General features: G+C 41.3%; 11 protein-coding genes across 16 annotated transcripts; 6 read left to right on the forward strand and 5 right to left on the reverse strand.

The window, feature by feature from the left end:
• Nucleotides 1-1,565: 1,565 nt before the first annotated feature.
• Nucleotides 1,566-9,514, reverse strand: LOC128379462 (far upstream element-binding protein 2-like). 2 transcript variants are annotated; one of them, XM_053339084.1, is made up of 18 exons: nucleotides 9,300-9,514; nucleotides 8,581-8,683; nucleotides 8,439-8,498; nucleotides 8,155-8,191; nucleotides 7,983-8,035; nucleotides 7,792-7,863; nucleotides 7,654-7,711; nucleotides 7,030-7,201; nucleotides 6,674-6,772; nucleotides 6,497-6,595; nucleotides 6,284-6,386; nucleotides 5,764-5,885; nucleotides 5,095-5,388; nucleotides 4,831-4,946; nucleotides 4,639-4,727; nucleotides 4,094-4,300; nucleotides 3,641-3,828; nucleotides 1,566-3,504 (listed from the first exon to the last, which is right to left on the reverse strand). In XM_053339084.1, exons 1-18 carry the CDS (start codon nucleotides 9,426-9,428, stop codon nucleotides 3,496-3,498), a joined length of 2,010 nt encoding a protein of 669 aa, XP_053195059.1. In that variant the 5' UTR covers nucleotides 9,429-9,514; the 3' UTR covers nucleotides 1,566-3,495. The 2 variants fall into 2 exon arrangements, with proteins under 2 accessions (XP_053195059.1, XP_053195060.1); XM_053339085.1 differs by lacking the exons at nucleotides 1,566-3,504; nucleotides 3,641-3,828 and having other exon boundaries at nucleotides 4,163-4,378.
• Nucleotides 9,515-12,551: 3,037 nt separating this feature from the next.
• On the forward strand, nucleotides 12,552-22,340 carry atad5a (ATPase family AAA domain containing 5a). The gene is made up of 22 exons (XM_053338873.1): nucleotides 12,552-12,760; nucleotides 13,400-13,463; nucleotides 13,561-15,347; nucleotides 15,530-15,590; nucleotides 15,680-15,838; nucleotides 16,230-16,368; nucleotides 16,465-16,725; nucleotides 16,878-17,026; nucleotides 17,285-17,435; nucleotides 17,701-18,000; nucleotides 18,345-18,441; nucleotides 18,559-18,641; nucleotides 18,754-18,890; nucleotides 18,995-19,172; nucleotides 19,311-19,478; nucleotides 19,598-19,840; nucleotides 19,941-20,005; nucleotides 20,135-20,324; nucleotides 20,474-20,631; nucleotides 20,790-21,664; nucleotides 21,800-21,958; nucleotides 22,191-22,340. Exons 2-22 carry the CDS (start codon nucleotides 13,413-13,415, stop codon nucleotides 22,267-22,269), a joined length of 5,490 nt encoding a protein of 1,829 aa, XP_053194848.1. The 5' UTR covers nucleotides 12,552-12,760; nucleotides 13,400-13,412; the 3' UTR covers nucleotides 22,270-22,340.
• A 1,290-nt stretch (nucleotides 22,341-23,630) lies between these two features.
• adap2 (ArfGAP with dual PH domains 2) lies at nucleotides 23,631-29,028 on the forward strand. The gene is made up of 11 exons (XM_053339090.1): nucleotides 23,631-23,894; nucleotides 24,820-24,944; nucleotides 25,085-25,176; nucleotides 25,454-25,542; nucleotides 25,793-25,905; nucleotides 26,340-26,489; nucleotides 26,607-26,690; nucleotides 26,855-26,917; nucleotides 27,282-27,359; nucleotides 27,461-27,689; nucleotides 28,616-29,028. The coding sequence occupies exons 1-11, from the start codon at nucleotides 23,807-23,809 to the stop codon at nucleotides 28,642-28,644; spliced, it is 1,140 nt and encodes a 379-aa protein (XP_053195065.1). The 5' UTR covers nucleotides 23,631-23,806; the 3' UTR covers nucleotides 28,645-29,028.
• Nucleotides 29,029-30,205: 1,177 nt separating this feature from the next.
• On the forward strand, nucleotides 30,206-45,098 carry rhot1a (ras homolog family member T1a). Of its 4 annotated transcripts, XM_053339088.1 has the most exons (21): nucleotides 30,206-30,583; nucleotides 32,452-32,510; nucleotides 32,635-32,716; nucleotides 32,809-32,852; nucleotides 32,944-32,997; nucleotides 33,169-33,221; nucleotides 33,751-33,859; nucleotides 34,975-35,076; nucleotides 35,209-35,307; nucleotides 35,461-35,569; nucleotides 35,722-35,842; nucleotides 36,157-36,241; nucleotides 36,353-36,498; nucleotides 36,692-36,792; nucleotides 36,937-37,067; nucleotides 37,386-37,469; nucleotides 37,636-37,758; nucleotides 37,903-38,105; nucleotides 39,633-39,755; nucleotides 42,813-42,956; nucleotides 43,787-45,098. In XM_053339088.1, exons 1-21 carry the CDS (start codon nucleotides 30,547-30,549, stop codon nucleotides 43,902-43,904), a joined length of 2,127 nt encoding a protein of 708 aa, XP_053195063.1. In that variant the 5' UTR covers nucleotides 30,206-30,546; the 3' UTR covers nucleotides 43,905-45,098. The 4 variants fall into 4 exon arrangements, with proteins under 4 accessions (XP_053195063.1, XP_053195064.1, XP_053195061.1 ...); XM_053339089.1 differs by lacking the exon at nucleotides 42,813-42,956; XM_053339086.1 differs by lacking the exons at nucleotides 39,633-39,755; nucleotides 42,813-42,956 and having other exon boundaries at nucleotides 36,937-37,079.
• A 254-nt stretch (nucleotides 45,099-45,352) lies between these two features.
• On the forward strand, nucleotides 45,353-47,863 carry LOC128379249 (uncharacterized). The gene is made up of 10 exons (XM_053338874.1): nucleotides 45,353-45,409; nucleotides 45,505-45,582; nucleotides 45,723-45,755; nucleotides 46,235-46,321; nucleotides 46,548-46,645; nucleotides 46,795-47,015; nucleotides 47,184-47,273; nucleotides 47,383-47,466; nucleotides 47,553-47,618; nucleotides 47,763-47,863. The coding sequence occupies exons 1-10, from the start codon at nucleotides 45,353-45,355 to the stop codon at nucleotides 47,861-47,863; spliced, it is 915 nt and encodes a 304-aa protein (XP_053194849.1).
• A 107-nt stretch (nucleotides 47,864-47,970) lies between these two features.
• Nucleotides 47,971-53,351, reverse strand: c18h17orf75 (chromosome 18 C17orf75 homolog). The gene is made up of 10 exons (XM_053338054.1): nucleotides 53,039-53,351; nucleotides 52,254-52,328; nucleotides 51,696-51,821; nucleotides 51,307-51,435; nucleotides 51,068-51,128; nucleotides 50,857-50,976; nucleotides 50,504-50,568; nucleotides 50,222-50,361; nucleotides 50,011-50,114; nucleotides 47,971-49,657 (listed from the first exon to the last, which is right to left on the reverse strand). Exons 1-10 carry the CDS (start codon nucleotides 53,179-53,181, stop codon nucleotides 49,442-49,444), a joined length of 1,179 nt encoding a protein of 392 aa, XP_053194029.1. The 5' UTR covers nucleotides 53,182-53,351; the 3' UTR covers nucleotides 47,971-49,441.
• A 1,113-nt stretch (nucleotides 53,352-54,464) lies between these two features.
• LOC128378465 (BUB3-interacting and GLEBS motif-containing protein ZNF207-like) lies at nucleotides 54,465-59,788 on the forward strand. Of its 2 annotated transcripts, XM_053337993.1 has the most exons (11): nucleotides 54,465-54,584; nucleotides 55,325-55,451; nucleotides 55,535-55,673; nucleotides 55,765-55,947; nucleotides 56,329-56,404; nucleotides 56,498-56,568; nucleotides 56,735-56,889; nucleotides 57,094-57,186; nucleotides 57,934-58,161; nucleotides 58,396-58,534; nucleotides 58,686-59,788. In XM_053337993.1, exons 1-11 carry the CDS (start codon nucleotides 54,544-54,546, stop codon nucleotides 58,847-58,849), a joined length of 1,416 nt encoding a protein of 471 aa, XP_053193968.1. In that variant the 5' UTR covers nucleotides 54,465-54,543; the 3' UTR covers nucleotides 58,850-59,788. The 2 variants fall into 2 exon arrangements, with proteins under 2 accessions (XP_053193968.1, XP_053193967.1); XM_053337992.1 differs by lacking the exon at nucleotides 57,094-57,186 and having other exon boundaries at nucleotides 58,686-59,785.
• Nucleotides 59,789-60,504: 716 nt separating this feature from the next.
• On the reverse strand, nucleotides 60,505-66,068 carry LOC128379250 (zona pellucida sperm-binding protein 3-like). Its single transcript, XM_053338875.1, has 8 exons — nucleotides 65,679-66,068; nucleotides 65,462-65,577; nucleotides 65,267-65,370; nucleotides 65,013-65,190; nucleotides 64,790-64,907; nucleotides 64,621-64,706; nucleotides 64,127-64,200; nucleotides 60,505-60,515 (listed from the first exon to the last, which is right to left on the reverse strand). The coding sequence occupies exons 1-8, from the start codon at nucleotides 66,066-66,068 to the stop codon at nucleotides 60,505-60,507; spliced, it is 1,077 nt and encodes a 358-aa protein (XP_053194850.1).
• A 1,205-nt stretch (nucleotides 66,069-67,273) lies between these two features.
• LOC128378861 (zona pellucida sperm-binding protein 3-like) lies at nucleotides 67,274-69,632 on the reverse strand. The gene is made up of 10 exons (XM_053338425.1): nucleotides 69,246-69,632; nucleotides 69,051-69,166; nucleotides 68,865-68,968; nucleotides 68,609-68,783; nucleotides 68,408-68,525; nucleotides 68,253-68,335; nucleotides 68,003-68,172; nucleotides 67,726-67,884; nucleotides 67,506-67,634; nucleotides 67,274-67,428 (listed from the first exon to the last, which is right to left on the reverse strand). Exons 1-10 carry the CDS (start codon nucleotides 69,630-69,632, stop codon nucleotides 67,274-67,276), a joined length of 1,596 nt encoding a protein of 531 aa, XP_053194400.1.
• A 1,255-nt stretch (nucleotides 69,633-70,887) lies between these two features.
• On the forward strand, nucleotides 70,888-74,144 carry LOC128378452 (uncharacterized). Its single transcript, XM_053337973.1, has 4 exons — nucleotides 70,888-71,000; nucleotides 71,175-71,531; nucleotides 71,627-71,733; nucleotides 72,503-74,144. Exons 1-4 carry the CDS (start codon nucleotides 70,958-70,960, stop codon nucleotides 72,710-72,712), a joined length of 717 nt encoding a protein of 238 aa, XP_053193948.1. The 5' UTR covers nucleotides 70,888-70,957; the 3' UTR covers nucleotides 72,713-74,144.
• A 120-nt stretch (nucleotides 74,145-74,264) lies between these two features.
• On the reverse strand, nucleotides 74,265-110,300 carry LOC128378451 (trinucleotide repeat-containing gene 6C protein-like). Its single transcript, XM_053337972.1, has 18 exons — nucleotides 110,218-110,300; nucleotides 108,183-108,204; nucleotides 89,674-92,145; nucleotides 88,102-88,302; nucleotides 87,505-87,671; nucleotides 87,311-87,388; nucleotides 86,461-86,679; nucleotides 85,690-85,830; nucleotides 85,344-85,463; nucleotides 85,061-85,144; nucleotides 84,626-84,857; nucleotides 84,365-84,529; nucleotides 83,681-83,857; nucleotides 83,377-83,526; nucleotides 81,862-82,080; nucleotides 81,040-81,113; nucleotides 80,806-80,945; nucleotides 74,265-80,702 (listed from the first exon to the last, which is right to left on the reverse strand). Exons 1-18 carry the CDS (start codon nucleotides 110,278-110,280, stop codon nucleotides 80,309-80,311), a joined length of 5,118 nt encoding a protein of 1,705 aa, XP_053193947.1. The 5' UTR covers nucleotides 110,281-110,300; the 3' UTR covers nucleotides 74,265-80,308.
• Between the last annotated feature and the right edge of the window lie 6,209 nt (nucleotides 110,301-116,509).

Genomic DNA, 116,509 nt, shown 5'->3' on the forward strand with positions numbered 1-116,509 from the left:
AACTCTGATGGAGTGATGTGAAATGTTTTTTTTTTTTCATTTTATTTGAAGTCCTACATGTGTTTTTTACAGCGGGGTGCAGGTGTCAGATTTCATATCAACACCTTGTACCCCCCGGTGCGGTTTTGAAACGTTAGACAAGAAATCTAGTGGCTCTTTCTGCACAGTCCTCAACCAACACTCATCTCACTCCACTGCGTTGTACTTTCATCTCACTGCATATCCACCCTTCCTGCCAATGGCTTTGATTTGCTGCAAACATCCACTTTCTTAAACACTGTTCGTCCAGATTGGTTGTTGTAAACACGTCATCTTTGGATTTCTGAATACAATGTCTTTGAAATAGCTGCAATGTACGTGTTTTCAGTGGGCATTGCAAGCCTCAAACCAGCACATTATCCTTTTTTAGGGAGTCTAATGCTACCACAGCTGAGTACATATCACTCCAGTCTTTTAATGATCTACAGCATATAGAATGGCCATTGTTTACCCAGTAAAAAATGTGGAGTCATTTTTATAGTGCATTGTTTTTTTATGTACAAAACAAACTGAGAAAAAAAAAAGATGTTCAGTGGCAGTGTTTTATGGATTTGGTCTGCTATAAGTATGACTGTGCCTTTGGAGGTGGTAGAATGCAATTCAGATGTTTTTAATTTTAAAGATATAAATTAAAGAATTTTTAAAAATGTACCTGTTTTTCCTCTTGTAGATTTTTTTCCCCGACAGAGTTCAGCAAAAGTGTCTGTTCTGCAGCATTTCACACATCAGTATTTTAATCTCTGTGGTTGATAAGACAGATTTGCCTCTGATATGCAGCTTTGATCTTACATTATAAACTTGTTTAGAAAAAACAGACTGCGATTTCCTGGGTCATACTTTTCTCACGCACCATTACCACTTCTGTTGCAGTGTACAGAGTGAGACGCTGGAACAGAAACCTCAAAGAGCGTCAGTATGTTTCATGACATCTTACTTCTGCTTGCTTGTGCAGGGTGTCAACACTTCAGATGTGTAATCAGTCAAATTGGAAAACTGAAAACGCTGTGTGAAAGTTACTATAAAACCCATCAAATGTACTGAATCATAACAAGTATAAAGCTACAGTGTAGTGTCCCTAACCCGAACCCATGGGTGCACTGCACTGTTTTTTTGGTGCATCATTGCACAAACAGATTTCTGAGGTTTTGGTTCAAAAGTGCACACACACACAGATGATAAACCACGGAAAAGAACATTGTCTATTCATGAAGTGTTGGATCGCTATGAGACTTCAGACAGATGTGGCTCACAGGTTCCTCAGACTTTTTGATTTATGAGTTTGGAGAAAATTGAGTGTTATACTTTTCATGTGTATATATTACATATATAAACATATTTGGCAATAGTCCCTTCTTTGCAGCTCAGTCTGATGAATCAATCAGTCGACTAATGACATCTGGTGGTGATTTCTCTAAACTGTGCTTCTGTTAAGTCTGGAGACAACAGGTTGTTTTATTTAAGGTCTTATTGTTTGTAAAAGAACAGTAAATGTGACAAAATATTCAGCACACATATAAAGGTAATTGACACTTGCCCCTTTTTAATTCACAGTATTGCTGCTGGTGGTCATTTATTAACAATATCAACACTGCTGCCAGAGGCAGGCTCACAGCTGCCATTCAGAATACAAGAATCATACTTGAAACGTCTCTGTAAGTCAAAACCAACAGCTTCATATTGCTGAATGTATATGTACATATAATAATAAAGAGGGACACGTTGGAAGACTAAATTTCATTCTTTTGGACACAATGACGAACAGACTGCTGGCATCTGTAACCAAGATGTATAAAGTAAAAAAGCATCAACATGCAAATCTGAGAATCAGAGCATGGTTCAGCTGCAACATAAAACGACTGTAGTGTTACAGTTGTGAACGTAGCTTTTCATGGCAGGAACAGGCAGGAAGGAAGCCTTTTCCCATTGTGGAAGAACCTGCACCTGTATGAACTGAAAGGGAACCAAAACCTCCACATGAGAAAAGTCCCTACATGACCATTACAAACAAAGATATGCAGTTGCCTTGTTACAGTGAATAGCCACTAGCAGTGTGTGAGTCATTGCTTGTATTTTCAAAGCAATATGAGATAACTAAGACGAGGTTCACACCCAGCCAGCCCAATCTGAAAACCATTTTTGGTCTCCAGAATGGACATTTCAAAAAGGCAAAAGAGGAGCCTGGAGTATTGATAGATGTGTGCAAAAAATTACAAAATAAATAAAATGAGAGAAGGAGAAAAGTCTGAAATCATGGCAGCATAAACCAAATGTATGACACTAGCAAAGCGGACATTGCAACTTCAGAAATTAATAGAGATTAAAGGCAGTCTCAACAAACTTTATGTAGTGATCCTCACACAAGAGTATTTATGGCAGAGTCAAAACAAGGATGCCTGACCTGGTATAAGGTGCATACATCCTGGAGGCTGTGGCTACTAAACAAAAAAAAAATAGTTTTCCTTCAAATTTCAAGGACACCACGATGGAAGTTTAAATCCTTCCATGGCTTCCCCTGCAGAAATTTCTTAATATAAACCTTTGAATCCATCTCTAAAAACAGCTCATGGCTTTGCATCTTAATCCCTGCCACGTGTCATTGTAACGACTTTCATATCGCCAGCAGAAGGCCGACTGATGATGAAAGGCGGCCCTGCTCTTTATTAAATGCCTTACTTTTAAGTGGTTTAAAAAATCTACCTCTAGCAGCTTTCAACAATTATCCCACATGCATAAATCAACATTATATTATTCCATTTGTACACTATAAAACTGGCTCACTCATACAATGCATTTTAAAAAAACAAAAAAAAACATCCAAATGTACCTAAGTTGAAACAGCTAAACACCATGCAAGCCTCGGCAGAGGTAATGTGACACTTTAATTTTATAAAAGAAATCAAAAGACTGAGCAAATCAATGAGATTTTAAAATGATTTCTCCAATTAATAGCCTGTGCCAGATACATATGATTATAGTTCTAACAGCTCTGCGCAATTCAGTCTAACACTGCAATATGAAGGCAAGTGGTTATTAAAAAAAAAAAAAAAAAAAGGGACTTAGAAATCTTAAGAAGTTAATAAAAGGCAGATGAAATAGATGTACTGGCAACTCAGTCTCCTCCGCAATGAAGTAAGCATTTGCAGGCTTCCGTGTTCGTAACGGCATAGATACGTAGAGGCATTGAGAAGCTTTGCAAAAAATTGTGCACCTGTCACGACAAGATGATCAGTCTTCTCCCTCCCCTCAGCAGCAAGTCGCTAGAACGTTTGTTCAGTTAACATTTTTCTTAAAAAGTATCCAGGTCACGTTTGGTGGCGGGGAAGGGTTTCACTTCCCTTCACAACAAATTAAAAAATTAAAAAATAAAACTTAATAGGCTAGATCCTGGCCTTAAGTTCAGGTTCTTCTTCTTCATCCCGATTCTCTCAGGCATCAGAGAACTTCTGCCATGAACTCTCACTGTGCCTGAAATACAAATGTTGAAACAAAAGACAGGCTTTGTGTGAAAACCTCCATATATTTTAAAATGAATGAGTGAAAATCACAGAAACAGGAAGTGTTTTTGAGCCCATGATGAAAACCTCAGTGTCTCCATACCAACCTGTCCTTGCTGGGGAGTGGCTGGCTGACCAGAGGCCTGTCCTGTCTGTCCGTAGTACGCAGCCTGGTGCCTGTAGTACTCTGCCCACGCTGCGCTGTAGTCCGGTTGGCCTCCTGATGTGGCTGCAGCTCCCCCTGCTGCTCCTGGAGCTGCAGCTGCTGTCCCCGGAGCAGAGCCGCCTGCCTGAGCTGGAAAGGAGTGAGAGCGGAGAGAGACGTAGCCCGGCTCACCATCAAGTTCATGTTGCATGTAATTTACACAAGCTATTGTTCTTCTCTGCACAAAACATCATATTTCCATCAATGGTTTTAGGTTTTACTGTTAAAATAAATTAACACATATAACCTATCATTAAAGTTGCTGTTTATTTTTCTGTTGATTGACTGATTAAATCAACTCATTGATTCAGCACTGAGATAAAAATATGCAAATCAAGTTCTTTGGCAGCCTCACCCATCTTCTTGTAGTACTCCTCCCAGGCCTTGGTGTAGTCTGGCTGTCCCCCCGGCGTCTGTGCGGCCTGGGTCTGGTCGCCTGAAGTTTGGGCACCTCCACCTGGGTTTGCAGGGTACTGGGCTGGCACAGCCCCCGACGGCTGCTGGTAGTACTGAGCGTAGTAGGCCGCCCACGCTGCGTTGGGGTCATTGGCTGCTGCCTTGCCTAGAAAAGATGCAGGGTGGAGGGGGTGAGGTCCTCATAGGGTGAGGGTGAGCCCCTGCTACTGGCCTGGAGACCGGGCTTGGAGACCAGGGGGGGAAACAGAGACAGGGTTAGCCAGAGCTGCTTAAGGTTAAGACAGTGCATCTCATCACAAATATCCATCAGAACTCCTGTTGACCATCCAAGATTTAGAAAAAAAATGTCATTACATATAGACTGTGGTAGGACTGATGAGTATATAAAGAGGGCCGACATGCTAAAATGAGCAGAAATAAACATGAATCAACAGCATTAACCCCTGAAAACCAGCGGAGGCAGTGAAGTCAAAGGTGACTCACTGGGGTCGTGGGGTGTCTGCGGCTGCCACTGCTGGTAGGTGTTGCTCCAACCCTGAGGAGTGTACTGGTGAGGACCTGGAGGACCACCACTGAGGAGAAAAGTGTTGTCAAGAGTCAAACCCCTCTCTACTTGTTGCCTGACTTGATGAATAATAAGAGTTCATGCAGTTCTTTGTAGTTGTGGCTACTCACTGTGGTGGCCCAGGGGCCCCGGGCGGCCCAGGGTTGTATGGGTTTGGGTTGTAGGGACCCATTGGACCAGCAGGACCTGGCCCACCAGGACCTGGGCCCACAGGACACAGAGGACCCTGGAACACACAAAATAATAAAAAATTTAGAGGTATTTGTAAAATAAAATCTCATTCAGTCTTGAGGAAATTAAACAGAGTTAGGCAAACCAATTGAAACGCGTTTTTGTTTAGGTGAGGCTTCTAGCTGCTGCTTATCATATAATACCTCAATCTTCTCTTCAATCAGCTGCTTGGCGTGGTCGATCTGCTGCGGTGAGCCCCGAATGATAAACAGCTTGAAGTTAGGGTCTCCGTTGGGGGGGGGCTGCCGTGAGATTTCCACAAAGGCTCCCGTCTGTTGGTTGATGGACTTGACGTTCTCTCCTCCTCGACCAATCACGAGCCCACACTTGTGGGCAGGAATAGAGAATGTCATTTCCCCTCCAGGGGGCCCCCACCCACCTTGTCCCCCACCTCGACCCCTGTTGCCCGCAGGTATGCCTGGAGGACCTGGGGGGCCCTGTGGATGAAGGACAGAGACCCTCATGACAACAGCATATCACTATATAGTGTCTTGAAGAAATGTTTATATTGAATAAAGAGTAATAATCACTTCTTATGTTTTATGACTTAAGTGGGGGATATTTATTTTTTATGAATTTAGATCCACCAATGTAAACATTATGAAGCTAACCCTAACCCGAAGCAAGAAAACAAAAACTGTCTCAAGCCTGCTGCTATACATTTATAATTAGCCACAACTGATTAATATGATACCTTATTACATTTTAGGGCATGTGTCTATAAGATTATAAGTGGATAAAAATATGCTTTACAGTGTGACAGTTCACTGCATGTGTGTGTGTGTGTGTGTATTTGTGAGAGTGATCCATACCCCCTGTCCCTCCTCCCTGACCCTAATGCTCTGCAGCAGGTCGTTTATGATCTGGGCTGCATGTTCGCAGCGGTCAGGGGGTCCGCTGATGTGGGCAATCTTATCTGGACCAGTCCCGTCATCTGAGAGAAAGATTTAAATTGCGTTAAAAATGTTTCTGGTATCAAAAAGGCATGTAACCCACTGAAACTGTTGTTCTATGCACCACATCTGTAGCTCTTGCAAACAGTTTTTTTGTTTACAGTGGATAACAAGGTTGTTGCTCTTGCTCTGTTGTGTGGTTTATGAGCTCTGACATCTACTTCACAACAAAAGATATTGAGGGTATGAAAGACAGACAGTGAGGCTCCATCTTCAATCAGGATCAATGATGGCTTTTTTTTTTGGCTCATTGTGTCAATTAGTGGTATCAAACATCAAATTTGTAACTTGCACATTTCAGATCATGCAAAATATTGTGTCAATATATATATGAAACATCTGTAAATGCAACCAGCATGAAGTGATCAGATGCTTCTACCTTGTTTGAACTGTATCCGAACTCCGGCATCATTCTGGATTTTCTTGATCATCTCTCCGTTGCGCCCGATGACCACACCAACAGAGTGTCGTGGTACTGCGATCTGATTGGAATAACAGATGGTTCCAGATGTTTATTTCACTTTTTACACATTTGGATTTGGTCCAAAATCCCTGATCCAATTCTTATTCTTTCTCCCAAACACAAACTTACATCCATGCCTCCTCCCATTCGAGAGCCGTAGTCATTTCTTTCAGTATAACCCCCATGGTCTCTCTCCCTCAAAATCTCCTGCACCATTTCTTGGGCTTTCTGAAAGGGAAAACACAATGATTACATTCATTGGCAACACAGCAGCATACATTTTTTGAATTGATATTAGTTTTGTACCTGGACTTTGTATGGATCTCCAATAATGCGCAGGGGCTTGTCAACGTTGGGTCCCTGAGAGGCATCCTGGATCAGGATCATCTTCACCCCTGCTCGCTCCTAGAATATCACACAATTAAATATTATAGTTAGGTAACACTGGAGAAATAACAGTTTTCTAAAAATGTCTCACATATATAACAGTAAAAGTACCACATTACAAAATTGCCAGTCTGGTTCAATCAATTAATCCAAATGTATTTGTGTATCTCCTTTTGTGCAGGTTAGTTCAATTCAAAGTGATTTAGAAGCCCCACTTATTTCTGGAAACAATCCGCCAAGATAGATACACTTTCTAAAAATGACATGCCATATACCTGTAGCTGTTTGATGGTCTCTCCTCCCTTGCCAATGACAAGTCCAGCCTTGCCAGCTGGGATCATCATCTCATGAACTGCGCCATTCTGCCCGTTGGTGGACTCATGATAAGAAGACGGGGGTGTACCCCTCCCTCGTGAAACTATTTCATCCAAAAGCATCTTGGCTTTCCTAGTAAGGGAGGAGCTGACTAGTTAATCTACATCCAATTTATGATATCATGTCAATATGTGGACTTTCCTAGTAAGGGAGGAGCTGACTAGTTAATCTACATCTAATTTATGATATCATGTCAACATGTGGACTGACGGCTGAAGTAATAGTAAAGGACGCTGACGTAATATTACATCATGTAGCACTAATGAAATTAAGTAATAAGTCATTAAAGATGTAGAAATGGCATAAGTGAATAAGGCTTCCAACAAAATTAATTATGTTCACTCTGTTGGAAGAGAAAATAATAATATAAAAATATTACAGCCTAATAATATTTGTTACTAGACTACTTTGTTTTATATAGTTTCAATATTTGCAAAGGACAACCTGCTTCATCATTAGGGACCATTTCTGATGCTTTCATATAAAACAATAATAGGCCTGTTAGCATAAAGTCTGAAACTTACTCTATGGAATCAGGTGAACCTGTGAGAGAGACGCTCCTATCTGGAAGACCTCCGCTGTCTGGACACAGACAGTACATATAACACACACCTCAACAGGAAAAGGAAAATGAATGCAAAAAAAAAAGAAAAAGACAGTACCTGGAGCTATCTGCACCTTGCAACCTGACTCCTGCTGAATCTTATTGATCTGTTCACCTCCACGGCCAATAACTGCAGACAAAAACAGAAAAAGTTGCTGATGGGTCACAATCACAGTAGTGGCATTTATGTGTGTCTTTTATCACAGAGAGGAATCACTGTGGCATCAATATGTGCTAAAAACCACTCACTGAGTCCCACCATGCTGTCTGGAACACTGTACTCTTCTGTGGAAGAGGTGGGCCTGGCATCATCAGCAAGCAAGGATGACAAAAAGGATTAAGAGGCAACACATCACATATCTTTCTAAATGCATTAGACCCTATACTTCAGCACAACACACAATCAACTGAAAACTCTCACCTTTGATGTGCAAGAGCAGCTAGCTGTGCGCCAATAGCTGAGATCGGACAGCAACAGAGAGAAAGGAGAGAGTGAGAAAACAGAGCAAGGGAGAGGATTTGGATTACTGATGTACTGTGAGATCAGAATGGGACACGGCCGGAGCAAAGGAAGCATGTACAGGCAAGGGTAAAGGGGCAAACGACTGAAACAGGAATACCATACAACTTTAATGGTCGACTGTGTGTTTTAAATATCCCTTAGCAGGAAATAAACAAACCGTAACATGGCAGGATGAAACTCACACAATGCTGTGGCTGAATCCATGTCACTCTGTGCAGCCAGCTTCTTGCTCTCCGGTTCATCTGTCAGGTGAACAAATGAAAGTGAGGAGGACTGCACAATCTCAAAATCAAGTGTGCAGCTAAACATTGTGGTGATCTCTACCTGCATCCTCCAGCTGTCGTTTCTGTGCAGTGAACTGAAAGCCATCTGAAGCGTTGTTATTGTTCATGGGAGGACCGGCATCTCCCCCAATCTTGGCTGCAATCTGAAACACACAAGTAGAAAATCACATGAAACATTAACTTACTAAATCCCCTGATCATATTACTCTTGTCACTGAAATATGTGCACATATTTATAAGCTACACATTGAACAGAACATTATTTTTGATGGCCTCAGGTCTACTATTATAATGTGGATATCATGATGGCAAACTGGATATAGCAGATATTACCTTGATAACTATTGCCATAACTTAATATTGTCCTTTCTAGGCCTTAAGGCTGCGCCAGTTTGATGTGTTTGTCTGTCACTTTTAAATCACCCAACACAGTAAGTTTAAACATCTTCTGTGCTAATAGTCACACATTTAATGCCGTTCACTCACTATTATAAGGGTGCCAAGTGAATTTAAACGATCTTAATGTTGCTAATTTGTCATCTGGTTGTTGTTTACACACTGTGGGTGTTTTCCGCCGTCAACAAGGAGAGACACGACATGTCAGCACAATTATCCTATTTGTACATTTATTCAAAAGGCTAACTCGGAATAAATTGGTGAATTCAAAATGTTAAACCCCGTGTTATGTGTAAAGACAGTGCAAGCGATGCTAGCCTTCAAGCTAACAAGTGAGCTAGACATGCTCCTGTCACATCTCACCTGCCGGGCCCGCTGCACTGCGTCCGCAAACGCGTCTTTCTTGACGCCTCCTGCTCCGTTACCGAGAGCTGCCTGTCCGCCGAGAGGGGCCCCGGAGCTGGGTGGAGGTACCGCGTTATACTCAGACATGCTGACCCCGAGCACAAAAACAGAAAAACCGGGATAAAAGATGCGCTAGAGTGGGGAGGAAAGTCAAGAAACTGACGGGATAAGGAAAGCGCCGGAGACACAACGGCGGCCGGGAAGGTTCACTCCAGTTTAGCTACTCGGAAAAAAATAACAAAAACACTTGCCACTTGGAAAACTTGATACATATACATTTAAATTGTATTTTCCTTAATTAATGTCGTTTAACCGTCCTGTTGTCTTCAGGTCAATTTTGACAACTCAAAAATTAGGTATAGTTTAATTTAAATGCAGCCTACTGACCATAATTCCCCCCCCAAAAAAAATAAATGTAAAACCTAGGTAATAAATTGGAATGAAGTTGTATCAGTGTATGAAGCATCTGCAGTAAACAGCTCAATGGTGTGATTTAACACTCCTTTGTGGAAAAGTTGCAGGTGCTCCTCTAGTGATGATCTGAAGGTCTGAGGAAATATTGAACCAACAGGAATGGGTAGAAGAAAAGAATGAGGCCACGGGGGCACAGATGGACACAATTTTTGATTTGTATCTTATCCAGCTCTGGGGTATTTTCTCGTGTATAGTGTCACCACCAGCCTGGAGTATCAACCACAGTGACATGTCTACCGTGAACCTCTTGCTGCCTCACAACACTCTGGGCAGTTCTTCTGTTGATCTCAAAAGCTTTTTCACCCAGAATGATGTTGCCAATCACACTTTTATAACTGGCTTTATCGCCTAATTCTCTTCCACCTATCAACACAACCCTCAGCTCTGGACAGTTGTGACTTTTCCCTGTAAGAGAGATGTAGTGCATTATATAAAACTAGTAAAGTGTCTTTCTTACAGAATCAACTTATTTGCTGGTCTGCATATCATCATGAAAAGAATAGTCCAGTAACTTAGTCACATGTGCCTCTAAAGGCACACAACATCATCCATATCAATTAAAGATATATAAAACAATAACGTCAATACAACTGCATATTCAATAATAAAAAGAAAGACATCTGTTATTAAATGCTGCTATGATTAACTCTTAATTGCCGGTTTGAAGCCTTCCTAATCTATATCTTTTCCTGAAATTTACAGCAATATACGAACTGTTAAATATGGGAGAAAAAGATCAGTGGAACTAGCTAAGGAAACATTTTTTCCTGTAAATTTGAAATCAGATCAGATTAAATGTAGTACTGAACATTTGTTTAGTTGTTTGCCTAACCAGGTATGTGGGTTTTTAATTTGCTTTTGCAAGAAGCCCATTCAGAAGAGCATTACTGAAGAGAAGAACACTTACCAGAGCAGGAAACGAAACATCCACTGAGCATAGTTTTCAATAAGGTGGTTGACTTTTCTGCTTCCACTGGATAACTCTTGATAAAAAGAAAGAAACTGGTGTAACAGACCAAATCAGCAACAATATGCAGCAATGCAATGAAATAGTCTCGAGAACTGAATGTGAAATAAAGCCAGATTGAGGAAGAACAGGAAGTACATTTACTGTACCTCCACATACCTGTAGCTGAAGGGAAATTCACGTCTATAGAACATACTTAATATGTTTTTGTGATAATATGGCCGGTGTTGTATTTGCGGTCAGACATTATACTTGTTTCTTTGGACTTCCTTTTATAATTGATGAATCAGGAGTTTTGAGGTTAGTGCTTGTACAAAATAAATGAATATGAAAAAAAATTAAACACAAATGCAGAACTATAAATCTCTTATTTGATGGAAATAAAGAACAGAAAGTCCACTCTGGTCTCCTTCAGATTTTTGCAGATCTTCCTGGTTTAACCATACACACATAAAAAAATAGAGGCATCTTTGGAGTTAGTACAAATAGTCTCCCTTCCAGGTTAATGTGTTGCTCTGGTGGTGCAGTTTGGTTAAACTGTTGCTTCACATTTCCTCACTTCAGTAAACATCAGAGATGGACACAGGCTATTTTTGTGGCTGCTGATACTGACTTTTCTTGTTGATGAGCATGTGGAGGAAGAATCATAAATAATCTGGCATTTCAGTGAAATGTACTTGACTGAAATTTAATATTAAAGTGTAGATTGGTATCAATTCTAGGTTATATAAAACAGGGTTAGGCTATTAATTAGGCCGGTTCAAGATATATTCATTGCATTCCTGTTGCAAAGCTCATAAGTTAAATATATAATGAAAGAGTATTTGAAAGAGTAATGTTTGGGATCGTTGTTAAAATCTGTGATAGTTTCATGTTGAATTGGTGCAGGGCTATTGTATAAGATTGTAGCTTACATAGATTCAATTTCACTTCCACTAAATTAAAAGGATGGTATTTCAGGTAATGGTTTATGTTGGAAATGTATTAAAAAGAAAAGGACTCTAATACCTATTAATTGTGGTCTATCCATTGTGTGAAGAAACCTTCAATAAGAGGGACTGGGCTTTCCTATTGCTAGGACACCTAAACTTTGTCTCTTTGCCTTTAAGAAATTAAACTGATTTTAAAGGCATAGTCTGGGTATAATTGCAACATTGAGAGTTATCCTCAGGTTTTGGAAAAGTCCTAAAGTTCCCACTTTTATTGAACGGATTAATTTGTTACCTAAATCAATGTCCTATGAAATCATATTAATCAGAAAATTAGACATATGACACAACAGTGATGAAATGTGGGAGAATTTTCTTGGTCTTGTTTTTTAGTATTTTTTCTCGTCTTTGTTTTTTCAGTGGTGTTATTTCTAAACTGTGTAATATTAAGAATTATTCGAAAATATTTACCTTATTCTGTTTAAAATATAAAGAAACTGGGGGGAAAGTGTTCAGTTGGCGCAGCCAGCAGAGGTTGCTGTCACTTTTTCCTTTCTGTTAAATGAGTGAGATCCTGTCCGCCATCTTTGTTATGGGCGGATAACGTCAAGCGATGACGAAATGGTGTTCTTTCCTGTGATTGGTGGAAGTCGTCGACGCAAAAGGTCACGTATATTTGGCGCTCTTCATTCACAACCAGCCTGGCGCGTTTTTGAAAGAGCGACTCACGTCAAGAATCATGTATATTGAACTGAAACTCGCCACAGTTTGGAAAATGCCCGTTTAACGTTTTCCACTTTGTCTTCATACATGAGTGGCTAACATGTGGGAAATGTTTCGACCACTTTGGGGACCAGCGAGGAACGGAATGGCTTTGAAAGTAGCGTCGAGCGAAGTCTGCTAGCTTGTTATTTTACAGTGGACTTTGTATATGTCTGCTGGCAACAAAACAGCTGTCCTCCGCCTTACAACAATGAACTTTGCGTCTGTTGTTAATTCACACGGACGGAAACGTGATTAAGAATCGGAAAGAAGACAGTCTCTTGTCGGTGAGTGTTTTTTCTTCACCTTTGTTTTGTGGTTGCCCGTCTGTCATCTGGCACAAAAACTGCAAGGGCGAACTTACTGGGCGCCATGTCAGGGGTGATAATACTGTTTGTTAACTTTACTTGCCATCCCTGTGGATATTTACGATTACCTTTGTATGGTTTATAAATACTGCCTTCTACTTGTATTTTAGTAGTTTTTTTTACATGACTGTTATGTTTACAGTGTGAACAAATTAATGATGGGTTGTGAGAATTTATGTTCTTACACAGCATATTATGCTGTGTTATGGATAACACCTATACAAATGTATTTACATATCAGCTTTAATTTTGAAGCGATTATTTGCTGGTTGTTGAGTTGCTAAATAACACCTGGTCATTCAGCTGATAACACCAACATCCTTTAATATTATTTTTGTGGCATTTTTGCCTTTTATTGAATACGTCTGGGAAAGATGAAGAGAGAAATGTGAGTGAAGCCTCCTCACTGATGATCCAGGGATTTCTATGTTTGACAGGGCATATGACCAAGACGACTATAACACCAGGATAGCCAGCCAACACTTGATCCAACCTGCTTTTTTCTCTTTTAGACCTCCATCAATGTTTTTTACTTTACTGTTATTACTTTTACTTCAGGTCTCTTCAAATTATGGCTGGTGTTGTGGCTATGGCATCTGTCATTGAGGACTTTGACACCCAGGTATTTTAACGACAGATTTGGTCTACATTACATTTCAACATTTTTCTTCTTTCTTATACATTCTCATATTTGATTAATTGTGTTACTCCCTTAACAGCCTTGCAAGAAATCTCGCAAAGATGGTGGCAGTCCTGTTGTCAAGACAATTACCAACTATTTCTCTCCTGTGCCCAAGCCTGTGGAGAAACCCTTTTCTCCTCCTCGCTCTAACAACATTAGGGACTACTTTAGCCAAAAGTCTCTGTCCTCTAAAACACAGACCAGCTCACCAAAACAGTCTAAAGAGAACTCTCTGAAGTCCCAGTCTGCAGAAAAACACACCAGCCCAGAGCCTGCAGTGAAACATCCATCTCAGAAACGGAGAAGAAAGGCCACCAAAGCTGCAAGGAAACTTCTGGAGGCTGAAACCCTGGTCCCTGCTGAGGAGACAAGCTGCCTGATTGTAAAAGAATCGCATGAAAGCAGAGACCCTCCTGCAGAAGCAGCCAGCAGCTGTGGTATTCTTGGCAGTGATACAGCAGCTCTGCTGGCCCAGCTTAGTGCTGAGGCTTGTACCACTACTGAGAAATCAGAAAGTAAGTCCACTGTCATTGTTGAAGAAGAACACCATGATGATGGTTCCAAATGTGGAAACCATGTCAAACTTGAACCAGAACTGAGCAGTCCTGCCTTATCTCCAGTTGTACCTTCAATTGACAAATCTAAACGGGTCAAAACTGCTGCACGAAATTCTAAGAAGAGTCAACAACAGGAGACAAAGCATTCAGAACCAGAGGAGAAAGAGGCAGAACATTCCTTGTGTGATGTTAGCATGGAAGTTAATGTGGGCGAGGCCTCTCAATTAAATAACAGCACGGTCACTATCTCCTTTGAGGAGTTTGTGCGGAGTCAGAGTCAAGATGAGACAGAAGAAGATGAACAGGGTAAAGGAGATGAAAGTAAAATAAGAACAGAGGCTGAAGAAATGGACACTGAACAGTTAGACATCCATAAAGCGGAGGAGAATGTGGGATCTGGGGAGCCATCTCTTCAAGTCTCACCCCGAACCGTTACCATACAGGCTGAAGTGCATGTAGTCTCACCCAAACAGGAAGCAGTCAAGCCTGTGGGAAAGGTAGCATCTATCTTCAACAGGAAGAGAGGGGCGATGAGCCCAGCAGAGGTAACATTGCACCCTCACACAGAGGCTGGACAACAACTTCCAACTACCTCTTTGACTGTCAAACGGAAATCAAATGTGGTTCTGCAAGAGGAGGATCTAGAGCTGGCAGTGCTTGAGAGTGAATCCATGCCCAAGTGTAGTGAGGCAGAGAAGAAGCAGTTCATGGCTGCCTTCAAACAGCCTAGCCTGGATGGGTCCAAAACCAAGCCTGGTAAGAGTCAGGGAAAGCAGAGGCAACCTGGAGACAAGACTGTGGATGCTGCAGACAAAGTTGCTGAAGAGGACACTGTAAGTCCACCTCTTGTTGAACAAGTTCCTGCTGCCCCTCAGGAAAAGAAAACAGCGAAAAAAGGCAGAAAGAAGCCTGAAGCAGAAAAGGAGGCAGTCACCACCTCACCTGCTGTTGCTGCTCCTCCTACAGAAGAAATTGTGGCCACCAACACAGAAGTTGATGATAAAAAAGAGGAGTCTCCGATTACCTCAACTCCCTCCATCACAGCTGTGAGGAGGTCCAGAAGAGAGGCTGTGGTCAGGCAAGCCTCTAAAGCCACGCCAGCAACACCTGTTAAGAACACCAGGAAACAGGACAGGTTAAAGGATGCTGCCGCTTCACCTCAGGACACCCCTGTAAAGATGTCCACCAGGAAGACACGCAAGTCCAAACATGGAGTCTTTGTAGCACAGATGGTGTGCCCACCCGACAAAAAAGAAAGTCCAATCAGGTAAGACATGAATATAATAAAGATTTATTCTTTCACACATTGTATAAAATGCATTCATATATATATATATATATATATATATATATATATATATATATATATATATATATATATATATATATATATATATATATATAGTATATTTCATTTTTTTCATGTTTTAATTTAATATTTTTCATAAGGATTAAATTTACTAGAGTGTCCAAGAATGGAAGTGGCACGAACTCTCCTTTGGCTCCTCATGTAAGTATTACTTTTTTTTACAAAATGGGCAAGTTCCAAAAGAAAAATTCATAATCTGGGGATAAGGAGATACCCTCGATCTTTTTCAGACATCAAATGACTCTAAAAAAAGGAAGCAGGCAAAGAAGTTGGTGGAGAAAGCCATAGCGATCCAGAAGAGTAAGAAAACTGCTGTTGAGGTGAAGAGCACCTTGAGGCGTTCGTCACGAACTGAGGCTTCCTTCACGAAGAGCTATTGCGAAGATGAGGTACAGTTACAGGCCAATTACACAGATGAATCTCTTAATTCTTTTGCAGTTTCAAAGGGATGGTTTGGATGTTTTGCAGCATTTAACCACTTGAGATGAGTCTCAGAAATTTGACAAAATAAGTGCAGATCAACATTGATGATGTCCTTTTTAAAGGCTTACAAAAGTAATATGTTCACAAAATAAACCAGTTCAGAGATTGTTTGGGAATAAGTTCATGTTTAGGTATTGTAGTATTGATAAAATTTGGACATAAATATAGGGGAGCTGGACGTAGCTTAATCACGTCAAGTGTAAGTACACACAAATTAAGGGAGAACACTAATTTGTGTACATATTTTCTACTTTGTAAGTTTAACTAAGAAGTTGATTGTGTGTTTTGTTTTGTCAGGATTCTGTCATCTGCCTGGAAGAGGACCAGACCCCTCAGATGGTATCAGAAAAGAGTAAATCCCAGAAACATTTACGCAGTCTTAATGATGTGCTGGGCAAAGCAACACCTGTTGGCAAAGAGACCAAGGCACCCCTAGGTAGTCTTTCCTACTCTACATCACCATTTATTGTTCGTCATTTTTTTGTAATGTCTAGAAATCTCATCTAATGGTGCTGTATGTTCCATCTGACAGGCTCCAAAGTGGCGTCACTCGGCCAAGAGAAGACTGCTCGGAGGGGGTCAGCAGTGGTGTCCATCTTTGACGAGAGCAGCTGCGAGGGCTCTGAAAACTCCCAGGATGATGAGCAGTTCAGGGCTCGCAGGGAGTTCCTGAAGAGCGGACTGCCAGAGTCCTTCAGGAAGCAGATAGCCAAGACTGCCGCCACCAAGGAGGCATACACCCTCTTCTGTTCCTCCTTCCAACCAGTTATACACATGAGGCAACCACCAAATGGTAGGATGCTCCTTCATAGAAATAGACTCTGTCATTACCATTTGACAAAGTTAGAACAAAGAAGTGTTTTTAAATTATAAAGGACTGGTAGATGCAGATCAGTCTAGAGTGTCAAGAGCCCAGTTAAAACTGTGTTTGTTGTGCATTGACAGATTGCCCTCTATGGAGTCTACCATGGCCCGACTCTTCATTACTACGTCATCTGAGAGAACTCTGCAGCCAAACATCCAACCCACCTCTATCTGTTAGCGGCTTCTTTGATTTGAAGACGAAACCTTCCCCAAGAGCCTTTTGTGAAAGGGTATGTTGAGATGACTAATGATCTGATTGTTTTGCACGTATAACTAAAGTGTTCATGGTCAGCCCCAGATTAATAAACATCAACTTGTTAGGGATTTAGTTTTCAGAATTCCGGAACACACTGTCTAGTTGATAGTTGTCTAATCTGCTGCCTGTTTATATGCATATTTAACCAAATTCTGCATAAATAAGGAGCTACGGTGGAGTTTAACTGTATGTGATGTTTGCTAGTATTTGACAGTATTTTCTCCTTTTGAAGGGTTCTGGCTGGAGGCCTCAGATCTCTGAAAGTGTTCGTCAGCTTCTAATGGAGGAGGTCAGCACATCCAACCCTCCCTTCCCTCTTCAGATGTTCATCACGCGCTTCTTGAAGAGACGTACTGATCACCAGCAACACTGTATAGCCTCAGGTTAGTCATGCAGTTCTTGCATGTGTAAAGCAAAGCTTCAAGTAGCAGATTTATTCTAGATTCTAGGTCATTTTTTATTGTATCCAGGATTTAATAACCATATTTAATGAATCTACAAGAAGGAAAGGAAATGAATATTTGGAAAGTATTTTAATCAACATTTTAAATGAACCACAGCCAAAGTAGAGATCTTTTTTTTTTTTTTTTTGTTGCATAAATTTAAGATTATTGTAAATGACAACTGTGTGTTATTGACTTCAACCAGAGGCTTCAACCAGAGTCACAAGCACCCTGCTGTCAGCTGAACCAGTAGGAGGGAAGAGGAAGAGGATGGACGATGATGGAGAAACGACAGTGAAAGTGGCTAAGAAGCAGCGGGCCAATCGTTCAGAAGAGAATATCTCCACGTCTGAAGTAGAGCCAACAAAACGGGGAGGGCGTACAAGACGAGGCAAGAAATCCAAGCTAGCGGAGGAAAAGGAGAAAACTACTCCCGACCTGTCTCAAGACGACTCTGTAGTTGTGGTGGATGACTTGCTTTCAGGGGAGGACACTGTGATAAAAGGTGAGTTTAAAAATGTTGTGACCAGGTACTTAATGTCATAACAAGTCAACAGGAAACTCATGTCCACACTGGCTCTGCTATTACAGTGTGATAAGAGCTCAGTGTAAGGTACTAAAAATACCCTTTTTGTTGCTGACTTTACCACGACAATGTATATTGACCTTAAAAAACATCTGCGAGCGGAAAGCAGACTTACCAAACTGGCACGACAAGTTACATGTTTGCTGAATACCCATCCAGTTGGTGACTGTGAACTTCAGTTTTCTGTTCTAGGTTTTGTCACATATTAGATATTTAAAGCATCACTTTACCCTCTGAAACTCAGCCTGCAATTTTTTCCTCAGATGTTGTGAAGGAGGACTTGTTGTGGACGGACAAATATCAGCCCCAGCACTCCAGTGATATCATAGGCAACACCGCCTCAGTTAGGAGGCTGCACAGGTGAAGAGCCAAAATTATTCCACTACAACTGTATAAAAACAGTAACCACAATATTTGCTTACACTGTATTTCATATACTGTATGAATGTTTCAAGTATTCTTTTTTTATATACATAGCTGGCTGAAGGAATGGAAACTCCGTGCAGACAGAGAAGAGAGAAATAAGCAGAAAGATAAGAAACAAGAGCAAGGCAACAATGGTGCGATACTAAAAATGTTCATTTACTTTTTTTTCTCCTTTTCATTTAACAACATTGGTTCTACTTTTGTTGGGTTCATGCATGTCTGATTTGACTGTCTCTTTGTGTCCAGACTCTGACTGGGACTGTGGAGAAGAGGACTCCCAGGATGGAGAGGACATGTTGTGTAATACAATACTTATCACAGGACCCACTGGAGTAGGAAAGACTGCTGCTGTCTATGCTTGTGCCCAGGAGCTCGGCTTCAAGGTACAACAGCCTTTCAAAGCAATTCATTTGTCAAATTGAGAGCTACATTGCTGTGACAGTTTCTGTACAATTTGGATTGATTGACTTCCCTTTGGTCTCACAAGGTATTTGAGGTGAATGCTTCATCTCAGCGGAGTGGCCGTCTGATTCTGTCCCAGCTGAAGGAAGCCACTCAGTCGCACCAGGTGGACAGTCAGGGAGTCAACGCCCACAAACCTTCCTACTTCAACAGCTACAGCACAAGCAGCAGCACTGGCCCTGTCAGGCATGGATCCTCTCCCAGTATGTATAGAGTGGTCTGAAATTGATAGCACTACTCCTGATGAGTGCTATCAATTTTTCTGATGATGCAGATTTTGAGTATTATGTTTGATTTGTTTTGCAAGATGTTGGAAACTGACTCTTTTCCTTTTCTGCCAGGGAAGGTCAACTCTCCTCGCAGGGTGGTTTCCTCTCCCAGGAAACATCCCCAGTCTCCAAGAGGTGCCAAAAGAGGAGGCCTTGCCCCTACCTCTTTAGCTAGCTTCTTCAAAATGGGCCGACCCACCAACAAGGAGCCACCAAATGCCAAAAAGAATGAACAAAAGAGTAAATACACTTCCACTTTGTCAAAGTTTTATTTATATTATGATTGATGTTACCTTACTGTTTTTATTAGGACCTTAACAGCAAGTAATGCTTTCGCTTTTCCTTATTTCTTCATATAGCTGCTCCCAAGAAAGTCATCAAAGCAAGTGAAGGTGCCAATAAGGATAAAGATGCCACAGTCAAATCACCAGCAGGTGCCACAGCTAAGGAGAAGAATAATGAAGAACTGAACAAGAGGACGGCCACCTCGCTCATCCTGTTTGAAGAAGTGGATGTTATTTTTGACGATGACTCAGGATTTCTAGCTGCCATAAAGACATTTATGACCACGACCAAGAGGCCAGTCATCCTCACCACCAGCGGTCAGTAGGAGTAAAGTTCTAGTTCAGCCGGTTTTGATTGCATTCATTTATGAACCATGTCTGGTCTTTGTGTTTAAATCAAATCTTGCATGTTTTGTAGATCCTACGTTCAGCACCATGTTTGATGGCAACTTTGAGGAAATCCATTTCAAAACACCCTCTCTGGTGAGTGCAGGATATTAAAACACAGCCTTAGTTTCAAATCAGTTAGAAAATCAGAAATCAGTTTAAAAGTGAAATATGTGCAGGATGATTTCAGAAGGGGTTTCACATGTCCATCTCTCCCTGCTACAGTTGGATGCAAGCAGCTACCTGCGTCTGTTGTGTCTGACTGAGGACATGAGGACAGATCTATCAGATGTCAGCTCTCTGCTCAGATTCAATGGCTGTGACATCAGGCAGAGCTTACTGCAGCTGCAGTGCTGGACTCGCAGCGCAGGGGGGCGCCACATGATCAGGCCACTGGCACATACTGACAACAATGGTAAGGAGATGAGTTGTAGAAATGTATGAAACCTTCTTTTACTTTATAACTCTGTTTTAATGTGTAGATAACCTTCTGTTTTAATGTGTAGATGCCAGTATTTAACATTTTTGTTACAAATAAGAATTTCCCCTAATTTGCATTAAAAGATGAACTAAAGTCAGAGACTCATGGAGAGGCAGCAAAGAAGTCTGTGTGTGCAGTGACGGTCCCATCCACTCTACCCCCCTGTGACACTGGCTGCACTGAGAGCATGCTGGGCCTGCAGAATATTGAACCTGAAAGAGACATCTGGGAGCTGCTTAGGGTAAATTGTTCATTTAGCACATACACTAGTTGGAGTCATAGGACTCAAGTGTAGTCTAAATTGATGTTGCCAAACAATTACCCTGTTAGAATTTCTTAAATGTAATAACAGTGTGTACCTGCTTTAAGATAATGACCAGTTATATGTTGTGTCCACAGAGCCAGAGTCTGATGGAGGAGGCGTCATGCTGGGAACTGCTGAAGGAGAGCAGTCGACGAGGAGTGAACTTGCTCTATTCCAACATGGAAGCCCTCTTACCTTTACCCCTCACACAGATGACTACTTTCACCCACACACCTGAGCAAGGTGTTTCAGTATCACAAGACCATGCTTCTGTTAATGGAAAAGAGCTGCCGTCCACCAGCCTGCAGTCTGAGACACTGCCATCTTACACCAGCTTATTGAACACAGCAGAGTCAGCTGAGTGCTCAGATGATGGCAGTCCAGTCAAAGTGTCCCACAGAATGAGGAAGAGCAAGAAAAGGCACCGTCTACCTGACCAGGATGGGCTGGACTCAGACTCAGACTCAGAGGAGAGTTTTCTGTCTCTCTGCAAGCCGCAGGGTGCCTCTGAAGCAAAGGAGGAGGTCAAAGAAAGTGTAGTTTCAGAGAAGGTGAAAAGGAAGTTGCTGACTCCTGAGGAGCGGGTAAAAAGTGTCCCAGTCTCTCGGTGTCTTGAATCAATAGCTGACTTTTTAGACAACGTATCCTACATGGACTCGTCCCTGCATTATCCACCAGGGGGCAACATTCACAGAAGTATGTTACCAGCCTGTGCAGCAGTGAAAGATGGGATGACAGAGGAGGCGAGGGTGGATACTGACAGAGGGAGCTGGGTGAGGTGTGAGCGGGACTTGGAGATCCAGGCTGCTGTGGAGGCTCTGAGCTTCCACAAGTGTCGGGTTTCGGTAGCGGAGGCCTGGGACAAAGCTCAGCAACTGCTGGGGAAGGAGCCCACAGCAGAACTGAGCCTCCCTGTGGCGCATCATAGAGAAGGTTACAGCTTGACTCAAGACAGCCCCTGTCAACCACAGTGAGTCTGGTTAATATTTCTTCACATTTTGTACAATGTAAATTTGCCTCATTCTGGAAGCATGTAGTTGGACACAGAATGAACTCATAACCCTGACCAGTTAAAAGAAAGGTAATATTTATTGATGTGTTGCAGGCTGGTGCAGCGGAGGAGAGAAGTTATGGAGAGTCTGATGTTCAGAGGAGTGTTTGGTACTCTGGGTAACAGACCAGCAGCTGCTCTGGACTACCTGCCAGCCCTGCGCACCATCTGCAGGTCCGAGCAGCTGAAGGAGCAGGGCAAAATTAAACGAAGGTGAGAATGGAAACCATTTTGCTTGGCCAGAGACAGCAGGTCTTGGTTTTCACTGTGGGCAGGATGTGGTTAAAAGTTTTTTTTTACAGAGATAGAGAAGTGTTTGTGTTTACACCAAGTGTGAAACTGGCAGGGTGCAAATAAACATGTCAAAGTGTAATGGAATGCAAGACACAATGCATGCATGCAAAATAATCTAGTCAAGTGTTGTTTTTTCTTTTTCGTCCCCCAGGTTCCTGCACTACCTAGATGCAAACCATCTGGGTCTGGAGAAGAGCACTCTACTGCACCTCGCTGAGGACTTTCCCTAAATCACAGAGAAAACAAGACATGTCATGATTGCACAGAGGCTTTAAACAAATATAGCCCTTTGAGTGGTCACACTTTTAAAGCCCATAAGTTTTGGCTATCACATTTTCAGTTTGTGGTGTCAGGGGTTTAAGTACAGACAATCTGGCAACAATATAAATCAGTGGTGCTTGTTGTCTCTGTGATGCTGAACTCTGCATAAGATGAGGTGGTTAGCTGGTCAGAAGATGGTTGGAGGTGTGTGTGTGTGTGTGTGTGTGTGTGTGTGTGTGTGTGTGTGTGTGTGTGTGTGTGTGTGTGTGTGTGTGTGTGTGTGTGTGTGTGTGTGTGTGTGTGTGTGTGTGTGTGTGTGTGTGTGCAGTGAAGCTGGTCAGAAGATGGTTGGAGGTGTGTGTGTGTGTGTGTGTGTGTGTGTGTGTGTGTGTGTGTGTGTGTGTGTGTGTGAGACTGTCTGTCCAGTGAAGTTTTCATATATGTAAGATGGAAATAAATTCACTGAATGCAAGAAAATTCTGACCTGAAGGGCACATAACTAACTAACCTCACATCCCACATCTTTTGGTGCTTTCAAAGAATGCACTAAATATTAATACTTTATCTGATTTTATTTTAATTTTATTTTTTGTTTTGTTTTGTAATATTAAGCTGTGTTGGAGTGTGTGGTTTTTGTACAGTAGTGTTTTATACTTTTGTAGCCTCATTTATCAATTTGCTTTGCATTTTGTAAAGTGTTTTTATCAAGTAGTAATAGTTTTGAAGTAATAATTTGTAATGTAAAATACATTTGTAAAGGCGGTGTGTAAATTGTCACTATCCACACAAAGTACTGTTGATGCTTTCAGAATCTTGGTTCTTGTTAATTTTCATAAAAGGCAGGCAGCTTTTGACAAAGTTGTGCTGTAATTGTCAGCCCTAAATGTCACTTTCACATTCACTGCAGTGATTTTAAAGTTTATGTTGTTTTTTTTTTTCAACCTTAAGTTTGTAAACATTCACAGTGGGGATTTGTTGTGACCAAATAAAGGTTTATCACAACTAAAAACAAAACATGTTCTCATCAGTGTAATTATACAGTAAATAGTATTCTCTGTCATAACCACAAACTAATCGACACATTGATATTCTGTGGGAAGGGAGGCATGAAGCAATGGTTGATTGCATAGTGCGCAATGCACAATGCTCCTGCACCTGCACGGAGGTTATACCCGGTTTCGGGTGGGAGGGTTTGCCTTTTTACTTCCATGAACGCTTCATCAGCATTTATAATTGGAAGAAGCGCAGTCTCCGTAGAGCTATATTGTTAAAAGAGACAAACCACTGACAAAAGGCACGACTGGTTTGCGACAGTGCAGCCGGAGGGGATTCAGAGGTGGGAGTTTGTGCTGTTGTGACATCCCAAATTTACCCGTCGCCAGTTCCAGTTTTCTAATAGAGATTTGTGTCAGTTGCATTTCTCCACCACGTGTGTGACTGTGACCACAATGCTCAGTTTCGACGGCGGGATATATCAACAAGAGACAAGAGAGCCTTTGTAGCGGGATGGCAAACCGTGAGCGGAACAAAAAGATCTTACTGGAACTGGTGAAGCGACCGGACAACAGTGTGTGCGCTGACTGCGGCGCCCCCGGTAAGGGCACCGAGTCCCCCGCTACACTCTATGTAAATGTATGTGCTGTAACAACATGCAGAGGTACTGTTTTTATTTCAAGTTTACATGGGTTTATAGTTGACCAGAGATTCTACTACATCAAATGACGGTTCGTGGAACGTTCTGAATGTGAGGCTTATTTTTGAAAGTTTTCTTAACGGTCGGCGAACGTTCGTTTTGTATGCAAACTTTCGAAGAACGTTAGAAAAAACGTGTAAAGGCTATAACTCTATAAGGCCGATACCCTAAACAGATTTACCTTCTTACTGTTTCAACTCTTGTAATAACCAGAATCTTTTTTTTTTCTTTTTTTAAAAATCACCATTGGTGGAAAAAGTAGAACTCATGCCTCACTGAAGTGAAAGCAACATCACAACCATGTAAACATATCATCAGTATAAGTAGGCACTGTATTATCTGCCAGTATTATCAAAAGGAGAAAACAGTCCTTCTGATATTATCCATATATAAAAATACTGATATTGAGCATCATCTTTAATCTTGATCTGTATCAACTATCAATCTAGTGGCCTAACCTTATACTGTTGTGTCTGGTGGATTTAGAGCTAGTTTGAACTATGTCAGGTACAGTTCTTGAGTTAAGTCTAGTTGGCATCCTCATCAGGTTAATCTGAGGAGTTATAAAATGATCCATTGCATACGAAAGAAAAAAAAATTATCTTGTTGGGTTTTGAGCAGTTTAAACCATTTGAGAAGTTTGGAGGGGAAATCTAGCTTTCTTTGGTGGAACTGCTAACAACAATCTGTAAACTAAAATGTAACGATAAAGTTGCAGAAAATTGATATACTCACGTAAAGTACAAATACATCAAAATTACTTGAGTAAATGTTCTTACTATATTTACTAGTTGCATTTGAATACCTCCTCTTCTTGACACTTCAGATCCAGACTGGGCATCCTACAAGCTGGGCTTGTTTGTGTGTCTGAGTTGCTCTGGTGTCCATCGCAGCTTGTCCAACCGAGTCAAATCCATAAAGCTCGACTTTTGGGAAGATGAGCTGGTGGAGGTATGGAATGCTTTTTCATGTCCTCACCTATGTTATTGCCATGATAATATGTAAACTCAGTGAGTCAGTGTTTCAGTGAAAGGAGGAAACAGTTGTGTCCATGACTAATCTTTATGTGTGTCTTTTTGGGACCTGGGAAGTTCATGAAATCCAACGGAAATGTCAGCGCCCAAGCTCTGTATGAGAAAGCTGTTCCAGCTTACTACTACCGGCCCCACCTAAATGACTGCACGTAAGTATTCTGTCTCTGTGACCGTCTAATGACTCCATGATGAAACATTTGGTTTAGTGTGTCAATGTTAATGAGTAATCACAGACTGCTGACATGGCTGTACCAAATAAACAGAAGTGCAACTACTGACTGTAGAAGTGTAATATTGATGGATTTATGCTGCTAAATCAAAGGTTGATTAATCATGTGCTTGTGTGGCATACTGTATGTCAACTCATTGCTGTGGAACCTTGTTTTGCTTGTCTAATAATACTTAATGTTTGCCCTTTAACCTCAGTTTCTTGACAGAGCAGTGGATTCGGGCCAAATATGAAAGGATGGAATTCACAGGAGAAACCAAGTATCCACCTATCTCTTATACAACAGGTGTTTACTCCACATGTCTACTATAAGAGCATAGTATCTATCAGTGTGTTTGTGTAAAACTGATGCTGTTCCTCTTACGCATGTAGAACTGTGCAAGAAAAACCAGTTTGCACAATGTAGAGCCAGGAAGTGAAAACTGGCCTGACTGTTGCTGTATGAAATTTGACTTTGTAACTAAACACTCATTTTGAGAAAGACCTGTGTGTAGGAAAGCACCTGTGACATAGTACATGTCTTGGTTTGTTTCCAGGTTTCTATGAAGGAATGTTGTGGAAGAAAGGGAAAGAGAAGGCACAGTTTTTAAAGAGGAAGTTTGTGCTGTCAGAGAGGGAATTTACCCTGACCTACTACAACAAGGAAAATGTGAGTCCCCTGCAGCTCAGACATAGCTGAACATGTATGATACATGCACAAATACACAGCAGATATGCATACATGCTGATAAACCTTAATAAAGTGTTTTATCCCAGCAGACTGATTGGATTTTAAAGAACCTTGCATACATATATTTGCACCTAAATTAAATGTAGTGTTGATCCTGAATTCCTTAATGCTTCAAGATGTGGAGTTGAGCTTATTATTTTCTTTGTGTGTGATTTAAAAATATTTGCATTGACTGAATTTGATCCATATCTTCTTTAACTTAGTGTTTTAACAAGTACTATATTTCTTATTAAAACAGCAATTACAGTGCAAAAAATTATAGTTAAAGAAAAAACAGAAAAACAAACAACAGCATTTCAATTAAATCTAGCTGTACTGACACTGATGTGCACAGCTGTTTGTTTTTGTTTTAGGAGTCCAAAGGCCCAAAAGCTGTTATCCCTATCAAGGACCTGAACGCCACCTTTCAACCCGAGAAGATTGGTCATCCTCACGGGCTGCAGATCACCTACCAAGACAACGATCACACCAGGAACCTCTACGTTTATCATGACAGTCCTGAGGTGGGGCCGCAGTACATCCAAAGTATAAATAACAGTAACTGGCAGGTCTTGTACCAATATAGTCATACAGTAGGTTTGGAGCTGTAGAGAAGCTCAGAGTTTCTTCTTCTACCCTAGGAAATAGTCACGTGGTTCAACGCTATCCGTGCTGCTCGCTACGCATACCTTAAGACAGCGTATCCAACTGGAAGTGATGAAGAAGTAAGCATTTAATGAAAGTTTCAAAACTCAATTAAAAAAAAAAAGCCTCGCTCATAGTCGTCTGTCAGTTACTACTGCTTGTTTTTATGTTCAGTTTAGATGTTGACACACTTGCTTTTCATTTTTTAAAGCCTAACACTTGTAACTTTCCATCTTCTCATCAGCTGGTACCAAAGATAACAAGAAACTACCTCAAACAGGGATACATGGAAAAGACAGGGCCACTGGTAAGATAAAGAACAAATCAAATACAAATACTTATTGTTACCTTAGATTTATTTTTACATTCATTTATAATTATTTCTCACAGCGCTCAGCTGCTGTTTTCGCTAACATTTAGCTAGACAGTGAAGGCACAGTCTTTACCACTGAAGTTGTTTGTGGTAGCGTTATATCTGAATAGTATGCATGAGTGTGTGTTTCTGTTCCTCTTGCACACACTGTCGCACACACCCTTGACATGAAACATTTTGTAACAATTCATTTGTATAATAGAAGAGGATGGGTGGATGGAGCAAGGTCGAAAAATGTTGAAACTTATCTTTTGAGTGTGTGTGTGTGTGTGTGCTTTTATTGAACATGTTTTAACAGCAAAAGGAGGCATTCAAAAAGAGGTGGTTTATTTTGGACTCCCAAAATAGGAAGTTGCTCTACTTCAAAGGCAAGCTGGTGAGAACAAAAACCTCTCTGAATTATAACCCCATGTTGTGCTGCTGCTGTGATGTGTGAGATTTTTGAATTATGTGTGAAATGTGTTGCTGTGAACGCAGGATGCGGAGGAGTTAGGGGTGATTTTCATCGGCACGGAGAGCAACGGCTACTCTGTGAAGGAGTGCGTCCCAAAGCACGCTCGGGGAAACAAGTGGAATTGTGGCATTGCGGTTGAGACACCTGAGAGACAGTTTGTCTTCATGTGCGAGCAGGAGAGGGAGCAACGAGAGTGGCTGAACGCTCTCAGACAGGTCCTGTCCAGACCGATGGCACCGCAGGATTATAGCAGTAAGCGAGGCTGGGAAATAGTGCACACACACGCATATGACTCATTGCTGTCACATAAAAGCTCTAACTTGATGCATTTGTTGGGCCTATCTAGTAGACTATGGAAAGATTTTATTAGCCAAGGAGTGATGGAAATTCTCAACCCATAAATCCTTTTTTTCCACATTGTGTTCCAAGTTGAACATGTCTCATCTTTAGTCACATCACACAATAAGACAATTAAACAGTAACCTTGATGGATGTAAAGATTTTCCAGTGAAATGAGGTCCATTTGTATCACTGGATTTAATTAATGAATCCAACTTTCATCTTCAAGCACAAGCAGAGCTGTTTTCAATTAGTTTACCTCCCTACTTTACCTTCCTTGTTCATTTAAAATATGTGGCATACAGAATAATGTACTCCTCTAAATTGTGTTCTTGCTTTTTCTGTTAATGACACCTCAAGTGTGCAGAGAAAGATGATGGTTTATATTTTTGACAAAGTGTCTACAGCCTCTGTGAGGTTCTTTTTTAGTCAAGTATTTTTCACTATGTTCACCATTTCAGTTTAGAATATGAGCATGCTAATATCAGTTTATTAGCACTAAAGCCAAAGTACAGCTGAGACTGATGGGAATGTTAGTAATTGTGTAGGTATTTGGTCATAAAGTGTTGAACAAACATATCTCTAATTTTATAGATATATAGCCCTTTCAATGCATAGTGTCCAAAGTTTGCTTTCTATATTGATGTAAACGTGCTCTAATTAAAGCTGAAACTTGGCATTTTAATGTAGTGTCCATTATTTTATTTCAAATTAAAGAATCAAAAATCTGTGTAGCAGTCCAGATACTTCCTGTCTTGACTATATGTGTTCATGCTTGCGCAAACATGAAGTTATTCCTATGCTCAACTGTGGTATTATACTTCTGTTTCATTTCCTAGTTGAAGCCACCATCAAGTATAAAAGATGAACTACAGAGACTTGTGATGACAGCAGCGTTTGAAAACACAACTAACTGAACTACAGTAGCAGAACAGATGAACAGTGACCTGAGTCAGCGCCAACTGTTCACCGTGTCACTCCCAGTGCGGACCCTCATCATCTGTGTTGTAGGAAAGTATTTTGAACCATTGTCCGGTGGATTAAAGATTTTAATCAATTTATTTCAGCTGACACTGGATCTTCAAAACATTCAGCATCAATGTGTAAAATCAATTCTTAAATACCAAAAAATGCACATCTGTTACCAGATCAACACTGTTATATTGTGATAATAGACAGGTTACCATCGCCATCATCATCATGCTGTTATTATGAAGTTTCTTAATTTTTTTTTTAATATCTTAATTTCCCACTATGCAACTATGAAAAATAAATGACTTTTTAAAAAAAATTATGTGTTTGATTTTATTGAAAGATGAACGGAGCAAAGTACAGGGAGATCCTTGATGAAAACCTGCTCCAGAGCACTCAGGACCTCAGACTGGGGGGTTACCTTCCAACAGGACAACGACCCTAAGCACACAGTCAAGACAATGAAGGGGTGGCTTCGGGACAAGTCTGTGAATGTCCTTGAGTGGCCCATCCAGAGCCCAGACTTGAACCCGATTGAACATCTCTGGAGAGACCTGGAAATAGCTGTGCAGCAACGCCCCTGATCTAACCTGACAGAGCTTGAGAAGATCTGCAGAGAATAATGGGGGAAATACCCCAAATACAGATGTGCCAAGTTTGTAGCTTCATACCCAAGAAGACTTGAGGCTGTAATCGCTGCCAAGGGTGCCTCAACAAAGTACTGAGTAAAGGGTGTGAATACTCATGACCATGCGACATTTCAGTTTTTTATTTTTAATAAATTTGCAAATATTTCTGAAACTTTTTCGCTTAGTCATTATGGGATATTGTGTTTAGATTAATGAGGGAGAAAAAAGAAATTTAATCAATTTTGGAATAAGGCTGTAACATAAAATGTGGGCAAAGTGAAGGGGTGTGAATACTTTCCAGAAAAAAGACAGTATTCAAAGTGACACCTGCAGGAGTTTCCTACAGTGAAATAAACTATTGATTGTACAAAGAAAATATGGACAAATAAATGAAATGTATAACGGTGACAAGTGCAAAAACTAAATGAAATTATATAATAGTGGAAGGTGAATGAAACATTTGATGAAACATCTGAAAGTGCAGGAAATGAATGAGGTAGTTGAAATATAAAGTATATCAAATGTAATAATATACTTCAGCTATTCATTAAGGCCACAACTTCTAGAGAGAAGTGTCTACTGATGGAGGTTTTTAAGGGTTTTGTCCAAGGCTGATTAGTACCCATAGGAGCCCCTGGGCACCGAAGCTCACTGTTCTCCCATCATTCGGGCCCCTTTCCTGCTCAAGGGCCACTGGGCACTTGTCTGAGGACTAGACTTGCATGGACAAAATGCAGTTCTCTATTTTTCAGCCTGAGGGCAGCATGGCGCGTTTTTAAATTTCGAGGTGAAGTTTGTCCCGTATTGCTTGCTGTAGTTGCCGGGGAAGTGGAGGTCAGGCATGCCCATGAAACATCCGCTGCGAAATGCCATGCAAGCGGCGAAAAGACTGTGAATTACATGAAATTACAGACATACGTGCCACAGGGGACTTTTCAAACTACATTTCCATTCTGTGGAGAAGTCGCAAGTTGAGAAGAAGCGCGTAAAAAAGCGTAAAGAGGCACCGAGAGCTGTCCGTCCGTTTTGTCCTACAAAAAGGCGGCGAGAGTCTGACAGCTACATTGCGCAGGCCTGACATTAGGTAAACTGCTGGAGGAGGACGGCATCCAGAGGACTGCATGAAACAATAAAGACTGTCCTCTCTGCAGAAGGAAGCGAGCTGAAACATGAGGAAGGACGTGAGGATACTACTCGTAGGCGAGCGTAAGTAGCTGAAGTCTTTAATCTCTAAGCGGCTGGATGCTTTATTAGCTTCAATGCTACCGGTGAAGGAGCTAAGTGGCTAGAGCTAACAGATGCTCCACATAACCAGGAGTGTGATTAGATGTGCAGTGAGGGGCTGGATAGTTTATGTCTCTGTCAGGGTCACACACAGTGACTGAGATTTATCCAAAGTCTGTGATCAGTATAAATGTCTAGTGGTGACTTCTATTAGCTGGGCATTAAATATCACATGATGCATGATGGTTGTCTTAAATGTCTTCTAATGATACTCAACCTGCTACTTCTCATAATCAGACATAATCTGAGGACGGCCATTTATTATAAAAATAACAATTTCTCACAATCACAACACCCTCAAGTCCAAGGTTACATGAACAAATGGCTTGTTTTATCTGGCCCCAAACCCAAATGTGTTCAATTAACTCTGACATAAGATAAAGAAGAGCTGCAAATACCTACATATGTGAAGCTGGAATTAGAAAATATTTGTCATTTTGACTACTAAATGACCATTTACTGATTATCAACAGAGCACTAGTTCAGCACCACCTAAAATATGCACTGGCTGGTTCACTGGCCAGTTGACCAGTGGACAAACAAGTTAATTTTGCAGTAATCAATAAAATGATTTATAGTTGTGCATGATTTTTTGTTGATCAACTAACCAATTATCAACTCATAGTTTCAGCTGTAATTTGCACAGAGATGCAGAACAAAATAGTTTATTTCCAGAACCTTTACACCACAAAAAAGCCACAGATCTCATTCCTGACTGTGGTTCACCTGGTCTGTTTATTCTCTTTTAAAGATCATGTGTTGTTGGTACTATTTATATTTCAGCTGTGACTATGCAGGATGGCCTACATGGCCACATTTGGCAGGTTAGTACTCACTGTTCTTGAGAGAGGTGCAGCCAAAATGCTATGCGTCTACTTCAGTGTTGTGAAGTTCAGTAAATTACAGATGGAGAATTACTAACAGAACTGCAACGATTAGCTGATTGACAGAAAATTAACTGCCTGGCTATTCTTGATAATCAATTAATGATTTGAGTGATTTTTAAAATCTGTTCCAGCTGATTACATGTGAAAATCTTCTGGTTTCATTAATCCTCTATGATAGTAAACTGAATATCTTTGAGTTGTTTACTATTAGTCTGGACAAAATGAAACATCTTAAGTTACATCTTTTCACCTATTTTCACCATTTTCTGCTATTTTCAGACCAAACAATGAATCAATCAATTAAGAAAATAATTTATAATGAAAATAATGACTTTCAGGCTTAGATATTCAGCTGGCCTATTGAAACAATGAGGAGCAGGAGGTGCTTCAAACCAAAAAGTTCTGGCTGTTAAACTGTCCATCTTACTGTTGATCTATATGATGACATAATATAAATATTATAGTGCGGTGGAGGTGGTTTTGTTTTTGGTCCTTATTTTTTTGTTTTATTTTTGCAGTATTGGAGCTTCTAATTTGTAATTTGTTAGAGAATGCAGCAAAATCATAATATTTCTGTAGTTATGTAATATATTTTGATGTGGTCACCCCTCACTAGAACTGAGTAAATGTAGAGTATTAGCTGAAATACAATATTTGTCTTTCATGAATAACAATCAATCTGTCGTAGACTTAATTGCAGTCCACATTTCTTCGCCTTGTGAGCTCTCATTTGAGAACTCTTAACTCTCTTCAGCTGCTCATATCTGTGTCCCGTCACTTAGCACATTACTCAGACCTCTCAGAGAAAGTGGTAGAGAGGTCAAATGTTAATGCCACATTGTCTGCTAAGGATGTGTGTAAAGTCAGAGTGTAATAAAGATGTGTTTTCCTGTGCACATACAGCCAAGGTGGGGAAGACGTCACTGATTATGTCTCTGGTCAGCGAGGAGTTTCCTGATGAAGTATGTATTAACAGACCATCATATACATCCCACTTGTATACATGGAGTAGCACAAATCTACATCTAATATTTATCAAAGCTTGCTTGTTGTCAACACTCAGGATCTATGTCTCCTGTCTTTTAGGTTCCTCTTCGAGCTGAGGAGATCACCATCCCAGCCGATGTCACCCCAGAGAGGGTTCCCACACACATTGTGGACTACTCAGGTATTTTCTATATAAAGGGAGGGACATGAGTAATTATCAGTACCTTGTATTGATTTTGTGAAAGTAACATTTTATTATTTTGACACATTCAGAGGCAGAACAGTCAGACGAGCAGCTCTATCAAGAAATATCTAAGGTTGGTTTGACTTCATTTTTACTCTCATCTGGTCTTTCTCCACATTTTTCTTATGCACATGGCAAGCTAATGTCATTATTTCCATTTACAGGCAAATGTTATCTGCATAGTTTACTCAGTGAACAACAAGAAGTCCATTGAAAAGGTGAGCGTGCTTTCTCTCTGTGCTCAGAACTGTTCACATAACTGCAGCATGTGTGGAATTTGAGACGGGGACACTGCACACGCTGATCATCTTAATCTGTGAAAATGATTTTGTGTTTGTAATGAATGTTTGCCCAGCTATAGTCTTTGATGTTGTGCTTTCCTCCCCTAGGTGACAAGCCACTGGATTCCCCTCATTAATGACAGAACGGACAAGGATAGCAGGTGTGTGTTTGTGTGTTTCTGTCCTCCTGGGTGCTGTGTCTGTACAATGCAAGTAAAAGCCAGATCTGCCCATTTTAACATGAAAGGGTTTAATAAGCTTGCAGTCTGTCCCACTGCAGGCTCTGTCAGTGAGCATGCTTTCTGATTGATTTGTAGCATATCATTGTGTTGTTACTTGTTGGTGTGTATATCTGAAAGTTTTTGCAAACAATGCTGTCATTCGGCCACAAAGCAACAATAGGCTCAGTGCTGATATTATTCGGAGTTTTCATTTGAATGGATTGACCTTCTCATTAAATTTGAAATGTTCACTTATACCAGTGGCATCAGCAGTTCAGTCCTAGAAACCAGTAGAAAGTTTTTGAAATCACTGAGTAATGAAAACAATGAAGTTAATTGAATGATTCACCGGTGTGTTTTTATACCAAGTAAGGATTTTTTTTTGTTTAATGTGCTTCATTATACAGATTTTGTGTTTAATCTGTGATATTATTAGAACATAATGAAGTAATAAATGATGTGACTGCAGGGTACCATTGATCCTTGTGGGGAACAAGTCTGACCTGGTGGAACACAGCAGCATGGAGACCATCCTGCCAATCATGAACCAATACCAAGATATTGAGACTTGTGTAGAGGTAAGAGATCAATACAAACACACCCTGTGCATACATAAACAACTTTTGGATCCATTGAGTCAGGACTATTTAGAAGTCCCACTCAGTTAAATGTCAGAGTAAACTTTGATGAAGCTCTTGAGAGAAATGAAGCAGCGAATGGAATGTCAGAGAGACTGGCTGCACGTATACAAATCAGCCCCCAGCTGCTCTCAGTCTGTAGTCCAGCTCCTGACTCCACTTACACTCTGGCTGAGTCATTAATAGATTTATATCAGTGAACCCTGTGCGCCAAGGCCAAGGCCTGCTGACTGCCTGCCTGGCTGTGAGTGTGTTGAGAGGCTTGGTTGTCATGACAGAAGCTGGCGTCTGTTTGTATTACAGTTCAATTCAAATTTCCCTCTGTGACATGAGATGGCTCATGTTATGCCTTCCTCAGCCGGATTAGTTACATGAGGGAGATGAGGGGGACGTGAGGGAAGGCACATACAGAGGGGAAACAGTTTGGGGTCAGTCACACATGTGAGGCAGCAGTGTTCGATGAGGTGTTGGTTTTTGGGTTAGCTTTCATTTATAGTTTAGTCTGTGTTATCGACTCTGTGTTTGATCAACACTCTGAATCATCCAAGTTTGAGTAGATGAATTCCACATAATTTTGCAGGGCATTCATAACCTATGCCAATATTGATTGTGTTTATCAGGATGATTCTTTATCCATTCCCTTAATAATTCCCAATCATTTTTCTGCTTGGAAAAAAAAAAGTTGGCAAACAGTGTTTCAGTGTCATTGCAACACTTTTATCATCTCCACTGTTAATCAATAACCTTTCATGCTGATGAATATGTGAAACATTAACTGGTAGATGAGATAAATGGTCCTGAATTAATTAATTTGAAAGCATTGTAGAGTCTTCTGCCTGTATGAGAATAACAAAATGAGCAGGAGTAGGGGTGCTCTGCTGTGTTGAGACAGACTGAGCACTGAGGCATTTTCTTCACCTCAGAGTTGGATTAAATAGTTTAATGCTGCAGTGTGTGTTTGTTAGCTGGCCTCGTTTGTTACTGCTGGTGCTTGCTCTGCTCCTCTCTGAATGATATCTGTAATTAATTTTCACATGTGCTCCCTGTTTCCTCAGTGCTCTGCCAAAAACCTGAAGAACATCTCTGAGCTGTTCTACTATGCCCAGAAGGCTGTCCTCCACCCGACAGGACCCCTGTACTGCCCAGAGGAGAAGGAGGTGAGGTCTACACTGGAGATGCAAGTTGTTTTTTTGTATATCTACTGCTAAAGATAGTTATGGAAGTGTGGAATTTGATGATGGTTGATTGTATTTGACCACCTCAATGGATGAATTTGTTCTCTATTACAGCTGAAGCCATCTTGCATTAAGGCTCTAACTAGAATCTTTAAAGTGTCTGACTTGGACAATGATGGTATCCTTAATGACAATGAGCTCAACTTCTTCCAGGTAATTTTTTCCCTCTTAATAGTGTAACTGTCAACATCATTTTCACGATAACTTCAGAGTTTTCATCACAAGCACAACTTGAAGGTCCTGATATGTTTAGACATTACTTTTGGGTAAATGTATAACTTGGTTTGTTTTTTTTCTTATATGTAGAGAACATGTTTCAATACACCACTGGCACCTCAAGCTTTAGAAGATGTAAAAAATGTGGTCAGGAGGAACATGACAGATGGAGTCAAAGACAACGGACTTACACTCAAAGGTCAGACGCTCTCTCTTTCCTCCTCCTCGTCATTATTTCACTACGCACATCCATTTCCTCCTCTTTTCTATCCATTCTTTCTATCCATTGTCATTTCGCTGCTGGCCACTAACTTGCATCTCTTCTCCTGCCTCACTGTCCCTCTCTTTCAGGCTTCCTGTTCCTGCACACCCTCTTTATACAGCGAGGTCGACACGAGACCACCTGGACGGTACTGAGGAGGTTCGGTTATGATGACGACCTGGAGCTCACACAGGAATACCTGTTCCCCATGTAAGTGCAACAATATGGTTTTATGTATATATGTGTGTGTGTGTGTGTGTGTTTTATACATGATAGTATCTTTATGTAGTGATTATTAGTTATATGAAATCAGGTTCCTCTTTTTCATGATCTATTTTCAGCACTCTTGACATACAATTTCCTCTTTGCTGTTGAAATGGTGTGCTCATATTTATAGCCTAAAGTTTAGTCAAATTTAGTCACATTGTTTCCTCCACTTGTACTTCCAGTTTTTGTCAATTTTTGACTCCATCCATGCTCTTTACATCAAATGAATGTTTCTGTAATGTCCCCTTTTCTTCCAGGATAAAGATCCCACCAGACTGCACCACAGAGCTTAACCACAACGCTTACCTCTTTCTTCAGAGTGTCTTTGACAAGCATGACAAAGTGAGTTCTCAGACATCTCATTTTTCCGCTGTTGCTTTTTATGTTTAAGTCTTCCATGTTTTCGTATGTTTGCATGTATTTTAAGTTGTGTGTGTTGATGTGTGTGTGCAGGACAGAGATTGTGCGCTGTCGCCAGAGGAGGTGAGGGACTTGTTCAAAGTGTTTCCCTACATGCCTTGGGGCCCGGATGTCAACAACACGGTCTGTACGAACGAACAAGGATGGATCACATACCAGGGATACCTCTCACAGTGGACGTGAGTGTGAAGCAGGCCTATTAAAATACACACACACAAACATACACACACGTAGAACACGTAGAACATAGATCATCTTACAACTCACACACACACACACACTCACACACACACACACACACACACACACGTAAATCTTGAATTCCCATGCTGTCAAACTTATTATTATCATGTGTCTTTTCTTATGTGGTAGGTTAACAACATATCTAGATGTTCAGCGTAGTTTGGAGTACTTAGGTTACCTTGGCTACTCCATCATCTATGAACAGGAGTCCCAAGCAGCTGCCATTACAGGTAAGAGAATGTTATTCAATTCAACTCTACTTTGGGGTTTTATGCCTGGGAGCAGTGTAACCTTGGAAAGGTTTTTGCAAAAGGAGTGTATTAAAGTTACTATATGTTGCCACTGTTCATGTATGTTCTTGCCTGTTCTTTCAGTGACCCGTAACAAGCGCATAGATCTGCAGAAAAAACAGACCCAGCGTAGCGTCTTCCGCTGCAACGTCTTGGGGGCGCGGGGAAGCGGGAAGAGCGGCTTCCTTCAGACTTTCCTGGGCAAGAACCTGCAGGTCAGTGGAATAGTAAGCACAATCTTGTTAAAGCTTATAATTGACTCACTTTAATTGGCTGTTGCTTCCATGGGGTTACCACATCTCAAATGACTCCAAACCAAAACAAACTCCACGGGGGTGAAAAGACTTGAGTACTTTTAGAATGATGGATATGCAACATAGACTATGTTTAAGGTTTATGAACAGACACCACTTTTAGGGTGTAAACGTGATCCACCTCTGCATAGACCAAATACTGTTTGTAATTAAGTAAATTTCCAGAGTTGGAGCAACTCTGATACATGTAATTGATTGATTGATTGATTTTCACCACAGCAACAGAGGCGGATTAGAGAAGACCACAAGTCCCTCTATGCTATCAGCACGACCTATGTTTATGGTCAGGAGAAGTACCTGCTGGTAAGGACTATTTACTGAGAGGAATCCTCTTACAGCATCATCTGCTCTTTGGATTACTGTTACATATTCTGAGTGTTACACTTTACTGTGTGTCAGCATTACTACTCGTGAATGTTAATCCCTCCATCTGCACACTTTCTCTCTGTCTTCATCTTCATACTACAAGCTCCACGAGGTGATGCCAGATTTTGACTTCCTGTCAGAGGCGGACCTGGCCTGTGACGTGGTCTGCCTGGTGTACGATATCAACAATCCACGCTCTTTTGAATACTGCGCCAAAGTGTACAAGGTGTGTAACCTGAGGGTGTGTTTCTCACTTTCTCCTCATTTTCGGAGAAAGGGAAAATACTCCAGTACTCCAGAGATGCACTGAGTCTTGTAAGCCCCGCTGTATTCAGTGTAACATGTTACATTGAGCGGTTGTCTTTTGCAGCAATACTTCATCGACAGCAAGACGCCATGTGTGGTGATAGCTGCCAAGTCGGACCTGCACGAAGTACGGCAGCACTATAGCCTCTCACCACATGAGTTCTGCCGTAAACACAAACTCCACCCGCCCCAACCCTTCACGTGCAACATAGCCAACGCACCCAACAAGGACATCTACACTAGACTCACCACCATGGCCATGTATCCGTGAGTATTCAACCTGTTTGTGGTCTCATCTAGTTTACCCCTTTACACCTCTGTCAGTCCTGAATCCTCAACCATCCCCATGTTTAAAAAGGAGTTTTTCCTCACTTTTACTTCTCTCCTGGATGTATGTGTCAGGTAGTCACATGTTGCACATAATATTCAAAGGTTACAGCATAGGAGTTATAATAAAAGCCAGCGTCTGTATGCTGTGCAGAGAAGTTAGAAGCGCGGTTCAGGTCAAAACAGCCAAAACAAATTAATTGCATACTTTCTGTTCTGTGTAGGTTGTGTCTCTGTGTGTACACGCTTGTAACTCGAGCCTTGAAGTTAATCCTTTGACTTTAAAGAGCTTGAAGGGTGTCTGAACTCCTCTAAGCTCTCTGATCAGATTAGATTTCAGAGTAGATTAATCACCATTAAACAGGGCACACCCACTAAATCTCATTTGAACTGCTCAGGAATCTTATTGTCTAGAGCGATTGGCTCTAACACACTCAAGGGCAGGAAGTTGAGTTTAAGTAGCAACACTTTGAATGAAAGAAAAGCTTCCGTCCTGACTTAACGAAGAGGTGGAATACTCACTGAGGGTGAATCCACGCTCCACAGTTGAATGGATGATTCAGAAAACTGTTATTAAAGGGAGAGTCTCAGAATGTCTTAAAACAGCGGTCAGGGGCCTAGATGACCACTGAAAGAGGTCTTCCTTGTTGTAATCATTCCTCCTGTTCACACTGGGTAAATGAATATCTGCCACATTTACAGTCTTTTTAGTATCAAATTCCTTCTTTGAGTTTGCCTGTTGAGGTGGTAATATAGCTCCAAAAAGAGGGACTTAAGCACTACAAAGACTGTAATGTTGAAAGATACTTGATTTGACTTCAGATCAACTTTGAACTACGTTTTTGCATATAACCATTTCAATATTCATTTGGGCATCTGACTATTGTTTAAGAAAGAAAGTAAAAGAACCTGTCCTTTTTAAGCTGGCAACCCAGTGCAGACTTTCCATCTTGAGGTGCTTCTTCAATACTATGTTTTAATGCAGTTAGATTAAAGGTTTCCTCAAAGACCAGGGCTGAAGTATACAGTGAAAGAAACTAGTCTTTTTTTTGTTGATAGTGGTGTTTGAAAGCTTTATGATCACAGCTGCTGATCATAAACGAAGATAAACGGATTATAGTTGCTGATTAGTTTGGTCAGAGAAAGGTTTCAGTGGTCTAGAGTCAAAGATTTAACAGATTTTGTAAATTTTTATCCTTCTCTTGTTGTGACTGTTCCCTTCTTTCTTTGTAGTTTTCCTCTCCTTACTTCTCCTTGTACTTATTTTCCTTTAGACTTGATTATAGATATATGGTTGTCTATACTTGATTGAAGTAATAGAGTGGAGGAGGTGGAGGTAAATGGCAGCAAGGAGAAGTATGTATTCTCTTGTGATCTCCTCCTACTCTGTATGTATGTGTGTGTTGTTTGGTGCGTGTTATCTTTGTACGGTGGTGAATACACGCATTTTTGTGTGTCTTTCCGCAGTCACGCCCGTCTCCGCTGCATGTGCGCCTGCAACAGGTGCACCTATTGCCTGTGTCAGAACCTCCTCAAGTTGGAGCTGCTGCGCAATATTAAGGCCCAACTCCGCAGGGTCATTTACAACAGGTTCATACATAGAATAAGCTCTAGTGTTTTAACATAGACTCATTCCTCCTCCTCTGTGTCTCCCACCCTTGGGCTTGACCCCCAGGATGGGTCACACAAAGGCTACTTTTTCACCCAAGCTTTCTAACACTGGTGGTGGTGACCACTCCTCTGCTTTCCTTCAGTGCTCACCAGTGGTCACATTTACACTGCATATCCACTGCAGGGAAAAGGGAATATTAAATGTTGATAGGGATGAAGTGTTTTTCTCGGCTGCATCTCAAAATGGTCAGTCTTTTTATTCTGGAGGTCATTGTTTCAGCTGTTTTTTTTTGTTTTTTCCCCTCTGTTCTTCATCAATTTACATGTTGCCTCACACCCAAATCAGAAATGAGCTGCCATTTCATTCATTTTTCTCATATACCAAAAAACCCCCCATCAATCATATTTGGTGTCTTGGTCTCTGCTTCAGCTCCAGCCAGCCCGCCCGCTCTCTGTACAGTGTGGCACAGCGAGGTGTGTCCATGCTGTGCCAGCTAACACCCAGGCTGCTAGCCAGGGAGGTAACCGTGTGTTGTTGAATCCACGTGAAAAATGCATGATGTTATTTACTTATGCAGTGCTCACTAAATTCCTAATATTGACCCCTATACATAACACAAACATGCTGAGAAGTTTGTATTTGGATAGTTTTCAGCATATTCATATTTGTAAAACGTGTTATGTGGAATGTTTTTCAGCCATTTAATCAGTTGTTTGCTCCCTCCTGTCCTCCAGTGGATATGCAAACTGTAAATCTTGACTAAGCATATCATCTGCATAGAAAATGACAAGAAACACAACCATTCTCTTTGGTTCGTGCTTCATTTAAACTGAAAACCTCAGTGAAATCTGCATGTCTGCATGTTTGACATGATGTCATTTCTTTTCAATCACATACAATTCTTCAAATTCATCCTGTCTCTTGATTTCTTTTTGGCACTAACCTTCATAAAAGTGCTTGATTTGTGGATGATCTTTGATGTTTTCAGTCTCACCTTGTCATTTCTATTCGTAACACTGAAGTCGATAACCACAGGAGAGCATATCTGTTACTTTAAGTGCAAATAAAATACTGTTGACTGGTTCTCCTGTGGATTTAGACTTCAAAAAATAATTTTACTGACTGATGTTTCAAATCAAAATGTTTTTCTTTTATGTGTAAATTGTATTGTACTGTACCAGCCACTCTATCATTTCATCCTCTTTTTCCCTATCTTGTATTTCCTGTCTTTGTGTTTTTTTTTTTCCTTCCACTCTGTAGGTGTTCACACAAACGTTTTTGGCTGCCCCTCTGCCTCTTCCTCTTGCATGCGTTCACCCTCTGTTAATCTGCCTGCTGCTATGTTGCATGACTCACCTGTCCTCTACCTCTCTGGGTATCCAATGGCATGCCTCAGTCTGCAGCAAAATATCGCCATCTACTGGCAGCTGGGAATAGATTTCTCATCTGTTCATCTGTACAAAGAAAGCGTGGTGTGCTTAATGAAATAGACTTTTACTGGATCCCTAAGCAGGGTTTTTAATGGCTGTTTATGGTGTTGGATTGGGTTGTAGCCTGCTGTGTGTTTGCTGATTTTGGGTGATTATAATTACATGTGTGTGTGTGTTTGTCATGGACCCAAGCAGACCTGCATAGTGTGTCATTCAGCACTAACCCTTTGTGTTGAGGCCGTTTTAATCTCTGGGACTTGTTGATACTATTAATAGCATGACACTAAACAGGCCAGCTGTGGCAGTTACAAGAGGCCGACACACCACATTGAATGCCCAGCGTGGTTTCTGAAAAATGTTTTGGGTGACTGGGTAAGATATAACGCTATGTACAAAATTTTTTTTTTTAATGTAGTATGAACTCTTTTAGATCAGCAAGCACCAGTAGTTAAAAGTGCAGTGTACAGAGCCACAGTGGTTTTTACTTTCAGTCATATATATGATGTTACAATGTCAGATGTTCATATTATACATGGCCAAAGTGTCAAATAATGAGGGGCTGAACTGAAGGGTGGCATAAAGGACTAGTACAAGATAAATGGGGAATTCTTTATTACTATGAATCATGCAAAGACATCCTAGGAAACTCAGAATAAAGAGCTGGAAATTAGCTTAAATGAGGAAGTTTTCCTTTCTTTTTCATTTTTGTCATTTTTTTGAAGCCATTTGAGAAACCACAAGTCTGGTGCAGAGGTATAAATGAAGAGGTCCTAGTTACTTTTCTTGGTTTGCACTTTGATTTGTTACCTATTCAAAAAAGACAAAAAAGTGTATAGCAGCTGCCAAAGTATGAAAAACTGCCTAACTGAATTAAGACAAATTGGATATTATTGTATTCCCAAAGAGTCTCCATTTACCCTGGCCCAACATTTCTAGTGTCGCTGCTATGTGGTGTGTACAGTCTGTGTTTGCGGTATGTGCGTGTGTCTGACTTTTCACAGTTTGAAGTGATGTTTGATATGGTTTGGTCGCAGACATGGTTGAGCTTGTGCTTTACTGGTTTAGGTGGTGATTGTAGTTTTGTACTGTTCAGGCTGGGCAGAGCTGGGGTTAGTGATTCTATCAGTATGCAGTAATATGTTATTGCTAACAGACAGTATTTTTGGTATAACGTTTAATACTTTTAACATTCAAATCAAAATTAGTGCAATAAGAATATTTCATCTACCTCCAAAAACCATCAGTATAAATCTCATTCAACCAAAACCAACCTAAATCATTTAGTTTTGACTTTGTCTCTCAACTTTAAGGTTGAGTTGTAGAAAATAGGACCTTGCTGTGCATTGTGATGATAATTTGAGTTTGGCTGTACTCTAAATAGAAATTTAAACAAGAAAAAGTGTTCATTCATTATTAATGTTAAAGAATATATACTGTAGTGCAAAAACAAGTACAGGTATTAATAAACAAATCTCAGATGATATTCAGTGTGACATGATAGCGTTGATATTGTAGTGATGCATTTCCCAGCTCTACCTACTGTGTTTAAGTGTGTGTGAGCACACTCAGGGCTAATGTGTGATCGGGTGTATATGTGTATGGAAGGCTGCTGGGCTGGGTGGAGGCTGTGGGGGGCTACCTGCTGTTGGAGGAAGATTTCAGCCTGACACAGCGGGTTTCAGCTGTCTCCAACGTGGAGAGGTCCATCTATATGGAGGCCTCTGAGCAGCAGCTTATTCCCTCAGACAGGTAAAGGCAGGAAAACTCCATCCACTGGGAGAAGGATGTTATATTTTTGTTCAGGACAAACGGGCGAGTACGCTTCATTACATGTTTGTGATCATTATTAATGCTGATTTTTATGTAATGAGAGGTCGTAGAGAGGCTGCTAGAGAGCATGAGTGACTGATGTTGAGTTAAATAATGTATGCAAGTTTCTCTGCTGTTGCTACCACAGTACTCAGGTACAGAGGTCCTAACGGGTGCCTTGTAAGTTTATCTGTAAACCTCTCAGTCCTGCTGGAGGGAGTTTATTTTATAGTCTTATTGCTTATCACACTTTCTTTTTCTTCTCTGCTGTGTCCTTCATTTCCTTAATCATAAGCTTGTCTTTGTTGCAGTTTGCATAGTTCCTCAGTGTGTGTGTGTGTGTGTGTGTGTGTGTTATCGTACCAGGTCAGCTGGTAGGACAGATGATAACCCAGTTTTAAAAATCAGTTTGGGTTTTTTTGCCTCCCAGTGCAAACTAGAGCAGCTGCTTCTCGTAGCCTCTCCTTCTTTTCACCCAACTGCTGTGTTGTTCAGTCCTGTTTCCCAAAACCAAACCAAATGTCAAGAGAAAGCACATGTTCCTGTTTCAAGCTAGTACCACATTCATTGTTTATGGTCCTGACTCATGAAGTTTCCTCTGAAGAGGACACATGACTTTGTTTTGTCATTTGGCATCTCCATCCCACTGCGGTTTTACAAATGTAGAAAATATGGCATAACTGTGCTCACCGGTTTTTATATACTGCTCCCTCTTTTCTCTCACTTCCCCCTCACCTGCTGTCTGTTTCTGTCTTGTTTCTTTTTCAAAGGCACATGGCTCAGGCGGACCTGAAGAACTCAACCTTCTGGCTGAGAGCGAGTGTCGGTGCCACAGTGTTTGCTGTGCTGGGCTTTGCCATGTACAGAGCACTTCTCAAACAGCGGTGATCAGACAGCATGAGATGTCAACTTCCTCCCCCCCGGTCCCTGGGTGACTCTGCCCCCTTCCTTCCTACCTGAAAGACTCAAAAGACTGGCTGATCAACTGACCCGGCCCATTGCCTCAGCCCCAAACTCCACCTTGCCCCATTCATCTGAATGCATCATGAGCAAGAAACAAATGAGCGAAATGGTTAAATCATTAAGCATATAAAAAGTACATTTTATATGCATTTAAAACTGAAGATTGAATTGTCATTCTTTTGCAATTTTTGTTTTTTGTTGAGGGGGGACAGGGCAGATTAGTTTTTTGAAATATCACTTGTCTATCAGCCGATTTCTAAATGCTGACTTTCTGTGATCTATTGGTCTAGTCTAGTCCAGGTCAGTCACTGGATGTTTTCAGCTGATGGTCCATTATCCAGTCCTCTTTTTCATTTCTCTCAGGTCAGTATTATTAGTCAGACAGTTGGACACCAGAGAGAGAGAGAGGCAGCCATATACAGAAACCACCACAAAGGGACTTAAATCTGTTTATAGATGTGTATATGCAGTATATTATGTATGTATTCCCCAAGAACTTTAGGATTGGACCTGTAGACAACATCACAAGCCAGAAGAAGAGCTTCCCACGTCGACCTGGAGCAGCTCTTCATACCTATACCTACACCTCCAGAAGGTGTCAGAACAAACAGCGCTACATCTAACACTAGAAAAGGATGTCATGCACCTGTTTATTTTGTGTTTTAATTTATTAACCTGTTTCTTTGTTTTCTAGTCTGTTTTTTGAGTGCTTTAACACTGCACCGCATGAAACAGATGGAGGGCATTTTTCATGTATTTTTGTATTTAGTATTATCAAAGATGTCCTCATGGTGTATAACTACCTGCTTCTGTTTTTATTTTATTTTTCTGGTTTTCAATTAGAGCTTTGACCCTCATTCTATTTTTATGACATTAGAGGCACCATAGAGCAAGAGATTATGCTATTAACAACAGCCAGTCAGTGCACCTCTCCCACCTTAAAACTACAAAAAAGTGTTTCTTCTCATTCTTCTCTTTTCCAGCATTTACAATAAAAGAGTTGTATGATCTGGCTCATATGTATGCGCGTTATTGGGTGAAATGACCGCTAATTTCACAGCGACAAAGAGAATAAAATGGTTTTAAATATCTGTAATAAATGACATTTACACCCATTGACGTCACTGTGTCCTTGCATCATTTAGCACAGCAGTTACCTGGCATTTTAAAAAGTAGATGTGCAACATTCAGACCTCTAGTGTATTGTGCACAACTGGGACTTTTTGAGCCAGAATAGGAAGTGAGTATATGGTTAAGGGCTGTGAATGATACTGCTTTCAGTCTAAGCAAGGAGGAAGTCACAATATACACATAGGTAGATTATATTAACACTATCGGTAGCCACAGTGTAATATTATCTGCTGAAGATCAACATGCCCTTAGATGAAATATTGTTTGAGGGCTTCTTACAGAAAAGAAAAGATACTTTGGTAAGTTGTAAATTATCTTTAAACATTTTCTTAATACACTAATAAAAAGAGCATTTGATTGCCATCCATCAATTTGTTTTATTATCTCTTTATAGAAATTGAAATGGGTGACGTATTGGTTCAGGCTCCAAAACACAACCTTGTTCTTTTATACCCAGAAGAATGGAAATGCTGTAAGTCCATTTTTACTGCAATCCTTACTTGTCAAGACCTTATGGCCATGCCTATTACCTCACTTATCACTGATGCTTAAAACTTTATTTTTTTGGGATTCTTTTGGGTTCCTTGACATTGGATGTTGATCTCTTTACAGTCACATTTGAGAGGATATTACTACATTTTCACAGTAAGTCTTCCACCATTTATTACAGTTGATATATGAGAAATTGAATAGCAGTCTGGAAAAGTATATTTACTCAAGTACTGTACTTAATTACAATTTTGAGGTAATTATACTTGAATAAGTTCATTTCATGCTACTTTATATTTTTCATAACATTTAGAGGCACAGCATTTATGTGGCAGCTTTTATAACTTTAAGTTTCAGCAGTTTAATCAATGAATGAATTATTAGAAATTCAATTAACTAGCAAAGTAGTTCAAATTAGAACAACTTTCTCCATATCACACTGTCTGATACAGATACTGCTTATAATGCTCTGTCACTTTTACTTTTACTTAGAACAGTATTTTTCCATTGTGATATTGCTACTTTTACTTCAGTAAAATATCTGAGCACTTCCCCCACCACTGTTGCTTTGTCTGTAATAGGACACATAAAAAGTATTTACCTAAATATTTGTCTATATCCACCTCTCATGTCAGGTGCAATCAGTGAGAGAGGTCCAGAGTGTTGGCAGCAAGCGCTTCATGTTTGAGCTCATTATGACCAACGGGAAAAGGAAAGTTTTGGTGAGTCAACACTGGTTTGTCTCAGTTCAGCTTCTCACTCTGTAGGCTGTGTGTGTGTTACCTCTAACTAAGTCATGCACATGCCTCCAAACCACTGTCTGTGTGTTTTAACTCTAACTAAGTCATGCACATGCCTCCAAACCACTGTCTGTGTGTGTGTTACCTCTAACTAAGTCATGCACCTGCCTCCAAACCACTGTCTGTGTGTGTGTTTGCATGCGTGTAGGCTGCAGAGACAGCTGCCCTCAGAAAGGAGTGGGTAGGACACCTATGGCAAGCAATGCAACTTTCTACCTCTGCGGTTTCGGAGCACAAAAGCAAACAGTAAGTAGGAAGAGGACTTCTGTTTGTGGCAGATCTGACAGATAATAAACCAAAAAGAAATTCCATAATTGGTCAATTTAACATGCATCTGAGTGATTGTCTTTCTTTGATGGCACCTTCACTGAGCATGTACTTTTCCTGTTTCTCAGCCTCCAAGTGTGTGAGCAGCAAGAGAGACATAGCAGCAGACCTGTCTCCTCAGACGTTGACAGTATAATGGAGTCACTGCCAGTTCGGCCCCTCTCAGCTCCCCCCCCAACAAACTACATCCACCATGAGAGCCCTACCATCCTTGTCAACCCATCTGAGGAGCTGTACGACGTTCCTTCACAAAACCCACGGCCAGCCTGTAACTACCAGCAACACAACAGTAATTAATATGTATTTGCGTATTTGCACCTTCACAAGATTCAGTGATTTGGGGCATGAATCCATCATCCTTACAACAGTAAATGTGCTCATGTAATGTGAACATAACAGTTCATGTCAGTAATTTAGCTTTGAATGTAGTTCATATGGTGCTAAACTCTGATTTCAGGTGACAATCTCAACAGTGATCAATGGTCCAGTGCGGTGAATAATATGGGGGCCAAAGAAGGAGACTATGATGTTTTACCCATCAGAAACAGTATGATCTTAAATATATTTTAAATGAATAACTCAACACCTCTTTGGACATATCATATAATGGTGGTTAAATATCCAAACTTGGACAATCATGTGTTACACCTCTTCAGAAATGTGCACCATCAACTCTTCACCTCAGATGGGCGAGGGTGTGTACGATGTTCCTGTCTCTTGGAGAGCTTCTAACCATCAAAGTGAGAAGACATTTCTTGTACAGCAGCTAGCTTTTAAATACCTGGTTATACCAAAAACAGTAAACATTTATTGTTGTCTATTTCAGACCCTACAGAGAACGTCTATGATGTACCGAGCTCTATTTTGAGACAGACGCCTGATCACACTCAAGGTAAATCCTGCTTCTCTTTTGTCTTCTCACTTATTCTTATACAAGTAGATTAAATGTGATATATGCAACCAAAAGACACACATGCAAGTTGTGCAGCACACATTATCTCAGCTATTTATCTCAAGATCATGTATATGTTTCTAGTTGCAGAGGAGCAGCCGGAGGAAGGAGCTTACTGGACGATAGAGTATGCGGACCAGACAGACGACAGCAGTGGACCGGAAAGCAGCAGCAACCAACTCTGACTCACCATACATGTAATGTTTGGACCAGAAATATATTCCCTGTGCCTAATTTCTGCAGCTTTGTGTTTCACTTTTGTATGCTAGACAACATGCAGAGGCACAATAGATGGGGTCAATGTGGTATTTATTTGTAGCTCTCTATATACAGGAACAATAACCACATACACAGTAACAATTTTATACAACACGCTGTACAGACATGTTCACATACATACTGTAGGTCAGTCACCCTATGGTTCACAATAGCAAAATGACTTAGTTTAGTTGTCACTTGGTTCACAGTTTTAAAAAATATACACACCACCAACATTGATATTGCTATATTACATACTTTGGACTGGTTTGAATGGGAATGAGCTTAGTTCTTAAACCCTTTATGGGTATTATGGAATATAAAGATGTTCACTTTCTCAGATGAAGAATGGTTTATTACATCAAACTGTTTTACTGCAGGTACACGATGAAAGGAAAATAAAATGTGGGCATGCTAACATCTACTTTTATTTTACATTTTAATTCTTTGTTTCTACTCAGAACTTTTTTTAGTGTGGGTATTCATATTACAGAAGCTTATAGTGAGCAGCTTGTCATATAGTGCCCCATGTTGTTCTCACTGTTTAGCTGGTGAAGGCTTGGAAGATAATGTTTGTAAACAGAACATAATTTGCACTACTGTACACATGATATCCAAAAATTACACGATATCTACAGCACTGCATTCCCCAGAGAAGGATTAAACACACATCTAATATCACTTGATAAACATATGTGCAAACAGTATTAATTAGACAAAACTAACATAGTAGTGCAGATATTGGGTTTAAATGTGAGCGAAAGCAAAGAATATACCATGCTAAGCATAAAAGTGATTTGTGCATTCTTAATATGTTTCTTCTTTAAAGAAAAACGATACAATCAAATTAAATACAAAACAGTGATTAAAGAATATTTGGACATCAAGTAAGCAATAGATAACTCCACACCAGTTTGGATCAACTCTGTGTTGTGATCATTGTCAGTTAGCAAAAGAAAAGTAATAATATTTGGTTCATAGTATTGTTAAACACACTCACGCAGAAGAGAAAGGTTGTGACACTTCACATCTTTTTTTTTTTTTTAAATTCGCCTTTACCTGAAGTGTATATGGGGTATATGGAAGTAACTGCTATACAATGCATGAAAATATTTGTATCTCATTTTCAATTGATAACTAGTCTTAAATGTTAGGATCAATGTAGTGAAGTTACTCTACCAGTAAAATGTGATTAGCCTTAAAAAGACACATTTTTTGAGAAGCCGAGCTTAAGTTGTCAGTGTTTTACAGTACAAAGTCCAAATCGGACCACCACTCTTCTAGCAGAAAGGCAGCAGTGTGTCAGTACAGGAAACTTATATTATATTTAAGTTGTTTCGCTACAGCAGCTGGCCAAAACTCCTCACTGCCACATTTAGTCTGGCAAACATATATTATAGGATGTAGTGTTATGTTTAGAATGATACTAGGTTATCTGCTTTGTGGCTGGTAGAGTAAACTTTCTTACCAGGCACCACAACCTGGACTTGAGTGTTGTAAAAGACTCAGGCCTGGGCTTGGGCCTGGTCCCTGAGGAACTCCTCCAGGACAGAGATAATGCTGCAGGCTTCAGGCAGGTCGCTGTGTTCCGCCCTGGCATTCTGCAGCAGCACATCCCCGTTTCCGCAGCCTTGCAGGAACTGGCAGCAGCGAAACAGGGCGTAGTGACTCATCTCTGCCTGACGCACAAAGCGCTTCAGGCTGTTCATGTCCTGGATCGCCTACAGAGACAGAGCAGTAATTAATAAGAGGAAGAAACAAGCTTAAAAAAAAAGGGGGAAGAAATCAAAATAGAATATAATGTGTCTGCCGAGAGGAAGTGAGAACTAATAATCCAGAGTTCTCAATCTTGTGGGCTAGAAATGGATGGGAAATGTTTATGGCTTATGTGTATTTGAAGCATAGAAGTTGTATAATATACACATTTTTTGAACCAGTTTTGTCATCTGTAGCATTTTAAAGCCACTATAGTCAAATAAAAACTTTGCAGAGCCATGCTATTCTTTAATTAGTCCAGCCCCCCAAAAAGCTTGAGAAACCATATTATATTTTGTGTGTATGTATGTTTTCCCACCTTAAGTTTGAAGTTCTCCAGAATCTGTCTGAGCAGGAAGGGATTACACCGCTCTGCAGCGTTTAAAAAAGCCTGGATCCAGTCATCACAGAACCGATTGCTCACTGGGGGGAGAAAACGTCTACATTAGACTGCTCAACAGTGACTTTTTGCAGCAGAGGGAAACATTATTTTTCTTTGCTTATATAATATGTCGCTGATCACGACTTACCAGTGTTGGTGAGTGTGGGTGGGCTGGTGGAGCAGTCTATAATCAGGTCAGACTGTGTTTCTTCTGAAATAGCCTTACACAGAGAGGCTGTTGTGGTGTCCTGCTGTGACAGACCCTGCAAACTGGCTGCTTTGATGAACCTGGTGCAGTATACAAAAGGCATTTAACAGCTAACAAAGCTATTACACACTACACTACAAAGAAGTGCAGGAAGGCAGACCTCTTAAATTGTAGGATTTTATCATGTGGTAGCGTAAGTACAAGGACTCGAACCTAACCCACCTTGACACATCAGCCTTTGTCCTCTCGTCTGAGTTGGTGACTTCCACAAGTGTGTGACTCAAGGCCTGTATACAGAAAATGTAGAGGCTGCAATGCATTGTACTGAGGAAAATGAGAGTCTTACAAATGCTTCTAAGAATATTAATAAACTGGATGACAGTGTTTAAATGTGAAGAGTAAATAACATGTCAGAAAACAGTTCGAAACTTGTAGAAATCTGCATGGATCAGAGTGTGTAGAGGCTTTTCCTATCATTATATATTGTATCTTAAATCCAGCACCTCCAAAAATTACTTTTAGTCAGCATTAATCTTTATATATTGGGCATATTCAAGGGGTGAAAAAGGACTCACAGCATGCAGCAAGAAGCTGATGTTGCTTTGCACCAGCTGCACCACCCGATAAATGTGCATCACCGACTCCTCGTACCACTGGCTCAGATAGGGACGTACCTCTGTCTCAAGATTTTGCAGCTGGTACACACACACACCGAGGGACATGTCAATCTTGCATTGATAATAAAATAACAAACAGCTTAATTACACTGATGTTAGATTCTCATACCTCTGGGGTTTGCAGGCTGCTATGAAGACCTTGGACATACTTATCGAGCTCTAACCTAAATGTGCATGTGGTCAAGGAATTGAAACTATGGTCTGCTTCTCTGTGTGGAACTGATGTGGAACCAATGCAACAATGCAGGGAAGAACATTGTGTTATACAATGGATTGTGTTTACAATTCATGCTAGAAGAGCTTCAATTATACTTAAAAAACATAAAACGAGCTGTGAGCAAAGGATATAGATTAAGTCCTTTTTCAGAGCCCCCCATGAAACAGATGACATATCCATTGCCGTCAGCATCCGGCTGTTCAGGAGACCTTTCCTGTTCCAGCAGACAGCAGTAGCAGCCAACTGCCTGCTCTGGGATACTGGGGAAAGTAAATAATCAACATTTTATGTTAACCAACTCATTAATTTTGTCCATCTTCTAACCATCATTTCCAGAAATTACATTTTATTACTGTGATGGAGTAAAACAGGCTCCATCCTCTATGGTACCAGGTATAATAGGATAATAAAGAATGTGCTGCAAGAATTATAAGGTCTCACATTATCTTAGGTTGTTATGACATACTGCTGGTGGGGGGAAAATGATTCCAGTGTATGAATAAATATGTGGAATTATGACCTGAGTTCCACTGTGGCGATGTTGCCCATGCCTCCAAGCAGGGCTCCTTTACTCAGCCTCCTTGAGATATAGGTCCGCAGCTCAGGTTCTGCCTCCAGTGGCAGGCTGCTGTCAATCAGAGTCAGGCTGTGGACAGGGCACAGAATCAGAACATATACAGGCAGCCAATGAAGCCAACGAGGAAGCGACTCAAGTCAATGGAGAGCAGATGGAGAAAGCTGATGATCAAAAGCCACATCCAACACAACACACAACTGAGTCACATAGCTGTAACTGTGTCTTCCCAGTCACTGACAAAACACATATTTTGTCTTTTTTCAACTCCACTTAACATGTGGAAGTGGAGACCCTGTTCAGATTGGGAGAGACCTGAGGGCCATGTAACTCAGCAGCACAGCAATGAACAATCAGGACAAAAACACGAATGAAAACAGCATTGATTCCATGTTGATTGGATTTCCCGTAGCAGCCCGAGGATACACCAATGCACAACAGTGAAGAGAAAGAGAAACGACCACTGAAAGCAAGAAGAAAGCAGGCGGATGGCTCCTTTGTTACCTAAAGTCATCCTGACTGGTTGTGGAGTCTGCTCTTCTCTGGTTCCATGCCACATTTTCCCCAGAAGCCTCAGATCTACGACAATTGACAGTTTACTCATCACCTGGTTAGTTTTTAATGGACAAATCTGTTTTGACCTGCATGAGTGTCACTGTCAGCAGGTTCAGGAACAAGGGACTAGAACGTATACTAATTAAAGAGTTCAGTGGTTCTCATTGAGAAGACTGGGGCCCCCAGTGGTCTTTGAGGTGGTTCCAGGGGGTCACCAGCAAAAAGGGGAATACTTTATTTTCACTATAATTCCATCCGTAAGTAACACAATGACAAAATGCATGACTAATTCAGTCATGGGTCCCATACTCTTTCTGTAATACAACATCTAAGTGCAAAAATAATCTCTGATGGCATTAAATCTTATCAAATGGGAGTCTGTGGTCTAATTACTGTTAGTTTAGGGAGGTCTTGTCGTGAAAAAGTACTGTTTACAAACACTGTTTACACACCAGGGAGGAAGTTGCCTTAAGGATAGAGAACTAATTGTGTCCTGTAAGGAAAGTTTGATCTACTATGTGACAAAAATACTAATATGTCATAATCCAATCATAAACGTTTCTCATTAAATAAAGTAAAACACATTATAAAAATATTTCCAAACATTTAATACCTGTAAAATCACAAAGTGGACGAACACATTTTCTTTATTTAACATCAGGAACAGAAACACAATTCGTCAAGGTAACACCAGCTGTTCAAAACAGAAAATGAGACAAATAATTGGCCATTACCTTGTGCCTTGATAGAGATAGATGGTGTAGTAGCAGTTCAATTGAATTTTCTGGCTGTATCCAGCTATTTCTTCGCTGTCAAAATCATCTCTCTCCTCCACGTCGATTGAGTCTTGGAAGGACGAGGTTTGGGAGGTAAACATGATGCTACTACTGCTAGCAGCCCGCTAAACTGGCAGGTAACGAGGCGATATCTTTATTGTTCCGGTGTGGTAGAGATGTGCTACTGACGCTGGGATATCTGAGTGTTATTAAAATGATATAAAAGCGCAAAAACAACCTCTACACATGCCGAAAAGCTATCTCCGTTTATGTTATCTTTGCGCATGCGCATACACTTTGCTGTGTACGTCCTCAAAAAGGTCCGACTGTGGTATGAATGTCTGATGAGGATTCCTGGGACAAATGTTTGTTTATTTATTTTTATCAACAGCACAATAATATAAGAAGACAAACAACAGTTATTTTAGGAATGTATTAGTGTATTTTTATATGGTGTAGGCCTACATGTCGACTGTTTGTGTTGTTTTGGTAAATCCCCTCTAACTTCATTTATTGATGAATTATTATTTCATTTGTGAATTATTTGTAAACTTCCTCTTTTATTGCGCATTAAAAAGTCAAAATAAATGTATAATTTAGTCTACTATTTATGAGTTAATTAAGTAATTTATAACCTAATTAATTAATTCCTGTTTTTATTGTACAATAAATTGTCAATATGATTTACTAATATGTCTGTGACACTTGTGGTCCTCCACACTGTACAGGGGATATTGAGGGGGGAAATAAATAAAATAAACTGATGACAAAAACAGAAAAAGAAATAAAATTGTACGTTGTAAAAGACTATAAAACACAGATTACAAGAGAAAAAATAAATATTTAAAAAGTGAATAAGAAATATTGAAAAATGCAATGTTAGTTGTTGACGTTAAAATTCAAGTGCTTTAACTCACATTAATTTAAACTATATAGCCTACAATAATGTACCCCTCGTCGTTGTTTAGTTTATTTATATTATTTATATAGCACCTTTCATACAGTCTAGTGTACTTCAAATTTGTTAAAGTTGGTTGAAGACAGAGCAACATACAGAAAATTAATCAAAGCAATGAAAAGACAAACAAATACAAAGAACAAGATTAAGAGTAATAAAGAAAGAAAGAAAGAAAGAAAGAAAGAAAGAAAGAAAGAAAGAAAGAAAGAAAGAAAGAAAGAAAAAGAATAAGACAGTCGAATAATAAATAAATAATAAAGAACAAGATAGTCGTATGTAAAAGCATACACAAAACTATGAAAAAAAGCAACCATAATGCCAGCTAGTAGAAGAACTGAATGGTGGCATAGCTTTATTTTGTTTTTTTATTGAATTATAGGCTGTAGTTTGGACTTCCGGGGGACGTTCCTGATCAGTGCCGGAGGCCGGACGCCATCTTCAGACCAGGCTGGTGTGTACGCGGATTTATTTTAGAAGCAGGTTGTGGACTGATAGCGCAGACATCATGGGACGAAAGAAGAAAAAGCAAATGAAGCCTTGGTGCTGGTATCCTTCTCTACATTTTACACGTAGTGTTGTAACGTCGCCTAGCTCCTAGTGTCTGTTTCTATGGTGATAAGCAGCCGTCGGCTAGCTACGTGAAGCTGAGCTCAGTATGTTAATAATAAATGAAACAGCTGCCGTCAACAAACTTACAGGCCATATATGTGATATCCTGTCATGTGTTGTTTTTAGCAGGGTGGTCTTTGAGTAAACATATGCTCTATTTTATTAGATCAACTCTTTTATTCTACAGCTTTATTTACAACTTGTACTTTTTAAATGATTGACTTATGATTTGGCCTGCTTCTACATATTAAGGTGTTAGTATATTGTAATTCTTTTTGTCATCTGTGTTGACAACAAAAGGTAGAAAAAGGTTATTATAGCTTGGAAATTTTCATTAGTTTTTTTTTTTTTTGCATTTAGTTTTTCAGTTTGGTTGTTTGTTTTTTCAGTTTAGGTTTGGTTAGTAGCCTATGACAAGTGATTATGACGTTTTAGCTTTATGTTTATGATGAGGAATTAGTTTTAATTTAGTTTGAGTCTTGGATTTGTTTAAGTCTTAGTTTTTGTTAACTTTAATAACCCTGCTGTGTACACTTTAAAGTACTTTGGGTTGCCTCTGGTATGGAATGTGCTAACATATAAACAACAATCTGCCTTGTCTAATGAAACAATGCAACACATTGTTGCAGGTTTTTTTTCTCCAGGGACTGAAACAGTTTCCTTAACTGTAAGCTCAGGTACTGTAACAGAGATTTTGACGATGAAAAGATTCTCATTCAGCATCAGAAAGCCAAACATTTCAAATGCCACATTTGTCATAAAAAGCTGTACACTGGTCCTGGGCTCGCTATCCACTGTATGCAGGTGAGGAGACCCCTACATATTGTGACATCTACATATTAAGTGCTAATAAACTTGCTGATTCACCTCATTTTTTTCTCTCTCAGGTACATAAAGAGACTATTGATGGAGTTCCTAATGCAATACCTGGAAGGACAGATATTGAACTGGAGATTTATGGTATGGAGGGTATTCCAGAGAAAGACATGGAAGAGAGAAGAAGAGTGCTTGAACAAAAAAACCAAGGTATTGGCACCAGAAAACCTCAATAACAACACATTGCACTGTAATGGCACCATCTAGAGACTGATTCTGGTCCTCCTTGTTTGTTTTCCAGAGACTCACAAGAAAAAGCAGAACCAGGATGACTCTGATGAGTATGATGACGATGATGAGCCCGGCCCCTCCTTCCAGCAGCCTGCTCCAGGTCAGCCCCAAGCAGGCTACATCCCTCCTATGACCCAGCCTGGCATGCCTCCTGGCTCTGGTGCTCCTGGGATACCACCAGGAAGCTATTCAGGTGGGAAACTGACTTTAATTCTAACTCTAATTAGATTGTATCAGGGTCATGCTGTTCACTAAGTGTGCTTACATAGCTTTTCTATGGTTTTACCCCAATGCCAAGTCTTCTTGCCATTTTTCTTGACTAAATGTACTGACTTTTTATTGTTTCTAAAACTGTCAGTTGAAATACCTGTCAGCACTGTGATGAAATTAGGAACACTCACGCACTTTTGCATTTACTGTATTTCACCCAAAATGCTAAGAATATGCTGTACAGACTGCCATTTTTACACTCAGATGTTGTATTGTCAGTTTAAAATATGAAAATTGATGTGGAAGTATATAAAAACTACATATAACACACACTTCAGTTGGTAAAAATCAATCTCTGTTTCAGGAATCCCCCCAATGATGCCCGGTGTGCCACCAATGATGCCAGGAATGCCACCCGTAATGCCTGGAATGCCTCCAGGGTATCTTCTATTAATCAAGACTGTTATTTTTTAGGAGTCCGATCCTTGCTATATGTTGTATTTTAAGCATTGCTATTTTCCTCATGCATTTAGGATGATACCAATGGGTAGGATGATGCCTCCTGGTCCGGGGATGCCTCCTATGATGCCAGGTGTGCCACCAGGTAAGCAATTCCCTATCAGCATGCACCCTCATAAAGCACACAATATGAATTATTTATTTGAAATGCCAGTTAAAATGCAAAAAAATGTTTGTAACTATGTTGTAACACTGTTGTTATTTGGCTTTATGTGTTCACCTATATGATGAATTTTTCCTGCTGTTGTCAGGCATGCCTCCTCCAGTGGCTCACCGGCCCGGCATTACACACATGGCTCAGGTCCCCCCTACTGTAAATGTGCTGACTAGACATGTAATTCCTGCTGCCACTGTCCCCTCAGCCCAGCCAGATGTCACAAAACCTCTGTTTCCCAGTGCTGGACAGGTAAAATCTTAATGACACCGTTTACCCCAGCACACACCTCCATTTCCCTCACACGACAGAACATTAACATCCTCCTAAGGGATGATGGTGAAGCTCTCTGTGCTTTCACAGGCTGATGTAAATGCAACTTTATTCAGAAAATCTTATAATTAAAGGATTATTTTATTCACAATTCCTATTCTTTACTCTCTTCCTGTGCTACAGATGGGGAGTCAGGCTGCAAGTACAAGTGCAGGCTCGTCAAGTGCAGACTCTCAGTCTGCCTCCCCTAAAGCTCTGTTCTCTATCACATCACAAGTACGCAGCTGTCTGCCTGCTTAACTCTTACAACATACAGCTTTACAATTGTCATGCACACGATTGTGTTTGCCTGCTGTGTACTTGGGCAGATTGCACAGATTAATTATGTTTTATTTGCCAAAGATGTTTTAGCAAGGGATGACAAAATCCAACCATTGGTGCTTTGAAATTACTTTTTAAATGCTTTACACTTTTTTAGCAACATGCCTTCATTTGCTTTCTCCTTTACTACAAATCTGCATTTATATCATACCACTGGAAAAAGTTTCTTCACATCAACAAAATCAGAAATGGAGAGTTATGCAGATTTGTAAAGTGAGGCAATGTAACGCGGCATGCTCTTTTGGATTTATTTTCTTGCAGGCTTGACGGAATAGCTTTTCCTTTAGGCATACTTTATACGGTTACTCTCTGGTGTTGCACTAATATGTAATAGTATCAACTAAGACTCCCCTTAAAGACACAGGAGGCGTAGTGTGAGCAGCACTTTGGCAGAGTAGCAGCAGCAGCTGGTGCTCTGCCTGTGTGTGTACACAGGATGTGTTCAGGCACAGTGTAAAGTGTAAGAGGAGCAAAGAATAGACTCAAGGGAGCGAATCATGGATTAAATGAATGGGCTTGGGATTTATCCATTAACTTTACTGATGGGAGTAACCTCAAAGTATGACTAAAAATGTCCCCTTTTAAAATGTAAGTGTCTTTCAGCAGAGTCTCTTTAATGTGTCTTCCTCTCTCTTCCTTCAGAGTCAGCAGACAATGTCAGGGTCCCCCCACCCTCCCCCCTCTACCTCATCTGAACCCTCAAAGCCCACATTCCCGGCCTACACTCAGGCCACTGCAGCTATGGCCAGCCCCAATGCTGGCAGTAGCACCGTCTCCAAACCTCCCTCTACTGTGACCAGTAAGCCTGCCACCCTCACCACCTCTAGTGCAACCAGTAAGTTGATCCACCCCGATGAGGATATCTCACTGGTAAGTAGTCCAGCTGGAACTGTCTCTCTTTTATAGTTTTTTGTTTTTTTTTACAGTAAGTAGCATTTTGAGAAAAAAAACAGTTAGAGCAATTTCTGTCAACATTATAAAATCTAAGATCTAAAAAAGTATAAAATAAAAAATTATTTATTGTTTTTCTTATTTTTCCTGGTTGAGCTGCATAATTTCAGTGTCAAATTATTCCTCCTCTCAATTGCTTTCTGTCTCCTGTAGGAAGAGTTGCGTGCTCAGTTACCCAGGTACCAGCGCAGTATTCCTCGTCAAGGCCAGGCCACTGCTTCTGCCACATCAGTGGGTCCCGTGGGTGGCATTATGGCTCCTCAGCAGCCTGGCATGATGCATCCTGTACCTGGTATATACCTTCAACTTAAAGTTCACAAGTACTTCTTTATAAGTGCTACAAATTGTTAAGTAACACTGAATGACCATGTTTATGATTGAAAAGAGGTGTGGTTTTTGTTACAGCTTTTTGATTAAAAAAATCAACAAATGTGTTATTGCAGGCCAGTATGGTGGTCCGCCCCAGGGGATGCCCGGCTACATGCCAGGAGGGATGCCCCCATACGGACAGGCCCCTCCTGTGGTTCCCCCAGGGTACCAAGGAGCCCCTCCACGGCCACCCATAGGTATGAGACCCCCTGTCATGTCTCCTGGAGGCCGCTACTGAAGCCTGCCTTCCTCTCTTCTATAGGTTTGGACATTCAACCCTTTTCTAATGTCCTCAGCTGCTAGTAGACAAACCAGTATTGGTGTTATAGTACCACGACGTACCGTTTATTCTACTACTGTGCTATGAGGAAGAGACACTGAATAAGCAGCAAACAAAAGAGCTATAAAAGCATCACAGAGCGCATGGGAAATATTTACACTGTACCTAACCAAGCCTATGAACTGTTGTTTCAAACCATCTCTGTTCTGTGGCTTTTTTCCTTCTCATGTTTCATTCAGGTGTGTAGAAGTGTAGTAGATATGGTTCGTAGTGTTGTGAAGGCGCTGGAGTTACATGGGAAGTACCCACCCTTTATCAAGGCAAGTTTTCTGTAAATACCTTTTTGTTCTAAGCTAAACAGTGAGGCCTTCACAGCACACAGGTGCTGTTGGACTTCATGTCCCCAACTATGTTTGGTGAGGGCTTCAAGTAACTGTTAATGCCTTTGTTCTGTTTTATGTTAATACTCAATTGATTTTAATGAGGAAACTCCCCTAAATCTAAAAAGAAATACGTGGTCACAAAATGAAATGATATATGTATTGTTGTACAACTGTATTGTAATAAAATGTGGCAAAAATGTAAGACTCTTCTTTGCGGGACGTTAGTGGGAAAAGAGACGTCACAGCAGGTTTGTACTCTAGTTTTAAGCTATGTGACTACATGGTGTCTTTGTTGTTTTGAAAGATGAAATGTACATCTGTGCTTTAAATCTTTTGTTGAGTTGAAATTAAAATGTTGGTAAATATTTTCTTTTGTTCATAAGCAGTATATTAATTTATTACTTTAAGTGATGCTCTGTACATGGCACTGGTAGACTGGATGTTGACACACTGAGTGCTTTGTACAGCTGCATAACTTCCGGGTTGTTAGTGGCTATAGTGCTAAAACACAGATTTCTCTTCTCCCTGTAGCAATGCCATGGGGGACTGGCTGAGGCCCTGTCTCAGTGTAGCCCTGTTTCAGCCTGAGGCAAGTCTCACCATTTTTCTGTCTTCTCATTCATTACCAGGGGCCCTCACAGCGTACACGCTGTTGGACCTAAATGTCCCCAAACTTGCAGCAAGTTTGGTGAAGGCCCTTGTTTGTGTTGTTGCATTTAGGCACTATTTTCTGGCTCATGTAAATTCTATTATTTCTTGTTAAGCTCTAATGTGTCATTGAACCATCATTTTACAAGTGGGAGCACCAGCAAGCTCTGTTTTCATTTAATAGTTCTCTACTGAAAGAATAGAGCTATTAAATGAAACTATATGTCTTTAAAGGCTTTGGATATTAACCAGTCCTGCAGCCCTCAACAGCTCATTGTCTCAGATGGTTTGATCAAAAGTCAAATAATTGACTATATTCCCACATAAAGACAACAACAACCGTCTGTCACATACAGCCTTATATATATTAAATGTGTGTTGGGAGGTGTGTGATGAACAAATGCTTGTGAAATGGCTTTTACCACTTAATCCTGTTTGTTTCATCAGCTTTCCTCACTTGATCATTTGAATTTAACTTACATGAAGGAGAATCCCTACCAGTAACAGGTTAGTTAAAGCTGTAAGTACCATTGCTGTAATTTCCATCAACCTGTTTTCTGTGCACACATAATGAGATCATGATCATTTGTCACCTGTAGATGAAAAACAAAAATCAGAACACAATGCTTAAGTATTTTACACTAATGACAGTCAGTTATTCATTATGATCTTGAGAAAAGACCTTGGGCCAAAAAGTCTAATAATTAATTTGGAGCAATGTGATCAACTTCTCAACATAGTTTTCGGTGTGAATAACCTATTTATTTAAACCAGTGATTTAATGCTTTACATGAATAATACAGGCAGAGTCTTCACTGGTAAGTATTGGCTCTTTATCTCATGTTAAATATGCTAATTCCTATATAAATTGTGGAAAAGAATTGTTCAATTTCCCCACTGTAAGAAAACCAAGATTATTGGATTTTTTTCACACAACAATGAGCTATAGTATAAATCTTTTACTTGCTAAAAAAATGCATTACTATGGAAAGATCTCACGCATCCTGTTTTGCTTGTAGTTATAGTATGTCATATCTCTTCTGACAGTAAAATGGTACTGGGTCAGTTTAAAGCTCTGGTTGCCGGGATATTTCTTTTGGTTTCAACTGTAAGTTACTGGAAAAAAAAGCAGCTTTATTGTGAATATTTGCTTCAGGATGTGTCCCTTTTCAAAGACCTCTACACAGGATTTTTGTTTTAATTTCTGTACACAAGTCAGAATGTCACCGTTTTATCTTTGAATAAATCTGTTCATAAACTCTGATTTGTCTTTGTGATGTTTTTCTACAATGTTCTCATTATTTCAAGCTTGGAAATCATAAATAGTCACTCAAGTTATGATATTGTGTTATCACACTGCCAGTAGAACCAAGTACCATTGTCGTACTATGATCATACAGTACAAGTAGTAAATCAGAGTTTAAGTCAAGACTGAGGTGTCACTTTTTTGTAGAACAACTGTTTCTTCAAAATATCAAGTACAAAAACTTTCCATCTTATTGTGAACCTTTGGTAGCATTTTACACAATGGAAACATTAAAAACACTGAGTAGTCTTTGTAACAGGTGCGTTGGTGAAATCGCCACATGGTAAAAACGAGAAAGGACACCCACGCAATAAAGATACTTTTTTATTGAGGAAGTGGAAGACACTGTGCTAGTGTACCTTTTATCTTTTAATACAGTATGAAAACATGAAACTGGATTCATTTTTACTAGAACACCTCCATATACTAATTAGAAAACTATCCAGTTGCCTAGATACAGATTTCAGGTTTATTTCTCAATATTTAACTTGATTTATTTTAGCGGAAAAAACGGGTTTCTTACTGAAGCTGATCAGTTCAATACCTCTAAAGATTCATAACGTATAGTATTGTACTGATCAGAAGTATTGATATGGGTCTAATTTGATGCAACCTAATTCAATCCAATACAACAGTTCTGCTATAGATTATACATTTATGAAGCAATAAATATTACATTTTTGTTGACATTGTCAAGAAGGTGATCATTCTGCTTTATGTTTATTATTGAGGCCGTGGTGGGTCATGGTGTTCCTAATATTTTGTCGACTCATTCACATTAACATACATGAGGAGGGCGAAATATCAGAAACACCATTATATGACCTCAGTAATAAACATGAAGTAGAATTTTCACCTTTTTTAACAATGTCAACAAAAACTGAAACTGTATACATTTTTTTTTTTTAAAGAATTTATTTACATTTTTTAATTAAATAGCTACTGCTATTTAAATATGAAGCTATCATCAGCATCAAAAGTGATGAATGATCAATGTTATCAAAAAAGGTTTTTCACAAAATCTTCAATGTATCTTTTACTGAACTCTTTAGTCATCAGCACAAATGTGAGGATGAAGTCTGGATGAATCTGCAGTTTGAGTTGCTCAAGCTTTTTTGTGAACAAAGACTTCTCTGCCGTTGTCAACTTATGTGTGACTGCTACTGTTTGAGATAACGATGCTCTGCACATTTTTTCTGCGTAATTTGACCTGTTGCAGATGAGCAGGATGAAGCACAGCACAGACTGACTTCTTTTTTGGTAGCAATGACATTTCCAAGCTCCCGTCTGAGATCATCTATGTAATCTGCATTACGATCCTCCAACAGCAGGAGGACTGGAAGACAGTTATTTGGGTCTTTCTCATCGTGTTCCCTCAGTCTCACGGCATGATCACACACAGTTATGATTTCCTTGCACTGTTTAACAACTGCACATCGTACATTTGTCCTCCAACTCCAGAGGATCTGTCGTGCCACTGTGCTTCCACCACTACCAGGTTGGTGGTATATGTTCACACTCTCTATGGGACGTATGGCTTTGGTACGCTATGCTATGTTGTCCAGGATTGTGTTTGCTTCTTAGTAAACATGCCTCTTTATGACATCTCCACACTTGTGTTTGTCAGCAAGCCACAAGTTGATCCAGTCTATCTTTCCCCCTTGATAGAAGTAGCTCTCAATTTGTTTGATTTCATCCTCACTCATGATCTCCAGTTTTGTATCATCACACTGGTCAACACTGATGATTTCCAAAGAATCTAGCAAGGCCTCTTCAACTGACTTTAAGAAGCATCTTCCGCCATTTAAGACGGGTAATATCCTTGTGGATTGATTCTTTGAAAGCTGGATGCTTTGAACTGTGGCATCTACATGACTCAGTGGCATTTCAACAATGCTGATCTCTTTAAGTGTAAGTGTAAGTGTAGACTTGACCACTTTTTGTAGTTTTCCTTCGACTCTGATACGACTGCCAAAAAATAATTTCCATTCATCTCTGCATAGAATTCATGGAATGTCTCAACAAGAGGCTGTTCAACATCAGACATGAGCAAGAAGAGGACTACAAATGGATGCCTCGGAAGGATTTCATTGCAGATGACTGACACTGCTTTTTTCAGTTTCTTTTTTCTTGTTTTGATCCAGGTTTTTTCATCTCAGGTTTGGTCTCCACCAGGGAAGTTGTTTCTTCCGTTGCAGAAAATCTAGCGTCTTCTCTCAACAAGCTGTAAAGAATGTATGAAGTCAGCAGTTTTCAATCCGTCATTAATGGCATAGTCATCAAGAAAGTGAGGGCTTATGCTCCTTATATTTACCACAGAGACCTAATGTCTTTGAATCATGGTCAAAATCAAGAGAGTTTTGTTTTTCACCCCGACATTCATTTCTCTGCGACCCCCCACTACAAGTTTCGTTTCCCACCTCTACCTCTCCCCTTTTGTCACTGCAGCTATGGGAGAGTGGCTCATATAAGTAACTGATTGACTGAAGGATTTTGTTGTTTGTTTCTGTGATCAGAATAAACAGAGGTCGTGTTCACAATCATCCCGCCTGAGTCTCTACACACACACACACACACACTCTTTAGTATCTAACAAAAGTGTAATGTCCTGTAAATCTGGTATGAATCGTTTTAATTTCACCACTCCAAGGTACATATAAACAATGAGATCTTGACAGTTTGTCTTTAATTTTGTTCTTTGCCTACTTGCGTGGGTAAATCATCAGAGGGCCAACAGTCACAGTGCCACAGACTGTAATATCTGAAAGTCAAAATGTTTTACAAGGGCATTAGTTAAACATAAAGCTAACAAGCCTTATCTAAATCTAGATATACAACATTACTAATGAAACACTTTGATGTCATCTGCATCTTTATTTAGGTCTAGGCCGTACTTACCTTTGGGAGAACTTCCGTGACACATACCGTCACAACACCGGCAAACGTCATCATTTCCAACCACATTTTCCCATCTGATAAGAAAGGAATACTTTAGTGTACTTTTATCAGTATTTTGATTTAATGGACTGTATTACACATACAAAATACACATTCTGCAGTTGTGAGCTGTTAAAGCATGTCATTTAGTTTCTTTGGTTGTGAATGTTTTCTCTAATACTTAATGATTTTGAGCTTATTAATGGCTGATCTAGTCGATATTCTCAACTTTATTCATAATTGAGTTCTTGACTCAGAACCCAACTTTGACCTCGACTCAGAATTGCTTTGGGAACTCTATTTTCTAATCATTTGTCCGTCTGTTTAGACAATTACAATCAAGAACTTTTTAGTGAGTAACAACAAACTGATGGAGTAAGCATCAGCCACTGGATATTATGAGCAGCTGAAAGATTTACTGCTACAGTTGGAGTTGCTGACATACTCTAACTCACCTTGAATTCACATGATTGCAGGCCTTGTTGATGGGGCTGCTCTTCCACACTTCAGAAGAAGCCTTCATTTGGCATGTGATAAATATCTAAAAGCACACCACAGAAGTGTCATTATACAACGTCAAAGCATTTCCAAGAATTTTAATTATGGTAGTCAGGAGTGGCTTACTGAGTTCCTCGGATCCTGATGAAACATGAAGACATCGAGCTCCAGTTGAAGCGTATCAGCCCTTACTTGAGGTCTGAACAGTGTATTTGATCCTTCCTCTTTTGAATCAGTGAGGCACCTGAAAAATAAATCAGTTTCAGCTGTGGGCTACATCCGTCTCTTGATATTTGTACTGAAACGCAGAAAATTCGTAGTGTCATATTGTATACTGAGCTACTCTTACCCATTGTTTTCAATGAAATAGTATCTGGGGACTGATGTTACATCAGGTGTCAGAGTGGCAACACAGCTGTCGATGAAGAGTTGTCTTGCTGCTGCATCAGGATCAGTGTAAGACGCCTCAAGGTGCAGGATGTCTCCAAGATAAAAGACACTGGAGAAAATCTCTCTTGTCCAGTCATCTACATGTAGATAAAGACATCATACATGAACACTTATCAAGAAAAAACATAAAATAATGCAAGAGTCCACACGTACCAGTCATCAGCTTTAGAGAGAAAGCAGAGTTCCCCGTTGAAGGCTTTGTAGGGGTGGAGAGTGTGAGGGGCGGCTGCTGAGTGTTACTGCTTACTAAGTGTGTCCTGTCCCAGTAAGTAACAGATCAGACATTATGACAAAGCCTTTGAGCAAAGCTTTCTTCTCTGTACAAGACAATGGTTGAAACATACATACCTTTTATAGCTACAGGAAACTGGAACCACAGCATCGGCCATCCTTACAATGCCATGATAACTGGCAGCTGGTGAGAATATCAGCTTGTTTGAGTAGATCATAAAGTCCTCAGTCATCTAGAGATGAATGTAAAGACAACTTAATGAGAAACAGCAGGTTATTTAAAAGATCAAGGATGAATCCATCAATGTGACACTAACAAGTATGACCAACTTACGGTTAACTCAGAGCCACAGTCTTGCAGTTGAGCTTCTATGACATATTCAGTGTCACTAGTAGCAGTAGCTTGGCACCAACTGCCCTCCGAATGCTCCACTTCTCCCAAAAAAAACTCTTCAGGAGACACAAAACGTCCTTTTCCATACAAGTCAGCCCTTATATGAACGATCATTGATGCTTCTGTGCATTGTACATGGACAGTAGATCTGTCATTTGTGAGTTGTGGTCCGCTGATGTTTTCCTCGTCAATTCTAGATATAGCAGATTTATATTCCCTTCCCTCAGAATCGATCATTGGTCCCTCTTTCAATGGTCGAATGGCATCTGCAACAACAAAGGCAAGCAACAACAGCAGCGCCAGAGAAACTGTGTGACCTGGAGTTACCATTTTCCTCTTTGTTTTTAACAACTGGAGAATTTCTGGAAAAGCAAAGCAGTAAGTAATGTTGATTTAAGAAGTCAAATGCAGAAGACTTAAACACTCAAGGTAACTCTCCCAGTATTTCAAACACTCCTCAGTTCAGACCAATCAGATCACATGGAGAGGACAGCTGGCTGCAATTACTCATTAGCTGATGTGGCAGAATTAGAAAAAGCTGAAGTCACTCTGAGTTGTACATGCATGTGATTGGTCCAAGTTCAACATTGTATGGGAACAAGAGTGCACTGATGCTCTTTCCTTGTATGTCAATAGTGAGATTTATAAATACTGAATCCAGAGATAACTGGTATTCATTGTAAATGTTTCCCCATTTTGGCATTGTTGCCAACATTGTCATATGTTATATATTACAACTGATAGTTATGTTGATGCATGACATTTTTGTACATCTTCACAGTATGATCAAACTTTTTGGAATTCATAGTTTATTTTCTAAATTGCAGGAACAGTTTTGGAAAGAGACACTTGGTTGCTGTACTGTAGGTCATGGTTCCATTTTTGTTAGAGTGGTATGACCAGACACTCAGATTTGACCAAACAAAATGTTCCAATCCAGTTTCAAAAGTCAGTCAAAATTGTCAGAACACTGACAAATGCAAGCTCTCTAATGAGAATACAAAAATTAATTCATACCTCAATTTTGCACATAAGTGTACAGTAGGAAAAACTATTTAAACTTGCTTGTTAATGGAATCTCTTGCTAATGATTTGACTGTTCATTTTATTTGTGTGCTTTAAATGTTTGGTATTTCAAGGAAGTTCTTGCACACTGACACCTTTGACATTGTGTAGACTCCTTATATGAAGAGTCCCACATAGTCACTGTTAACTCAGGGGTTTCAGTTCAAGTAATTCAGTGTACAGGATTTTGTGTCCTTTAAATTGTGGTATGGTACATCAACTTGCCTCCATTTTGTATTCATGGGATCCACATTTTACCAGCACAACTCAAACCTTTAGTTTCTATGTGACTCAGTGTATTGAAGTAAAGAATGTATATACCACCACACTTAAATTTCCATCCCCATAGAGTGATAGTTTAAATATCTTGTGTGTGATAGTGTGTTCATCCAGACTGAAACTCCTCTACAGACTTACTTCAGCTATTTTGTCAAAATCAAAAGCAAACAAGTGTAGTTTCAAATTGTTTATTATCTTGTTGGGTCATTTGTATTGGAAAGGTCAGATTCTGCAGTAGTTGCATTTGACCGTGTCGTCACAGCCACCTCAATCTGAGTGGTGGGGCTGGGGTCACTGGGAGCTGCTGTGGTAGTGTCCAGTGTGACCTCAGGAGTGGAGTCTCCATCTGCAAGTAGAGAGCACAAGTGTTACATGTTTAAAGTGCATTTTAAAGAAAAAATAAAGTGTAGTCTTTTCACACACCTTTTGGGTTTGTTCTGCTTTCACTAAGATCCACATGGGAGCCATCTTTATTCTGCTCAGAAGCACCAGTTAAGTCCTCCACCTGGTCTGAGGTAGATGGTGGACCAGGAAGCAGTCCTTTCTCCAGATCTAAGATGATCACATTTAGCATAGATGTTTGTTGCCAAGCCATTTTCTGAACTTTAACTGCCCCCCCCAAAAAAAGAAGTTCAAGTCTTACCAGTTTTGTGAGTTATCCCACTTTTCCACTGACTGCCATACAAAGTAGGTCTGCTGATTTTATGGAGGACTGGAGGGATCTCATCCACAGGCAGAGGCCCACTTTTGTGCTTGGCAGGCAAGACTAACATGGGACCCACTCTTGCCTCCTGCTCCCACACTAACAAAAGTGAGGGGAAAAAAACAAAAACACAAATTCAAAACTCTGTGAAGTCTGACATCTAATGGTGAAACATGTGTACTGTGTCAGCACCAGTATGACAGTAAAATAGAAGTACCTTTGTTGGATTTCAGTCCACTCTTCCAGAAAGTCTCAGCTTCCTTTGGCTTCCCAAACCCACGCGGAGTAAACTTGCCAGAGCTGCTGGGTTTACTGTGCGTTTGGCCCACTTCATTTTGGCTTTGACAAGATCCACACAAGAAGTCATTACCATCAGCTGACCGCCATCTGTAAGAGATGGCACTTCAGCACACACTTGCTCATAGAAGTGTAAATTCATGAAACATTTCAGACTTGATGACACTTGCCTTCCATTTACCACAGTGCATGCTTGATTTGGTGCATGTGCATAGTTTACTGGTATAGCATTCAGGTGACATGTGATGTAGAGCTGTGGGGACAAAAATTGCAGTTTTGAAACCGACATTCAATTATGACTGAAGCCATTTGAGTGCAACCTCACCTCTCCCCTGTCCTCATTGTGGAACCTAAAGGCATCAATGACCAACTGAAGCTTGTCATCCTGTGTCCTGGGTAAGAAGTGGGATCTTGAACCTGGAAGCTGGGAGTCAACCAAGCACCTATATATAGAGGGAAAAGTCAAGACTACTGTACACATGCCTTAATTTATCAAGCTACAGCTGACAGTGTGTCAAGTGCTTACCCATTTTCAATGAAGGTATATTTGGGCTCAGAATATATGTCTGGGTCAAGTGTAGCCACACAGCTGCTCATAAACACTCGGAGCCCCATGTGATGTCCAACTCTGACAGAGGCTTCAATGCCGATGGGCTCACCAAGGTAAAATACGTTAGAGCCTCGTTCATATAAAAAGTCAGCTGCGCAAAAAAACAGACAAGATAGTAAGAATAAATAAGGACAAAAAAAAAAAAAAAAACCTAGAAGTGAATTAAACCCACTTGTCATGATTCTCAAGTCAAACTCCAAGGTTTCCACTGCAGCTTGGGTAGACAGGAACGGGGTCCAGGTTGGCATTAGTGAAGAACTGGTCAAACTGTACCTCCTGAGAAACCAAACCAACATTTTGAAATACAGGTGTTGCCCAAAGATCTTTAAAGATACTTACAAACAAAAAAACCCCAGACCTTTCATAATGACATTCAATTGGAATTACTGCCTCATCCATTCGAATCACCCCTTCAGGAGACACCTCAGGAGAGAAGATGAGCAGATTCGTGTACACCAGAGAGTCTTCCGTCATCTGTGGACAGCAGATTAATTTAGAACTACAGTTTATAGTACACAAATAGATGCCTGAATTGCAATAAAGTCATTGTTACCCAGTGTTTAGTGCCACAGTCCAGTAGTCCAACAACAATTCTGTACTCATCTCTTGAAGACGCTGTAGCTCTACAGATTTCATTGTATTCTACTCCAAGGCGCAACTCATCCACATTAACAGGCGCTCCAACCTCAAACATGTCAGCTTTGATAAGGATCTCCAGTGAGTCTGGATGGCAAGTCACACTGATCGTGTTCACCTTCTCTCGTTCCTCTGTTGGCACCTTGTGGTGCTGCTGCTGCACAGGATGTTTGGAACTCCGGCTCTCTTTAAACTGAGGGCTTTGAATTGAAGCATACTCTTTAAAACCAAAAGATGATCTAACATAAATCCCTGACAAAAAGAGTACAACAAGGAGTTTAACTTCAAAAAACAAGGACTCCATAAATGTCTCTTAAAACAGCAAACTGGCCAAAAATGTAAAAGCTCCTTTCTGATCCACAAAGCAACTACACTGTCAGGTCAGTTGAGCATTTTAAACTTAATGCAGACAATCACTTGTACTACACACCTGAATCCAATTATCTGCTAATCAGCTTTCAGTTGGTTACACACCCACTGAGCCTTTTCTCAGTTAACATTGAACTGGAGTTAAAAATGTTGCTTGTGTATAATCAACCTACAGTGCATCAACATCAAAAATGCAAGAATGCTTTAGGGAAATACAGACTTTAACAAAATATGAACCCATGGAGTGCATAAATGTCACACACTGCTGCCCCCACTCCCCTCTCCCCCCAAAATCACAAATTCCAAAAGTAAACAGTGTGTTTTTATTTAGTAAAACTGAGAAGAAGACACTTTTAATTGTATTTAACTGTCTTTTTATTTTGTCATGTGTTGCCTTTATATTCTAGCTTGACACATTTTATGTTTCTATGTAAATCACTTTGAATGGCCTTGTTGAAGTGTGCTAAACAAATACATTTGCTTTGCCTAAAAAATATTATTCATGAATATTTTGTTAATATATAGATTATTAGACTATTTCATGTTTTGTCCACTCCTACATGAGAACAGACAAAACACTTCTCATTATAATCAAATGCAATGACACCAACTCAAAAATGATCATAAAGTTGAATTCACAATTCTCAAGATACTGCGCTGGTGTGCTTAATAAACTGTAAAGTCACTATGACTGTACAGCAGCTGTGAAGCATTGTGGTTGTAAACCACTGATTATCAACAACCAGCACTTAAACGTCTGCTTGTATCAAGTGTCTAATCTGTCTCTCACCTCTACACCAGACATATCCTGGTGACACAGAACAAAAGTGATATTCTTAGTAATACTGTACCATCATAACCTGACTCTGCTTTGAAACAAAGCCCTCAAGACAACATTAGATTTCAGTATTCTGGTGCTGAAGAAGTGTTTATATCACTAGCATATAATGGGGTAAAGCCTTTGAAGAGGGTTTAATCTTCAATTTAGTTTAATCTTATCTTATCTTTAAGGGGTGTGCATACAGCAGCTCGAGGCTTTAAAGTCTTGATAGCGGATTGAAAAACTCAGACAATCCGAGTGTGTACAAGATCAACTGCTGCTTGTTAAAGGCAGTTGTAGCTAGGAGGTCCTCTTCCTGCTTTGAGAGGAGGAACAATAAATATAGTGAGACTGCCAACAGAGTCTCACAAGTATAGGAAGCAGGAGGGGTACAGTATGACCTAGCTTTGCTGTATCTCAGTGCTGAAAAGGCCACGAAGATGAGCTTGGTGTGCTTTGTGCTTTTGGTTCAGCTCTTTGAGGGTAAGAACATTTTACTCACCACTAACAAAAACTGATTTTTGTCAGGATTTTGCTGATTTTGTAACATTTCCCTCCAGAACAATGTGTTTACAGTATGCATGCGTGTTTAATTCATTAGGGAGGCATTCATCAGACTACAATTGTGTGACACTGATTTTTCCCCCCTCCCCCCAGCCTATGCAGAGGTGATATTTAAGAATCTGACAGAGAACCAGTCATTGGAGCTCTCCTGGTCCCGTCGGCAGGAACACAGCAACCTGAAGGGCCTCTACCTGTACCACCGCAGCGCCCAGAGCCAGACCACCCTGCTGTCCATGACTGAGGGCAGCAAGCTCAGGGTCCACTGGGAGCACAAGGAGCGTCTGCAGACTTCAGGAGGACTGCACTCCCTGCAGGTCAATGTAACCATATCCCACTTACAGCACAGTGACACTGGGCTCTACATGTGGGAGCTGAGCTACAGGGACAACAGCTCTGAGCAGAACGTCGTCTACTCTCAGAAGGTTTTCTTGTTAGTACAAGGGACATCAGGTATGTGGTTAAAACACCTCACGGTACTTTACTGCAGTTTCAACCTCTTCAGATTTTAATACATATTGGTGTGTGTGTGTGTGTTGGTGGTGTAGGGACGACATGCCAGTGCTCTGAAAATTACCCGTCACTGCTCTTGGTCATCTTTACAGCAGTTGTGCTTCTTCTGCTCACACTCGGCTGCCTGGCCATAGAAAGATGTGTGAGTATTTATGCTTAGTTTTATATTTCACAAAGCAAAGATAGAGGAAACACAATGCATCATTTATGGGGTTATTTGTTTGCAAAATAGTGAAGTAACACTACCATTGAAACCTTTGGCTGTGAGTTCTCTGTCACAATTTTCCCATCTTCCTCTTTGGTCTAATTACATAATTCTGTAATGTTTGCACCAGCTGTAGCCCAAAACATAAAATAACAAAGAGAAGTCAGTCACATGAAGCTGAACATGGATCACTGTGTCAGCTTTAATAGAGGCCTGATAAACATTTGTGTTAGGGATTGAGTTTTCAAGGCAACTTCTGTTTTAAGAGGCCTGATCATTAATGCTGGAATTATTGGTGTGTGAATCACATAATCTGTGGCATTATGTTAAGTGACCAAAGGGGAAGTTAATTTGCAAAAACAATCTGTAGTCACAAACTACAGCCTGAAAAATAACCACTGAGGTCCATTAAAAACAATTGTAGCCCTGAAGAAACCCAAATGTAATGAGCTTCACCTAATGACAAGGGTTTTATATTATTAAGTGTTCCTGTTCCCATCTGTGTCCACTCATTGTGTTGTGCATTATTTTTGCTGACTGGGCCTCAACAAGCCTTTGCTTTAAATTAATTATAAGTTAAAATGTGTTACTATTACAAGTTACCATAACAACATATATAAGTTAAGACTAACATAAACAAACATGTAAATATGAAATGTGTTAAAATGCTATTCTGAACACAAACTGCTTTCTTGATGTGTTTTAGAGGAAGACGAAGCATCACAGCACACCACAATCTCCTCCTATCTATGAGGAAATGACCAGGAAGCAGCAAAGTACCGGAAGTTCCCAAAATAACCATGAGGCCCCGTCACACCTGGAGGAAGCCAACTTCCCCGTTTATGCAAACCCCAACATCACACAGCAACAGGAGAACTATTACGCCTGCCCCAGACAGCTCGCCCTCAGACCCTGATGTGATTTCCGGTATCAGACTAATGTTGCAGCAGATACATACAGATGACACCAGCGTTTCTGCAAATGTGTGATACCACAGCTACAAATAAAATATCATCTCACTGGAGTGAAGAGACACAGAGAGACAAACACCAAATAAACAAATGGCACATTTTTTTAACAGCCAAGAAAAAAATGCTATTTTATTAATATTTGAAAGAAGCTCCATAGTTCATGAAATCATTTGTTTCGGTGCATGTCATTTAACAATCACATTCTATGAGGAGAAAGAGATATACAGAGAGAAAAAATAAAACATTACAAGCCACTGACTTTTCATTAAATCTCAGTACAGACATTTTTACTTAATATTAAAAAAAAAAACAAAAAAAAAAAAGCAGCCCTAATCCCAAATACCTCACCCACCCTCCGATATCCCAACACAAAACCTTAACTGAGAAAAAACAAAAAGACAAAAAAAAAAACAAAACAAAAAAATAAAACCCCTTGAGGGTGACAGGCTAGAATCCCACAGTGCTAAAGAGTGAGACGCTCATTGGTTTTAGGAATACACAGCATGGCGATGTAGCGCTAGGTCAATCTGAATCAGGGGAAGGAAGCTGGAGGTGGAGGGCTTGACATGAATCACCTCTCCACCCACTTAAAAAAAACAAAACAAAAAACACATTGGATCCCAAAAACCCCTGCAATAGATCAGCCACTTAGAAGTCGGCCATAATCCCCCCACCCCCATCTTCCCCCCCTCCCCAACACTTGTGCATAGTTTCATGATCCTTTACAACCAGCTCATGTCTTATAAACATCCTCCAAATGTGAAAAATGTTCCACAAAAGTCTGATTTATCTATTAATAATACCCGCTGTGGGAGAATGAGAGAGAGAGACAGAAAGAGATAGAGAGAGAGAGAGAGAGAGAGAGGAAAGAAAGAGTAATGCACAATGTTCCTGATTCAGTCAGGACGGGACCTCATTAAGAAAACACAATAAAGATTCAAACATACAGCATTTTGCATGTTATTCACTGTCTTTCTTTTTTTTTTTTTAACAATCAAAATCATTGACCATTTTTGTTTTTAAATGTAAAGCAATTTTAATATATAGATTTATATATAAAGCACTCCATTTTCATTTAAAGTCCATTATTTGGTTATTATGTAACTGCTACGGATTTAGAAACAAAAGGTATTTTCTCTTCTTCTGAAATCCATAACTTTCAGTGCTTAGAATCGTTTCTTTTAAATCATCCTTTTTTCTTTTTTTTTCCATGTTTTTTTTTTTTTAACTCGTCATAAAAATGTACATTAAAATGGCGTGGAGTTGGTACTCTGGAACCCTGGCCTTCCTGAGACAAGATCCACTTTTTCGTGTGTGTGCAAGATAGTGAGCAATTATGTCTTTTTTTCTTTTCATTTTTCTTTTTCTTTTTTTTTTTTTATAAAGGAAAAAAAATATATATAATCAACATAAAACATACAGGCTTCAGATAGTCCATGAAATCAACATTAACACAGAACAAAGAAGGTTAAACAGAACAAGACAACACTGTTCAATCCCAGAGTTCTGAAAGTAGCACAAGAAATCTTCATTCTGTGAAGTGTTGTGTTGCACTTTTTTTTAAAAATGGAAGCATTTGTCCTTTTTTTTTTCTTTTTCTTTTTCCAACATTCCCATGGTATAATTCCTTTGTTTTGCTGATTTATTTTTTTTTCTTTTTGAACTCCAGAAATAAACTAAGTGTTTGTAAACTGTCAGTGGCCTTGCAGGAAAACAAACGACAACATGAGTGAAATGAACATAAGTGAAAACAGAACGAAAGCTAACAAACCAAAAAGGTAGGCACCGCTGAGGTGAGCCCTAGAAGTCGAGGCTCAGTCTGATGTCTTGTCCTTCACTCTCTCTCTGTTGCTCAGATTAGGGAGAGCAGAAGTCGTTCTACCCCAATCTATGGCCACAGGTCTGCAAAATACTTTTTTTTGCTGCATTTTTTTTTTATACATATGTGATTTTTTTTTTTCAGTTTTCAGGTTTTTTTTAGGTTTATAGTCTGAAAAATGGTGCAATACTCAAATATGATCCATACTTTCTTGGATTATTCCACAATGAAAGCCACTAAGGTAGATAAACATTACATTTTTAAAAACACACTTATTTTAGTCCTTGAGTAAACACTTACACATGAACTGTCCCCGTCTCCCCTCAGTACTTGTATCATGTTGTTCGTTTAGCTGGATGAGGGGTGAGGTCGACACTCAGTGCAACGCTAGAGGCTAGTAACAATTAACATCAGAATATATTTTTGACAAGCAAAAAGAAAAAAAACCAAACAAATCAACAACAAAAGTATACTGAATTGAAAAGAAACACAAGGCGGAAATTCCTCCGCTGTAATCACGAGCTCTCGCATATTTTCACCTCACACACACACACACACATTAAACATTCATTCATACAACATACAGTACAAGCAGCCTTGTGCAAACACTCAAATACAACAGATGTAAATTTGCCTTTATAATCAATCTTTGTTTTCAACAACACTCGTATTTCAAATTAAATTCACTCTGAACTGATGCTATCAAAAATCTCTGAAGTGTATGAATGAGACAAAAACCACTACAAAAAGTGTTCACATTACATTATTGGCGCTTCTTTTGATTCAAGTATTTGTTTTCATTATTTTGTATTACTCTGATATGTTTATGATCTTGTCTTCTGGGAAATATCATGTTGAAGGAGGATACACAGGGTAAGGGCTGAAGCCAGGGCACAGGGGGAAAGGGCGTAGGCTAAGTGGAAAACAGAGATCTAGCCATATACACACATACGCCCGTACGTACTCTTGGTTGTATACTGTATATGAACTAGCATGTGCATATTCAACCCAGGCCTTTGTTTTTTTTTTTGTTTTTTTTAAAAGAGAGATTTGCTAATTCAACTCTTTTTGGGGCCCCTGTCCCAGACCCTTGTCTGATCCATGATTGAGAAGCATATTTTCCTCGTGCTCCAGTTTCCTTTGAGTCCGTGTGACTTTAAAAAGGGAGAGCATCTGATTTCCAACACTAGACAGGTAGATAATAGTGCAGGTGAGGGGTGTGGGAGGGGGGCGGGGCTCTCAGTGCTGGTGCTGCGCCAAGAAATCCAGGGCACATCTGAGACACAACCTCCGTCCCAGTCACCCGTCCTCCCACTCTATTCAACTCCCCACTTCAACGCCAGTTCCTTGATTCAAGTCCAGTGTGGAGTAAATGCAGGTTTTCAGGAACGAACAGACACGCAAACAAACAACACAGGCAATAGTGATTGTTTTGTTGAATGACACGAGTCTCGAGGGACTCTGGAAGAGGGCAAATCCCCTAAATTTTAAGACTTGGTACCGAACTTGAGGTGTGTCCTTGTTTCTGCTGATACGTTGGGTCCCTGCTTGGACCTCGACCCCAAAGCCAGATGTGCAGAAATGACCTGTTGTATATTAGCTGGCACGACCATCAGGTTGGAGGTCCAGAGTGAACCTCGTGGATACAGCTTCCCCAGATGTGGCCCAGAGAACGAGCCTAGACGGGGCGAGTAGGTGGCAGCTTGCAGAGAAACAGAACACAGGCATCTCAGCTTTGGAGTGCACAGCTGAAACAGACTTTTTTTTTTCTCTTTTTTCTTTTTGTAGTTTCTAGTTTTTGCGAAAAACCTTGATGATAAAGAAAAAGATAATGTTTTTGGTTTTTAAAGAGATGTACCCGATGTGACCCATAAACAGTGCACAGACACATACAGGGACCACCCCCCCCACCCCCCTTCTCCTGCAGCCACTAAAATTCCAGTCCCCTGTTGGTGAAAGACCAGCAGCACCATTCATCTGTCCTGCCCTTCTACTCCTTGAGCCTCCTACAGCTGAAGCTTGTGATGTACGCCCCTGCAGCGATCAAAGTTTCGTCATGGTAAAGATAAATTAGGATATGGCGAGGTGGAAGTAGATATTTGTAGATCAGTTGGCACAAGACTGAAGAAACGTTTGCCAACCACTAGTGCCTCCAGCAGGTCATTTAGTGTCATGTAGTAGCTCTGTCCACACAGTGGGAGACTAAACCCTTGAAGAGAGGCTTTTTCACTGTCCCCTTCATTTAATCTGGGGGAGGGGGGGGTTCAAGGGAAGCTGCCTGGTAGTAAAAGTTGAGAGGTAAGTGATGATTGGCAGATGTGGGGGGGGGTGGCTGTGATTTTTCTAGATGGCTGTGAACGAACACCTCCTTGTCTTTGCATAGAAATGGAAGGCTATCAGTTGAGGTGGTTCTAAGTGTAACTGAGTGCTTCCAGAGTTAAACATAAAGCACCAGTGTGAGTGAGGCCCATCAACACTAAAGGATGTGTGTGTTATGAGACAACATAGTGTAGAGATCGCTCACTATGCTGGAGAATCTGTGATTACACGAGGCTGTGGCTCAGGAGGTAGAGCGGGCCCCCTACTAATAGGATCCCCGGCCCCTCCAGTCCGCGTGTTGAAGTGTCCTCGGGCAAGATACTGAACCCCAAATTGCTCCCGAAGGCTGTTCCATCAGTGTGTGTTTGTGTGCGTGTGAATGATTAGAGACTCCTGATGAGCAGGCACCTTGCATGGCAGCCTCTGCCATCAGTGTACGAAAGTGTGTATAACTGGGTGAATATGACATGTACTGTAAAGCGCTTTGAGTGGTCGGAAGACTAGAAAGGCGCTGTATTAATTCAGTCCATATAACATTTACTACCTTTCCAATTCGATTTGACTGCTCAGTTTTACTGTCTGATTGGAGATCTGCAGTGTTTCATATGGCCTTGCCTTTCATCCAGACCTTGTTGGGCAGCAGAGGCGTATCTCTAAACTTCAAACTGGTTCTGCCAAGGAGGCAACAGGAGGGGCAGGAGAGAAGCTGAACACTGCATAAAGACCAATATTAAAAAGCCATGAATTCATCATCAGAAAACAATCATTAACTATATCATCAATGATAACAGCAACAATAACAGCAAACTTCATGACAACAATAAAATAACAATGCACACTGGCAACTCCATAAGTGAATCAAAGAAAGAAAAAAAACAAACAAACACATTAAACGCCTCCATCTCTGGCTAAAGTGATCCTTGCAGGAGAGAGACAGAGAGAGTGGAAGTGGAGGTTGCTGAGGACAGACTCTGGCGCAGCAGTAGTAGTAAATTTAATACAGGTGGGCCAGTTCTGAAAGAGCTGCTCTTGGCCCGGAGGCCTATGGGAGGAAGAGGAGGAGGGAAGCCAGTTTGTAAGGATCTGCAGGGAGGCAGCGAGCGAGCGAAGCGGGAGGGCGGGGTGAGGGCTGCAGCAGAGCACGGCACTCTGCAGCAGGCAGGCACTCAGTGGCCACACTATCACACAGGTTGGCAGGGCCTCCGATACGAAGAAGACAAAAAAAAACAAAAACGAAACAAACAAAAAAAGGACGATAGAGATGGCGATCCTCCCTGCTGGACCCAGTAGAACATGAACACGTCGAGCCTTTCCAGACGCCAAGGCTAAAGATTTCAAATGATGCAATGTAACAGTGATATTTACTTTGATAAAAGAGGGTGAGGATGGGTGCTGTGGGGTGTTTTCCCTGCTGCACCCATCATCAGTTGAGTCAGTTCTTTCTTTGTATTTCCCTTCACTTTGCTACCATGTTTGACATCCTTCCTGGTCCCATCCACTTGAGGGAAGAAGGATTTGGAAAAAAAAAAAAAAAAAATCTTCACATCCATGTTAAGTTAAAAAATAAGTATATAGAGAAGCCACTAAGCAGATTGCTTTTTTGTCTTTTTTCAGTTTTTATTTGCCAGTGTTGCTTCTCCTTTCTTCTATTTGTTGGCATTGAGGGTATAATGAGCTGCAGTGCTCTTGCTAAGTGCTATGATAGACCACCTATTCACAAACCAGTATCTTTGCTTCATACTTCTCTACCGACGCAAATTTGGGCAAAAGAAAAAAGGTCATCAGGTCTTCTGGGTAAAAAAAAAAGGAAAAAAAAGGAAACAGGCTCCTCTCATTTTGGTTTGATGCCTTCTCCCCAAGCACATACACACGCGCGCGCACACACACACACACATACACAGAGACACACACACACACACACACGCCTGTCCCTCCCTGTCCCCCAAAACTAGTCACTGGCATAGGTGTGGAGAGAAGGCTGGCTGAAGAAGTGCTTTGAGTGAACGTCCTTGTATTTCAGACAGAAGATGGTTAAAGACCAGCCTGCTACTCTCCTGAGCTCACACACCTTGGGGGTGGGGGTGGGGTTGGGGGATGAAGGTTAGTAGTGGCAGTTTTAGGGTGGGGGTGCAGGGCAGATAAGAGTTCTTGCAGTTCAATCATTCCTCATAGTCTCCTCTCTTTCTGTGAGAGGTCATGGTTAGGGTGCTTGGACGGTAGAGTCTGTGGCTTATATTGCACGTCACTTGAAATGTTGTTTTGCACGTGGAGCAAGGAAGGGTGGGGTGAGGAGGGGGCGGGGGGGGGGGTCATTGACTGCACACAGGCGAGAAAACATTTACGACTTGAGGTTTTCCACAACATCAGTGAGAAGGTCCGAGACTGAGACCAAACTGCGAGGTTGAACCCACAGATGAGTTGAGGTGCATTGAAGTGTTTGTCTTTACAGTTCCATAGTAATAGCAGTGGTTCATTTTGTCGTCCATCACGCCTGTAACTGTACATGCGACGACCCTAAACCCCCCTCCACGTAAGATTGACAGACACATTTGAATAATATCATTTCTTAACTTTGCTTGCAATGGTTCAAGAAGAAAATTTTAAAAAAAAAACACTACAAAAATAAATGGCTTGAACGAGGCGAACAGAGTTGCATCATTCCCTTTGAGCATTTGTGTGGGGAACTCAATCTGCTTGCAAAAAAATGCACTGAAGTTGTGAGCTGTGGTTGCTTATGTTAAGCCGCAGCAGCATGTACTCTCCACTCAGGTTTCACTGGCTCAGAAATAAGGGTGTGCAAGTGTCCGTATGCTTCTTCACCAAGTACAGAGTGAGTGAGGATAGCAGGGCAGGAAAGAGGTTAAGGCTAATATTAGTGCTGAGAGAAACAAATGTTGAGTCTGGACCAGCTGAAAGTTCTACAGCCACTCTGATTGAAGGATTTTACTTTGGGAATGATGCCTTTTCATGGATCTCTGAGGTGCAGTATGATTGCCTCAAAAGGCAGAGAGGGATTACGCAAGTTAAAAGATGGCAGCTCGTCATTGTGTCAGTTTGACTAAAGTACATGTTTCACACGGCGAGTTCGCAAAAGTTAATTTCTGTAAAAAGTTTTTTTTCTTTTTCTTTTTTCTGAATGAAACACTTCTTCCTGTGTCTCCAAAAGGAAAAGCTGAACACTGTGACCAAAATCTCTCACTGAGATTCACAAAAGAACTGCAACTGAAATGTCATTTAAAAACAAGGAGTAGAGGAGGTTGACGAGGGTGAGCAGCGAGGATGTAGCCTCGTCATCCTCTCGTCTCTCCCTTCACCGTTACACCCATGTTGATTATCTCCACATTGATTTGCAACAAAAGATTTTTGCTCCTGTTGGTGTTTGTTTAGTCTGGGCTCTTCTGTCCTACATGGACTCCCCACTCAGCAGGTCCCCAGGCAGCAGCGTATTGATTTGGGTGGGACTCCCCATGACCCGTCCCTCCTCTCCACTCGGGGGTCCCCACAGGCTGGAATACTGCTGCACACCACCCCACAGCAGCTCTCCGCCTGTCTTTGCTCCACCTGCTCCCAGCCCACTGCTACTGCTGCTGCTGCTGCTGTTGTTGTTGTTCCAGTGGGGTGAGTGACCAATGGGGTGAGAGGCTCCAGACCCGGTCCCACCCATCCTTGTCTGATTGGTGCCTGGAGCGGCCTGCCAGCTGGTTGTTCCGCCAAGCGACTGGCCCTGTGCAAAGAAGCGATTCACTTCCTCCTCTCCGGCAAACTCTGCCAGAATGGTGGTGTTCCCAAGCACGCACCTGTGAGGAGATGTGCAGAAGAACATTGATAATTAACAATTAAATCTCTAAAACAAAAATCAACAAAGCCAAACACCATGAACCAAGTCATTAAGAGACGTACATGTGCAGGGACTTCTGAGCCTTGGCAGCTTCATCCTTGGAGCTATAGCGCACCACAGCGCTGCCCTGTATCAGGTTGAGGTGAAATGTGATAAGGGGGCCGTGCTGCATGCACAACGTACGCAGCGTTGAGCCATCAATCTGGGACATAAACAAATCAGCAGAAAGGGTGAGTTTAAAGTCGAAGTTCAAACTGTGAAGGCTTAAGAAAGAGCAGGGGATTAAAAACTGTTACCTGTGGAGTAAGATTCCTCAGAACCAGCCAACTACTGGTCCTGGTGGAGCTGTCTGTACTCCATGTGGTACCTGCTGAGTAAGACAGACAAACAGTGAGGGAAGGCAGAGGTCTGTTAGCATGAAGCTCACGTTTGTACGAAACCAAAATTGGTTACTGAAAGTCAACTGATGGTGTCAATTTCTTCTGTGACAAAATAAAAACAACTCAGTGTCAGTTGACACCTTTCCAACCACAACTAGATCTGCTTAAGGCGTCAATCCTGCCTCCTCTGTACCTCGGTTACATTGTGGCTGTGTGCCACATGAAAGTCTCTCATTCTCAAGTACAGTGCTCATACTGCAAACTTCCTATCCAAATGTACTAACACACTACGCCCCCATAAGACAACCCACACTTCACAACAGCAGAAGAAATCTCTTGAACTTTGTGTCTTAGCAATGCAGTGCTAATTTCAGTTTATCGTATTTATACTGTATGTCCATTATTTTCACATAAAGGTCATTAGCTTGCTATTTGTTTGTCTTTACTGCTAGATGGTTTGAGAAGAATGTTAAATAAATTCACTTACTACAGTTATTTTAGGACATTTTTCCTGCCCTCTTTACAATTTGAAGCTGTTTCTTGTGACAATACAGTATAAACAAAGTGTGTAGAAAGATACGTGAAAAGGTTTAAAAACTATAGCTTTGACAGATGGTGGAGCTTCAATACATTGCTGTAAACAACAACAAAAAAACAAACACAAACACAAAGGCTGTTGCTATAGAAAGAAGCAATTAAGGAGTTGAGCATAGTGTCTATATAATACTATAATACTACCTGTGGTGTAAGAGCTGCTCCAGCCTTGGGCCAGACCCAGAGAGTTGCCCCCCCAGGTTGAGGAAGGCTTGGTGTTTGTGAGGCCAGGCGGGGGGCGGGAAGGGGCCGTGCTGCTGCTCCGGGGGCCCTGTGGGACCTTCCACAGCTCGTGGGACAGAGAAGCCTGGCTGTGAGAAATGGGGCCCGGAGACCAAGTAGATTTCATCTCTGACAGTTTACCTGGATGGAAGAGAGGGAGGGTAAGGTGGATCTGCCGAACCACGTGGCTGAAAGACACCTGCCCCCGCAGGAGGGGGTTCCTAAAGAACGAAATGAGTGCTCAAATGTCTTGATAAAAAGGCTTAATAGTTCTTTCATATTTGTCCAAAGAGAGGCAGGATGTGATCTATGACAAAGCAAAACATTTTGAAGTTCTTCTACTCAGGTGTATTGTCAGGTGCTAATGATAAGTAGTCTTATATCCACTCAGTAAAAGACACCTTCACAAACACCCTGTGCACAACAGCATGTTGTATGTACTAATCGATCTTCTGTTGCTGCTGTTTAATAACAATGATAATAGTAATAATATCACTTTTGCGTCACTTGCCTATCTTTCATGCACACGTGTGTCTGTGGAGCAGGTGGCACAAATCCCTCTCCACATGACCTTATGCGTGTGTGTGTGTATGTATGTATATATATATATATATATGTGGTATCTGTGAGAGAGACATACATTTACTCCACTCAAATGGATCAGTGGGTTAGAGTTCAGTCCACATTCAACAGTCACAGTAAATCAAGGAAAACAACAAGCTACACCCTCCTCTGTCTCACACTTCCCATGCCACACACAAGGAGGAAGGAGATACACTAACACCACAAGGGAAATATGCACTGCATGAGAGGCAAAGTTGACAGGGAGAGAGCCCAGATGAGAATCATATTTAATCATGTGCAGTGACTTGAATGGACAGGAGAGATGCGATTCTCCGGTGAATGGTTGAGGCTCTGGGTGTTACACTAAGGGAGGGAGAGGATAATGTTGACCTGCAGTTATTCATCCACTGCAATGTTGGGGGAGAGGGTTATGGACAAACTATGTACCTGCATCGTCCGTCTCCGGGGACGACAGACTGAACGAGCTAGTGTAGGCACTGACTGGCCAATCAGTGGAGGGAGGCAGAGCCTCGTTCTGAGATGAAGTGGGAGAGGAGCCTGAGCCGATGCCAGCAACACAAACAAATAGACAGACACAAACAAATAAGGAAAAAATAGCAGAGAGAGAAAATGGAATAAAGGAAAAATGTACTACAAATGATGATAGTAAGCTCATTAAGAAGAAAAGAGAATAATAGGTAGAGTATAAACTGTGTAAATGACAATGATTACAAAGGCAATTCAAAGTAGGAAAATGAAGAACATAAGAATAAAAAGCAGGCTCTCTCAGGGGCAGCAGCTGCCAATAGTGGTCAGACATTTTAGTGCAGTTGCAATACTCAGCTTGGGGGGCTAAGAGACCCTATTTCTCACCTCCACTTCTGTCTCGCAGCAGGTAGCGGTTGACATCTTGGATGTTGGTGTTGATGGTGGGCCCACTCGGGACACTTCCAGGGGTCATGTTGGGGTCATTCTCTGGGTCGATATTCTGGAGGCCCTTCCATGGTACACCAGGGCAGAACTCTGAAAATCAACACTAGAAAGTTAGGAAATGTCTTTTTTTCTTACCATAAAGGACTAGTAGTCACTAACAGGGGTCAACAAGATGAAACAGACAGTTATTGACAGCTGAGAACCTGATAAACCATTAATGGTGAATACTGAGAGAGTTCCTCACCTGGTGGCCAGTTGATATTGGTCCCATTGGCCATCTTGTCACTGCTGCTCTTTCCCTGCCCCCAGCTGTCTGGGGGGACCAGGGGGCTGGTAGGAGACTCTGAGCTGGACATCAGGTTGTAGGGACTGTAAGAGTCCTCCAGCTGAGGAGGTTTACCAGGAGGGCCCAGGTTGGCACCTGAGAGAGGTGAGAAGAAACAAAAAACTTTATTTAGATTTGGATATCAGTGAAGCGTGGGAACAAAGACATAATCCGTATGTTAAGCTTGCCTAGTTTGTACACATTACTTTTTATTCACCAGTCTAGCATGCCTTTATATATAAAACTAATGTACACTCTCTGATGTGTACATTAGTAAGTATTCAGTCAGCTCAAGTATTGTAGTGAAAATCCAATATGAAAATGAACTGGTGTTCAAAGTACTTTCTTCACAAATTTAACATCTTTGTTCTTGTATACATTGCAGAGCCAGCTGCATGACAAGTAGAAACATTTTAAAAAAAAACCTTTGACAAATCAGCATTGTGCTGAAAGGTCCCGGACTAAAAAGGGCTTAATGTGTTTAATTTAGAAAAGTAATGTTGAAGAATTACCAGTCATAAATACCAACTTTGCATCTTATATGAAACTAGATATTCTCTAAAACTTTACTGGTGACTTCTCATTATTAACTTTTAACCTCACCATGCTTGCTCAAGTTGGACTCCAGAGGAGAAGAGGTTCCAGAGAGGCTTTCGATGGAGTTGGGGTGTGTCCACTGCGACAGGCGTGATTGGGGCTGAGGGGGGTCCTTCATAGATAGACTTCCCACATCCATGCAGTTTACATTCATGTTTGGATTCAGTCCAGCTGAGAAGAATGACACAGATGTTACTACACAACCCCACGAGGATTGGCACAGCCTTATCTATTTGACTTTCAAGGAGTAAGGTCAACAGCACTCACAGAGAGAGTAGGGGCTGTAGGTGTTAGATGACTGCGGCTCTTTGGTCTGCAGGTCAGGCAGGCCTGGAGCCTGGGGGTGACCTGGAAATGAATCCAGAGAGGATTTGACCTGACTAGGATGCAGGCCAGAATGGGAGGGGGGTGGTTGCTGTTGCTTCATTAGCAGGGCCTGGGCCAGCTGACGCTGGTTCTGTTGGATCTGCTGCTGCATGTTATTGATTGCACGTGCAACCTGGGATTAAATCACAGACAGGGTATATTTAGGATCTATCTTGTACAGGCGATACATCAATTAACAGGATCAACATTGGCCTGAAAAGTTTTCACACATTTTTATCTTCAATTACCTTTACACAGGCAAAATATTTATAACTCATTAAAATTAGGACTTCAGTGATCAGTGAGATTCATGAGAAAGCAGAGAGGAAAACGTACTTGCTGCTCTTGTTGTCGAATGGGGCCAGAAACGTTCCGCTGCGCCTGCAACATCTGCTGCTGAATTTGTAAACGCTGGTATGCCTGTAAATCAGGTACAATATAAACATAGTTTCTATGTCAAAGTGTGTCTGTCTACCTGATTATGTATCCTCTACATGTACTGTGTTTAAAAGGCTCTAAATGCATTCAGGGTTCTTTGTGGCTTAGGGCTGACTTCAGACAAATAAATTCTCATGGACCAAATAAAACTGAAAGCAGAAAAGAGCTAAATGAGACTCACCAGTTGCAGGTGGTAAAGTTGATTCAGAAGGGTCATATGTTGAGGGTTTATTGGTGAGGTTAAAAGTGCAGGATTCAGACCAATGTTTTTTGCTGCAAACTGTAAGAGCTGTGCTTGAACCTGTGGGCCAAGTAAGAACACAGTGTTTTAAACAATTAAACAAAAATAACCTGCATATTTACTGTATACAATAATGTATGTATAAAAGCTCTGAGTAATATAAACTGATACATGATAAATGAGCAACCTAAACCTATCAAGCTGTATTTTGAATGTAAAATATTTGTCATAACATGTTTTAAAATGCCAAAATAATCAGTTTGTATAGCAACATGTATGTGTATACCTGAGGGGAGAGAAACTGAGGCACTTGAGCACGTGTATTAGGCTGAGAGGAGCTGAGAGGTGGCACAATCGGCTGAGGAGGCGGCTGCTGCATGGCCCGGGCTTGTGCTGCTCCACCACCACCAAACATTCCACTCTGCATCTGTGGGACGAAGAATGAGTCAAGAGAGAGACATTCAATACAGTTTCAAACACACAGGCTACCTCCATCAAAAGAGGAGGTTGTTTGATTATTCATATTCCCAGATAAGTGCTGGGTTTCCTCACCACAGTAAAATATAAGATGCCCAATGCCCAAATATATGACTTTATCATTTACAACATGCAGATGTGGAGGTGGTAAAATAAAGGTTTAGGTATCATTGATTTATTTAGATATATTATTTCATGGCCCCACCTTAACAGACAACTACTGATGATTTGGAGAAAGGTGTGTCATTTGTTAAAGGGTATGATGCTATTTGTTTTGGCAAAAATTGATGATTTTTTAACAAAAAACTATGAGAAATATAAAATTAAAGAGTACACCGTAAACTGTTGATTCTTGGTCCTCGTGTGTGATTGGTCATGTGTGGTGGCAGCTTGCCTTGGATTCTCAGTACAAATTTCTACTTCCTGAATTACATTTGACTTCTGTTTATAAACTAATGTCCACAAGAAGACCATTCAAACACACACATTGAATATTTACTACACCACCTATATTGCTATTGAAAATTGGTATTCAAAATTCAAGTTCATTTCATGTTCAGTAGATTTTTATGTAGATCACCTTATCCATGAAGGGCAAGCGGGGGTCTGCTGAGGGGTCTTTGGAAAGAAGCGGAGGCCGTTGGCAACTCATGGGCTTGTTGATGAGCCCGTTGTTGTAGTCATGGCCGGCCATTCCCATCCCCCGCTTGTCCAGCTCTGTCTTCTTCTCCAGCAGGGCACTCATAGCCTGGTCCAGGTTCATGTTGTTGCTCTTCAGAGCCTCTTCTGCTGGATCCCTCTGTAAATAAACCAGAAAGTGTCAATAATGCAGAGAACAATCAATATCAAAATGTACCTCAAACTTCCCTTTTAAAGCGATGGTTCGGCGTAATTTCGACCTAGTGACCTAGTGAGGTGCTGATTAGATAGACCTCATGGTGCATATGACGCTAAATCGAAATTACGCCGAACCATCGCTTTAATGGCTAATCCTACAAATACAATTTAGTTGCTGAAACTGCATTTAATGACAAATCACAATCATTCTCAGAGAGGACTGATTAATGTACATTTAACAAAAGGAAACAACCAATTTTGTTTTAAAAAATATCTTTAGGAAAAATAAACATTGATTCTGATATTTGGAAGTATTAAAAGATGATGATATAGAGCAAAAACAGAGCGTTATTTGATAATTGTACTGTGGGAAAAAATCTACACATATTAACTTAATGTGCTCATTTCAATTTCCCTACTGAGCAGAGGGGAAAATGCTTCAACATACATTGTAACGATCGTCAATGATCAAAGGTAAACAAAAAAGTACCAATAAGATCTATTTTTGAATGAAAAAAAAAACCCACAAAAAATTTAGTTAGTTCCTAGAATTAACCACCAGCAGTGCAGCGGTTAGCATTATTTCAACTCACAGGGAAGCCCATGTCTGTCAGCTGTTTGATAAGACGATTCATGATCCATGTATCTTCCTGCTTCCCTGGTATCTTCCCCTAAGAGGAGATGATGATAGAAATGTATTACCTCAGCAACTCAACAATATTTTACAATTTAATATCAAAATGTTTCCAAAGGATCCTTCAATGTGCAATTCAATCATGCTTCATACCTTCTGTGGGCCCTTTTTGGATGCATTGCCCCACGAGTTACAGGAGGAGTTGCTCTCCTGGGAGGCAGTGTTGTTCCACATGTCTCCCTCCTCAGCATCCCACTGACCCCCCGACAGGCTTAGCTCTTCACCTCCACCTCCCCATCCATCTTGCATAGGTTTGGGGGCTGGATAACACACCATAAGAGAAGATGGAAACAGTGTTGAGGACAAATATTTTGCTTATCTTGACACAAGCCTTATGTGGAAACAGTATGACCTTTAGAATACAAGTTACTGTTACTAATATATCCTCCCCAAAAAAAGATTAAAATATAGTAATATATACATGTTTCACATTACTACATAAAAGTAATCAAACACACTAAAATGTGAGATGGCCACTAGGGGTCAGTGCAGTTTTTCATGTAATATACTGAATGCTCTTGCTTCCCTTGATCCACATTGATGTCCTTGATTTGACTTATAATAAGAAAATTATTGAACTTTATTCAGCTGCAGATCACACATATGATCTATTATTATCTACTATTCCTCAAAGGTACAAACATTTGGTAAAAACTAACTCATAAACCCACACAGGGTTAATCTACTTACCAGGTTTGCAAGATGCAGATGGCATAGTTGGGTTGCCCCTACCATAGCTGTCTGGGTTGCTGTCTCCCCAGCCCCCACAGCTCCCAGTAGGTTTTCCCCAGGCAGACGTACCATTGTCCACGCTGACTGACACCGCTGAAGGTGCGGACTCCCCCCATGAACTCTCTGATTTTGTGTGGGAGCTGGGTGGCTCTCCCCAACCTGGAGGACATGCAAGGACAACAGCATGTCAATTAAAAATACTTTTTGCATGTGTATCAATTAAAACAAAAAATACAACAAATTACAATATTGCTTTTCAAATATAAGTCATATAGTCAAGTTGTTTCCATGTTTAAAATTTTAAAATGTTTATTTTAACTACTGCATGGTGTAAAATGCCATGCATCAACAAAACCATATCAGTTTATGTTTTATGTATTAGTTTTTTTGCCTATTTGTTGATATCAACAGACTAAAATTTAACCCAGACTCTGGTAAACACCATCACCCCATTTATTCCCATTCATGCAGGGAGGCAGAAACCTGGGCTTGGCTTAGCAGGATGGTTGACAGAGGGAGAGGATGCCCATTTAAGATTTGGCACAGTCCCGTTGTTCTTGGCATCAAAGATGCAGTGTTGTCTCTCGGCCTGTGGCAGTGCCAGGCTCAGCTTAGCTCTCTCCAGGGAGAGATCAACTCCTAAAGGCTGCTCCAAAATTATAGTTAACATTCAACCTTTTTGCTTGACTGGCTGAAGCACCACATTGATCTGAACATGACATACCAAGACAATCAAGCTATCAATTTTCTCTCAACTTTCTGCCGTTAGTGATGAATAGTATTAGAGGAGTCATATCTCTTGGTCATTAAACCACTAAAGTTCAACAGCCAGGACAAAGTACTACAATCAGGTTTTACTGAGACGCAAATGAATGCAATGTGGATTCAGCATGCAGGGTCAAGTACGGGACAGCAGGGGGCAGCTGCCTCAACTCAGTTCCTCTCAGTACCTCCTCCCTTCAACTACTGACAGATGGTGGCTCCCATATAATCACACACTTCCGATCAGTCTCAAACAGTTTGTGGTGAATTGCTATTTTCACGAGACACTTTGTAAACAGAATTCTTGTGCTTCCTAGGTGCTAACCATGTGAGGTTGCTAGGGTTACACACACAGACATGCCTGGTGTTGTGAAATGTGAGGAGCCTTATGGAGACATAGGGCTGGCACTGCTTAACTCATTTGGATAGTCGATTAGATGTAAATCCAAAGAGGGCAAACTAGGTCAAGATTTTACTTTTAAGTGGATCAACAGCTTGGAGATTAACAGTGCACTGTGCTAACTACCTAACCAGCTTTCATGTTTGACACCTTTACTTTAAAAGGTGAAATAAATAAAAAGAGAAACAGGGGGAAATAGGCAATTAGTATAATTTACCTTGAATTACTTCACCTTTACAATCTAAATGTTGACAGTGTAATTTACCTGAATCCTATAAGCCAATAAATTTGATTAACTTGGCTACACAGGACAGGTGTGGGATAACTGGAACTATACATTGTGATATCAAAGCATTATGTTGTCTTACCTTGAGCTATAAGGGGAACTCTGTTGTGAGGTGGCCCAGACTGGTGTTGCACAACAGGTTCCATAGGCCCACTGGTGGGGCCTTGGTTTGGGGTATTTTGGGTGTGATTTTGTAAAGGTGCAGGTGGCCCATGATAGGGGTGATTGTGAGAGTGCGGATGGTTGTTGTTGTTAGGGCCTGGGGGGTTATTGCCTCCAGTGGTAGCTTTAGCCTGGGACATTCCTGGATTGTTCCTGTCCCACAGGTTGACTGCCTTGCTGTAGGTACCAGGGTCGCCCCAAGCTGAGGTCCCATCATCTATCTCCATTTTACGTCGGATTGAAGTTGGGGAGGGCTCTTCCCAGCCTGTAGGTTCAGCTGAGGTCTCCTGCTTACTGCCACTCCAGCCTCCACTCTGCTTCACTGGGCCTGAGCCACCCCAAGAGCCTATACCTCCACTGGTACCACTGGGTCCATCCTGAGGCTTGCCCCCCCAACCTTGGGAAGGCCCACTGGGATGCTGGCTAACTGGCTCTCCCCAGCCCCCATTTCCTCCAGCTCCAGATATTCCAGGTCCTGCAGCAGGTATTCCCCAGCTACGTGGGTTTTCCTTCCAGCCTCCTGATTCTCCCTCCCAGCCAGGGTTGGTGGGACTCTTTTTGTTCTCTTCTGGTTCTCTCCAGTCCCCTGCATTATTGCTCCCTCCACTATTGCCCCAATTGTGGGATGCTTTGGGTTGCTCTCCCCAGCCCTGGGATGTGGCCTTGATGTGAGAATCATCCCACCCTTTCGACTTCTCCTCTCCCCAGGACTGACCACTATTCTTGGCTATACTGGTGGTAGGGCCTCCTTTTGGTGGATTTCCCCAGCCACCAGGGCCACCTGGGGGCTTAATGTTGTTGGTTGGCTCTCCCCAACCAGAGCTGGTCTGGTTGGTAGCAGCTATGCTTCCTCCCCAACGTGAAGCTCCCTGAGAAGCAGGCACATCATTTTTGCTTCCAGAATCAGTCCTCTGAGAGGGGCCCATGTTAGTGTTGGTGGGCCCCTGGGCATCGCTTGAACTGGTTGGACCAGAGCCCCATGTTTCAGTGCCTGCATCATTCTTGCGTTTAGTATCGTCCATGTCCCAGGTGGTGTGCTGGCGAACAGGGGTCTGTCCCCAGCCAGTGTTACACAGCACCCTGGGGTCCAGATCTTGGGCAGGCAGAGGAGGAGCTGGATTATCTCTGGATGAGCGGTCTCTGCACTGGGGGTTTCCTTCCATGCTGTCACTGCTCCCCTCACTGGCACCAGTTGTGCTCACAGCTCTGCTCCAAGGACTAGCCTGTGAATCCTGTGGAGGAGAGGTGGGGCCATCCCAGCCTCCCTGGGACTCTTCAGTGTGCTGCTTCCCCCAGCCTCCAGAGTTTCCTGATCCACCTCCACCATGGCCCCAGCCAGAGTCCCAGCCAGATGCGTCCTTAGATGAAGGTGCCTTTGATTCACCACTGTTACCCCATACTGAGCTACCATCTTCTCCATTGACTTGTGGGGCTCCTGGTGGGTGCTGGCCCATGGAACCCAAGCCTACAGGTGCACCACCCCAGCCAGGCAAGTTGTGGATGGGGCTGGGGGGTTCCTGCTTATTAGTGTGATTTGGTCCATCAGTTTTAAGGTTCTGAGGTTCTGAACTGAAAGACACATTCGTGGACGGGGAGGGGTGTGGCTCTGATGTTTCAGATGCCATCATGCTACCCCAGGCGCTGCCAATCCCCGAGGAGTTGCTGTTAGTGTTGGCTCCGGTACAGGTGCTGGTCTGGGCTGGTGGGGGGCCAGAGGGGTTACAGAGGTTGGGTGTAGGTTGAGGAGGTGAAATGGTGTTGGCTCCCCCTGAGCTGCCTCCCCCTGTGCCACCATCATGCCCCAACATGGGCCAGGCAGATGGGTTGGCATTAGGGTTCAAGTTCAAGTTAAAGTTGGTGGTAGAGGATGATGAAGAACAGCCCCACCCTCTGCTGCCTCCTCCCACCGGGTCACTCTTCCCTTCACTCCCCACTGAGGACTGAGGGGGGCAGTGGGAGGGCCCAGGCCCAGAGCCCCAGCTGCGATTGGCTGCAACCTGGCTAGAGTGCATACTGGTTCCAGTATGATTGGCAGGGCTGGGCCCACTGTTGACCTTGCTGCCCAAATGGTTGGCAGGAAAGTGGCCTGTCTGGCTATTGGCCCCTGTGGCCATACTTGCTGTACTACAACTACTACTACTACTAGTACTGCTGCTGCTGCTGCTGGTCAAATGACCTGGGTCAGTGTCCAAAGGGCATCCTCCTGGAGGGGCCTGGCTCTGGCTAAGAGAAATACAAGGCCAAGCCTCTGTGTTCTTCTTGTCAATGATCAGTTGATCCCAGACACTGATATTGGTGGAAGTTGCAGCACTTGTGGCACTCCTGTTGGCTGGCAGGTGTCCCCAAAGGGGATTATCATACTGGGCTCCCTGGCCACTCTGTGGGGGCAGTTCTGTATGGGAGGAAAGAAAAAGAGCATGAGCAAGAGGAGGAGAGAAGATGGGTATAAGTTATGTACGTCATCACACCCACATATGATTAGTGAAGGTGAAATACCATGGCAACATGTGAGATGTCTACTTGTACGTAAATTGACTTCACAAGATGCTTTATAAATAACAATAAATACCACCCACACTGAAAATGCAAACACAGAGGAGAATGACTCGTCTGATAGCAAAGGGAGCTTTAATTATAAGACCAATACAACATTTATACCTCTATTCAAATACTAAAACATTTGAATCAAGACCAATGCTCTCAGTGATTTAACTAAGATGAGAAGATATTCTCAGTATTACAAAATTATGATGCAGTGCTGTTTAAGCATTTGCATAGTGAAAAACAGTGCGATTTTTGTCAGATAAGACTGTTATAGAGTCATCCACAAAAGACTTGTCCCACCTGCTTGATTTTTAAAATCTGACAGGCTTCAAATGTTTATCTGTATCTGAAACCAATTAGTGCTGAACCTGAAAATAAATGCCTGTTTTAAATGTTGTTTTTTGTAATTCATCAGTGTATTGGCAAGTCAGACATCCGTGGCAGCTCTGTATAGTTATCACTGAAGATATTCAAAGCGTGTATTCGATTGTTGTCAAACTACTTGTGCTATTTAGGTTTTTTTAAATACTATAGCAGCATCATATTTTACTACCAAAACTGAAAATAGACTCTTTAGATTTCACTGTGGTTGCATGAAACACCAGTGATAATAACACAACTTATTTAGCAAAGTGGGCTAAAAAATTAACCAAACAAAAGACCCTAAGCAAAATCTTAATGTTTTAATCATAAAATGTCAAATATGAAAAAAGAAGCCCTAATTGCTTGGTAGCACACGTTCCTAGCCATCCATGTCATTCCTAAAAAGACTATTTGCGAATGTGGAGGACGTGATTAACGACAGGGGTCATGCAGTTGTGTCATCTTTAACTTTTGACCTCCTAACCAATGCAGTTATGTCCTTACTTGACATTAAGCATGGCATGAATACTCTGCACTAGCCATTGGCAGTCTGTCTCCTCACCAGCACATCAGCTTCCATCTGCCTGCAACTGCGCTGACACCTCAAAATAATGCTTGTGTTTATTTGTCTTAGAGCCCCACGGAGTAAGTCGAGCGAGCTCCCTGGAGTCAATGTGCATATGGATTGTTTTGGTATAAAATAACAATTGCAAATCATGGCTGCTGCACTGATCAACCTGGCACCACTTCATCGTCCATTTCTGCAGCCGCTGTTGTTTACATGTGACTCTACATGCATGCTCAGTTTGTATGCAAAGACTGACTCTCACAGCTACATGGTGAAACGGATAGCATTTTACCAACCTCTGTTTTCAAGCTTACTTTAATGCTTGCAACTAATGGAGAGAGGGAGAGCAGGCAGTGAGAGAGCAGGGGGGAAAAAGAGGGCACTGTGTTTCTGACACACACACCGCTGTCGTTCTGTGGCGTCCCTCTACTGAGAAGTGCAGGACCGCCATTTTCTCAGTCCTGAATTAGAGCCAAAAAGGCTCCGAGCTACCGTCTGCATCTCCTCTATAGCTGCGTAATTGCATGCATGTCTCACTCACTACAATAAACACAAAGCACAAGAACTCAACACTGACATACCCGCAATGCACTGTCGCTGCAGCTTTAATGTTTAAAATTGCTCCTCCACACAGTGTAAATACAAGCCACCAAAACAATGCAGAAGAGGCAGAGAAGAGAAAGAAAACGGGGAGACAGAAAAGGAAAGAAGGTAGATGTGCAACACTGTAATGAAATACCTGTGGAGAGGTGCCTCCCAACCATCCTGCAAAGAGCTAGGTTTTGTGCGACACAGCGACCATCCTTGTCTCAATATGTCTGCTCGGCTCGCCAAGCTTCTGAGGCTCATATCTGAAATGCTGCCAAGAAGTTGCACAGCTCTTGCGCGGCATGAGACAACCCCCCCCGCCCCCCCTCCTCCCTCCTCCCTCCCTTCCTTCCTCACCCCTCATGCTCTGTCCCTCCCACCAACACTGCTTTGGCTGGGTCTCTCCTCTTCTATCTATTGCCTCCCTCTGGCTTTTCTTTATATCATGCTCTATTCCTATCCTGACAGAGGATATTCTCCCTCTCTGGAAAAGCATGCACTGAAAGAAGGCTGGCTGGGGGAGGGGATGGGAGCGTCGAAGAGGTGGGGAGCAGTATTGTTGGTGGGTGGGTAGCGGGCAGCTTGGTTAACAGCTCAACAAAAAAGCAAGAGAGACTTCACTTATGCACTCACAAGGCATGAGGTAAAACAAAACAAAAAGAGGGACTCTTCCGACCCTCCCTGACACCCCTCCACTCTCACATCTTTCAACCTTTCAAAACCGTCACTAAATATTTAGCTAAGACCACTCCATCTGCAATTAGCACTGCTTTCCACAAAGGGAACCCTCTTGAATAGTAGTGGCAGGCAAGAGAGAGCAAGAGAAACCTCACAAAAGCCTCCTGCACCCCCTCCAGTGCTGGAATGGCAATTTTGGCGTATCATGAAGACACACAAATGACAAATATCTGTTTTTGTCTAACTTTATGACTACCAATCAGGTATGCAGCAATTATAAGCAGCAGAGGGAAGCTTTGGGCAGAAAATGGCCACTTTATGGGGGTGCTTTCTTGGCACAGGGTAAGACATGAAATGCTCATATGGATCAGATCACAGTACTGTATTAGGGATCGTGATCTGGACCCAAAAACGGTGCTGGGTCTACAAGGGGGCAAGAGGTTGCATAGAGAGACAAGCTGAGAAGATGAACAACAGAGGATGACATGCATGAGACTTAACAGAGGGCATTGAGAGAGGAGGATATCAGGAGCTGGGAGCTCAGCAAAAGAAAAAAACAGGCAGTAGTTCCTTGGATCAAGGCTGGTATTGTTTACAAATGATCCCAGTGCCCACGCAACAACACAATAAGTCAATGTTTTGTAGAGAACAGAGTCCTTTTATGACAGAGGTTCAGCCCCCTATGCCTCTCCACTGTGAGGTCCTAACACGCGGTGAGGTTATCCCGTGCTACTGCATGGCCACTCGCTCCTTTGTGTGTTAACATACACACTGGAGACACAGCACCTACTGTGTGGATGCATACACACAGAAAAACACACACTCCCTTCTGAGCGCCCGTTTTTTTTTTTTTAATTTTCACAAAACAAGTGGACATGTGGGGTGGAAACAAGGGTCAGGTAAAGAGGGATCAATAGGAATGAAAATACAAAGACAAAGATGACAGAATATGAAGGACGGAGATAGATGTTGAGAGATGGAAGAAGGAAGTAATCTATAAAGGCTGTGTGGGCCTCAGCTGGGCTGATCCTTGCTTAATGAAGTCCCTTAGGGGCAGAGAGACTGGATGGTACAGAGCTGACAATGCATGCTGCCAGCCAGATGAACGAGCTCTCTGACACACACCCACCCCCTAGTTGTTTCAAATTTGATGCATTGAAAACAGCGCACAACTGTATAGAAGAATCCAGCGACTGATTAGTGTGTTCTGCCATTTAGCGCCACTGCCATTACCGCGGTGGCAGGTTGTAGTGACTTTGTGTCTGCTTCTGGCTGCTGATTTTACTACTGTCATTTGTAGTTGTAATTTTATGTAACTGTTCTACCTAGGTGGCATGATCAATCCAGAGTTGCATTTAATCATTACAGACCAATTACATTCAAGATTATTTCATTAATCACCTGGCACGTGATGAGCAACAAACTACAAACAAATCATAGAGGGTCAAAATTACCCAAGCTCTGAATGGACACCAAATGATGAACACATCACTCTAAAAAAGGAACTGTCTGATACTCACAGTCCATTAACAACTATCATGCTGTTGAATTAACTCTGCAGAGGAAGGATGACAAAGTTGTAGGTGTGAACTGTGGCTGTATGGCCAACAGAGGGAAGTGCTGCAGTCACACAGCAGGACTGCTTTACAAGGTGAAAGATGCTGTGACCCAAGACTTCTCAGGCATTGACACAGTGTGTGCCTGGAACCAATCCACCTGGAAAAATGTGGTGCCAGGCAGTTACAGAACATTTAACAACCAGGGCCAGGCCGAGGACATAGGAAAAGTATGAAAGTTACAGCTAAAGCGTTTGAGACAGATGCAGATGTGATTAAACACTTTTCGTCCCTGACTTGCTCAGCCATACCTGGAACCATCTTACATTATGTGTAAACTGCACAGCCACACAAGAATGCAAATGTTATTGAACTATCCAAAGATCATGCACAATGTGCTGCACACAAACGTAAACTCTGCAGATAGTAGATACGAGGAGAGAGTAATACAAGGAGAGAGTGAGGGGTGGCATTGCAACAGCCAGTGTTCCCTGTGTGTAGGCCCAGCGCACATAACAGCAGCTTTTTGTTACTGCGATGTTAGGAATATGCTAAAGTGGCACAATTTGTTGGCTGAATTGTAATCAACCACAAAGAAAGAAAAAAAAGCAGCTTAATGACAGGGAATGAAAAATTATGTTCCTTGTCAGTGATTTCTTTGCAGATAATGCAATATTATCATCTCAACAGTGACTGAAGAGGAGAAGACTAACAGAGGGACAAAACATGCCTTTTAGAGTACACATCTAAGACATCTGGTCGTCATGTTTGCCTGTGAATATCCTCTTTCTGCACCCCCTCTGAAAGGATAAACCAGGTCAAGGGCTTTCTCCAGCATGCCAGTCCTAAAATAGCTTGCTCTCTCACGCCTCCTCTACATGAAAGGGCCTTGGGATATGGATTGTTAGCCAAGCAAAAGGCAACACTGGGAGAAGGTTATAATAATGGGAAGGCTGACACACATACATATAGTATGTGCTAATCCTGGTTGCCGAGGGGCCAGTGAGGGTACATGTGAGCCGTGGTATTGGTATAGCAGAGGTGGAGGAGGTGAATGTATGCATGAGGGTACAACGAGCACGAGGAACAGGGACACAGAGCTAACGAGACGAGATATAGAGAGAACGAAAAAAAAAGAAAGCTCAAGCACTGAACATTTGTGGTTAACAGAGAGCTGATGTTTAATCACATCACAAGACGTCCCAGTCCTCTTTGAGGGGATTCCCAAGGCTCTTTTACAGCATCATCAGCAGACTTAAAGAGCACAGCAAGTCTAGCCTGCATACACTTTCTGTTCTTCACCAGACAAGCTATTAGCACATTAGCTGCACTATTCTTTGGTTAGACAAGGCCTATTTACATTATGCTGTTTTTTGTGCTTAGCAAGTACAAATCCTACTGGCAGCTAAAACCTTGATAATTAGTTTATGGGCTTCAACTAAAGAGGTGTCAGACAGACGCACACAGAAGGAAATGGCCATTAATCTTGAGCACTATCACATTATGATTAGTCAGGTGAACGACTGGTAAATGCAATTGATCTGAGAAAATTACTCAATTCACGACATAATACAAATTTACAATGCACTTTTATGAATTTTGACCATTAAAACACAGCAAAATAATACTGTTTGTATCCAGCTGTGTAGGGTCACATACAGCTATAAGCCTGCAGAAGAGAAGAATGTTTGTGTTTACATACATGCAAATGATAACACGTGGACGCACAGGCCAAGTTTATCAGACCTACTTTTAAAAAGAGCCAAAATGTGACCGGGTGATGAAAGATGTGGTGAGGGCGAGGTGGAGTCAGCGGATGAAGAAGGAGAGAAAGGGGGGGGGGGGGGGGGGGGGGTGCAGCTAGTGTGCTTCTACTGTTAGCTATCGGTGAGAAATGAAACCAGGGAGGGGGGACAATCGTTGTATCAGCAGACCAGGCTGATGCTGCTGGGGAGGGCAGTGTTGTGAGGACAGACACGTGTCAAAATTTTGAATTACAATTAAACAAAAGCGCCACATTATAGCTTCTATAATGGTGTGTTATTACTGCAGGGGTTGCTGTATTACACTGCATTGGTTTTAGAGCTTGCAACTGAATGTGGAGGGAATGTTCATGCATGTGCATAACTTACATTCAACTTGCCTTGACTGTTAAGAGTAAAGCATGTCACATCTGTGTGAATAAATACAAAAACATCCCAGGCTCCACAGGACCCCTATCTGTCCTTTAGTCTGGAGGATCCTCCTGTCTGTCTGTCCTAATGCAATCAGTCATTCAATGACACGCAGGGAGCAAAAGCAGAGCAGTACAGGCCTGCCAGAGAGGGGAGGAGAGAAGCAGCAGCTTTTACCGTAAGCCATGAGTCACTTCAGCCCACAGTACTGGACCTCTGCCATGCTCACTCTCTCCTTTCTTTCTTTTCTTTCTTCCTTTCTTTCCTTCTCACTCAGTCTTTCTATCTATGCCAGGTCAGGCCCACTGAGGTGCGCAGCCAACTAGAAAGCTCCATGTTGCTCCTCCTCTAAAAGCAGGAAATAGGGCCGATCAGCAAAGCTCAATGAAGAATAGGAGGATGATGATGAGAGGGAGGAGGAGCAGAAAAAGACGAGGATGGTATAAACATCTCATTGCCATGGAGATAGAACTGCATTCAAACAGCCTCGGAGGAGTTGGACGACGCTCAGACACACACCTAATGTAAAATTTATTTCCCTTCCCAGACAATGGAAAGTGCCAAGTGCCCTAAAAAGCATTTTCAAAATAATCATCTTCAAAGAGCAGATGATTAGAATGAATGAAGAACGGACCTTAAACACTTGGAAATACATGAGAACCTGGTTTATTGTGACACGCTGGGCCTGAGGAAGGAAAACACACAGACACACACTGTGATAGCCAGCTGTGTTTACTCTCCATCCTCTACCCCTGTATTCCTCCAGCCCCATTTCTAATTCCCAGCCAGGCAGAGGCAGAGAGAAAATAAACAACAGTCAGTGGCACCTGTGATGCCTCCGCGCTGCTCTACAGGTACAACACCCTATTATAATCACAGTGCCACACAAAAAACAAAAGACACATCCACTGGTTTACAAGAATACCAATGTTAGCCATATGCCCACACCAGTGTATGCAAAACAAAACCACTCTGGGGTACAGCTGACTTAAATCAGAGCTGTTAGGATGATGTAAATTTGGCAACATCGGGTGTACAAAAATATTGTATGCCAGACCTTTGTGGAGTGCCCTATGTGTTCATAAGAGTATTTGCAAATACTGTAATAACATTTTCCTACTGGAGCTGTCTAAAACTACTAATGCTCCTGAATTCCACTCAACCAATGACAGACCACAGATACATAACTTTCTACTCTCCCACAGCAGCCTCTGCTGTCGCATGTAAAAAAAAGAAAAGAAAAAAGAAGCACATTGCAAAAAGTCTTTGCAGTATACATCAGTGGCGTTCTGCTTTAATAGCATCTGAATGTCTTGGCTGACCTGTAGACAGGCTCGCTGTGGAGGAAGAGGAGCAGGAGGGAGAGGAGTGTATGGCAACTGCTGCTGCAGGCTCAGTAGTGGCAGGACGTCCCGTGGTGATGAGGGGCAGGGTCCCAGAGGGCAGTGGCTGGCCCCGCTTCAACAGCTGTTTGTGTTCCTGCTGGCGGAAGCGTGGGGGAACCTCTCTGGGTGGGTAGCGCTGCTGAAGCAGAGTCTGGGGCTGCTGTGCTGTCTGCGGCTGGCCTCCGAAGGGGGCGCGCTTGCCATTGCCACTGCTTGGGGGTACAGACAGGACGACACTGGGGTTGATGGGGGGATGAGGAGGGGCAGGGTCGAGTTTGGCAGAGTCTGGCACTGTGGAGGTGGGAGGGCGGTGGGGGGGACAGGTAACAAAAGAAGCAGAGATTCAGGGATGAGGGGATTGCAGGAGCATTATGCAAAAGCAGAATTGTTGTGTGAACACTAGTGCCAAAACAATTATTGACTAATTAGGTGTTAATTAAAAAATCAATCAGTGGCACTTTTGATGTTTGTTTAACTGCCGTTGTCACCATGCGGACATTGAAAAGTAAAAATACTATCCAATAGATATGCTGATAAAAATAACTGTCATTTGGACTACACAAAAAATAACCACCAGTACAGCTTTCTTTTTTGGAGCTGCTGTGGCTGAGCATTTCCTCCGCCGCTTCTTTTCAAAGCTATGGTCACTTTTGGATCAGAACCACGATGTTAAATTCAGAAAGGCAAATGAGGAGATGACTATAAATGCACAACATTCAAAGTCACTCCTGGATGCCTCAAGCTTGATTTTAGGCAGTGGTCAGTCTAAACACATGGCTGCTCTTTGGGGAACCAGAGGACTGTAATAATCTCAGGGTGGTACTGTAATAAACCCTCAGGCTTTAAGGATCGCCAAGATCCACAACTCTCACAGTCTGAGAACCACCATGCTGCCTAGTCACAGATAAGAATTGATGAGGAGGTTGAGTACCAGATAATGGACTTAGACCTGCCTGCTATTGTGGGCTTCTGTCTTCATGAGAACAGTACTGTAGAGTGCTCAGTTCCATCAACATAAGCTATTCATTGACTGTGGCAGGTTATGACCCCCGAAATGATCACCTCTCAGTGCTCTACCAAAGCTGTTAGTATTAACTGCTTGTGACTGTTGCAGAAGCTGAGTGCTCATGTTCCCCTTGCTTCAGTTACCCTTAGCAACAGAGGGTGATCCCTCTGTCGCTCTATTGCTATTAATATACCACACACACACACACACACACACACACACACACACACACACACACACACACACACACACACACACACACACACACACACACACACACACACACACACACACACACACACACACACACACACACACACACACCTTTGCTATGACCGGCCAATTTTCATTGTCAGTGCAGGGCTTGAGGCACTAATATTCAGTGCAATTATCTGTGATCATCTCACATCAAAGAAAAGCTCAACATTCAGATCTGGGTGAGATCAACATGAAACGTCACTTAATTTCCTTTGTAAACAAAGCCAAAGAGAAGAGGAAGAAGAAAAGGCTGTGAAGTGTAAAACCCTCTGCAGGCTAATATAGTGTAGCTGAATGTGGAAGTGCAAGGTTAGAGGTCAACACTAAGTCAAACAGGATAATCAGCTCAGGGTCACAGAGCTGCTGCTGTTGGGTGCGATGCATTATGGGATACAAAGCACATTGAATAGTCTCCTCAGTGCATTTCATTACATAATAGAATAAGCTGGTAAACTAGAATGTAAACAGGATACAAAAAAAAAAAAGCGTACACATATTTTACAAGAACATGAACAAACCCAAACATCAGCTGATCGAACATAATGTGCACCGAGCCAAAATGGTATTTTATTTCTCGGCTAGTAATAAAATACACAACAGGGGATGAAGAAGAAGAAGAAAAAAACACTGTAAAGCCAGCAACCAAAGGAAAAAGGAAAATCTTTGTGTGGCCTAAATGAGTTATAAAGAGCAGTGCTTCGCCATTGGCTATCATCCCGAGTGTGTGCAGTGAAGCAATGAATAACTCGCACACATGCGGCCAGCCCAACACACACAAAAACAAAGAGTTATGTAATGCTGAGGCCCACACTGAGGGGAGACGACAGGATGGTGTTGTGGAACATAGATTCACACAGCCTTGTAAATAAAGACAGACATGTTCGTTCACACACTAACAGCTTCTCTTCCTCATTTTTCGGTGTCTGTCGTGTGTGTGTGTGTGTGTGTGTGTCTCGATGGACAGGGGGGGGGTTCCTATGTAATTTGTGTCCCCAGTACTGCAGCCCTTCTGTATGTGGCTGCGTGGCCTGATCCAGTTTCACCCGTATCTGTCTGCGTGTCTCCCTCTCCCTGCAGCTCAGGAATCAGTGGGGGGAAGCTCTGGAGCTGGAGCTAGCCTCTCATCAGATTTCTCTACATCTGCTCCATTTCCTCTCTGTACTTGTGCTTCATCCCTCCCCACCTTCCTGTGCTCCCCTCTTCCTTTCTCCTTTATTCACTGTGATCTACTATTATCCCCTTGTCATTACTACTGTATTAGGGGCAGCAGATGGACACAATAATTCCAGACCAATTTTCTCCGCTGATTTTAGGAAGTGATTTCCTCTTAAAACAGAGGACTTTACAGTTGTGCCACAATGTATAATAATAGTTATGGAAGCGATCGTTATACAGTTGGGACTTTCTGATGTGTGACGTAGATTCTTCTGGAAGCTTGGGGGAAGGGGAAAGCTGGCTGGCTGCTCTGTCGGCCAATCAGAGGGAAGAGACAAGAAGGGAGAGGGAGGGAGAGGGTTAGAGAGAGAGAAAGGGAGAGAAAGGGAGAGCAGACGTACAGGAGGAAAGGAAGGAGGTAGAGCAGGGAGGGTAAGTGATGAAGAGAATGGTGTGTGTGTGTGTGTGTGTGTGTGTAAGACAGTCTCCACCCCCTTGAGCTCGAGTCTCACTGCCGGAAACCAGCTTGGGTCTAAATCCTCTTACAATTAGAACACTATTTGCCTACAGAGTGCCACGCTGCTTCGTATTCTTCTTTTCAAAAGCATGACACGAGTCCTGCATGTTCAGTAACATCAATAGCATCAAACTGACTGAGGCATTACAGTGAAATATTCCCATGCATGCAAATATGTTGATAACTTGTAAAAAACAAAACAAACAAAAGCCTTCTGCAAGGTGTGACTTATTATGCACAAATCTCACAAGGCAGTCCTTTTGCAGGAAAAAGTGAAATGGAATGAAAGAAGATCACAGTCACTCTCTCTAACAGCCTATTTTTCAAAAACACAGTCCTCAGCTGTGTGGGTGCACAGGAGAATTCCCACTTCATCAAAGATGCACATCAAACCGTGGCCTTGGGGCTGTGTGTGCTTCACGCAGAGGAAGACATCCCATTTTCCACTTAAAAAGAGGTCCTAATTTTCTGAGAGAAAAGATGATCGCATGCTTGCCTGGCTGTTTAAGACCTAGATGTTGGGGGTAGGTAGGTTGTCTGGGGGAGATATAGAGATATATAGAGGTAGGTGGAAGAGAAGGAGAGGGTGGAGAGCACTGACTGCTCTCCCTCTCAGTCTCCCTGTCTCCCAGTGAAAGCAAAAAAACAGGCCACATGACCTTGAGGATAAAGGATCCTTCTGTGTGAGCCATACGAGTGGAGGTGCACAGATAGCAAACTACTCCAGACCCACAGCAGAACTTTATACTTTCATAAGAAAACTGGGCCATGTGAGTACCTGTGATACAGTTATAAATACACACTCCTCATTGCACATATAAGCAGTGGTGACCAATAAACTAAAATCAATTATGGCTTAGTGAGTGATTTTTCTAAACATATGACGTTCATAAAACCTCTCAACATTTTCAAGACGTTTCATCTCTTGCTGGGAAAGTTTAACATTGTGCAAAATAGCATACTATTTAAGTATTGATTATGGCACAGCTTCAAATATGGACCTAAATAAAAGAGCCTGGGAGATGGATCACAAGTTTAATAATAGCACCATGCTGACTCTGCTTTCCATTCATTCCATTTCCAAGTGGGTCGCCTTGCTCTTAAAGTGTGCACAGATATGCATACAAAAGTTCAGTTTGTGAGTGATTATAAGCTCTCCATAGCTAAGCCTTTAATCGGCCAAGTTATGGCCTGAATGAAGCTTTTACAAACTACCTAAAGAACATCTTACTGCTCTAATCAGGGCTGCAGTTGCTCAATATCAGCAGGATGCATAGCCCTACTTTAACAACAGACATGGTGTTTTGTTCAATTAAGGCATCCATAAACAAAACAAACAGTACAGTCACAAATCCTGTAGGAACCCTACGAAAGAAAATTCAATATAAAAATGAAATCTTGAGCAACCTGGAGGATTTAGTTAACCATAAACCAACACAGGTCTTCTTCATGTATCCACCTCTTGAGAACACTGTGTTTCAAATGCATCACATAACTGGTGTTGCTGTCATAATGTCATAGCACACCGCTCTTACAGAAGGGAAACATGAAAATTACGAGATCCTTATCAGATGTCTATTAAAGAAGAAGCGGCAGAACTAGTCTCAACGAGTCATGAGCAAGGAAGGGAGGTATGTCTTAAGGGTTCCCCATCTCTTTCCTCCTGTGGGCTTTAAAATGTGAGCAGCGGGCCTCACCAGAGAGAAGATTTAAGGGCTTAATTAGAAGTGAATAAATATGACACTGTAGTTAAGAAGGAAAACCCTCCCCTGGTGCATCACATTCAACACAGACAAAAAAATGCTATTTAAAACGCACAGTGTGAAAAACACAAGGCTATATAGGTCAGAGCATTTATCAAATGGCAACTAGAGCTCTGAATGGTGCCACATAATCACACACCTGAGTGGAATAATATTCTGTAAGTCAACACCAGTTAGTTTCACCTTCTCACTCTTGTGTTTTATTAATTGTTTCTGGTCACAAGTATTCTCCACCTGCAGCAGCGTCAGCATCAAAGCCAGTGGACAGAGTAGAAAACGGTTGCTGCACACAGAAGACAGGTGGAGGACAGAGACAGACAGATTCCCTGGACTCACCACTCCCTTGTCCCCGGCCTTTTGTGCCAACAGCTGCAGGCAGGGCAGATTCCACTGTCTGTTATGATTTAGAGGAAGTGATGTGTGAAAGAGAGTGGAACGTCCTGTCCTCCTGACCCGCTGGGCCAACACAATTCAACGAAAAATGACTGAGATATTAACTTTACCCTATATTAACTTTATAAAGAAACTGCAAAAGGCAATTTTAGAGGAGGAAGAAATGTCAAACACACCTATTGCACTAGATATCATAGTGGATTAAGATAATAATATAATCTTATTCAAACTTAGTATAGTCTTTGTCTGAATATCTCTTTGACCTTCTTCAACATTAAAGAGCTGAAATCTAGCCATAAATAAATTTTTAGACATATTTAATATACGCACAGATTTGCCCTGTCACCCTTTAATTCACAACGTTTTAAATTAACACCACCGCTGCATCCATTAAAACCATGCTCCTTGGAATAAGACAAGTGGAAGAGGCGGTGATGATGACAAGAGGCACACTGGTATAAATTCCCCCTGATCACACTGCAATTTATGACTCTCCAGCACAAAGCACTGGGTGTAATTAAGCGAATGTGGAAAGGCAAATTAATCTGTTATGAAATTACAGCCACGACACAACTTTATAATAATGTTATCTTTTATTGTGCTATTTAAACGTGCGCCCCGACGTGCATGTATGTCGTGCCCCATCTTTGATGGGATAAAAATGCACTGCATGAACAGAGACACAATAACTCATTAACCCTCAGACGTTAACTCTTACACAGCGTGTTGATGGCAGACAGCCTCTGCTGTGCTACATAGTATCTGTGATGGGGCTGACACACTCATCTATCTGGCACTTTCTTCACATCCTGCCTCGAGGCAATGGTCCTTTAAGACTTGATGAGGGCTAGTCAGGAGCACAACACAGGAACTGACAACTCAAGGATGTTAGAACTTGCCTGCCACACTTCGTCAAAGCATAAATCTACTGTGACGTTGACGTATACTGTGACACAGTGGTGACACACAGCATCTCCTCTGGATGTACTGAACTGAGCATCACAATAGTTAAGGGTCGTAAGATATTCAACTGATGACTCTGCAAGTATGTTAAAAGGCCTTCCTTTGAAGCAGTGAGGTGAATGTGCTACATTTGAAATTTATAACACTCTCAATCTGGGCTAGTGAGGCACACAGGTCAACATGAATAAAACTATGTGTGTGTGTGTATTTTTGCACAGGCACACAACATACATTTGGTGTTTGTCTGTCATTAGGGCAGAGGGTGTGTGTGTGTGTGTGTGTGTGTGTCACAGAAGTGGGCCAGTAGAAATATCCTACAAAGGGCCCCCTCAGCTGTGCCGGCAAACAGGAAACTGGAGTGCATTCTCACAGCTTCACATGGTTCGGGCTGTTTCTTTTGCTCTCGCATGCATTTTTCTAACTCCTTCAAAATCAACCTGAGGCACCACATTTTAGAAGCCTCCTCCACACAGTTTTCACAAATGTAACCTCAACAATTAATTCTATCCTTTTCTTTCCTTACAGCCCACCTTCTTCTTCTGCTCTTTTCTCTTGTTTGGGACTTTCTGCCTAAACCAGACAGGAGTTGGTGTAGTGTTACTATGGTGTTCAGGGTCTTCCTTGAGATCTCCTGTGTATGGATGCCTATTTATTCAGCCTCCGCACTAGCCTTGTTTTCCTAATCAGCTCCCTGTATACCCTGCATTAATATCACAGACAATCTGCCTCTCTTAGTTGATTAGTCAATTAATCACTCATTGGATCAATCTCAATTGGTCTATTTGGTTTTTTATGATCTTTTTAAATGGTGAATGAGCCATTTGTCTTCATTACTATAAAATAACACATTTCTGGCATAATACTAACATTTAGAACTATGCTTTGATTTGAAATAAGCTCAGGATTTAAAGAGATTTCTCTGCATATCTGACCGAACTTATCTGTGGTAACAATAAGACGGAGAACCCCAATCGATTATTTGATGAAATGCGATGATTACCAAATTATGAATTCCTTTAGTCGAGAACATTCCTACAAACAACTGAACTGATGATGACTACGGCATCACTTGGCTCAAGATGATGGATATGAGCACAGTGGAGTGTACAATGTGCAGAAAAGTAAAATGTGACATTTAAGAGGGTGAAGATCACAGTAAAACGAGGCCATGGCACATTGCTCTTATGAGCAGCAGCCAAGAAAATAATTGTGCATATCACAGCCTAGTTTGATGATGGGGAGAAAAGCATAGTTATATAGGTCAATTTGCGGATGCAGTGAAACAAAGCAAAGTAGATAAGAGACAAAGAGAATACTAACAAAGCTATCCCAGATCACATTCATTAGTGCAGCAAACTGTGATGGTTGATGGTGACTCAGACAACAGGAATAAGAAGTAGGAGGGGGCACCTCTGTGACATTACAGTCTCATTAATTCATCCTTAAGGGAGAGAGTGGGAGGTCATGCTGTTGACCCTTGACAACAGAGCCTTCACAGTTGCATGCACCCACAAGATGAGAACACAAGTCAACGTACCCATTTTTACTCATCTAAATGGAATAAGCCAACAAACTGATAGACACATTTGTCTGAACACAGCTTTGGACACAAAGACATTCACTGTAATCAGCATCCATTCTCTCGCTGCCATTAAACTGCAGTAAGGCCACATTGCCAACGCCTACCAGAATTTCTAATCAGATTTCGCCCTGCCTATCCCTTGCGAGACATTAAGTCCCTCTCCCATCTGCCTGCTCATCTTGACAAGGAGATCTGCGCCTGGGCTAACAGACTGTCCATCACTCACTACCTGCCTCTTTCTGTTCGTTAAGAGCGTTGGCTTTGGGAGACAAAGTGAAGAGTGGGTCTCTGCAGCTGCCACAGAGCAGGAGGTCAAAACCTGCAAGCTAAATACACTCTTTATTACAGAAGTCTACTGTATTCACCTGTCTGTCTCAAATTTGTTTTGTGGTTCTTTGGCTCACTTTTCTTCTCTTCTGAGATTCGTTCTCACCTCCACCCTCCTATATATGCCTGAGGAATCTATTGGGAGGTCTGAGGAGCAGCTGCACCATCCCCATACTCCTTATTAGTGTTGTATGGGCACCTCCATTCTAGTTCAGGTACTTTGTGCCACCTGCCTGCTGCTAATGTTTTCAGTTAAAATATGTTTAATTATAATAAAAGCTAATGCTTCATATCCAAATTGTACAGCAGTGGGCAAACTGAGCCTCAGAGGCAAAAAAAGCAATTGTGCACAAGCTTATCAAGCTATCCATCTAATTAAGAGGATACACATTTTAGTTTCCCTACTGGTCAAAAACATCATACCGCAACCTCATAGCAAGTTTCAGAGCAGATACACCTGGCAAAGTATAATACTGCCTGCACAGAGAAACTCTTTGTTATTGCATGTGCAGCATACTCAATGAAGAAATGAACTCAGAGGTACTGTTTTATATGGATGGTATAAAATACACTGATTAAACAGGAAAAATACAAATAGCCACAACTCACCTTTGGTTATCTGTTCTGTGGCCTGAAAAAGAGGAAAATATATATATTAAAAATATATATTAATAGCAGTACTTATAATTACGCAAATTACCATCATTTCCAAGTACACATGAAAATTATGGACCTAAATGTTAATGCACCATCAATCCCAGAGTCACATAGGCTGGCTAGTCAGCTGCACGGCAGCACTGGAGCAACTAGCCGGGGCTATTGGAACAAAATGTTCAGGGGCTCGCTTTGCTCATCTATTGAAATGCTAAAAGGTTCATGTTCATTCTCACTGCTCAAGAGGGTGAAAGAGTTCATGGGGTTTGTAGCAGGAGAGGGGAAAAAAATTGAAAATACAAATGTTGCTCTCTTACATTAAGAAAGACACACACACATACTTTCTCACCTACTGAAAAGAAAGGTCAAGTATACATAATATTTAACACTGAGAACAGCTGCACTTGATTATGTATCACTAACATATAAAAGTCCAACTAAAATCACATTGAGCAATTCCTTTTAGCAGTCAGAAAGAATGTCAATGATTTTAATATGTATTGTTAATTGTTTTTTTTTTTTATATTAAAAACAAAGAAAAAAGGTGCTTTTTGTTTCAACTGCCTGTAGGGACTGTCAGTGTCTCACTGCTTGATTGACAACAGCTAACATCTGAGGTCTGGTGGCAACAGCAGGACAATAAAGACAAAGTAAACAAGCTTGTGCTAAAGTCAAGGGGAGCGTTGAAGAGTAACGATCATACCAACATCTTCAAGATCAAGATCACTTTATCTGTCCCTGGGGAAATTTGTCTTGGCCATAAAGGCTGCCACATAAAAATACATACCATTATGGTGCAGTAACAGACAAACATACATAAAGTGTACGAAAATATATGCTACACATCCCCTCCTTATGTCCTGGGTTTAGGAGATTCACTGGTAGAGGGATGAACAAGTTTTTTAAAACCAACTGAGGCATCTTTTCCTGTATTTAATTGGAACCCTGTAGCGTCTACCTGGTGGGAGAAGTCTGTATTCTGAATAGAGGACATGGGAGGGGTCAGCGATAATATTCCTAGCCTGTTTAATGATAGTCTTCTCAAAGAGCATTTGGAGGCAGGGATGCCAATTTGTGATTGTAATTTAACTTATGTTACCAAACCAAACACAGATTTCATAACGTTACATAATCTCTATCACAGCATGACATAAAAAGCATCATTACCCTCTGTCCAACACCAAACTACCTGAATCTGCGCAAAAAGTACAGACGCTGTTGGATCCTAGTGTGTACAGAATACACATGGACATTCCCAGTCAGGTTAAGCCATTCAAATACCGACTGACTTGCCATTGGTACCTTCGTGGTCTTTGCTAGTCTTTGAGCAGGTCGGCAAGCCAAGTAGCTCATTAGCTATCTAGTCTGCATACTGATATTAGTGGTGCAGTTTTACCCAGTGAATGTTTATGTGATGGCTTGTTCAACAAGCTAAGGACAAGATGTTTCGTCTCATGTTTGTAACTTAGATGAGGAGAAGACTGTAGCAGGAAAGCTAATGTGGGCTGTTCTGCCTATGACCGAATTCTTACGTTACTGCTTTATGCAAGATTTGATTTGCTATATGGAAAAAAGTTCTCCATCTACGTAGATGGATAATTAACGGTATTCTTAATCAAAAACCAGTGGGTGTCCTTATTAAGCCAAATAATACAAATAGAAAATTCTCCCTTTTGTTTTCTGACTTTCCTCAAAGGAGAACAGAGGACAAGTGATTTACAGTAAGGATGCTGTAAGTATCTAATTTTAGTCGAACAAGCACAGATGGCATTGCAGTAGCCTCGTCTAAGACTGGCTGATAAAAAAAGGAAGTGAAAGTACTGATTGACTCGGGCAGCATTTCATTTCATTGCCAGGAGATGTTGACTATGAACTAGCATTTAACTGGGGCTTATGGCATCTTACCTGTTTGATTGGGATGAAACTATATGCAGAGGCAATTAAGGCTGAAAGGAGTGTTTTTGTGTAAAAGAAAAGTGCCCAAGTTTACCTTTTTCTGAGCAGCTTCTTTCTTTTTCTTCTCTTCTTGCTTTTTCTTTTTCTTATCTTCCATCAAATGGTTCTCTTCTCGTATTTTTTGCTTCTTCTCACAGCTTGAATTTAAAAAAAGAGAGATAGAGAAAGACATTGTTTTAATACCAAACACCAACATAAGGGAACCACACTTGCAAAAGTGTCTTTACATTTATTCAGCTGCATTTTTTAAATTCTTGCACCTTAAGGTGAAATCAATGTTGTCAATATCTGCTGTTCCAACACACAAAATCACATGTATAGTTTCAAAACAACTACCAGGCAGAAGGATGTGGGTTAATTTTACTTTTTGTCCTTGACTCTTAAGCCGTGTATTTCTTGACAAGCTGTAATATTTTGAACTGTGCATATGTTTAATATGGTGGTTCTGGAAACCATTAGGGAGGCCTTGAATGTCTAGTTTAGTGGGTGGGAGAGGCCCCCCATTCTTCAGTCTTTACACCCAGCCAGGGCAACACTTCCCAAAACAACTAATGTGTCTGCAGACCACAGAAAAACAATACATGCCAATGTTCTGGGTCAATGACGACTCTATGCACATCTTTGATCTGTTGACAAAGTCTCTAAACCTACATGGTTGTAGCCTTCATTAGAGGGAAAGTGTTCACAACAGACACATGCTCTGGCTGAAAACCACCCGACAATGCCCCATTGTTTCATAAGCAAGTGCATCCAGCTCAGAGCTAGTCCATATCTAACCTAATCCTCTCCACAGAAAAAAAACAAATAAATAAATAAAAGCTAACTGCCATGTTTTTTAAGGACGCGGGAGAGGAACTGGCCTGGAAAAATACATAAATTGGATATCAAGCTCCTTGAACCTTAAATGTGAAATTGAACATGAACTGTCATCCTTTTCTCCTGCCAAGCCTATGCTGCTGCAGGTGACAGAGGTGTGTGCCATTGCCTGGCAACAAGCGCTCCCAGAGGCCCCGGTGAGCAGTCAGGTGGAGACAGACAGCGCCCTTAAGCACTGTGTTGAAACCAGTTTGGTTGTCAACATCCAATAAAAAAATAAAAACAAGATGATAGATAAACTTTGACAAGCATCATATATTAAAGCATAAATATGAGATTCCAATTAAACAAATGAGTCAGAGCTTCGAGTCTGAGATTCTCTTGAATCTCATTGGTTCAAGAGATGGTTCAAAATCCCCAGCAAAATAAACAAAAAACAAACCTCATGTCCTTTTCCTCTTTACTGAATGCTTTTCCTCTGACCCTGCCACCAGCAAATGTAATAAGGTCAACCAAAATAAAAAGAAAACGACAACCACAGTGAAAAGAGAAGACATGTCACGCTTCACATCTCTCTGTTTTTCATGACACCAGAGTTGTGCCCCGTCTTTCAAATTTTGTAGAATGCCAATATTTACTTCAATTTCATACATAACATAGGAAAGAAAGAAAGAAAGCAAAGACCCAAGCTAGCATTTAATAAAATCACTTGGCTGCAACCTAAATACGTCTGGGTTGATCATCTCAGTTCAGTGAGATACAGTCTTTGGAGCCATTTCTAATTGTGCCACAAATTAATTACAATAAGAGGCAGTGTTAAATTATTAGACTGAGAATATCTGGTTAGCTTTGCTGGTTTACAACAATGCAGCAATTTCTATAGCAATGGCTGAGGAAGTCCTTCGAAATATTATGGATCCTAATGATGAGAACACAAATAACCTGAGTTTTAAAGTTTCTACATGGTTAAAAATGCTATTATGAATGGCATGAAGAGACAACATAATGTATTACTATTAGACCCTGAGAGTAACAATCTAACTGTGCATCATACTACATTAATACTGTCAACTGTGCAGACTATATTTTCATACATGATCTATAAACTTGTGTACCATCTCTCAGAGGTCATGTTCATTGCTCCTCTTAACTTTGTGGAAAGGAAACAGGTTGCACAGTGTGACCACAGGGAAGCCTCCCCACTCACTGCAAAGATCACAGCCCACAGTATGTTATCTGTTCTTTACATGCTCTTTCACACGGAGGTCACATTTGGGAGAAATAAAAGGCAGCAGGCTTCTTATTTTTAGACGACTGTTTCTGGTTAAAACGATTAGATCAATTGAAGCTAATTAATGTCAGTTAGGTAAAACCTAAAATAAAGTTTGGCTGTTCAGTGGTTAATCACATCACTCTTTATATCAATATTGCAAAAATATTGTAGGAATGACTATTGTTGCTTTCACAAAATATTTACACAATGAGATTTTTGATATATAATCATCAGCAATGTAGATATAATGACTAAGTGGGCAAAGGTAAATAAGACATAACAGTCTGGTAACATTGTTTTACTGTAATACAGCCTTTAAAACCAGGAAAGGAAACACTTATCATATCACAATATTACAATATCCAAAATCTAAGACAATATCTAGTCTCATATCACAATATCAATATAAAATCGATATATTTCCCAAATCTACTCTGTAACAACAATGTATGACTGTGGGTGATCCATGTATCATTTGACTGATATGTCAACATATTAATTTAATCAGTTATCAGTTTAACTTAAAGATGGAGTGCGGGACTTGTGTCTCCCCCTTCTGGCAATGAGAGTAATTACAAAAACACTGTTAACATGTGCTTACATCATAGAGCATCATAAAGCAGTGCATAAATTGTTAGTTCACGATCAAGATTTGATCGCTTTGGTCCGATAACATTAGGAAAGTTTAGAAGAGCTGCTTAATTAAATTATTTGATTGCCATTCCAGTTAGCAGGGAGCTAACCGGAAGCTAGGCCACTCGGCTAGCGGTAGTCTCTCGAGCATGTACAGTATGTATTCATCTGGACAGTGGTGGAATGTCAAACCCGACAAGAGATTTAAAAACACTGTGAAATACAGAGATGGTAGTGATAGGCTTAATCAGCATTGTGTGAGCTCAATTGGCAAGGGCTTGAAGGTTTAATGTTACTGAATCAGGACATTCAGTATTTGGAGTAAGTAGCCAATGAAATACAGTTGGCTGTTAACTGAGTGTGTCTAATACATTTAATGATCTCATCTCATGTTCAGGTGATCCATTTCTGCCAACAAAAGGTGATCAGACATCCTTGAGTTGTCACTATTTTAGCCTTTGGTAACTGATGTTGAAATGTGAATCCTAAAAATCTGATGAGGAGATTCAAAAGGATTCTGATGATAAACAATTGGATTTGATATTGGATGTGAATTTGATGAAGTGCTATCAAAACCCCATTCCTTAGTTCACATGGGGAAAAAATGTTACATAAGTCCAGTTAGTCAGAAATTATCACATTAGAGCGCCGCTGCTGTTGCTTTTCTTTGAGGAACACCTACTCATTCTGCCTCTGTGTGCATTGTTACACTGTTAGTAGAAAGTCTTTGCATTATTTCAAATGGTGAATGCATCAGTGACACAAATCACAGTGAAATAAAGCACTAAATAAATAAATAAAGAGGTAGCTGGAGTTAGGGACACGATTAGTGCATCACTAAATAACAATGCCCCACATATTTCAGGTCAGTCACTGGTATTTGAATGAACTGATACTAAACAACAAACTGCAACATTGACTGGAGTTAAGTTCATAAATAAATTTGGTATTGATCAATTAAATATTTGTAAGTTATCTGCCACTGCTGACAGACCCAAAAACACAATTAACAAAAAAGGTTTTAAAAAGTTAACAGTTTACGCTACATTGACTGACAATCAATTTTCATATAAATTTGTAAAAAATTTAAAAATACTAGCTGTAAGAATGGACAACCACAAATTAGCTAAACAGATAAGATTATTTTTAGTCAGTGGCTCAGCACATGCCTTCAGTGTTTGTAAGAGTGGGAAACTAAACACAACCAATCCTGCAGCACTCGAGGCCAGATGGGTCAAAAGAGCAGCAGCGAAGGAGCTGCATGATAATTAGTGCGTCTTTATAACTGGACTGCTGTTCTTACTCTGGGCCTGAGATTAGGTTGTTGGAATTTGCCTAGACACAAAAACCTGCTGCTGCCAAAACGCCTATAGACCAATTCACACCATAAACACTTATTTTTACCCCCAAGAGATTGGATATGGAACCTGCTGGTGCAGCTGCCGTGCTAAATATAGCTGGTGCTGCTGCTTTCAAAAGGCATCAGCGGGGCTTGTGTCATGTAGGATCAGAGGATAAGAGAGATGCTCCAGTTAATGTGAGCTGCTGTCGGCCTTCGACCCGGATAAGGAGAGAGGGCAGCGAGAAAAGTGTCAAAATAATTTCAATTTAAGGAAACAATCGGTCCCTGAGCAGGACAGAGGAAGCCTCTCTCAATGAGAGCTGCCGTTTCATTTGCAAACATCTGCCCAGTTTGGACAGATGTGTGTCCCTTAGACTCAAGAGCGGTGACTGATAGTGAGCCGGGGAAGATGCAGTAATAGTGCCTCCTGCCCCTTTGGATGCAGTGTGTAATAATGTAAACATTAAACCACTATTAAAAGAAAAAGACTCATCAAACATTACTGATCATTTTTCAAGTAGCTCCTTTTATGAAATGTAGATTATAACATTAATAAAAGACAATAAAAAGTCAATTTAATCACGCAGAGGAGGCTACAATAATGCAGTTTTGATTTGACATTTACTCGTAATAGTGGGCTGTGCCACATCACAAGCAGCCATTTGTAGCAGGGAAGCACAGCTCGTGCCGATATGAAGGACGCAGGTCAATGAGCTCAGCGCTGTTGTGGAATTACACTCTCCTGTCAGAACAACAGGATTAGAGCTCAGTGTCCCTCTTAAAACCAGACACTCGCTCTGTTGACAAAGGAAGGCACAAGGGGAAAAAAACAAAAACAAAAACAGTCGACCTCCGGAGAGACCAGCCTAATAGAAGCAGGTGTAAAATTGGTAGAAAACCGAGTGGCGACGGAGAGGAAGGAGAGTCGTGTGTGTGTGTACGAGGTGAATTGTCACAGTCGCCTGTATTACTGTGGACATGTAAATACCTTGCTGCCACACATTGAGGCGATGAAGATGAGGGGGCTGCTATTGATGGGGCTGGAGGGTTGATTTGAATGCATGTGTGAGAGATGGGGGGAAGGGGTGCTAGACGGTAGTCGCTGGGCACAGAGCCAGGAATGCCATCGCTGCAAGCCAAACAAGAGCATGGCGAGCCCTTGGGAGAACGCTTGCTAGCAGCCGCAGAGGAAGCCGCCACAGCGATGGCAGACTGTGCAGCCCCCCTGTGCTCTTCTGCACAATCGCACATTAAGCAACAAAGCATCTGATGCAATTTTTTCAAATGCATAACCTCAAACATATCATGAAAAAAAAAAGAAGCGTAAAACCGAGCCGTCACTACTACATTTCAATTTGTGTGACGGTTTAAAATCTGCTGGGTAAGCAGTCCTTGTGCCCTGCAAAGAGGATTGCACTCTTTAAAGTACTTGAGGCTATTCTCAGTGTGGTCATGTTAATGCTTTCTGACCAGGGGTAACGGCAAGGAAAAGAGAAACTTATTCTGTACTCCTGGCACTCTGAGCGGGCCCCAAAATAACTTGTATGGACACACTCCAAAAGCGCTGCCTCCAGTCCCAATGTCAGTTGTCTGCTCCAGAAGTAATGGGAGCACTTTCACGAGCCCGGCTGACAATTTATTGGTCCAACAGATCAAAGAACATCACTAACAAATGTCTTATTAAACTCCAATCATGTAGCTCTCTCACTATTTCCACATTTGTCTTCATAAATCGAAAACAAGCCACCGAGTAATAGCCTGTATGTAAGAGACGGCTCACATTATTCTAACCTACATTAAGACTGATTGTGTGCTGCAGATTTTGATTTCTGGAAAATACGATTAGAGAAAAGTCTTTAATATAGTACGTAAAATAAATACTACATAGAGTCTGACACCCCATTTAAGAGAATTATAGTTTGTTTAAAGGGGACATATTGTAGAAAGAGAGATTCATTCATGTCATATTTAAATACGGTGAAGGCATAACAACGAGGAATGCACAACGCCTGTGAACAGAAACTGTCCCTTTAAACGAGTCATTTAGACTTCCATAAGGTTATGATATCACAACTACACACTCCACCATTACCTTTAAGACACAAAAGACATTTTTTTATGTTATTGTTCTAATTTATGTGTATGTGAGTGTGAGTGTGAGAGTCTCTACTGCGTTTTGCTGTCATTTATGGCCGTGCTAGTTTCTCTCCTCTCCTATGCTCTCTGTGAGCCGCTGTCCGTTACCTGTGGTCGGCCTGGACA

Source organism: Scomber japonicus, chromosome 18, assembly GCF_027409825.1.
Source record: "Scomber japonicus isolate fScoJap1 chromosome 18, fScoJap1.pri, whole genome shotgun sequence".
NCBI lineage: Eukaryota > Metazoa > Chordata > Actinopteri > Scombriformes > Scombridae > Scomber > Scomber japonicus.

Excerpts from the sequence above, each read along its gene's own strand:
- c18h17orf75 (XM_053338054.1), bottom strand. The coding sequence starts at position 53,181 with ATGTTTACCTCCCAAACCTCGTCCTTCCAAGACTCAATCGACGTGGAG. Across the intron at positions 51,129-51,306 it reads TCTGAAAAAGGACTTAATCT|ATTTAGGTTAGAGCTCGATA; the intron begins ATATCCTTTGCT and ends GACCACATGCAC. Across the intron at positions 50,569-50,856 it reads TCAGCTTCTTGCTGCATGCT|GCCTTGAGTCACACACTTGT; the intron begins GTGAGTCCTTTT and ends TTCTGTATACAG.
- LOC128378452 (XM_053337973.1), top strand. The coding sequence starts at position 70,958 with ATGAGCTTGGTGTGCTTTGTGCTTTTGGTTCAGCTCTTTGAGG. Across the intron at positions 71,001-71,174 it reads TTTGGTTCAGCTCTTTGAGG|CCTATGCAGAGGTGATATTT; the intron begins GTAAGAACATTT and ends CCCTCCCCCCAG. Across the intron at positions 71,734-72,502 it reads GCCTGGCCATAGAAAGATGT|AGGAAGACGAAGCATCACAG; the intron begins GTGAGTATTTAT and ends GATGTGTTTTAG.
- LOC128379250 (XM_053338875.1), bottom strand. The coding sequence starts at position 66,068 with ATGGTAACTCCAGGTCACACAGTTTCTCTGGCGCTGCTGTTGTTGCTT. Across the intron at positions 65,578-65,678 it reads ACTGTGGCTCTGAGTTAACC|ATGACTGAGGACTTTATGAT; the intron begins GTAAGTTGGTCA and ends ATTCATCTCTAG. Across the intron at positions 65,191-65,266 it reads CTCTCTAAAGCTGATGACTG|ATGACTGGACAAGAGAGATT; the intron begins GTACGTGTGGAC and ends ATCTACATGTAG.
- LOC128378451 (XM_053337972.1), bottom strand. The coding sequence starts at position 110,280 with ATGGAAGATAAGAAAAAGAAAAAGCAAGAAGAGAAGAAAAAGAAAGAA. Across the intron at positions 92,146-108,182 it reads CACAGAACAGATAACCAAAG|AACTGCCCCCACAGAGTGGC; the intron begins GTGAGTTGTGGC and ends CCTCCCATACAG. Across the intron at positions 87,672-88,101 it reads ATCTGCATCTTGCAAACCTG|CCCCCAAACCTATGCAAGAT; the intron begins GTAAGTAGATTA and ends TGTGTTATCCAG.
- LOC128378465 (XM_053337993.1), top strand. The coding sequence starts at position 54,544 with ATGGGACGAAAGAAGAAAAAGCAAATGAAGCCTTGGTGCTG. Across the intron at positions 54,585-55,324 it reads CAAATGAAGCCTTGGTGCTG|GTACTGTAACAGAGATTTTG; the intron begins GTATCCTTCTCT and ends CTGTAAGCTCAG. Across the intron at positions 56,405-56,497 it reads ATGCCTGGAATGCCTCCAGG|GATGATACCAATGGGTAGGA; the intron begins GTATCTTCTATT and ends TCATGCATTTAG.
- atad5a (XM_053338873.1), top strand. The coding sequence starts at position 13,413 with ATGGCTGGTGTTGTGGCTATGGCATCTGTCATTGAGGACTTTGACACC. Across the intron at positions 15,591-15,679 it reads ACTCTCCTTTGGCTCCTCAT|ACATCAAATGACTCTAAAAA; the intron begins GTAAGTATTACT and ends GATCTTTTTCAG. Across the intron at positions 19,841-19,940 it reads AGTCATCCTCACCACCAGCG|ATCCTACGTTCAGCACCATG; the intron begins GTCAGTAGGAGT and ends CATGTTTTGTAG.
- rhot1a (XM_053339088.1), top strand. The coding sequence starts at position 30,547 with ATGAGGAAGGACGTGAGGATACTACTCGTAGGCGAGC. Across the intron at positions 32,853-32,943 it reads TCTATCAAGAAATATCTAAG|GCAAATGTTATCTGCATAGT; the intron begins GTTGGTTTGACT and ends TTCCATTTACAG. Across the intron at positions 35,077-35,208 it reads ACTGCCCAGAGGAGAAGGAG|CTGAAGCCATCTTGCATTAA; the intron begins GTGAGGTCTACA and ends TCTCTATTACAG.
- LOC128379249 (XM_053338874.1), top strand. The coding sequence starts at position 45,353 with ATGCCCTTAGATGAAATATTGTTTGAGGGCTTCTTACAGAAAAGAAAA. Across the intron at positions 45,410-45,504 it reads AGAAAAGAAAAGATACTTTG|AAATTGAAATGGGTGACGTA; the intron begins GTAAGTTGTAAA and ends ATCTCTTTATAG. Across the intron at positions 47,016-47,183 it reads TAACTACCAGCAACACAACA|GTGACAATCTCAACAGTGAT; the intron begins GTAATTAATATG and ends CTCTGATTTCAG.
- LOC128378861 (XM_053338425.1), bottom strand. The coding sequence starts at position 69,632 with ATGGAGTCCTTGTTTTTTGAAGTTAAACTCCTTGTTGTACTCTTTTTG. Across the intron at positions 68,969-69,050 it reads ATTGAATGTCATTATGAAAG|GAGGTACAGTTTGACCAGTT; the intron begins GTCTGGGGTTTT and ends TTGGTTTCTCAG. Across the intron at positions 67,635-67,725 it reads TGGGATAACTCACAAAACTG|ATCTGGAGAAAGGACTGCTT; the intron begins GTAAGACTTGAA and ends TGATCATCTTAG.
- LOC128379462 (XM_053339084.1), bottom strand. The coding sequence starts at position 9,428 with ATGTCTGAGTATAACGCGGTACCTCCACCCAGCTCCGGGGCCCCTCTC. Across the intron at positions 8,684-9,299 it reads CAGTGCAGCGGGCCCGGCAG|ATTGCAGCCAAGATTGGGGG; the intron begins GTGAGATGTGAC and ends TGTGTGTTTCAG. Across the intron at positions 4,728-4,830 it reads GGGGCCCCTGGGCCACCACA|TGGTGGTCCTCCAGGTCCTC; the intron begins GTGAGTAGCCAC and ends TTTTCTCCTCAG.
- adap2 (XM_053339090.1), top strand. The coding sequence starts at position 23,807 with ATGGCAAACCGTGAGCGGAACAAAAAGATCTTACTGGAACTGGTGAAG. Across the intron at positions 23,895-24,819 it reads CGCTGACTGCGGCGCCCCCG|ATCCAGACTGGGCATCCTAC; the intron begins GTAAGGGCACCG and ends TTGACACTTCAG. Across the intron at positions 26,918-27,281 it reads TGGAAAAGACAGGGCCACTG|CAAAAGGAGGCATTCAAAAA; the intron begins GTAAGATAAAGA and ends ATGTTTTAACAG.